This window comes from Scyliorhinus canicula, chromosome 14 (assembly GCF_902713615.1).
Source record: "Scyliorhinus canicula chromosome 14, sScyCan1.1, whole genome shotgun sequence".
Classification (NCBI taxonomy): Eukaryota; Metazoa; Chordata; class Chondrichthyes; order Carcharhiniformes; family Scyliorhinidae; genus Scyliorhinus; species Scyliorhinus canicula.
In genome coordinates this window covers 2562114-2706292 of record NC_052159.1, presented here as the reverse complement: position 1 = coordinate 2706292, position 144179 = coordinate 2562114, and the positions used below count along the sequence as shown (strand labels likewise).

General features: G+C 47.3%; 1 long non-coding RNA gene across 1 annotated transcript; it reads left to right on the top strand.

Moving 5' to 3' along the window:
* Positions 1–25526: 25526 nt before the first annotated feature.
* LOC119977303 lies at positions 25527–98450 on the top strand. Its single transcript, XR_005463162.1, has 3 exons — positions 25527–25757; positions 90941–91236; positions 97915–98450. It is a non-coding gene; the product is annotated as an uncharacterized LOC119977303 (long non-coding RNA).
* The last annotated feature ends 45729 nt before the right edge of the window (positions 98451–144179 follow it).

The following is a 144179-nucleotide window of genomic DNA, read 5'->3' as shown; positions in this document are numbered from 1 at the left end:
TGGTTACTCTCTGTATCAATACCCTGGTTACTCTCTATGTATCTATACCCAGGTTACTCTCTATGTATCTATACCCTGGATACTCTCTGTGTATCTATACCCTGGTTACTCTCTATGTATCTATACCCTGGTTACTCTCTATGTATCTTTACCCTGGTTACTCTCTATATCTATACCCTGGTTACTCTCTATGTATCTATACCCTGGTTAGTCTCTGTATCAATACCCTTGTTACTCTCTATGTATCTATACCCTGGTTACTCTCTGTGTATCTAGACCCTGGTTACTCTCTATGTATCTATACCCTAGTTACACTCTGTATCTATACCCTGGTTACTCTCTATGTATCAATACCCTGGTAACTCTCTATGCATCCAAACCCTGGATACTCTCTATGTATCTATACCCTGGTTACTCTCTATGTATCAATACCCTGGTAACTCTCTATGCATCCAAACCCTGGTTACTCTCTATGTATCTATACCCTGGTTACACTCTATGTATATATACCCAGGTTACTCTCTATGTATCTATACCCTGGTTACTCTCTATGTATCTATACCCTGGTTACTCTCTATGTATCTCTACCCTGGTTACTCTCTATGTATCAATACCCTGGCTACTCTCTATGTATCTGTAACCTGGATACTCTCTATGTATCTATACCCTGGTTACTCTCTATGTATCTATACCCTGGTTACTCTCTATGTATCTATACCCTGGTTACTCTCTATGTATATATACCCTGGTTACTCTATGTATCTATACCATGGTTACTCTCTGTATTTACACCCTGGTTACTCTCTATGTATCTATACCCTGGTTACTCTCTGTATATTTACCCTGGTTACTCTCTATCTATCTATACCCTTGTAACTCTCCATGTATCTATACCCTGGTTACTCTCTGTATCTATACCCTGGTTACTCTCTATGTATCTATACCCTGGTTACTCTCTGTATCTATACCCTGGTTACTCTCTATGGATCTAGACCCTGGTTACTGTCTATGTATCTATACCCTGGTTACTCTCTGTATCTATACCCTGGTTACTCTCTATGCATCTATACCCTGGTTACTCTCTGTATCTATACCCTGATTACTCTCTATGTATCTATACACTGGTTACCCTCTGTATCTATACCCTGGTTACTCTCTATGTATCTATACACTGGTTACTCTCTGTATCTATACCCTGGTTACTCTCTATGTATCTAGACCCTGGTTACTGTCTATGTATCTATACCCAGGTTACTCTCTATGTATCTATACCCTGGATACTCTCTGTGTATCTATACCCTTGTTACTCTCTATGTATCTATACCCTGGTTACTCTCTGTGTATCTATACCCTGGTTACTGTCTATGTATCTATACCCTGGTTACTCTCTGTATCTATACCCTGGTTACTCTCTATGTATCTAGACCCTGGTTACTGTCTATGTATCTATACCCTGGTTACTCTCTGTGTATCTATACCCAGGTTACTCTCTATGTATCTATACCATGGTTACTCTCTGTATCTAAACCCTGGTTACCCTCTGTATCTATACCCTGGTTACTCTCTATGTATCTGTCCCCTGGTTACTCTCTGTATCTATACCCTGGTTACTCTCTATGTATCTATACCCTGGTTACTCTCTTGTATCTATATCCTGGATGCTCTCTATGTATCTTTACCCTGGTTACTCTCTATGTATCTATACACTGGTTACTCTCTGTATCTATACCCTGGTTACTCTCTATGTATCTATACCCTGGTTACTCTCTGTATCAATACCCTGGTTACTCTCTATGTATCTATACCCAGGTTACTCTCTATGTATCTATACCCTGGATACTCTCTGTGTATCTATACCCTGGTTACTCTCTATGTATCTATACCTGGTTACTCTCTGTATCAATACCCTTGTTACTCCATATGTATCTATACCCTGGTTACTCTCTATGTATCTATACCCTGGTTACTCTCTATGTATCTATACACTGGTTATTCTCTGTATCTATACCCTGGTTACTCTCTATGTATCTATACACTGGTTACTCTCTGTATCTATACCCTGGTTACTCTCTATGTATCTAGACCCTGGTTACTGTCTATGTATCGATACCCTGGTTACTCTCTGTATCTATACCCTGGTTACTCTCTATGTATCTATACCCTGGTTACTCTCTGTATCTATACCCTGGTTACTCTCTATGTATCTGTCCCCTGGTTACTCTCTATGTATCTATACCCTGGTTACTCTCTTGTATCTATATCCTGGATGCTCTCTATGTATCTTTCCCTGGTTACTCTCTATGTATCTATACACTGGTTACTCTCTGTATCTATACCCTGGTTACTCTCTATGTATCTATACCCTGGTTACTCTCTGTATCAATACCCTGGTTACTCTCTATGTATCTATACCCAGGTTACTCTCTATGTATCTATACCCTGGATACTCTCTGTGTATCTATACCCTGGTTACTCTCTATGTATCTATACCTGGTTACTCTCTGTATCAATACCATTGTTACTCTCTATGTATCTATACCCTGGTTACTCTCTGTGTATCTATACCCTGGTTACTGTCTATGTATCTATACCCTGGTTACTCTCTGTATCTATACCCTGGTTACACTCTATGTATCTAGACCCTGGTTACTGTCTATGTATCTATACCCTGGTTACTCTCTATGTATCTATACCTGGTTACTCTCTGTATCAATACCCTTGTTACTCACTATGTATCTATACCCTGGTTACTCTCTGTGTATCTATACCCTGGTTACTCTCTATGTATCTATATCCTGGATGCTCTCTATGTATCTTTACCCTGGTTACTCTCTATGTATCTATACCCTGGTTACCCTCTATGTGTCTGTACCCAGGTTACTCTCTATGTATCTAGACCCTGGTTACTGTCTATGTATCTATACCCTGGTTACTCTCTATGTATCTATACCTGGTTACTCTCTGTATCAATACCCTTGTTACTCACTATGTATCTATACCCTGGTTACTCTCTGTGTATCTATACCCTGGTTACTCTCTATGTATCTATATCCTGGATGCTCTCTATGTATCTTTACCCTGGTTACTCTCTATGTATCTATACACTGGTTACTCTCTGTATCTATACCCTGGTTACTCTATATGTATCTATACCCTGGTTACTCTCTGTATCTATACCCTGGTTACTCTATATGTATCTATACCCTGGTTACTCTCTGTATCTATACCCTGGTTACTCTCTGTGTATCTATACCCAGGTTACTCTCTATGTATCTATACCATGGTTACTCTCTGTATCTAAACCCTGGTTACTCTCTGTATCTATACCCTGGTTACTCTCTATGTATCTGTCCCCTGGTTACTCTCTGTATCTATACCCTGGTTACTCTCTATGTATCTATACCCTGGTTACTCTCTTGTATCTATATCCTAGATGCTCTCTATGTATCTTTACCCTGGTTACTCTCTATGTATCTATACACTGGTTACTCTCTGTATCTATACCCTGGTTACTCTCTATGTATCTATACCCTGGTTACTCTCTGTATCAATACCCTGGTTACTCTCTATGTATCTATACGCAGGTTACTCTCTATGTATCTATACCCTGGATACTCTCTGTGTATCTATACCCTGGTTACTCTCTATGTATCTATACCTGGTTACTCTCTGTATCAATACCCTTGTTACTCTCTATGTATCTATACCCTGGTTACTCTCTGTGTATCTATACCCTGGGTACTCTCTATGTATCTATACCCTAGTTACACTCTGTATCTATAACCTGGTTACTCTCTATGTATCAATACCCTGGTAACTCTTTATGCATCCAAACCCTGGATACTCTCTATGTATCTATACCCTGGTTACTCTCTATGTATATATACCCTGGTTACTCTCTATGTATCTATACCCTGGTTACTCTCTATGTATCTATACCCTGGTTACTCTCTATGTATCTATACCCTGGTTACTCTCTATGTATCAATGCCCTGGTTACTCTCTATGTATCTATACCCTGGATACTCTCTATGTATCTATACCCTGATTACTCTCTGTATATATACCCTGGTTACTCTCTATGTATCTCTACCCTGGTTACTCTCTATGTATCAATACCCTGGCTACTCTCTATGTATCTGTAACCTGGATACTCTCTATGTATCTATACCCTGGTTACTCTCTATATCTATACCCTGGTTACTCTCTATGTATCTATACCCTGGTTACTCACTATGTATCTATACCCTGGTTACTCTCTATGTATCTATACCCTGGTTACTCTCTATGTATCTATACCCTGGTTACTCTCTGTATCTACACCCTGGTTACTCTATGTATCTATACCATGGTTACTCTCTGTATCTACACCCTGGTTACTCTCTATGTATCTATACCCTGGTTACTCTCTGTATATTTACCCTGGTTACTCTCTATCTATCTATACCCTGGTTACTCTCTATGTATCTATACCCTTGTAACTCTCTATGTATCTATACCCTGGTTACTCTCTATGTATCTATACCCTTGTAACTCTCTATGTATCTATACCCTGGTTACTCTCTGTGTATCTATACCCTGGTTACTCTCTATGGATCTAGACCCTGGTTACTGTCTATGTATCTATACCCTGGTTACTCTCTATGTATCTATACCCTGGTTACTCTCTGTATCTATACCCTGGTTACTCTCTATGTATCTATACACTGGTTACTCTCTGTATCTATACCCTGGTTACTCTCTATGTATCTATACCCTGGTTACTCTCTGTATCTATACCCTGGTTACTCTCTATGTATCTATACCCTGGTTACTCTCTATGTATCTATACCCTGGTTACTCTCTGTATCTATACCCTGGTTACTCTCTATGTATCTATACACTGGTTACTCTCTGTATCTGTACCCTGGTTACTCTCTATGTATCTATACCCTGGATACTCTCTATGTATCTATATCCTGGTTGCTCTCTATGAATCTATACCCTGGATACTCTCTGTATCTATACCACGGATACTCTCTATGTATCTATACCCTAGTTACACTCTGTATCTATAACCTGGTTACTCTCTATGTATCAATACCCTGGTTACTCTCTATGTATCTATACCATGGATACTCTCTATGTATCTATACCCTGGTTACTCTCTATGCATCCAAACCCTGGATATTCTCTATGTATCTATACCCTGGTTACTCTCTGTGCTATACCCTGGTTACTCTCTATGTATCTATAGCATGGATACTCTCTATGCATCTGCAACCTGGTTACTCTCTGTATCTTTACCCTGGTTACTCTATGTATCTATACCCTGGATACTCTCTATGTATCTATACCCTGGTTACTCTCTGTATCTATACCCTGGTTACTCTCTATGTATCTAGACCCTGGTTACTGTCTATGTATCTATACCCTGGTTACTCACTGTATCTATACCCTGGTTACTCTCTATGTATCTATACACTGGTTACTCTCTGTATCTATACCCTGGTTACTCTCTATGTATCTATACCCTGGATACTCTCTATGTATCTATATCCTGGTTACTCTCTGTATCTATACCCTGGATACTCTCTATGTATCTATATCCTGGTTGCTCTCTATGAATCTATACCCTGGATACTCTCTGTATCTATACCATGGATACTCTCTATGTATCTATACCCTAGTTACACTCTGTATCTATAACCTGGTTACTCTGTATGTATCAATACCCTGATTACTCTCTATGCATCCAAACCTGGATACTCTCTATGTATCTATACCCTGGTTACTCTCTATGCATCCAAACCCTGGATACTCTCTATGTATCTATACCCTGGTTACTCTCTGTGCTATACCCTGGTTACTCTCTATGTATATATACCCTGGTTACTCTCTATGTATCTATACCCTGGTTACTCTCTATGCATCTGCAACCTGGTTACTCTCTGTATATTTACCCTGGTTACTCTATGTATCTATACCCTGGTTACTCTCTATGTATCTATACTCTGGTTACTCTCTTTGTATCTATACCCTGGTTACTCTCAGTATCAATACCCTGGATTCTCTCAATGTATCTATACCCTGGTTACTCTCTATGTATCTATATCCTGGTTGCTCTCTATGAATCTATACCCTGGATACTCTCTGTATCTATACCATGGATACTCTCTATGTATCTATACCCAATTACACTCTCTATCTATAACCTGGTTACTCTCTATGTATCAATACCCTGGTTACTCTCTATGCATCCAAACCCTGGATATTCTCTCTGTATCTATACCCTGGTTACTCTCTATGTATATATACCCTTGTTACTCTCTGTGCTATATCCTGGTTACTCTCTATGTATATATACCCTGGTTAATCTATATGTATCTATAGCCTGGATACTCTCTATGCATCTGCAACCTGGTTACTCTCTGTATATTTTCCCTTGTTACTCGCTATGTATCTATACTCTGGTTACTCTCTATGTATCTATACCCTGGTTACTCGCTATGTATCTATACTCTGGTTACTCTCTATGTATCTATTCCCTGGTTACTCTCTATGTATTTATACCCTGGTTACTCTCTATGTATCTCTACCCTGGTTACTCTCTATGTATCAATACCCTGGCTACTCACTATGTATCTGTAACCTGGATACTCTCTATGTATCTATACCCTGGTTACTCTCTATGTATCTATACCCTGGTTACTCTCTGTATCTATACCCTGGTTACTCTCTGTATCTACACCCTGGTTACTCTCTATGTATCTATACCCTGGTTACTCTCTGTATATTTACCCTGGTTACTCTCTATTTATCTATACCCTGGTTACTCTCTATGTATCTGTACCCTTGTTACTCTATGTATCTATACCCTGGTTACTGTCTATGTATCTATACCCTGGTTACTCTCTGTATCTATACCCTGGTTACTCTCTATGTATCTATACCCTGGTTACTCTCTATGTATCTATACCCTGGTTACTCTATGTATCTATACCCTGGTTACTCTCTGTATCTATACCCTGGTTACTCTCTATGGATCTGGACCCTGGTTACTGTCTATGTATCTATACCCTGGTTACTCTCTGTATCTATACCCTGGTTACTCTCTATGTATCTATACACTGGTTACTCTCGGTATCTATACCCTGCTTACTCTCTATGTATCTATACCCTGGTTACTCTCTGTATCTATACCCTGGTTACTCTCTATGTATCGAGACCCTGGTTACTGTCTATGTATCTATACCCTGGTTACTCTCTGTATCTATACCCTGGTTACTCTCTATGTATCTATAAACTGGTTACTCTCTGTATCTATCATTAGCAGAGGGATTGAATTTAAGAGCCGTGAGGTGATGATGCAGCTGTACAAGACCTTGGTCAGGCCACATTTGGAGTACTGTGTGCAGTTCTGGTCACCTCATTTTAGGAAGGATGTGGAAGCTTTGGAAAAGGTGCAAAGGAGATTTACCAGGATGTTGCCTGGAATGGAGAGTAGGTCATACGAGGAAAGGTTGAGGGTGCTAGGCCTTTTCTCATTAGAACGGAGAAGGATGAGGGGTGACTTGATAGAGGTTTATAAGATGATCAGGGGAATAGATAGAGTAGACAGTCAGAGACTTTTTCCCCGGGTGGAACACACCATTACAAGGGGACATAAATTTAAGATAAATGGTGGAAGATATAGAGGGGATGTCAGAGGTAGGTTCTTTACCCAGAGAGTAGTGGGGGCATGGAATGCACTGCCTGTGGTAGTAGTTGAGTCGGAAAATTTATGGACCTTCAAGCGGCTATTGGATAGGTACTTCGATTAGGGTAGAATAAGGGAGTGTAGGTTAACTTCTTAAGGGCAGCACGGTAGCATTGTGGATAGCACAATTGCTTCACAGCTCCAGAGTCCCAAGTTCGATTTCGACTTGGATCACTGTCTGTGTGGAGTCTGCACATCCTCCCCGTGACTGCGTGGGTTTCCTCCGGGTACTCCGGTTTCCTCCCACAGTCCAAAGATGTGCAGGTTGGGTGGATTGGCCATGAAAAATTGTCCAAAATTCTATGATTAACCTAGGACAAAAGTTTGGCGCAACATCGTGGGCCGAAGGGCCTGTTCTGTGCTGTATTTCTCTAATCTAATCTAATCTATACCCTGGTTACTCTCAATGTATCTATACCCTGGATACTCTCTATGTATCTATATCGTGGTTACTCTCTATGAATCTATACCCTGGATACTCTCTGTATCTATACCATGGATACTCTCTATGTATCTATACTCTAGTTACACTCTGTACCTATAACCTGGTTACTCTCTATGTATCAATACCCTGGTTACTCTCTATGCATCCAAACCCTGGATACTCTCTATGTATCTATACCCTGGTTACTCTCTATGCATCCAAACACTGGATATTCTCTCTGTATCTATACCCTGGTTACTTTCTGTGCTGTACCCTGGTTACTCTCTATGTATATATACCCTGGTTACTCTCTATGTATCTATAGCCTGGATACTCTCTATGCATCTGCAACCTGGTTACTCTCTGTATATTTACCCTGGTTACTCTATGTATCTATACCCTGGTTACTCTATATGTATCTATACCATGGATACTCTCTATGTATCTATACCCTAGTTACACTCTGTATCTATAACCTGGTTACTCTCTATGTATCAATACCCTGGTTACTCTCTATGCATCCAAACCCTGGATACTCTCTATGTATCTATACCCTGGTTACTCTCAGTATCAATACCCTGGATTCTCTCGATGTATCTATATCCTGGTTACTCTCCATGTATCTATATCCTGGTTGCTCTCTATGAATCTATACCCTGGATACTCTCTGTATCTATACCATGGATACTCTCTATGTATCTATACCCTAGTTACACTCTGTATCTATAACCTGGTTACTCTCTATGTATCAATTCCCTGGTTACTCTCTATGCATCCAAACCCTGGATATTATCTATGTATATATACCCTGGTTACTCTCTATGTATCTATAGACTGGATACTCTCTATGCATCTGCAACCTGGTTACTCTCTGTATATTTTCCCTGGTTACTCGCTATGTATCTATACTCTGGTTACTCTCTATGTATCTATACCCTGGTTACTCGCTATGTATCTATACTCTGGTTACTCTCTATGTATCTGTACCCTGGTTACTCTCTATGTATCTATACCCTCGTTACCCTCTGTATCTATTCCCTGGTTACTCTCTATGTATGTACACACTGGTTACCCGCTATGTATCTATATCCTTGTATCTATATCCTGGTTAATCTCTGTATCAATACCTTAGTTACTCTCTGTGTATCTACACCCTGGTTACTCTCTGTATCTATACCCTGTTTGCTCTCTATGTATCTCTATCCTTGTTTCTCTCTATGCATCTATACCCTGGATACTCTCGATGTATCTATACCCTGGTTACTCCCTGTATATTTACCCTGGTTACTCTCTATGTATCTATACCCTGGTTACTCTCTGTAACTATACCCTGGTTACTGTCTATGTATCTACACCCTGGTTACTCTCTGTATCTATACCCTTGTACTCTCTATCTATCTATACCCTGGTTACTCTCTATGTATCTATACCCTGGATACGCTCTATGTATCTATACCCTGGTTACTCTCTAAGTATCTGTATCCTGGTTACTCTCTATGTATCCATACCCTGGTTACTCTCTATGTATCTATACCCTGGTTATTCTCTGTATCTATAAACTGGTTACTCTCTATCTATCTATACACTGGTTACTCTCTCTATCTATACCCTGGTTACTCTCTATCTATCTATACACTGGTTACTCTCTATGTATCAATACCTCGATACTCTCTATGTATCTATACCCTGGTTACTCTCTATGTATCTGTATCCTGGTTTCTCTCTATGTATCTATACACTGGTTACTCTCTGTATCTATACCCTGGTTACTCTCTATGTATCTATACCCTGGTTACTCTCTATGTATCTATACCCTGGATACGCTCTATGTATCTATACCCTGGTTACTCTCTAAGTATCTGTATCCTGGTTACTCTCTATGTATCCATACCCTGGTTACTCTCTATGTATCTATACCCTGGTTATTCTCTGTATCTATAAACTGGTTACTCTCTATCTATCTATACACTGGTTACTCTCTCTATCTATACCCTGGTTACTCTCTATCTATCTATACACTGGTTACTCTCTATGTATCAATACCTCGATACTCTCTATGTATCTATACCCTGGTTACTCTCTATGTATCTGTATCCTGGTTTCTCTCTATGTATCTATACACTGGTTACTCTCTGTATCTATACCCTGGTTACTCTCTATGTATCTATACCCTGGTTACTCTCTATGTATCTACACCCTGGATACTCTCTATTGATCTATACCCTGGATACTCTCTATGTATCTATACCCTGGTTACTCTCTATGTATCTATACCCTGGTTACTCTCTATGTATCTATACCCTGGTTACTCTCTATGTATCAATACCATAGTTACTCTCTGTGTATCTATACCCTGGTTACTCTCTATGTATCTATACCCTGGTTACTCTCTATGTATCAATACCCTTGTTACTCTCTATGTATCTGTAACCTGGATACTCTCTATGTATCTGTAACCTGGATACTCTCGATGTATCTATACCCTGGTTACTCTCTGTATATTTACCCTGGTTCCTCTCTATGTATCTGTACCCTGGTTACTCTGTATGTATCTATATCCTGGTTACTCTCTATGTATATATACCCTGGTTACTCTCCATGTACCTATACCCAGGTTACTCTCCGTGTATCCATACCCTGTTTACTCTCTCTGTATCTATACCATGGTTAATTTCTCTGTATCTATACCTTGGTTACTCTCTGTATCTATACCCTGGTTACTCTCTGTATCTATACCCTGGTTACTCTCTATGTATCTATACACTGGTTACTCTCTGTATCTATATCATGGTTACTCTCTATGTATCTATACCCTGGTTACTCTCTATGTATCTATACCCTGGTTACTCTCTATGTATCTATACCCTGGTTACTCTCTATGTATCTATACCCTGGTTACTCTCTGTGTATCTATACCCTGGTTACTCTCTATGTATCTATACCCTGGTTACTCTCTATGTATCTATATCCTGGTTACTCTCTATGTATCTATATCCTGGTTGCTCTCTATGAATCTATACCCTGGATACTCTCTGTATCTATACCATGGATACTCTCTATGTATCTATACCCTGGTTACTCTCTGTGTATCTATACCCTGGTTACTCTCTATGTATCTATACCATAGTTACTCTCTGTGTATCTATACCCTGGTTACTCTCTATGTATCTATACCATAGTTACTCTCTGTGTATCTATACCCTGGCTACTCTCTATGTATCTATATCCTGGTTGCTCTCTATGAATCTATACCCTGGATACTCTCTGTATCTATACCATGGATACTCTCTATGTATCTATACCCTGGTTACTCTCTGTGTATCTATACCCTGGTTACTCTCTATGTATCTATACCATAGTTACTCTCTGTGTATCTATACCCTGGTTACTCTCTATGTATCTATACCATAGTTACTCTCTGTGTATCTATACCCTGGCTACTCTCTATGTATCTATACCCTGGTTATTCTCTGTATCTATAAACTGGTTACTCTCTATGTATCTATACCCTGGTTACTCTCTCTATCTATACCCTGGTTACTCTCTATGTATCTATACCCTGGTTACTCTCTATGTATCTATACCTCGATACTCTCTATGTATCTACACCCTGGTTACTCTCTATGTATCTATACCCTGGTTACTCTCTGTATCTATACCCTGAATACTCTCTATGTATCTATACACTGGTTATTCTCTGTATCTATACCCTGGTTACTCTCTATGTATCTATACCCTGGTTACTCTCTATGTATCTACACCCTGGATACTCTCTATTTATCTATACCCTGGTTACTCTCTGTATCTATACCCTGGTTACTCCCTATGTATCTATACGCTGGTTACTCTCTGTGTATCTATACCCTGGTTACTCTCTATGTATCTATACCATAGTTACTCTCTGTGTATCTATACCCTGGTTACTCTCTATGTATCTATACCATAGTTACTCTCTGTGTATCTATACCCTGGTTACTCTCTATGTATCTGTACCCTGGTTACTCTCTATGTATCTGTAACCTGGATTCTCTCTATGTATCTATACCCTGGTTACTCTCTGTAAATTTACCCTGGTTCCTCTCTATGTATCTATGCCCTGGATACTCTCCATGTATCTATACACAGGTTACTCTCCATGTATCTATACCCAGGTTGCTCTCCGTGTATCCATACCCTGTTTACTCTCTATGTACCTATACCCTGGTTACTCTCTATGTATCTATACCCTGGTTACTCTCTATGTATCTATACCCTGGTTACTCTCTATGTATCTATACCATGGTTAATTTCTGTGTATCTATACCTTGGTTACTCTCTGTATCAATACCCTGGTTACTCTCTATGTATCTATACCCTGGTTACTCTCTATGTATCTATACCATGGTTAATTTCTGTGTATCTATACCTTGGTTACTCTCTGTATCTATATCCTGGTTACTCTCTGTATCTATACCCTGGTTACTCTCTATGTATCTATACACTGGTTACTCTCTGTATCTACATCCTGGTTACTCGCTATGTATCTATACCCTGGTTACTCTCTATGTATCTATAACCTGGTAACTCTCTATGTATATATATCCTGGTTACTCTCTATGTATCTATACCATAGTTACTCTCTATGTATCAATACCCTGGTTACTCTCTATGTATCTATACCCTGGTTACTCTCTGTATCTATACCCTGGATACTCTCTATGTATCTATACCCTGGTTACTCTCTATGTATCTATACCCTGGTTACTCTCTATGTATCTATACCATTGTTACTCTCTATGTATCAATACCCTGGTTACTCTCTATGTATCTATACTCTGGTTACTCTCTATGTATCTATACCTTGGTTACTCTCTATGTATCAATACCCTGGTTACTCTCTGCGTATCTATACCCTGGTTACTCTCTGTATCTATACCCTGGATACTCTCTATATATCTATAGCCTGCTTACTCTCTGTATCTATACCCTGTTTACTCTCTATGTATCTATACCCTGGTTACTCTCTATGTATCAATACCCTTGTTACTCTCTATGTATCTGTAACCTGGATACTCTCTATGTATCTATACCCTGGTTACTCTCTGTAAATTTACCCTGGTTCCTCTCTATGTATCTATACCCTGGTTACTCTGTATGTATCTATACCCTGGTTACTCTCCATGTATCTATACCCAGGTTACTCTCCGTGTATCCATACCCAGTTTACTCTCTATGTACCTATACCCTGGTTACTCTCTATGTATCTATACACTGGTTACTCTCTCTGTATCTCTACCCTCGTTACTCCCTATGTATCTATATCTTGGTTACTCTCTATGAATCTATACCCTGGTTACTCTCTATGTATCTATACCCTGGTTACTCTCTTTATGTTAACCCTGGTTACTCACTATGTATCTATAACCTGGTTACTCTCTATGTATCTACACCCTGGCTACTCTCTGTATCTATACCCTGGTTACTCTCTATGTATCTATCCCCTGGTTACTCTCTGTATCAATACCCTGGTTACTCTCTATCTATCTATACCCTGGTTACTCTCTGTATCTATACCATGGTTACTCTCTATGTATCTGTACCTGGTTACTCTCTATGTATCTATACCCTGATTACTCTCTATGTATCTATCCCCTTGTTACTCTCTGTGTATCTAAACCCTGGTTACTCTCTATGTATTTAAACCCTGGTTACTCTCTGTATCTATACCCTGGATTCTCTTGATGTATCTATACCCTGGATTCTCTCTCTGTAACTATTCCCTGCTTACACTCTATGTATCTATACCATGATTTCTCTCTACGTATCTACACCCTGGATTCTCTCTATGTATCTATACCCTGATTATTCTCTGTATCTATACCCTGTTACTCTGTGTATCTATTCCCTGGTTACGCTCTGTATCTATACCCTGGTTACTCTATGTATATATACCCTGGTTACTCTCTGTATCTATACCCTGAATACTCTCTATGTATCTATACACTGGTTATTCTCTGTATCTATACCCTGGTTACTCTCTATGTATCTATACCCTGGTTACTCTCTATGTATCTACACCCTGGATACTCTCTATTTATCTATACCCTGGTTACTCTCTGTATCTATACCCTGGTTACTCCCTATGTATCTATACCATAGTTACTCTCTGTGTATCTATACCCTGGCTACTCTCTATGTATCAATGCCATTGTTACTCTCTATGTATCTGTAACCTGGATTCTCTCTATGTATCTATACCCTAGTTACTCTCTGTAAATTTACCCTGGTTCCTCTCTATGTATCTATGCCCTGGTTACTCTCCATGTATCTATACACAGGTTACTCTCCATGTATCTATACCCAGGTTGCTCTCCGTGTATCCATACCCTGTTTACTCTCTATGTACCTATACCCTGGTTACTCTCTATGTATCTATACCCTGGTTACTCTCTATGTATCTATACCATGGTTAATTTCTGTGTATCTATACCCTGGTTACTCTCTATGTATCTATACCCTGGTTACTCTCTATGTATCTATACCATGGTTAATTTCTGTGTATCTATACCCTGGTTACTGTCCCTGTATCTATACCCTTGTTAGTTCTATGTATCTATACCCTTGTTACTCTGCCAGTCCCAACACGCTGGCTGCTCTCTATGTATCTGTACCCTGTTTACTCTCTGTGTATCTATATCTTGGTTGCTCTCCAAGACCCAACACCCTGGCTACTCTCTGAGTATCTATACTCTGGTTACCATTATGTATGTATACCCTGGTTATCTCGATGTATCTATTCCCTGGTTACTCTCTATGTATCTATACCCTGGTTATCTCGATGTATCTATTCCCTGGTTACTCTCTATGTATCTATAACCTGGATTCTCTACATGGATCTACACCCTGGTTACTCTCTATGTATCTACACCCTGGTTACTCTCTATGTATCTACACCCTGGTTACTCTCTATGTATCTACACCCCGGTTACTCTCTATGTATCTATAGCCTGGTTACTCTCTGTATCTATACCCAGGTTACTCTCTATGTATCTACACCCTGGTTACTCTCTATGTATCTATACCCTGGTTACTCTCTGTGTATCTATACCCTGGTTACTCTCTATGTATCTATACCCTGGTTACTCTCTCTATCTGTACCCTGGTTACTCTCTATGTATCTATACCCTGGTTACGCTCTATGTATCTACACCCTGGTTACTCTCTATGTATCTATACCCTCGATACTCTCTATGTATCTACACCCTGGTTACTCTCTATGTATCTATACCCTGGTTACTCTCTATGTATCTATACCCTGGTTACGCTCTATGTATCTACACCCTGGTTACTCTCTATGTATCTATACCCTCGATACTCTCTATGTATCTACACCCTGGTTACTCTCTATGTATCTATACCCTGGTTACTCTCTATGTATCTATACCCTGGTTACTCTCTGTGTATCTATACCCTGGTTACTCTCTATGTATCTATACCCTGGTTACTCTCTGTGTATCTATATCCTGGATACTCTTTATGTATCTATTCCTTGTTTACTCTGCCAGTCCGAGTACTCTGGCTAATCTCTCGGTATTTATACCCTGGTTACTGTCCCTGTATCTATACCCTTGTTAGTTCTATGTATCTATACCCTTGTTACTCTGCCAGTCCCAACACCCTGGCTACTCTCTGAGTATCTATACTCTGGTTATCATTATGTATGTATACCCTGGTTATCTCGATGTATCTATTCCCTGGTTACTCTCTATCTAACTATACCCTGTTGCTCTGTAAGTCCCAATGCACTGACTCTCTCTAATTATCTATACCCTGGTTACTCCCTATGTATCTGTCCCCTGGTTAGTCTCTATGTATCTGTAACCTGGTTACTCTCTATGTATCTGTCCCCTGGTTAGTCTCTATGTATCTGTAACCTGGTTACTCTCTATGTATCTGTCCCCTGGTTAGTCTCTGTGTATCTATACCCTGGTGACTCTCTATGTATCTGTCCCCTGGTTACTCTCTACGTATCTATACCCAGGTTACGCTCTATGTATCTACACCCTGGTTACTCTCTGTCTGTACCCTGGTTACTCTCTATGTATCTATACCCTGGTTACGCTCTATGTATCTACACCCTGGTTACTCTCTATGTATCTATACCCTGGTTACTCTCTGTATCTATACCCTGGTTACGCTCTATGTATCTACACCCTGGTTACTCTCTATGTATCTATACCCTGGTTACGCTCTATGTATCTACACCCTGGTTACTCTCTATGTATCTATACCCTGGTTACTGTCTATGTATCTATATCCTGGTTACTCTCTATGTATCTATACCCTGGTTACTGTCTATGTATCAATACCCTGGTTACTCTCTATGTATCTATACCCTGGTTACTCTCTGTATCTATACCCTGGTTACGCTCTATGTATCTACACCCTGGTTACTCTCTATGTATCTACACCCTGTTTACTCTCTATGTATCTATAGCCTGGTTACTCTCTATGTATCTATATCCTGGATACTCTCTATGTATATATATCCTGGTTACTCTCTATGTATCTATACCATAGTTACTCTCTACGTATCAATACCCTGGTTACTCTCTATGTATATATACCCTGGTTACTCTCTGTATCTATACCCTGGATACTCTCTATGTATCTATACCCTGGTTACTCTCTATGTATCTATACCATGGTTAATTTCTGTGTATCTATACCTTGGTTACTCTCTGTATCTATACCCTGGTTACTCTCTGTATCTAGACCCTGGTTACTCTCTATGTATCTATACACTGGTTACTCTCTGTATCTATATCCTGGTTACTCTCTATGTATCTATATCCTGGTTACTCTCTATGTATCTATATCCTGGTTACTCTCTATGTATCTATACCATAGTTGCTCTCTATGTATCAATACCCTGGTTACTCTCTATGTATCTATACCCTGGTTACTCTCTGTATCTATACCCTGGATACTCTCTATGTATTTATACCCTGGTTACTCTCTATGTATCTATACCCTAGTTACTCTCTATGTATCTATACATAGTTACTCTCTATGTATCAATACCCTGGTTACTCTCTATGTATCTATACCCTGGTTACGCTCTATGTATCTATGCCTTGGTTACTCTCTATGTATCAATACCCTGGTTACTCTCTGTGTATCTATACCCTGGTTACTCTCTGTATCTATACCCTGGATACTCTCTATGTATCTATACCCTGCTTACTCTCTGTATCTATACCGTTTACTCTCTATGTATCTATACCCTGGTTACTCTCTATGTATCAATACCCTTGTTACTCTCTATGTATCTGTAACCTGGATACTCTCTATGTATCTGTAACCTGGATACTCTCTTTGTATCTATACCCTGGTTACTCTCTGTAAATTTACCCTGGTTCCTCTCTATGTATCTATACCCTGGTTACTCTGTATGTATCTATACCCTGGTTACTCTCCATGTGTCTATACCCAGGTTACTCTCCGTGTATCCATACCCAGTTTACTCTCTATGTACCTATACCCTGGTTACTCTCTATGTATCTATACCCTGGTTACTCTCTCTGTATCTCTACCCTCGTTACTCCCTATGTATCTATATCTTGGTTACTCTCTATGAATCTATACCCTGGTTACTCTCTATGTATCTATACCCTGGTTACTCTCTTTATGTTAACCCTGGTTACTCACTATGTATCTATAACCTGGTTACTCTCTATGTATCTACACCCTGGTTACTCTGTGTATCTATACCCTGTTTACTCTCTATGTATCTCTACCCTGGTTTCTCTCTATGCATCTATACCCTGGTTACTCTCTGTATATTTACCCTGGTTACTCTCTATGTATCTATACCCTGGTTACTCTCTGTATCTATACCCTGGTTACTCTCTATGTATCTATACCCTGGTTACTCTCTGTATCTATACCCTGGTTACTCTCTATGTATCTATACCCTGGTTACTCTCTGTGTATCTATATCCTGGATACTCTTTATGTATCTATTCCTTGTTTACTCTACCAGTCCGAATACTCTGGCTAATCTATCGGTATCTATACCCTGGTTACTGTCCCTGTATCTATACCCTTGTTAGTTCTATGTATCTATACCCTTGTTACTCTGCCAATCCCAACACGCTGGCTGCTCTCTATGTATCTGTACCCTGTTTACTCTCTGTGTATCTATATCTTGGTTGCTCTCCAAGACCCAACACCCTGGCTACTCTCTGAGTATCTATACTCTGGTTATCATTATGTATGTATACCCTGGTTATCTCGATGTATCTATTCCCTGGTTACTCTCTATGTATCTATACCCTGATTACTCACTCTGTACCTACACCGTGGTTTCTGTCTATGTATCGCTCCCCTGCTTACTCTCTGTGTATCTGACCTCTGGTCATAGAAGAAAAAGCAAGGTGCTGGAGCTGAAGTCAACCAAGTGGATATATCTCTGCCATCCAACAAAAAATATACATTAATTGTAACCTGGTGTATTACTGTTTTTGTGAAGGTGAAGTATTTTGGATGTGTGAAGGAACAGTTAGCAGGAGTGGTTCGTGTTGTATTATTTTCGGGCTTATCTTTGAATAAGGGGTGTTAAGAGATCCAATGTTAATTTGGAAACTTAATTTGAGTTCATGGAATAAACATCGTTTTGTTTTAAAAACCACATGTCCATAATTAGTGGGCAGCCCGGTAGCATGGTGGTTAGCACAATTGCTTCACAGCTCCAGGGTCCCAGGTTCGATTCCCGGCTTGGTTCACTGTCTGTGCGGAGTCTGCACGTTCTCCCCGTGTGTGCGTGGGTTTCCTCCGGATGCTCCGGTTTCCTCCCACAGTCCAATCCTTAGTGTTCAAAATTGCCCTTAGTGTTGGGTGGGGTTACTGGGATATGGGGATAGGGTGGAGGTGTGCAGTTGGGTAGGGTGCTCTTTCCAAGAGCCGGTGCAGACTCAATGGGCCGAATGGCCTCCTTCTGCACTGTAAATTCTATGAATTGTAATACTACACCTGGGGAACACGCCATGCGCTTCAAAAGCAACAGTCCATTAAAGGTGGGGGTTGGTTGAACACCATGATACATTTTGGGGTTTTGAATACACCTCTCCCATAACACTACTCTCTGTGTATTTATACCCTGGCTACTCTCTGTGTATCTATATCCTGCAGAAGGAGGCCTTCAGGAGACGCGACAACGCAAAATTGCTGAGCAAAAACTTATAGCTAAGTTCCGCACGCATGAATGCGGACTCAACCGGGATCTGGGATTCATGTCGCATTACATTCGGCCCCCACCAACAAGCCTGGACTTGCAGAGGCCTACCGACTGAACTGGCTTGGGACAATTCACACCTCTTTAACCTGGAGTTACCTCTCTCTCTGCATCTTTGATGATTTGATTGCCTGCAGGTGCTCGCATTCCGGGGCATCTCTGACTGTGTCTATATAAACATTTCTGGAACAAGCCTTTCCATTCACCTGAAGAAGGAGCCGTGCTCCGAAAGCTCGTGTTTGAAACAAACCTGTTGGACTTTAACCTGGTGTTGTAAGACTTCTTACTCTATTTATCTATACCTTGGTTACTCTCTAAGTCTCAACACCCTGGTTACTCCCTACGTATCTATATCCTTGTTACTCTCTAACTCCCTACACCCTGTTACTCTCTCTGTGTCTGTCCTAGATTAGTCTTGATATTCCTGTGTCCCAGTCTTTCTCCAAGTGATTATTCTCATTACCCTGTATGTATTGCCTGTTTACTTCTCTTGTGCTGATTTGCTGGTGATGTGCTTATTTCTTGGTTCATTGTTGTTTCTGTTAAGTGTATCCTGCCATCGCAGACATAGAATTCACAAACAATGGGTTTTTTCAGATAGTGAATCCAAAGCTGATATTATAGAGATGAAGAATTTGTAATTCATGTTAGTTGGGCTGCAGACTATATGTTTGACATTGTTGAAAATACAGATTCTGTGGTTGATTGTAATGCAGCTGAAGGGTCCATAGCCGAGTCCTGCGATGTGGGAGATAGTGGCTGTATATAGGTAGAGTTTGTAACTGTTGATGTCTGAGGAGATGCTGTGACTGGTGATTCGCGATTGTCCATAGCAGCCTCTCTTAAAGCTCTAGCCTCTTTGCTTGTCTGTATGAGAATGATAGAAGCTCTTGCTAATTTCGAGAAAAGTATAGGTGGTGCATATCTGGGCAATATAGTCATAGTTTTCTTTGCTTGAAGTGATACAATGGGATCACTGAATTCTTCCAACGACGAATCGGAAGCAGATTCTGATTCAGAAATGTCCAACTGCTGGATATCCACAGATCCTACTACCGTTTTCCAAACACCATCTTCAAATATTTGTAACTTGATCACAGGCAAGATATGTGACCTGAATGTTTCAGGTGGAGGAACAGCATTCTGGTTACGGCAGAAACAGCAATCTGTACAACAGAGAAGAAAAGGCAGTAGAGTTTATATCAATGAGAATTACCACTTGAGACCATAAGACATAGGAGCAGAATTAGGCCACTCGGCCCATCGAGCCTGCTCTGCCATTCAATCATGGCTGATTTTTTTTCATTCCCATTCTCCTGCCTTCTCCCCATAATCCTTGATCCCCTTATTAATCAAGAACCAGAGGGTTCGACAAAATTCGAACCCTGTAGAAAACATACAGGAATGCAGACCAGAAAAATCAGAAGATCAACTAAAGTTTTGTCATGAAGTAACATAAAAAGTCAGGGAAGTGAAAACCAAAATTCATATTGTTAGAAAACAATGATCAAACACATTGATTAAAGTGTCCACAGACCACTTAATGCTGGAAGAGAGTTCCAGAAAGAAACATCCAGAGCAGGGGCAATGTGAAGCAGGTTAGGATCACTGTGGAACTGGACGTACGGTAGCACAGTAGTTAGCACTGTTGCTTCACAGCGCCAGGGCCCTGGGTTTGATTCCCTGCTTGTCCCTGTCTGTGCGGAGTCTGCTCGTTCTCTCTGTGTCTGCGTGGGTTTCCTCCGGGCGCTCCGGTTTCAAAGAACATAGAACAGTACAGCACAGAACAGGCCCTTCGGCCCTCAATGTTGTGGCGAGCCATGATCACCCTACTCAAACCCACGTATCCATCCTATACCCGTAACCCAACAACCCCCCCCTTAACCTTACTTTTATTAGGACACTACGGGCAATTTAGCATGGCCAATCCACCTAACCCGCATATCTTTGGACTGTGGGAGGAAACCGGAGCACCCGGTGGAAACCCACGCACACAGGGGGAGGACGTGCAGACTCCGCACAGACAGTGACCCAGCCGGGAATCGAACCTGGGACCCTGGAGCTGTGAAGCATTTATGCTAACCACCATGCTACCCTGCTTCCTCCCACAAGTCCTGAAAGACGTGCTGTTAGATGAATTGGACATTCTGAATTCTCCCTCTGTGTACCCGAACAGGTGTCGGAATGTGGCGACTAGGGGCTTTTCACAGTAACTTCGTTGCAATGTTAATGGAAGCCTACTTGTGACAATAAAGATTATTATTATAAGAGGCCGGGAGGAGTGTGCAGCAGGTCAGGATCACTGTGAACAGAGCAGGAGAAGAGTGAAGCAGGTCAGAATCACGTTGAAGGGACTGGGGGGGAAGAGTGAAGCAGGTCTATGGAAAAGGCCATGGAGGTGTCCAAGAGTAAGAATAATTATCTGGGAGTAAGCAATGGGACAAAATGGGATCTGGCCCAGATCAATTGGAATCAATGATTAGTTGGTCAATTAATGACTGAACAATGGGGATGCCTTTAAAGAGGAGATATTTCAATTATGGTCAAGGTACATGAGCTCAGCTGGATGACAAAAAGGATTAAAGTGAAGCAGAAAAAGTGTTACAAATGGTGAGATTGCAGACCTGTGTGGTGTAGAAGGGTCCAGGTGTCCAAGTGCATGAATCACAGATGGTTTGTATGTAGGTAGGGCATGTAATTAGGAAATTAATTATTGCGTGGGGAATTGAATACAAAGTAGGCAGGTTATGCTTTAGCTATGCAGGGTGTTGGCAAGATAAGATCTGGAGTATTGTTTTGGTTGGATGGGCAGATGGGTGGCAGATGAAGTTCAGTGCGGAGAAATGGGAAATGATTTATTTTGATGGTAAGGACAAGAGGACTATTGAAATAGAGCACAACTCTGAAGGGAATACAGGAGCATAGGGACGTGGGTGTATATGAATGGTTTCTTTGCTGTCATCATTCTATTGCCATGATGTGGAGATGCCGGCGTTGGACTGGGGTGAGCACAGTAAGAAGTCTTACAACACCAGGTTAAAGTCCAACAGGTTTGATTCAAACACGAGCTTTCGGAGCACTGCTCCTTCCTCAGGTGAATGGCGAGGTATGTTCCAGAAACATTTATATAGACAATTGTACATCATTCTATTGTTACGTGGTGTGGGTGAGGAAAAGTGGAGTTGAAGCGCAAGGTCAGCCCTGGTCAAAGTGAATGGTGGAGCAGACTAAAGTGGAAATATGGGGCGGGATTCTCCGCCGGGGGGATTCTCCGTTTCGCCGGCGCCCGGGGGTTTCCCGACGGCGTGGGGCTGCCCCATAATGGGAAACCCCATTGACCGGCCGGCATAACGGAGGATCCCGCCAGCCGGTCGGGGCGGAAATGTGGCGTGGCGGGGTGGGGCGGAGAATCCTGCCCGTGGTCTCACTCCTGCTGGTATTTCTTATGTACTTGATGGGTGTCTCAGTGCACATTATTGTTGCTGGATTGGGTCTCTGACAATGCTGCAATGAACAAATCAGCCTATCGTCCCATCCACCCATTCCCCCCTCCCCCACCCCGTTCCTGATTACCATCCCTCCCTCCCCACCCACCTTCCCCCTCCCCCATCATTCCCCACTCCTCCCATCTCCCCTCCTTGCCACCCATCCCCCTCTCATTCCAATCCCTCCCCTCATTCCCCCCCACCCTCATTCCCCTCGCCCCCCACCCTCATTCCCCTCGCCCCCCCACCCTCATTCCCCTCGCCCCCCACCCTCATTCCCCTCGCCCCCCACCCTCATTCCCCTCGCCCCCCCACCCTCATTCCCCTCGCCCCCCCACCCTCATTCCCCTCGCCCCCCCACCCTCATTCCCCTCGCCCCCCCACCCTCATTCCCATTCCCCTTCCCCCCCCCACCCTCATTCCCCTTCCCCCCCCCACCCTCATTCCCCTTCCCCCTCACCCCCATTCCCCTTCCCCCTCACCCCCATTCCCTCCCCCCATTCCCCTCACCCCCATTCCCTCCCCCCTCATTCACCTTACCCAATGCCTCCATTCTCCCTCTCTCCTCCTTTTCCCACCCGGTGTCTCTCTTCCACCTGTGATTGGAGGAGGGGAGAGGAGGGCGAGCTGTGATTGGAGGAGGGGAGAGGCGGGCGAGCTGTGATTGGAGGAGGGGAGAGGTGGGCGAGCTGTGATTGGAGGAGGGGGAGGCGGGCGAGCTGTGATTGGAGGAGGGGAGCAGCGGGCGAGCTGTGATTGGAGGAGGGGAGAGGCGGGCGAGCTGTGATTGGAGGAGGGGAGAGGCGGGCGAGCTGTGATTGGAGGAGGGGAGAGGCGGGCGAGCTGTGATTGGAGGAGGGGAGAGGCGGGCGAGCTGTGATTGGAAGAGGGGAGAGGCGGGCGAGCTGTGATTGGAGGAGGGGAGGCGGGCGAGCTGTGATTGGAGGAGGGGAGCAGCGGGCGAGCTCTGATTGGAGGAGGGGAGGCGGGCGAGCTGTGATTGGAGGAGGGGAGAGGCGGGCGAGCTGTGATTGGAGGAGGGGGAGGCGGGCGAGCTGTGATTGGAGGAGTGGAGCAGTGGGCGAGCTCTGATTGGAAGAGGGGAGAGGAGGGCGAGCTGTGATTGGAGGAAGGGAGAGGCGGGCGAGCTGTGATTGGAGGAGGGGAGAGGCGGGCGAGCTGTGATTGGAGGAGGGGAGAGGCGGGCGAGCTGTGATTGGAGGAGGGGGAGGCGGGCGAGCTGTGATTGGAGGAGGGGAGCAGCGGGCGAGCTCTGACTGGAGGAGGGGAGAGGCGGGCGAGCTGTGATTGGAGGAAGGGAGAGGCGGGCGAGCTGTGATTGGAGGAGGGGAGATGCGGGCGAGCTGTGATTGGAGGAGGGGAGCGGCGGGCGAGCTGTGATTGGAGGAGGGGAGAGGCGGGCGAGCTGTGATTGGAGGAAGGGAGAGGCGGGCGAGCTGTGATTGGAGGAGGGGAGAGGCGGGCGAGCTGTGATTGGAGGAGGGGAGAGGCGGGCGAGCTGTGATTGGAGGAGGGGAGGCGGGCGAGCTGTGATTGGAGGAGGGGAGCAGCGGGCGAGCTCTGACTGGAGGAGGGGAGAGGCGGGCGAGCAGTGATTGGAGGAGGGGAGAGGCGGGCGAGCTGTGATTGGAGGAGGGGAGAGGCGGGCGAGCTGTAATTGGAGGAGGGGAGAGGCGGGCGAGCTGTGATTGGAGGAGGGGAGAGGCGGGCGAGCTGTGATTGGAGGAGGGGAGAGGCGGGCGAGCTGTGATTGGAGGAAGGGAGAGGCGGCGGAGCTGTGATTGGAGGAGGGGAGAGGCGGGCGAGCTGTGATTGGAGGAGGGGAGAGGCGGGCGAGCTGTGATTGGAGGAGGGGAGAGGCGGGCAGTTGGCGGCGTTTACTGGGCATCGAGGGAGCGAGTCTGGAACATTCGCGCCGAGTGTCGTCGTCCCCCACCCGCCTCACACACAGCCGGCATTCTCTGTCTGCCCCCAGCATGATTCCCTACTGTTTTCCGGGCCCGCACTTGGTTTGGTGAAAAAGCTGAGGAGATGGCGGCGGGCCGGGGGGGGGGGGGGGGGGGGTGGTGGCTCGGTCACAGGCTGTGGGTGTCCCAGGCAGAGCGAGGGAGTGGGTGTGTGGGGGGTGGGGAAGGGTGTGTGGGGGGTGGGGAAGGGTGTGGGGGGGGGGGGAAGGGTGTGGGGGGGGGGTGGGGAAGGGTGTGGGGGGGGGGTGGGATGGGGAAGGGTGGGTGGGGAAGGGTGTGGGGGGGGGGTGGGGAAGGGTGTGGGGGGGGGTGGGGAAGGGTGTGGGGGGGGGGGTGGGATGGGGAAGGGTGGGTGGGGTGGGGAAGGGTGGTGTGGGAAGGGTGTGGGGGGGGGGTGGGGAAGGGTGTGGGGGGGGGTGGGGAAGGGTGTGGGGGGGGTGGGATGGGGAAGGGTGTGGGTGGGGTGGGGAAGGGTGTGGGTGGGGTGGGGTGGGGAAGGGTGGGGGTGTGTGGTGGTGGTGGGTGGGGGGGGTGTGTGCGGGGTGTGGTGTGGGGGTGCTGGTGGGGTGGGGTGGGGGGGGGGGGTTGTGTGTGCGGGGTGTGGTGTGGGGGTGCTGGGGGATGGGGTGCAGGCTAGATCAGGACAAGAAGCCGCCCAGAGGAATTGGAGGCAGATTGCCTTCACATTGGGTGGTGAGGCTGTGGGATGCGCTTTGGTTGCTAGGGACCCGGCTACACATTTCTGTTCGTCCCAACCACTTTATCCAAGACAGCACTTGGCTGAACCATTTGCTCAAAACACCAATACAATACTTCAAGTTAATTGATTGGGGACGAGCAACCTAAGGTAAGTACCGCAGTAGTTAATTTATGTTTCTGTCTTTTTAACCAGCCAAATAGAACAAAGGAACGTACAGCACAGGAACAGGCCCTTCGGCCCTCCAAGCCTGTGCCGACCATGCTGCCAGACTAAACTACAATCTTCTACACTTCTGGGGTCCGTATCCCTCTATTCCCATCCTATTCTTGTATTTATCAAGATGCCCCTTAAATGTCACTATCGTCCCTGCTTCCACCACCTCCTCCGGCAGCGAGTTCCAGGCACCCACTACCCTCTGTGTAAAAAAAATTTGCTTCGTACATCTCCTCTAAACCTTGCCCCTCGCACCTTAAACCTATGCCCCCTAGTAATTGACCCCTCTACCCTGGGGAAAAGCCTCTGACTATCCACTCTGTCTATGCCCCTCATAATTTTGTAGACCTCTATCAGGTCGCCCCTCAACCTCCGTCGTTCCAGTGAGAACAAACCGAGTTTATTCAAGCGCTCCTCATAGCTAATGCCCTCCATACCAGGCAGCATCCTGGTAAATCTCTTCTGCACCCTCTCTAAAGCCTCCACATCCTTCTGGTAGTGTGGCGACCAGAATGGAACACTATACTCCAAGTGTGGCCTAACTAAGGTTCTATACAGCTGCAACATGACTTGCCAGTTCTTATACTCAATGCCCCGGCCAATGAAGGCAAACATGCCGTATGCCTTCTTGACTACCTTCTCCACCTGTGTTGCCCCTTTCAGTGACAAATGTGCCCATGATGGAAATGATACCAAGACTTGACTCATAATCCAGAGACGTGAGTTCAAATGTTACCACGGCAGCTGATGAAATTCTAATGGAGTTAGTTGAATAAATTTGAATAAAAAACTGTGCTGAATAATGGTGGATGTAAAACTAACAGGTTGCTTTAAACACACATTTTGTTCACTCGTGTCTTTTAGGAAAATAAATTTGCTGTTCTTAAACATTCTGGGCTCCATGTGAATTGCGACCCATCTGAAATGGCCTAGCAAGCTTATCAGCTTGATCAAACCACCATGAATAAGTCAGTGTGAACTAAGTCTGAAAGATCACCTGGCATCAACCAAGGCATCGGAAAAAACAAACTCACACCCATCCCAGTCAGCCCTATAAGGCCTCCTTGCTAACAACTGACAACTTGTGCAAAATTAGAAATGTATCACACAATAGACAAGCAATAATCTGACAGTGATACTTACAGAATCACAGCTTCAGTCCATCACCATCCCTCATTGGTATGGCAGACCCAACAAAAGAGATAGTACAGTGTGGAGTGACCTTCGGAATCCTCAACATTGACTCCGGTACCCATGGAGTATCATGGTATCAAGTCAAAATGGGCAAGGAAATCGCATGTTAAGGGTGGCACGGTGATTAGCATTGCTGCTTCACGGCGCCGAGGTCCCAGGTTCGATCCCGTTTCCGGGTCACTTTGTGGAGTTTGCACATTCTCCCGTGTTTGCGTGGGCTTCGCCCCCACAACTCAAAGATGTGTAGGGTAGGTGGATTGGCCACACTAAATTGCCCCTTAATTAACAAAAATGAATTGGGTACTCTAAAGTTTTAAAAAAGGAAACCTCATATTGATGAACACCGACAACTTTCTCAGCTGATGAATCAATACTCAGTGTAGAAGCACCACCAAAGGTAGCAAGGGAACAGAGTGTACCCTGGTTGGGGAACACCAATGTCCATTGCCAATAGTGGCTCAGTAACACTACCACTGACCGTATTGGCCTAATTGTGAAGGGCATTTCTTCCAGACTGGCCCTGTGGCAGGTGATGAGAGAACCAACATGTGGAAATGTTTACTTGACCTTGTCCTTTCCAATCTATCTGGGAAGATGTGGCTGAATCTGACAATATTGGCAATAGTGAACACAGCATAGTCCCTGTGGAGATGGAGTGCAATTTTCACACTGACCTCCCACAGCCCATTATGTTATTTGGCACTACCACAATGTCCAATGGGATAGATTTAGAACAGATTTAACAGATCAAGAATGGTTATCCATAAGGTGCTATATGTTTTGTGAGTTACCTTTTGGCTGAATCTACACTGGGAACGTTTCCCTCTCATGAGTACATTATCCTGACTCAGGTAGGTTACGAGGTTACTTCAAAACTATTCATTAACATTGTGACATGATTGGCTAGATGTTGAATACAAACTGTTCCATCTGATCTACCAAGTCTCTCGTACATGTCTAATGATATCACTGTTACATCATGATACACTTCACTATCTCATTACCATAACTGTTAACCAGTTATATTACACCTCCCCCAAGTATAATAACTTCTTTAAGAATAATGTTAAACTATTTAAATCATTTAAAAAAAAATTTCTGTAACCTCCTTTACATTACATTACAGATTCAATCCTACTCCCACTCTTCCCCCCCATGCCCTACTCCATGCCAGCCCATGGCTTCTCATTCTCATGCTACCTCTATGCCTCCCATGTATACGCATTACCCCTTCCAATCAGCCATACCACCTCTATATTTTTCATGTATTTTCCATGCCCTTTCAATTCATCCATGCCACTTCCCTGCCCCCATTTCTTCTCCATTTCCCCTCAGATCACTCATGCCCTCTATTAACCACCATAAATCCTGAATAACTGCTCACCCATTATGCACTATCATCAAATTCCATTCAGGGAACAGGCCTTTTTGGACCTGGTATTGTGTAGTAATACAGGATTAAAATCCAGTGGCGGCCATGGAGTAAATGGTCTCACATTCAGCGGCTCTCACCCTTCGTGGTATTTTTAATGGTTTTTAAGCCGGATTTTTCAGGAAATTTCTCAACATAAGTCGATCGAAGGGAGAGGAAAACGAGGTGACCCTCAGTTTATGGAATCGTGTCCAAATAAGAGTGAAAAAAGAAAAAAACGAAAGATGAGTGAAAGCAAGGTGATGCGCGATTGCTAAATCGCTGGCTTTGAAAGCAGACCAAGCAGGCCAGCAGCACGGTTCGATTCCCGTACCAGCCTCCCCGAACAGGCGCCGGAATGTGGCGACTAGGGGCTTTTCACAGTAACTTCATTTGAAGCCTACTCGTGACAATAAGCGATTTTCATTTTCATTTCATTTCATCAATAAGCACTGAAATGAAGTAGTCCGAAACGAAGGCTTTAATCTACAAGAAGTGTGCCCAGCAGCTTGAGTACAGAAAGAACGGGGCTGCTTGGAAACACGGGTTCTTATACTCTGCCTCGTGGGGGAGCTACCTTCATCTCGACCAATGGGAAAGCAACACTTGGGCCAATGGGCAGCGGGCCTTCTCCACCAATAGCAGCTCACACCTCCAGGTACCATAGTACCTACAGTCATACTACCACATTCACTCCTTGTTGAGAAAGGAACCGGGGGGGGGGGGGGGGAGGTGGCGTGTGCATGTTGAGAAGCGGGGGGGGGGGGGGGGGGGCGTCCACTGTGGGTGGGACAAGATACTGGTAGTATGACTAATGATATGGGATTATACCTCTCCAACAGCGGCTGCCCACTGGCCCGTAACTATATACATGGATGTGTTAGAACACCGTAACTAATCGGAAACAAAGGTCCATTAAAAGTTCATATCGACTCGATCAGCCGATCAGGGGCATTGGACGTCCTCTACGACCTGCGGAGCTTCGTCAGAGATGTTGGAGATGCCGGCGCCCATGACTCCAGGAGCGATGATCCGATCCTCGTGGAGGTTTCCACACCCCTAAACGGAGCTGGTTGGGGGGCGGGGGGGGTGGGGGCTAGTCCTCTAGGTGGCGCAGGCGAGGGGTTGGCGGGCCAGGGAGGAGAGCGCCTGCGGGGAGCAGTTGCGGTTGGATGGTGGTGGGTGGGGCTGGTGCTGGGGGCGATGGTGGGGATCCGGTGGGCGCCAGGTCCCGTAGGGAGACCGTGTCCTGTCGGCCGTCGGGGTACTCCACATACGCGTATTGCGGGTTAGCGTGGAGCAGCTGGAGCCTCTCAACCAACGGGTCCGATTTGTGCGCCCGCGCATGTTTCCGGAGCAGGATGGGTCCGAGGGCAGCCAGCCAGATGGGGAGCGGGGTCCCTTAGGAAGACTTCCTGGGGAAGACAAGAAGGCGTTCATGAGGCGTTTGATTGGTAGACGTGCAAAGTAGCGACCGGATGGAGTGGAGGGCGTCTGGGAGGACCTCCTGCCAGCGGGAGACTGGGAGATTTCTGGACCATCGGGCCAGCAGGACGGTCTTCCAGACCGTACCGTTCTCCCTCTCGACCTGTCCGTTACCCCAGGGGTTGTAACTGGTCGTCCTGCTTGAGGCAATGAAATGTAAATCGCTTATTGTCACGAGTAGGCTTCAATGAAGTTACTGTGAAAAGCCCCTAGTCTCCACATTCCGGCGCCTGTCCGGGGAGGCTGGTACGGGAATCAAACCATGCTGCTGGCCTACTTGCTCTGCTTTAAAAGCCAGTGATTTAGCCCAGTGAGCCCTTGCTGAGCAGGAATTGACGCAGTTCGCCGCTCATATCGCTGTGTATGTAAGCGTGGAATCCGAACGGAGAAAATGCTGTGGAGGGCTTTTATGATGGTGGGTGTGGTCATGTCGGGGCAGGGGATGGCGAATGGGAAGCGGGAGCACTCATCAATCACATTGAGGAAGTACGTGTTGCAGTTGGTAGAGGGGAGGGGACCTTTGAAGTCCATGCTGAGGCGTTCAAAAGGGCGGGAAGCCTTTATCAGATGCGCTTTTTCGAGGCGGTAGAAGTGCGGCTTGCACTCCGCGCAGATGTGGCAGTTCCTAGTGACTGTCCTGACCTCCACGATGGAGTAGGGCAGGTTGCGGGTCTTTACAAAATGAAAGAAGCGGGTGGCAGAGGTCCACGTGTAGGGCTCGGAGGCGGTCCACTTGTGCTTTGGCACAGGAGCCACGGGACAGGGCATCGGGAGGCTCGTTCAGTTTCCCAGGACGATACAAGATGTCGTAGTTGTAGGTGGATAACTCGATCTTCCACCGCAAGATCTTGTCGTTTTTTATCTTGCCCTCTGTGCATTGTCAAACATGAAAGCCACCGACCACTGGTCTGTGAGGAGGGTGAACCTCCTGCCGGCCAGATAATGCCTCCAGTATCGCACAGCTTCTACTATGGCCTGTGCTTCCTTCTCGACCGAGGAGTGGCGGATTTTGGAAGCATGGCGGGTACGGGAGATTTTTTGCTTGACCGGGTAGACAGGGAGAGTGCAGCGTCTTACCATGGTAGGGTATACAAAACTCTCCATGCTCCCGGAGTCCAGTAGGCAGGTCGTTTAGTGCCCGTTGAGCAGGACCTTCGTTGCTGCCGTAGAGAGGGTGCGCGGTCGAGACTGGTCCAGAGTGACTGAAGTGAGTCGTGGCAGATAGTTGGAGTCTTCATCGGGCGGTGCGTAGTCACCCGCGGGGGTCCTTGGAGCCAATCCAAGATGGCGGCGCCCATCGGTCGCACATGGTGGGGGTGGAAAAAATGGTGGCGTCCGGAGGTCGCACGTGGCGTTGGGAGCACAAAATGGTGGCACCCGGAGTCGCACGTGGCGTCGGGAGCACAAAATGGCGGCGCCCGGAGGTCGCACGTGGCATTGGGGGATGGGGGCAGCGAGGTTCGTGGGCTGCACAGGTCCCCTGGAGAGAGTGAAGGGGAAGTCCCGCGGTCCCTGCCTGGAACTGCAGCGACCACCTTGGCCTGGCAGATGGACAAATAGCCTTTCTTCCCGCAGCCCTTGCAAGTTGCAGATTGGCCTGGGCAACGTTGTCAAGGGTGTTTCACCTGGCCGCAAAAATAGCAGCGGGGCCCCGCGGGTTTTTCAGGGCATCCTGCGGCGCAGGCCTGGGGGGAGTCCGAGATCGTGGGGGAGAGAGAGGCTGAATTCCACGCTGCCCAGGGGGCCGCCACGTGGTCGGGGGCGTATGAGCGGGCTTGCTGTTTGCGACATCTAGGGAGGTAGTGAGGGACCGTGCCTCCGTGAGGCTCAAGGTTTCCCTTTCTAATACTCTCTGGCGGATCTGTGGGGACTGCATGCCTGCAACAAAGGCGTCTCGGATGAAGAGTTCAGTGTGCTCACTAGCCGACACTTGTGGGCAGCCGCAGTTTCTCCCCAGTACGAGGAGGGCACGGTAAAAATCGTCCAACGACTCACCAGGGATCTACTGCCTTCTGGCCAAGTGCTGAGCGTAAACTTGGTTTACCGGTCGGATGAAGTGTATTTTGAGCAGTTCCATGGCCGCGTCGTAGTCGGCCGTGTCCTCGATGAGCGTGTAGATGGCGGTGCCGACGTACGAGTGGAGAATGTGTAGCTTCTGCTCCGTCGTGGGTACGTTTTCCGCTGTATTAAGGTAGCTGTTGAAACAAGCCAGCCAGTGCTTGAATGCGGCTGTTGCATTCGCTGCATGGGTGCTGAGTCGTAGACACTCCGGCTGGATGCGGAGCTCCATCCTTTAAAATCTTGTAGATTAAATTGATGCGCGATCAATAACCACAGAAACAAAGGCTTTAATCTACAAGAAGTGTGCCCAGCAGCTTGAGTACAGAAAGAACGATGGCTGCTGGGAAACACGGGTTCTTATACTCCGCCTCGTGGGCGGAGCTGCCTTCATCTCGACCAATGAGAAAGCAACACTTGGGCCAATGGGCAGCGAGACTTCTCCACCAATAGCAGCTCACACTCCGAGGTACCGTAGTACCTCTAGTCATACTACCACACAAGGCTCTGAGGTCATCGAGCACAATGGTAACGAGACAAAGCGTGTCCACGCCAGCTCACTGGTCAATGGAGTAATGGGTTGAGTACCTGAATGAGAAGTTCGCCCGGCATCGTAAGAAGTGTGAAGAAGACGTAATCCAGGCGATAGCTTCGATTAAGGAGGTGGTTGACTGGGTGGAGGAGCGAATGACGACCCAGGGACAGGAGATTCAAAAGTTGCAGGAGCAGGTGACTGAACGAGAGGAGGAGTCCACTGCAATGGCTTTGGAAATGAGCAAATTACAGGACTACCAGAAACAACTGCTGGATAAGGTAGAAGACTTGGAGAACCAGTCTTGCAGGCAGAATATCCGAATCGCGGGCTGCCAGGGGGAAAGGGGGGATCAGATGCGGGTACGCATGTGGGGAAGATGTTGCAGGAGATGGTTGGGGCTGATGTGTTTGACAAGCCCCTGGAGATGGACCGGGCACATAGGGTGCTCTTATGTAAGCCCCAGGATCGTGAGCCCCCCGAGGGCCATGGTGGTGAGGCTACATCGATTCTTCGACAAGGAGTGTATCATGAGCTGGGCCAGGCAGACTAAACGGTGCATGTGGGAAGAATCAGAGATTCTGGTGTACCAAGACTGGGGACCAGAACTCGCAAAGAGGAGAGCAAGTTTCAACATAGTTAAGGCGTCCCTGTTTGTGAAAGACATTAAATTTGGACTGCTGTACCCGGCTCGTCTTTGGGTGACCTATGAGAACCGGGAGCTATACTTTAACTCTCCGGAAGAGGCGGCTACTTTTCTGGAGGAATATAATCTGGCTCAAGAACTTTTAAATTCAAACTGTGGTGGCCTGAGCTTGGGGGGTAGGGATAAAGTGGAAGGGGGGGGGGGGGGGGGGGGGGGAGGAGAGAAAAATAGTTCTGTGTTTTGTTATATCTTGTTTAAAATTGCAGTCTTTCTAATTCTGTGAGTTAAGTAACAATGTTTGGGAAGAAAAGTGTTTTTTTTCTCGTGTAATTTGATTTTGATTTATTGCTTTATGCGCTGGATTACAGAGGAAAAACCTTTGAAGTTGCGACAGGGGGTTTTTCTTTTCTGTAACAAAGATGCTTGTGCTATGTTTAGAGGAGATAGAATCTGGCAGATTACAGGTTTTTTGACGCCAGAGGGTGGGAGCTGTGGAGCTAGCTGGACAGCTAATTCACGGGAGCAAAGTGGGGGATGAGCGGAGGAAAGATTAAATGGGGGGACGGGAGGGGGGCACTGCTGACGGGTAAGGGACAGCTAGGAGACTTGAGAGGGAGATCAGATGGCGGTCATCTGATCTCCCTCTCAAGGGGCGGATCATGTGAGGTGCGGAACACAGACTTGGAGCTGGCCTCGAAAAGGTCATGGCTGATCAACAGGAGAGGGGCGCAAGGCCCCCCCCCCCCCCAAACCAGACTGGTTACGTGGAATGTTCGTGGACTGAACAGGCCGGTTAAGCGAGCCCATGTGTTTGCACACCTGAGACAGTTAAAAGCGGACGTGGCTATGTTACAGGAGACACACCTGAAGCTGAGAAACCAAATTAGATTAAAGAGGGATGGGTTGGGCAAGGGTTTCATTCAGGACTGGACTTTAAAACAAGGGGGGTGGCTATCCTGATTAACAAAAGGGTGACATTCGAGGTGGGGAGGATAGAGGTAGACCCGGGAGGCAGATTTATTATGGTTAGCGGGAAGCTAGAGGGAATGGCAGTGGTGCTGGTGAATATATATGCCCCAAACTGGGATGATGTCACGTTTATTAGGAAGGTGCTGGGGAAGATCCCAGACCTTGACTCGCGCCGGCTGATCATGGGGGGTGAACTTAACACGGTCCTGGACCTGAGGTTGGACCAGTCGAGTACTAGGTCGGGTAAGCTATCAGCAATGGCAAAGGAACTGCGGGGGTTCATGGAGCGCATGGAAGGGGTGGACCCGTGGGGATTTGAGAGGCCAAGGAGCAGGGAATATTCATTCTGCTCCCATATACATAAGGCGTACTCCAGGATAGATTTCTTCATGCTAGATAAAACGCTGTTAGCAGGGGTTGAGGACACTGAGTACTCAGTAATTGTGGTTTCAGATCGCGCACCACACTGGATAGACATACGGGCAGATACGGGAATGTCCCAACGCCCACAGTGGAGACTAGATACAGGCTGTTAGCGGATGAGGAGACCTGTGAGAGAGGCTATTCGGGGGTACATAAAGATCAATGACACGGGAGAGACTGCGGCTGGGGTGGTCTGGGAGACACTGAAAGCGGTTATTAGAGGGGACTGTATTTCGATTCGAGCCCACAAGGATAAAACTGAGCAGTTGGTAGGAAAAATCATACAGATGAGACAGGAGATATTCAAAGTCTCCAAATGAGGAGCTCCTGAAGGAGCGTCAGAGACTTCAAATGGAGTTTTGGCTCCTTTCCACAGGAAAGGCGGAGGGTCAGCTGAGGAGGGTAAAAGGGGCAATATATGAACATGGGGAGAAAGCTTGCAGGATGCTGGCGCATCAGCTGAAGAAACAGGAGGTGGCAAGAGAAATGGGGAATATAAAGGATTTGAGTGGGAAGACGGTGACAGACCCGGGGGCAGTGAATGAAGTGTTCCAGGAATTTTATAGCCAGCTAGTCAGAACCCCAGGATGGTGAGGAGGGCATGAATCAATATCTGAGGAGGCTAGAGTTCCCAAAGGCAAATGAGGAGCTGGTGGAGGCCCGATTGGGCTTGGGGAGGTGATAGATGGACTGGGGGAGATGCAATCAGATAAAGCCCCGGGACCTGATGGATTCCAAGTGGAATTTTATAAGCAGTTCTCTGGGTTACTGGGGCTGTTCCTGGTTAAGGCTTTTAACGAGTCCAAGGAGCTGGGAGTACTCCCCCCAACGTTATCACAGGCATCAATTTCTCTCATCCTGAAGCGAGGCAAGGATCCGGAGAGCTGTGGATCGTACAGGCCAATCTCCCCTTTGAATGTAGATGCCAAATTATTGGCAAAGATCCTGGCCACTCGAACAGAGGATTGTGTCCCGAAGATAATTGGGGAGGATCGGACAGAATTTGTAAAGGGCAGGTACCTGACATCCAATATTAGACGGCCTCTTAATGTAATTATGATACCAGCGGAGGGGCGCGAGGCTGAGGTGGTAGTCGCCATGGACGCAGAGAAGGCTTTCGACTGGGTGGAGTGGAAGTATCTATGGGATATTTTAGGTAGGTTTGGGTTTGGGCAGGGATTTGTGGAGTGGGTCAGTTTATTGTTCTAGGCCCCGGTGGCAAATGTAAGAACTAACCAAGTTCGGTCGGAGTGCTTTAGTCTATGTCGGGGAACAAGGCAGGGATGCCTGCTCTCCCCATTACTGTTGGCCATGGCCATGGAATCCTTAGCAATGGCCCTGAGAGCAGCGAATGCCTGGCGGGGTATAGTGTGGAGGGTGGGGGTGGAACATAGAGTCTCTCTCTATGCGGACGATTCGCTGCTTTATATCACGGAGCCGGTGGGGGGGAGGGGAATGACCCAAGTCATGGAGAATTTGGGCGATTTTCAGGCTATAAGTTAAATATGGGAAAGAGCGAGATGCTCGTGCTTCAGGCACGGGGGAAGGAAAGAAGACTGAAGGAGCTACCTTTTAAACTGGTTGGGAAGAGTTTTAGGTATCTGGGGATTCAAGTGGCCAAGGATTGGGGGCAGCTTCACAAAATAAATTTAGGCAAAGCAGTGGATAAAATGAGAAGGGATTTCCGTCGACAGGACATGCTCCCACTGATGCTGGAAGGGAGGGTTCAGACGGTGAAGATGATGGCCGTTCCAAGACTGCTTTTCTTTTTTCAATGTCTCCCGATTTTTGTCCCAAAGGCTTTTTTCAGAAGTATGAATGCGGCGATATGAAGGTTTTAAATGGGCAGTTTGGGAGCGGATGGAGGCAGCATCCTGCAAAAAGGTAACCGTTTGGAGGCTTTACTGATGGTTCCTCTGCTGCTCTCGCCGGCTCAGTACTCTATAAGTCCGGTGGTGGTGGCAGTCCAAAGGGTGTGGCGGCAGTGTATGAGACTGAACGGGGTGTCAGTGTGGTCACCGATCTGTGACAATCACTGGTTTGTCCCAGGGTTGGGGGGGGGGGGGGGGCGGCAGGATGGGGGCTTTAAGGTATGGCAGCGGCTAGGGATTGAGAGGTTTGGGGATCTTTTCATCCAGGAGGGCTTCCCGACTTTGGAGACATTAGTGAAGGAGTTTGATTTGCTGTGTGGGAACGAGTTTCGGTACCTTCAAGTGCGGGACTTTGTACGGAGGCAGGTCCCAAGCTTTCCTCGCCTGCTGAGGGGACTACAGGATAACGCGCTGTCAAAAACAGAGGTTGGAGGTGGGAAAGGTTTGGAGATGAACAGGGAATTGTTAGAGTGGGAAGGGGCCCCTATCAGAGAGGTGAAGAGGAAGTGGGAAGAGGAGCTAGGAGGGAAGCTGGAAACTGAACTAGGGGAAAAAGCCTTGGAAAGGGTAAATGCATCCTCGTCCTGTGCTAGACTCAGCTTGATTCAGTTCAAGGTAGTCCACAGGACCCACATGACGGTAGCCCGGATGAGGAGGTGGAGGACAGATGTGGGCGGTGTGGGGTAACCTGGCTAACTATGTTCACATGTTTTGGGCGTGCCCGAAACTGAGGGAATTCTGGCAGGGATTTGTGGATGTTATCATAGAATTTACAGTGCAGAAGGAGGCCATTCAGCCCATCGAGTCTGCACCGGCTCTTTGAAAGAGCACCCTACCCAAGGTCAACAACTCCACCCTATCCCCATAACCCAGTAACCCCACCCAACACTAAGGGCAATTTTGGACTCTAAGGGCAATTTATCATGGCCAATCCACCTAACCTGCACATCTTTGGACTGTGGGAGGAAACCGGAGCACCCGGAAGAAACCCACGCAGACACGGGGAGGATGTGCAGACTCCGCACAGACAGTGACCCAGCCGGGAATCGAACCTGGGACCCTGGAGTTGTGAAGCGATTGTGCTATCCACAATGCTACCGTGCTGCCCGTGCTACCGTGTTAGAAGTCCTGGAAGGTAGGGTAACTCCGAGTCCAAAATTGGCAATATTTGGGGTGTCGGAGGATCTGGGGGCAAAGGGGGGTTCAGGGAGGCCGATATCCTGGCCTTCTCTTCTCTGGTGGCCTGTAGACGGATCTTGCTGAGATGGAGGGACTCAAAGTCAGGAGTGTGGGTCAGCGATATGGTAGAGTTTCTCAGTCTGGAGAAAATCAATTTCGCTCTGAGGATCAATACAGGGACTCACCCGGAGTTGGCAGCTGTTCATTAATTTCTTTGACAAAAATTGAACGTCAGCAGCAAGAGGGGAAAGGGAAAAGGGTGGGGGAGGAAAACAGGAGGCAGGGTAATATTAAATAAGGACAGAGAACTCAGTATACGGGTAATTGGGGACAGGGCAGGAGAAGTGGAGGACGTGGTTTATTGTCTTTTAGGGGGTATTTGGTGCATCGATCCGCTCGGGTCTTTTAGAAATGTCAACATGTTAAATTGTGAAAATTACAAATGCTTCAATAAAATATTTTCTACAAAAAATCTCACAGTAAAATAGTCTGTTGGCAAGAGTAATCATAACATATTAGAAGTTCACATTTGCTTTGAGATTGGGTCCATTACCAGTGTCTTAAACTTAAATAAAGACAATTACAAGGGTGCAAATACATCATTTTCAGAGGTGATCTGGGTCGAGCGTGGGAACCGTGGTTTACTCAAGCAGTTGAAACACTTGTCAAGAGGAAAAAGGAGGCTTATGTAAAGATGAGACGTGAAGGTTCAGTTAGGGCGCTTGAGAGTTACAAGTTAGCTAGGAAGGATCTAAAGAGAGAGCTAGGAAGAGCCAGGAGGGGACATGAGATGTATTTGGCAGGTAGGATCAAGGATAACCCTAATGCTTTCTATAGATATGTCAGGAATAAAAGAATGACTCGGGTAAGAGTAGGGCCAGTCAAGGACAGTAGTGGGAAGTTGTGCATGGAGTCCGAGGAAATAGGAGAGGTGCTAAATGAATATTTCTTGTCAGAATTAACACAGGAAAAAGACAATGTTGTCGAGGAGAATACTGAGATACAGGCTACTAGACTAGAAGGGCTTGAGGTTCATAAGGAGGAGGTGTTAGCGATTCTGGAAAGTGTTAAAATAGATAAGTCCCCTGGGCCGGATGGGATTTATCCTAGGATTCTCTGGGAAGCTAGGGAGGAGATTGCTGAGCCATTGGCTTTGATCTTTAAGTCATCATTGTCTACAGGAATAGTGCCAGAAGACTGGAGGATTGCAAATGTTGTCCCCTTGTTCAAGAAAGGGAGTAGAGACAACCCCGGTAACTATAGACCAGTATAGTATTGGAAAGGTTTATAAGAGATAGGATGTATAATCATCTGGAAAGGAATACTTTGATTAGAGAAGGGTAGGCCATTCCTCACAAACCTTATTGAGTTCTTTGAGAAGGTGACCAAACAGGTGGATGAGGGTAAAGCAGTTGATGTGGTGTATATGGATTTCAGTAAAGCGTTTGATAAGGTTCCCCACGGTAGGCTATTGCAGAAAATACGGAGTCATGGGATTCAGGGTGATTTAGCAGTTTGGATCAGAAATTGGCTAGCTGGAAGAAGACAAAGGTTGGTGGTTGATGGGAAATGTTCAGACTGGAGTCTAGTTACTAGTGGTGTACCACAAGGATCTGTTTTAGGGCCACTGCTGTTTGTCATTTTTATAAATGACCTGGAGGAGGGCGTAGAAGGATGGGTGAGTACATTTGCAGATGACACGAAAGTCAGTGGAGTTGTGGACAGTGCAGAAGGATGTTACAAGTTACAGAGGGACATAGATAAGCTGCAGCGCTGGGCTGACAGGTGGCAAATGGAGTTTAATGCAGAAAGGTGTGACGTGATTCATTTTGGAAGGAATAATAGGAAGACAGAGTACTGGGCTAATGGTAAGATTCTTGGTAGTGTGGATGAGCAGAGAGATCTCGGTGTCCATGTACATAGATCCCTGAAAGTTGCCACCCAGGTTGAGAGGGTTGTTAAGAAGGCGCACGGTGTGTTAGCTTTTATTGGTAGAGGGATTGAGTTCCGGAGCCATGAGGTCATGTTGCAGTTGTACAAAACTCTGGTGCGGCCGCATTTGGAGTATTGCGTGCAGTTCTGGTCGCCGCATTATAGGAAGGATGTGGAAGCATTGGAAAGGGTACATAGGGGATTTACCAGGATGTTGCCTGGTATGGAGGGAAGATCTTATGAGGAAAGACTGAGGGACTTGAGGCTGTTTTTGTTAGAGAGAAGAAGGTTAAGAGGTGACTTCATTGAGGCATACAAGATGATCAGAGGATTAGATAGGGTGGATAGTGAGAGCCTTTTTCCTCGGATGGTGATGTCTAGCATGAGGGGACATAGCTTTAAATTGAGGGGAGATAGATATAGGACAGATGTCAGAGGTAGGTTCTTTACTCCAGAGAGTAGTAAGGGCGTGGAATGCCCTGCCTGCAACAGTAGTGGACTCGCCAATGCTAAACGCATTCAAATGGTCATTGGATAGGCATATGGACGACAAGGGAATAGTGTAGATGGGCTTTAGAGGGGTTTCACAGGTTGGCGGAACATCGAGGGCTGAAGGGCCTGTACTGCGTTGTAATGTTCTTTGTTCTATGTTCTAAATGAGATAAAAGGGGCAATGGTAGAGAAGCAGTGGCAGTCATTTAAGCAGATATTTCATAACTGATGTAAATACTTCAATCACAGAAAATAGTTCCTCTTCAAGGATTAAGAACATACTGGAAGAATTTATGATTTTTAAAAGACAGTGACCCACAATGAATTAATGCAAGGACTCTGTTGCTGTTCCTGTAAAATACAGCATTTTACAAGAAAAGGTAATTAAGCAGGTTAAAAAAGCTAGAAAGTGTTGACCCTAGTGGGCGGTTTACAAAAGAGGCAACATGGTGGTTTATGACTGAAAAAAAGCATAGCTGGAAAATTGTGGTTAAAGAAGGCAGCTCCCCACTACCTTCTCAAGGGTTTCCTCCGGGTGCTCCGGTTTCCTCCCACAGTCCAAAGATGTGCGGGTTAGGTGGATTGGCCATGCTAATTTGCCCGTAATGTCCTGAAAAGTAAGGTTATGGGGGGGGTTGTTGGGTTACGGGTATAGGGTGGATATGTGGGTTTGAGTAGGGTGATCATGGCTCGGCACAACATCGAGGGCCGAAGGGCCTGTTCTGTGCTGTACTGTTCTATGTTCTATGTGTAACTAGGGATGGGCAATGATTTCTGGCAAAGCCAGTGTCGCCCGTATCCCATTAAAACAAATTGTTGAGGTTAGTGGGGGAGTTCCAGATAGAAGTTAGAATGAGAGCTAAGAAAGCAAAGCTTGAAAAACTAGTGGCTGAATGGAAGCAGAAGAAGCTGGAGAATTGGACAGAGGCAAGTGTCAGTTAGAACAATACAGATTGGAACTAGATTTTCAGTTAAGTGAAAGAAAGCAAGGACAAAGAAAAAGAGAGCAAAGAGATAGGCAGGGGACAGAAAGGGCATGAGATGAAGAAAGAAGATACCAGCTTAGACTACTGGAACTAAAACAAAAGGCTGATCTTCACTCTAGCGGAAATGTTGAAATGGAAGATCCTGACTCAAACCTAAAACACAGTGGGTAATTTTGTGGAAGCTCTCCTAAAATTTGAAGAACGGGAGGTATAGGCACTTTTCATTGCTTTCGAATGGGAAATCATGTTTGATGACGTTGTTCGGAGTTTTTGTGGCTGTCACTAATAAATTTGACATAGGAAAGTCGTTTGACGTATAATATTTGGATAAAAGCACAGGATAAGGGCAGGACAGTGATGCAGTGGTTAGCACTGCTGCCTCACGACACCGAGGTCCCATGTTTGATCCCGGCTCTGGGTCACTGTCCGTGTGGAGGTTGCACATTCTTCCCGTGTTTGCATGGGTTTTGCCCGCATAACCCAAAGATATGCAGGTGGATTGCCCACACTTATTGCCCCTTAATTGGAAAAAATTAATTGGGTGCTCAAATTTATTTGAAAAAAGCACAGGATAGGAGGCAACATGCTGTCATGGATTGAGAATTGGCTAACAGAAAACAGTAAAAACAGACAAGTCATTCTCATGTTGGGAGGCTGCGCCTAGTGGGGTATCCCAGAGATCAGCTGTTTACAATGTATTTCAATGATTTGGATGTGGGGACTAAATGTAATATTTCCAAGTTCACAGATGATATAAAACTAGGCGGGAATGTGTGTTGTGAGGAGGATTTGGACAGATTTAGTGGATGAGCAAGAAAATGGCAGATGGATTATAATGTGGAAAAGTGTGAATTAATCCATTTTGGTAGAAGGAACAGTTGTGCAGAGTCCTAATGGTAAGAAATTGTGAAGTGTAGATCTACAAAGGGACCTGGGTTCTTGTCCACAAATCATTGAATGCAGGTGCAGCAAGCTATTAGGAAGGCTAATTTTTATTGCAAGAGGGTTTGAGTACAAAACTAGCGAGGTCTTGCTAGGGCAGCACGGTAGCACAGTGGTTAGCACGGTTGCTTCACAGCGCCAGGGTCCCAGGTATGATTCCCGGCTTGGGTCACTGTCTGTACGTAGTCTGCACGTTCTCCCGTGTCTGCGTGGATTTCCTCCGGGTGCTCCAGTTTCCTCCCACAGTCCAAAGATGTACTGGTTAGGTGGATTGGCCATGCTAAATTGCACTTAGTGGCCAAGAAGGTTAAGTGGGGTACCTGGGTTACAAGGTTAGGGTGGAGGTGTGGGGCTTAAGTGGGGTGCTCTTTCCAAGAACCGGTGCAGACCCCATGGGCTGAATGGTCTCCTTCTGCACTGTAAATTCTATGTAACTGTATGGGAGCCTGATTAGAACACACCTGGAGTAGTTTTGGAGCAGCTTTGATCCCCTTACCTCAAAAACATATTGTTACCATAGAGACAGTGCAACTAAGGTTCACCAGATTTGTTCTGGGGCTGGCGGGACTGTATTATGAAGAGAGATTGGGCAAATGGGGCCTGTATTCTCTAGAGTTTCGAAAAATGAGAGGTGATCTAATTCAAATTTACAAAATGCTCACAGGAGGAGATGGTTCATTCAGGCAAGATGTTTCCCTTGGTTTCAGAGTCTAGAACCAGGAGCACAATTTCAAAATAAGGGTATTGCCACTTAGGACCAAGATGAGGAGAAATCTCTTTACACAGGGGGTTGTGAATCTGTGGAATTCTCATCTGAGAGGTAATGGAAGCTCAGTCATTGTGTATGTTTAAAGCAGAGAGTGATAGATTTCTTGTTAACAATGACATACAGGGTTAAGAGGATAATGGGTGTAAAAGGCATCAAAGTTTCCTGTCAGTCATGATTGTATTAAATGGCAGAGCAGGGTCGAGGAGCTGAATGGCATACTCCTGTTCCTGTGCTCTTAGATGGCTAAGCAGTTGAAGTGGCAGAAAAAAACTGGGCACTGCTTATGCAAAGTAAGAGCTCATAAAGTTTATGCCTTCCTTTCTGAAGAGGCTTCTACACAATGTGAGGCGGAAACAAAGACTTTTCCCGCTGCTTATGAGTTGCTTACAGGCAGAAATTTCAGAATCTCCAGAAACAGGCTGCGTCGACATGTGGAATTTGAGGGTAAAATGTACGAACTTTTATGGTTGGATATGGACACTAACGGGAGAGGCCAATTATGAGACCAGCTGGAAATAATTCTAATTTAAAAATACACTCCCTTCATTAGTGAGAACTCATATAGAGAACCAGAAAATGTTTCAACAGCTCGACAGGTAACTAAGATGATTGACAGTTGCAAGCTTCACCAAAGCCCAAACCCTTTTGCTGTCATCTTCGCAAATCCATGAATGACAGAAGGTGGGAGAGTGGCAGGATGGCAAGTAACCAGGGACTAAAAGGGACATCTGGGAATTGTGACGAATAATAAATTGGTATATATATATATATATGTATGTATTTCTATATGTGTGCGACACGGTAGCACTGTTGCTTCACAGCTCCAGGATCCCAGTTCAATTCCCGGCTTGGGTCAATGTCTGTGCGGAGTCTTCACATTCTCCCTGTGCCTGCGTAGGTTTGCTCCGGTTTCCTCCCACAAGTCCTGAAAGACGTGCTGTTAGGTCATTTACAATGTATTTCAATGATTTGGATGTGGGGATCAAATGTAATATTTCCAAGTTCACAGATGATATAAAGCTAGGTGGGAATGTGTGTTGTGAGGAAGATGTAAAGCGGTTACAGGAGGATATGGACAGATTTAGTGGGCGGGCACGAAAATGGCAGATGGAATATAATGTGTAAAAATGTGTACCCGAACAGGTGCCGGAATGTGGCGACTAGGGTCTTTTCACAGTAACTAATTGCAGCGTTAATGTAAGCCTACTTGTGACAATAAAGATTATTATATATATGTGTGTATCTGGTGCAGTAATATTTTTTAAAATCCTGCTTTAGAAGAGGGACAGATTTTGTGGCTACAAAAGGTGCAATTAAGATGTCATAAAAGTGAGATAATCATTATTTCAAACCTTGCTTATGATTAAAAGGAGAGGCCTAATGGGTTTTTGTTATGATACGTGGGGAGTGGATTATTAGAGACATTGGGGTGAATTCTCCACTGAGAGAATTCTCCATTCCATTGGCAGTGCAATCCTCCGCCTGTAGGCTTCCTGGCAGCATGGGGTGCCTATAATGGGAAATCACGCTGCCAGCAACGGTGTGCCATTGTGTAACACGCTGCGGGGAGGCGGAGAATTCACCCCATTGTATTTCAACATTGGTAATTAAGTCACAGGATTTGAGTGTGATAAAGATGATATAGAAATGGGAGGGACCAGGTTTGTGGCAGTCAGTTTTTGAGTAAATGTTGCTGGAAGCTGTGAGCTGAACAGCAGTTTCAGCAGAAGGCTGTCAGCTTCCTGACAGGATTCTCTCTCTCTCTCTCTCACATACTCTTTTTCTCTCTAGTTTGTTTTAATATAATCATATCCCTATTTGTGCGTGGAATCACTTCTGCAGTGAAGTATCCTTTCCCTGCACTTTTACAAACTTAAATGTTTGGCTCTGGTCTGGGATCGTTATAGAATGTACCAGAATATCCTCCTCAGACCAGAAAGGTAATTAAGTGATGTGAGTGATGTCCGAAGGCTACGTGTTCCCATTTCCACAAGGTAAGAGTACCTTCTTGCGAATTGCTGGAGTTATGAAGTGAACCTGTGAGATTTATCAGGGTACACAAGATGGATATTGAGACAGCGTACTTCAGACTAAGCTGTAGCTTTGACTGCAGCTGTAAGGCCAAGTACAAACACTACTGTGAGTGTGAAGGAAGTGAACAAGATACCGGAAGGCTGCAGTAAAATCTTGTCAAAAGTTCTTATCCCTCAAGTGAAGCAGGTAAATCTCAATTTATACTTTGGATTACAGGGGCTACCCAGACTCTTCTGCTGGGGAACGGCATGACTTTTCCAGCAGAGAGTTCACGAAATGCAACTGTTTTAGTGAATGACATTGGCAGGTTAGGGCAGCACGGTAGCATGGTGGTTAGCATAAATGCTTCACAGCTCCAGGGTCCCAGGTTCGATTCCCGGCTGGGTCACTGTCTGTGCGGAGTCTGCACGTCCTCCCCGTGTGTGCGTGGGTTTCCTCCGGGTGCTCCGGTTTCCTCCCACAGTCCAAAGATGTGTGGGTTAGGTGGATTGGCCATGCTAAATTGCCCGTAGTGTCCTAAAAAAGTAAGGTTAAGGGGGGGTTCTTGGGTTACGGGTATAGGGTGGATACGTGGATTTGAGTAGGGTGATCATTGCTCGGCACAACATCGAGGGCCGAAGGGCCTGTTCTGTGCTGTACTGTTCTATGTTTGATTCCCGGCTTGGGTCACTATCTGTGTAGAGTCTGAACGTTCTCCTCGTGTCTGTGTGGGCTTCCTCCGGGTGCTTCAGTTTCCTCCCGCAAGTCCCTTAAGACGTGCTTGTTAAGTGAATTGGACATTCTGAATTCTCCCTCTGTGTACCCGAATAGGCGCTGGAATGTGGCGACTAGGGGATTTTCACAGTAACTTCATTGCAGTGTTAATGTAAGCCTACTTGTGACACTAATAAAGATTATTATTATTGTATTAGTTGCACCTGGAGTGTGACCGAGGGCGGGATTCGCTGACCCTCCGCCGGGTCGGAGAATCGCCCGGGGCCGGCATCAATCCCGCCCCTGGCGTGTCCCGAATTCTCCACCACCAGAGATTTGGCGGGGGCGGGAATTGCGCCGCGCTGGTCGGCGGGCGCCCCGCCGCGATTCTCCGGCCCGCGATGGGCCGAAGTCCTGCCGCTGTCAACCCTCTCCCGCCAGCGTGGATTAAACCACCTACCTTACCGGCGGGAGCAGGCGGCGCGGGTGGGCGCTGGGGTCCTGGGGGGGCGCGGGACGATCTGACCCCGGGAGGTGCCCCCACGGTGGCCTGGCCAGCGATCGGAGCCCACCGATCGGCGGGCAGGCCTGTGCCTTGGGGGCACTCTCTTTCTTCCACCTTCACCATGGTCTTCACCATGGCAGAGGCGGAAGAGACCCCCTCCCCTGCGCATGCGCCAGGATGACGTCAGCAGCCTCTGGCGCATGCGCGGACTTACGCCGGCCGGCGAAGTCATTTCGGCCCTGGCTGGCGTGGCGCCAAAGGCCATTCACGGCAGTCGGCGGAGCGGGAACCACTCCGGCGCGAGCCTAGCCCCTCAATGTGAGGGCTTGGCCCCTAAAGGTGCGACCCGACACCGGAGTGGTTCACGCCACTCCAGCACGCCAGGATCCCCACCCCACCGGGTAGGGGAGAATCCCGGCCCTAATGTCTGGAATGGTAACAGGTGGAATTTTTCATAGTTTGCCAGTAGATGGAGTTGTCTTACTCCTTGGGAATGATGTGGCCGGAGTGAAAGTAGTCACTTCTCCAGTAGTTACAGAATGACCCAAAAAATTCAAGGAGACAGAGCATCTGGAAGAAATGTTCAATAGGTCTTCCTTGATTGAGGCTCAGCAAGCCGATCCAGAATTTAAAAAAAGGGTACAATTGGTTTGAACCAAACCTGAAGCAGAAGTTCCAGGATGCTACAACTTAAAGGTGGGACCTTGATGACTTTGTTGCTCTATTAATAATGTTGGTGAACCACAAGCCTTCCCTTATATCGATCAAATGACCACACAACCAGTTAGTTCAAAAGATTGTTTATTTGCATACAGAAGAGTAATCTTACTATGCAAATACAATATCTACTACGAGTTAAACTACACCTATCAGCTACAATAACTTCAGGGTGACCGGCACTGTGCAAATAGATAAGGCCTTTATATGGATTTCACTCGGCTGGTTCGAAGAAAGTGGCCGTGTCTCTGCTGGGCTCATCCGTCAGGTAGCGATTGTTGGCCTTGAACTTGGCTGGCTGTTCCTGCTACGATTGGGTTGGCACAGGCCGGATCCAAAAGAGACAGAACACATGGCTGTGCCCTCTTATCCCTCTGGGATTTCGCGCTCCTTAGACCCAATAGTTCGACAGGGCTCTGATCACTGTCTTCGATTTTGGCCAATAAAGGGGCGATGCCTTGGTGGCTGGGCGGGTCCTTAGCGGTCATTGACCTTGGCAGTTGGGCTCTCTGAGTAAGGGGAATAGCGCCGAATGGAGTTCATAGAATTTGCAGTGCAGAAGGAGGTCATTAAGCCCATAGAGTCTGCACTGGCTCTTTGAAAGAGCACCCTACTCAAGCCCACACCTCCATCCTATCCCAGTAACCCCACCTAACCTTTTTGGACACTAAGGGCAATTTATCACGGCGAATCCACCTAACCTGCACATCTTTGGACTGTGGGACGAAACCGGAGCACCCGGAGGAAACCCACGCACACACGGGGAGAATGTGCAGACTCCGCACAGACAGTGACCCAAGTCAGGAATGGAACCTGGGACCCTGGAGCTGTCAAGCAATTGTGCTAACCACTGTGCTACCGTGCTGCCCCTATTGTCCTGGGAAAATCGGCCATTAAAATGCAAATGAGCGGTGGTTTCGATCAGGTCTGGTTACCTATGTTATAGATACACACAGGCTCTATATCTGTCTGAGTCCTGGGTTGGCCATAATTCCCATGGTCCTTTGCAGGTGCCTTCTTCGATGGCTACATTCCACCCTCTCGATCCTGAACGCGAAGCATGGTGTATCACACTATTGATCCCTATTCATCCTTGGTGGACCGGTCACCCTTGGTCAAGGCAAGGTGCTACTCTACTCTATCTTATGGTTTGGGACATTTACCTAATATTTCATTAATACATTCATAAATTAATTCACCTCCAATGGTCACTATAATCAGATCACTATAAAACACTTAATTTATCCGCACAGTTGATCTCCAGCTAACGCTACCTAAACTACTCGGATGGTGCTGGTGAATATCAAAGAACTTGTATACAGTACAAAATTTAAAACAGGAGCATCACATTGCTACTTAATCCTAATAAAGTTAAAGAGGTGCATGGTTTATTTTCAGCAGCGATTGGGACATGAGTTCAATTTTGTTGAATTCCAAAGAAGGGGGATCGGACTGTATATATCGGGGAGCGGGAGGCTTTTGCTCACCAATTACAGAGTCGGAGTGTCTGATTGATGCTGCAGATTATTGCAATTACTAGAAGGGCCTCTGCTGTGTATGAAAGGGGGTTCCTTTTGGCAATGTTTTCACACCAAGTGGGGGTTTCGATGTCTGTCTTTATGTGTGGTGTAGTGTCCGGGCTGGTAGTGGTCTGTTGTGTGGTGTAGTGTCTGGACTGGTGTGGGGTTTGTTGAAACAGTCCGTTGCGTGTGGAGTTGCAGAAGTCCAGCGATGATCCAAACGCATGCCAGCAGTCCTCGCTTCATCCTGTGTTTTCTGATTTCTGGGTAATCCTGGGGGTGCAGGCATAGTATCTGTTATTATCTTCGGTTAATATCTTGTTTTATTAGTCTTTCTCTCCTTACTCCAATTACCCGTTATGATTGTCACCGTGTGTGATTCCCTCATTTTTTGTTTTGAAATACCATTTTGGAGAGACAAGAAATGCAGATGTTTAAAGTACAGAGACACCAGCCTCCCCGGACAGGCCCCGGAATGTGGCGACTAGGGGTTTTTCACAGTAACTTCATTGAAGCCTACTCATGACAATAAGCGATTTTCATTTTCATTTCTCGCAGCTTGTGGTCGATGCTTGGAGTGGGAGGACAATTTCTCCGACCAGTCTTTTCTTTACTTGCAACCAGTGGTAGTTGAGGCTGATCTTAACCAGCCGAATTTCAGGGCGGCCAGTTTTATAGTTTCATCCCAGGTTCAGAGGTAGTTAGTGTGTAGCAACCAATTGTGTCATATGTGTAAACAGCAGGTGGGCAGCGGTCAGGGGGTCGCGGTAGGTAAAGGAAAGAAAGGGTGAGCGTACAGACCGTGACAAAATGCATTCTTAATACCACAACCAAAGGGAGAGTAGAGAAGATGAAACTAAGGCCTGCCAAAGACAGTGCAGAGTGTCGAGAACCATTCCAGAGCGTATGAAGTGACGGGAACATGAGGTACGTGTGGGCCGCTGCGGGATAAGAATGGGTGGAATCCCTGCATAGGGCGGGGATTAGTGCCGTTACTTCACTACCCAAGCTTAACTGACCGGATGCATTTGGGGTCCTCAGATAGGGTGGGGAATCAGTGCCGTTACTCCCTATCTGGGTGGACGGTAAGAGTTTGTAGTTGTGTGGAAACTTGTCATAACGACTGGGAGAACAGTGACCTGTTTCTCGACAAACGTGCCTTTAACTGTCATTGGGCATCGTATCCTCGAATCAGAAGAGTAATTGTGTGTCGGGCGACATGAATTAAAACCATGTAGTAGAAAAAAGAAGGAAAAAGGCGGGCAGGCGCCATCAGAACTTGGACACCTTAATACTTAGGCGGTGTCTCTTTCTCATCATCTGGTCACCTCAGGGTTCTGTATCAAACAGTGTTGTAAAACGCGAGTCAGTATCTGAATCATCACCATCTCCCGGTTGCCAGACTTGTGTCTGCCGTTTCTGTGCCATGGCCGCGTGGGCCGTTGGATAATCCGAATCGTTGTGCCTTACTAGTCTGCAAGAGTTATCGCGGTGCCAAAGAGGGACTTGTTTGTCGTGCGGCATATGGGCGGTGGGAGTGGAGGGCAAGTTACTGTGTTCGGGCAGTGGCTGGGGAGGGCATATAGGAGGTCAGAGATATGTAAGTCATGGCTCCGGGGGCTGGGGTGACTGGGGGCAGAGACATCGCGCCAGTGTTCAGGGATAGTAATCAAATCCGGGAGGCTCTCGCTGTCGGCGGAGTCAAGTTCAAGGTGAAAGTCCTTACCTGTGGGCGGAGACAAGTTCGGGTCTGTGGGCGTGGACAAGGGATAAATGCCGGCATGGCTGGGGGAGGGTTGGCGTAGGGGTCGGACTAGGTTATCGATGGGCGGGGCGGAATCGTCTCCTGTTGCCAGAGAGATGTGGTGAGAGTGGCTACATTGGGAAGCGTAGACTTTGATGTGGAACCAACCAGTTTTACCGTTGGGGTACATTATCTTGTACACGGAGGGGCTTACTTTGCCTGAAATGGAGTAGGGTCCTGCAAATTTGGGGGAGAGGAAAGAACTAGGATTGCAAAGTGAAACCATTACTTGCTGACCGACTGTATACCCTGCGGGGTGGATGGTTTTGTCAACGTTGCTTCCTTCTAGCGCCTAATCGGACAGCTGCAGTGAGTTGTGCCACTTTAATGTTATCTGTAACCTGTTGGACTGCTTTTTCGTGGGTGAGTGTGGTTACTGTAGGGCTTGCCAGATCGAGGCCTAATGAATATTCAATACCCTTCATGGGCTGTCCGGTCATGAGAGTGTGGGGGGTGAAACCTGTGGAACTGGAAACAGTGTTCCGAATAAACATGAGAGCAAATGGGAGGGCTGTGTCTCATGTGGTATTGTCCTGTTGCACCATCTTCCTCGTGGTCGCTTTTAAAGTTCGATTCATTTGCTCGACAATGCCACTGGATTGGGAGTAATATGCTGTATGGAATTTCTGCCTGATCCCAAAAATTGTTAAAACATTTTGCATGACTCTGCCGGTGAAGTGAAAACCTTGGGTCTGACTCAATGCTGTGGGGGAGACCCCAGCTGTGAATATCTGTTGGATCAAAATCTTAGCGGTGGCCTTTGCTGTGTTTGTCCATGAGGGAAATGCTTCTACCCATTTAGTAAAGGTGCAGATTACAACCAGCACGTACTTGAAACTGTTTCTGCAAGGGGGAAGGGGGCCAATGTAATCGATTTGCAAATTTGTCCAAGGGCCATTCGCAGGTCAGGTGTGACGTAATTGTCCTTTCTTTGAGTAACGTTCAGGATTGTTCTGTGCACAGATAAGGCAATTCTCAACATAATGGGTTACATCGCTTTTTAAATCAGGCCACCAACACAAAGATCTTAAATGGGCAATGGTATTGTCTATCCCCTGATGTCCGTGCCTGTCATGAAATTGGTAAATGAGCTGGTTTCTGTCCTGGGTGGGGACCACATAAATTCCGCTTTTTAAAACTACGCCGTCCTGTACAGTCAGCGCGTCCTTCGATTTATCATAGGGGGCTAGGAAGGTTTGAAGGTGTCGTCTGCTTTTTGGGCTTGAGATAGATCCACAATATTGGTCTAGGAAACCTGGACTGAGTGTATCGGTTCGCTTTTGGTTGGCTGCCAGAAGTGACCATGGCGTGATCCTGCTTTGGCTTGGGCGTCTGCGTTTACATTACCGGGTGGGGAGGAGCAATGACTGCTTCGTACTTTAACGATACCGTATGTGCGGTCTGAGGCTGTCTTGAGAATTTGCTTTAACAACAGGGCAGAGGGTAGGGGTTTTCCATCGGCTGAAACAAAACCTCGAGATTCCCACAGGGGCAGGAATTCTGTTCAGCTGTTGCATAAATCGCTGGCTTTTAAAGCAGACCAAGCAGGCCAGCAGCACGGTTCAATTCCCATACCAGCCTCCCCGGACAGGCGCCGGAATGTGGTGACTAGGGGCTTTTCACAGTAACTTCATTGAAGCCTACTCGTGACAATAAGCGATTTTCATTTCATTTCATTTCACATACAGGCTGTCCGAGTGTATGTCTGTGGGAGTTGGAAAAGAGTCGGGGTGCTGAATTACATAGGCTATGGCTCCGAGTTCTGCTGCTTGTGAAACTAGACAGGCGTTCAATTTTAAAGAGATCTCTTTTAGTGGGCATCCCTGCACGTCTTCCACTTAAATTCCGCAACCAATAATTCTAACTCCATTTTCGATTGTGGAAGAACCGTCTACATATATTTTTTAAGTATTCCCTACAGTTTGGGAATCCTGTGTCTTACTGCCTGCTCGTGGGTGTAGTGACTTTGGGATAAAGGGTCCTGTGTGGTGTTGGGCTGCTATGATCTGGCACCCATCGGCCAGACATATGTGGGTCTTGGTGCGTTTTACCGTAATGTCCCTGCCTTGTAACAGTAGTGTCCAGCGAGCTGCTCTGATTTGGCTGACTGAACCATCCTTTAATCTGCCGTCTAGTAATAGTTGCGTGGGGCTGTGCTCGGTCAAGATCGTGACTGGGTTGAGGCCTCTGATGTACGCAAAATACTGTACTGCCCAAAAGACTGCAAGGAAGTGCCGTTCGCTCTACGGCGTCTAATACTCTTGAGGCATAGGCTACGGGTCCTAAGTGACCGTGTCACTGCTGATAGGGTTCGGTCGGTGGTTGCTACTTCTATGGCATTGGGCAAATCTGGGTCTGGAACTTGTAAAGCGGGGGCTGTGCCTAGGGTGCGTTTTAAATCCTCAATGGCGTCTGTGTGTTGCAGAAGCCATTCCCATGGGCCGTTCTTTTTAAGGAGCTCTGAGAGTGGGGCTGCTTTGTTGGCAAAACCATCTATATGATTTCTGCAATAGCCTACCAAACCTAGGAATGACCAGAGTGCAGTGACATTTTGAGGCAGGGGCAATTTAACGATGGACTTGATCCGTTTTTCCTTTTGGGTCGTGGGGGGCTCGATTTCCCGTGTCCTCTACGTATCTTTGGGCGCTTTCGTTTAACTCTTGCCAATCGGGAGCATCTTCCTCATCTAAATCCTGCCGGAAAGTGTACCTGAAGCCATTCTGTACTGAGAGTAGTGACTGTAACTTTTCTATCTTCTGTCGGCATTTAGCATGGTCAATAGTATTCTGCCTCTGTTCCTTGGTGGAGCTGTGGAGCTCCTGAGCTCTCAAAGCTGCTTTTAAATCTGCGCATTTGCTCGTTAGCTGGGTGACCTGTTCTGTTTCCTCTCTTACCAGGACTGCGCGCTGTGTATCTTGGAAGACTTTATCGTACTGGGTCTGGAAGCTACTGAGGTGAACTAGAGAAGATTGATGTGCACGTTTTACATCGGCCATTTCCTCAGCTGCTATTTAAAGAGCCTTTATCTGGATTTCACTCGGCTGGTTCGAAGAAAGTGGCTCTGTCTCTGCTGGGCTCATCCATCAGGTAGTGATTGTGGTCTTGAACTTGGCTGGCTGTTCCTGCTACAATTAGGTTGGCACAGGCCGGATCCAAAAGAGACAGAACACATGGCTGTGTCCTCTTTTATCCCTCTGGGATTTCACCCTCTTTGGGGTGGACCTTAACCTTGGACCCAGTAGTTTGACGGGGCTCTGATCACTGTCTTCGATTTTGGCCAATAAAGGGACAGGTGCCTTGGAGGCTGGGCGGACCCTTAGCGGTCATTGACCTTGGCAGTTGGGCTCTCTGAGTAAGGGGAGTGGTGCCGATCAGTCTGTGTTCTGTACCGGTTGCTTGATTTGGAGTTCTATTGTCCTGAGAAAATGGGCCATTAAAATGCAAACAAGCAGAGATTTCGATCAGGTCTGGTTACCTGTGTTTCAGATACACATAGGCTGTGTATCTGTCTGAGTCCTGGATTGGCCATAATTCCCATGGTCCTTTGCAAGTGGCCATCTTAGACAGCTACAGGGGCTGGTTTAGCACATGGCTCAACCGCTGGCTTTGAAAGCAGACCAAGGCAGGCCAGCAGCACGATTCAATTCCTGTATCAGCCTCCCCAAACAGGCGCTGGAATGTGGCAACTAGGGGCGTTTCACAATAACTTAATTTGAAGCCTACTTGTGACTAAGCGATTTTAATTTAATTTCAAAGTGAAAATCTCCTCGCTGACCTGTGGATGAAGAGTGGTGTTGATTCATCAGGTAGTTGTACCATCCAAAGATCATCAGGAAATATTAATAATTATAATCAAACCTAGGTCCCTGGCACTGTGAAGCATCAGTGCTAACCACTGTACTACCATGCTGCCCCATGCCCAATGCTGCTTATGAAATTCCCAGGTTTAACGTGAGGAGATCTCAAAGACCCAAGTGCATATGAGTCAGTGCGGGGGACGGGTGAATTTTCCAGCCCTATTTTTGGGAGGTGGGAATGGTGGAGGCAGCAGAGAATCAAGCGGAAGACCCAAAACAGCTTTTATGCCAGTGCGATTTCCCCGCTCGATTCTCCCTACCCACCACACCAATAACAAAGCCAACTTTAAAAGTAGAGATCCATATTTACATCTAATTGATTCTGCATGCAGTTCTGGTCGCCACATTACCAGAAGGATGTGGATGCTTTACAGAGGGTGTAGAGGAGGTTCACCAGGATGTTGCCTGGTATGGAGGGTGCTAGCTATGAAGAAAGGTTGAGTAGATTAGGATTGTTTTTGTTGGAAAGACGGAGGTTGAGGGGTGACCTGATTGAGGTCTACACAATTGAGAGGTACGGACAGGGTGGATAGCAACAAGCTGTTCCCAAGAGTGGGGGTGTCAGTTACAAGGGGTCACGATTTCAAAGTGAGAGGGGAAAAGTTTAAGGGAGATGTGTGTGGAAACACAGAGGGTGGTGGGTGCCTGGAACGCTTTGCCAGCAGAGGTGGTAGAGGCGGGCACGATAGCATCATTTAAGATGCATCTAGAAAGATAGATGAACGAGCGGGGAACAGAGGGAAGTAGATCGTTGGAAAATAGGTGACAGGTTTAGATGAAGGATCTGAATCGGCGCAGGCTAGGAGGGCCGAAGGGCCTGTTCATGTGCTGTAATTTTCTTTCTTCTTTGTATATGCACCACTTCCACTGCCCGACCTTCAATGTGTCTTGTCACATCCTCAAACAATTCAATGAGGCTTGTGAGGCATGACCTGCCCCTCACAAAGCCATGCTGACTATATTTAATCAAACTATGTTTTTCTAAATAATCACAAATCTTGGACGGGATTCTCCGAGCTTGCGTGTGTCGGAGAATCGCTGGAGGCGCGGGAAATTCCCGCCGCTCCGCCGCCGGGACGTGATTTTCCGGTGTCTGGAAAAGCAGCGCTAATCGTGCCCACGCGGTCGTTGCGGCACCGGTCAAGGGCCACGGAAATAGGCCCCCAAGGCGATTTTCCGCGGGCGAAGGGCCAAACTCCCATCGAGTTCCACCGAGGTCCGCCAGCTTGGTTCCAACCTGGTACCGCCCGGCAGGAACTTGGACCCACGGCTGCTGTGGAGGTCCTGGTTTGTGGGGGGGGGGGGGGGGGGGGGGGGTGCAGGGGGATCTGACTCTGCAGGGTGGGCCTCCTCGGGGTCCAGGGCCACGATCGGGGGCTTCCGATCGACGGGTTGCCGCGATCTGCTGTAGCCATCTGGGATGGGCACTTACAACAAGAAACATGGAAGTTCGCAAAGCCTAAAGGGAAATGTGCACAATGTAAGGTTCAGGCAGGTTCAGAGCCTGCATGTATATTTGTGAGCAAAGAATCCAGACAGCATCGAAACCCCCAACTGATTAGCATTTTGATGGCCCATCACCATAAGACAAAGGATTGATACTCAGGTAACCGATAAAAGTCCAGACATTTCGGCGCCACTCCCTTTACTCAGGAAGCATAAACAAGCTGAACTCAATACTCCAGGTGGGACCTCACTAACACCTTATACAATTGCAGCATAACCTCCCTTGTCTTAAACTCCATCCCCATAGTTTAGGACCCGTAGCCTATGCCTCACAAGTTTTAGATCCGGTAGAGCAAGTATGTTCAGCCTGCGAAAGGCACTTGCTCGCAGTTTTTTGGGCTGTTCAATGCTCTCATACATAACAGGACTCAACCCCGTAACCATTTTGACCGAGCACACCCCGACACAGCTACTGTTAGACGCTAAGCTAAAAGGCGGCACCGTAAGCCAAAGTTGAGCAGCGCGCTGGACCCTACTCCTACAAGGACGCAACATTATGGTAAAGAGAACGAAAACACACACGCTTCTGGCCGACAATTTGCAATATGCAGGAACTCCACATGACTGTGAAATCATTGCAGCCAAGCACAAAACAGGACCCTTTGTTCTCAAATCGTTACCGAAAAAGACTGGCATCCGACCACATAAAACCCAGCACACTGATAAAGCTAAAAAAATTCATGTAGTTGGCTCCTCCACCATTCTCAGTGGAAAAAGGATTACAGGATGCGGCATTTATGTAGAGGACGCGCATTAGAGGAAATCTCGTTAAAGTTGCCTGGACATTTAGGTTCGCAGGCAGCCGAGGTAGCAGCCATTGCATACATTGTGCAGCACCCAGATTTGTTCCCGACCCCAGCAGACATATATTCAGACACTTTGTATGTTTGCAACAGCTTGACAGAATTCCTGCCCCTGTGGGAATCTAGAGGATTTATATCCGCCGACGGAAAACTCCTACCCTCAGCGCCATTACTAAAACAGATTCTCAAAGAAGCTAACGGTCGCAAATATGGAATCATAAAAGTTAGAAGCCACCATCATTCCTCCCCACCCGGTATCATGAAAGCAGACACCCTCGCAAAAGCAGACTCACGACATTGCCTCTTTTGGCAACCCCCCGAGAGTGCCCCAGTACACGCGGTCCAGATCTCACAGACCAATATTCAAGATTTGGCACAGGCACAAAAGGAAGACGACACGCTAAAGGAAATTTTAAAAGGAGACTTCCCAGCTCCCTATGATAGGTTCAAAGACACTTTAACGATCCACCAGGGAATCATATTAAAGAATGGTATTTATGTGGCCCCCACTCAGGACAGGAAACAGATTATTTGACAATTCCATGATGGACATGGACACCAAGGGATAGAATCGACCCTTGCCCACCTCCATCTACTGGTGGCCTGATTTTAAAACTGACATAACCCACTACGTTGAGAATTGTTTGATTTGCGCCCAGAACAACCCTAACAGACATGCAAAGAAAGGTCAGCTAAGACACACCCACCCTGTTAACGGCCCATGGACGAACTTGCAGTTAGATTACATTGGTCCCCTCCCTCCTGCAGAAATGGATTTAAATATGTGTTGATCGTGATCGACACCTTCACAAAATGGATGGAAACATTTCCTTCCATGACAAACACGGCTAAAGCAACAGAAAAAATTCTAACCCAGCAGATATTTACTAGATGGGGACTCCCCCATAGTATTGAGTCAGACCAAGGTTCACACTTTACAGGAGAGTAATGAAAACCGTCCTCACAATTTTCAGAATTAAACAGAAGTTTCATATTGCCTATTACCCACAATCCAGCGGCATTGTGGAACGCATGAACCTTCTGGAAATCTAAATAAATCACGTCCACTGGTTCTCCTTTGTCTAACTTCCTTGTTACTTCCTCAAATAACTCTAACAGATTTGCCAGACATGACCTCCCATTGACGAAGCCATGCTGACTCAGTCCTATTTTATCATGCACTTCCAAGTACTCTGCAATATCATCTTTAATAATGGACTCTAAAATCTTACCAATCACCGAAGTCAGGCTAACCGGCCTTTAATTTCCCGTCTTCTGCCTCCCTCCCTCCTTAAACCGTGGTGTTAAATTCGCCACTTTCCAGTCCTCTGGGACCCTTCCTGCCTCCAGTGATTCCTGAAAGATCATCACCAATGCCTCCACAATCTCCTCAGCAATCTCTTTTAGCACCATGGGGTGTAGTCCATCTGGTCCAGGTGATTTATCCACCTTCAGGTACTCGGTAAGCTTGCGCTTTTCAAGGAGACACATCTAGGAGGCACGTCTAGAGTGGGAATTGCAACTTGGTAATTTGGTGCAGTGAGGTAATTCGGTGCAGAGTGAGAGGAAGGTGCTTTTAATCCTGGTAAGTGACTGGTAAGAAGTTTTTCTTTTCATTGTCTAATTTATTTATTTTTATTTTGAAATTGTAGTTGTGTAAGTTTACCTAAGGTTTAAGACATGGCAGGAGATCCCAGACCCGTGTCATGCTCCTCGTGTGCGATGTGGGAGCTCAGGGACACAGCCACCGTCCCTGGCTCCTTCACTGCAAGAAGTGTGTTCAGTTGCAGCTCCTGTTATACCGCTTGACGGCTCTGGAGCTGCGGATGGACTCACTTTGGAGCATCCGCGATGCTGAGGAGGTCGCGGAAAGCACGTTTAGCGAGTTGGTCACACCGCAGGTTAAAGTTCTGAGGGAGATAGCAAATGGGTGACCAAAAGACAGAGCAAGAGTAGGAAGGCAGTGCAGGTGTCCCCTATGGTCATCTCCCTGCAAAACAGATATACCGCTTTGGATACTGTTGGGGGAGATGGCTCACCAGGGGAAGGCAGCAGCTAGGTTCATGGCACCGTGGCTGGCTCTGCTGTGCAGCAGGGCAGGAAGAAAAATGGCAGGGCTATAGTGATAGGGGACTCGATCGTAAGGGGAATAGACAGGCGGTTCTGTGGACGCAATCGAGACTCCAGGATGGTATGTTGCCTCCCTGGTGCAAGGGTCAAGGATGTATCGGAACGGCTGCAGGACATTCTGGGGGGAGGGGGGGGGAGGGGGGGAGGGTGAACAGCCAGCTGTCGTGGTGCACATAGGCACCAACAATATAGGTAAAAAATGGGATGAGGTCCTACAAGCGGAATTCAGGGAGTTAGGAGTTAAACTAAAAAGTAGGACCTCAAAGGTAGTAATCTCAGGATTGCTACCAGTGCCACGAGCTAGTCAGAGTAGGAATGTCAGGATAGATAGGATGAATGCGTGGCTCTAGAGATGGTGCAAGAGGGAGGGATTCAAATTCCTGGGGCATTGGAACCAGTTCTGGGGGAGGTGGGACCAGTGCAAACCGGACGGTCTGCACTTGGGCAGGACTGGAACCGATGTTCTGGGGGGGGGGTGTTTTCTAGAGCTGTTGGGGAGGGTTTAAACTAATGTGGCAGGGGGATGGGAACCGATACAGGAAGTTGGAAGGTAGTAAAACAGGGACAGAGAAGACGTAGTCAAAAATCAAAAAGGGCGACAGTACAAGGTACAGTGACCGAGGGGAGCTCAGTGAATAGGCCCAGTAATACTAAAAGGAATAAAACTGGAGATGTTAAGATTCAAAACAGAGGTAAAAAAACCAACATAGGTGTACTTTACCTGAATGCTCGTAGTATTCGGAATAAAGTAAATGAGTTGATGGCACAAATCATCGATAATGACTATGATTTAGTGGCCATTACTGAAACATGGTTAAAGGATGGTCACGACTGGGAGTTAAATATCAGAGGGTATCAAACTATTCGGAAGGACAGAGTGGATGGTAAGGGAGGTGGTGTTGCTCTGTTATTTAAGGATGACATCCGGACAATAGTAAGGGATGACATCGGTGCTATGGAGGATAAGGTTGAATCCATTTGGGTGGAAATCAGGAATAGTAAGGCGAAAAAGTCACTGATAGGAGTAGTCTATCGGCCACCAAATAGTAACGTTATGGTGGGGCAGGCAATAAACAAAGAAATAACTGATGAATGTAGAAATGGTACAGCAGTTATCATGGGGGATTTTAATCTACATGCCGATTGGTTTAACCAGGTCGGTCAAGGCAACCTTGAGGAGCAGTTTATAGAATGTATCCGCGATAGTTTCCTAGAACAGTATGTAATGGAACCTACGAGGGAACAAGCAGTCCTAGATCTTGTCCTGTGTAACAAGACAGGATTGATTCATGATCTCATAGTTAGGGATCCTCTCGGAAGGAGCGATCACAATATGGTGGAATTTAAAATACAGATGGAGGGTGAGAAAGTAAAATCAAATACTAGTGTTTTGTGTTTAAACAAAGGAGATTACAAGGGGATGAGAGAAGAACTAGCTAAGGTAGACTGGGAGCAAAGACTTTATGGTGAAACAGTTGAGGAACAGTGGAGAACCTTCCAAGCGATTTTTCTCAGTGCTCAGCAAAGGTTTATACCAACAAAAAGGAAGGACGGTAGAAAGAGGGAAAATCGACCGTGGATATCTAAGGAAATAAGGGAGAGTTGAAGGAAAAAGCATATAAAGTGGCAAAGATTGGTGGGAGACTAGAGGACTAGGAAATCTTTAGGGGACAACAGAAAGCTACTAAAAAAGCTATAAAGAAGAGTAAGATAGAGTATGAGAGTAAACTTGCTCAGAATATAAAAACAGACATTAAAAGTTTTTACAAATATATAAAACAAAAAAGATTGGGTAAGGTAAATATTGGTCCTTTAGAGGATGAGAAGGGAGTTTTAATAATGGGAGATGAGGAAATGGCTGAGGAACTAAACAGGTTTTTTGGGTCGGTCTTCACAGTGAAAGACACAAATAAAATGCCAGAGACTGATGGAAATGAGGCTATGGCAGGTGAGGACAATGAGAGGATTGTTATCACTAAGGAGGTAGTGATGGGCAAGCTAATGGGGCTAAAGATAGACAAGTCTCCTGGCCCTGATGGAATGCATCCGAGAGTGCTAAAAGAAATGGCTACGGAAATTACAGATGCACGAATGATGATTTACCAAAATTCTCTAGACTCTGGGGTGGTTCCAGTGGATTGGAAATTAGCAAACGTGACACCACTGTTTAAAAAAGGAGGTAGGCAGAGAGCAGGAAATTATAGGCCATTGAGCTTAACTTAGGTAGTAGGGAAGATGCTGGAATCGATCATCAAGGAGGAAATAGTGAGGCATCTGGATAGAAATTGGGCAGACGCAGCATAGGTTCATGAAGGGCAGGTCATGCCTAACTAAATTTAGTGGAATTTTTTGAGGACATTACCAGTGCAGTAGATAACGGGGAGCCAATGGATGTGGTATGTCTGGATTTCCAGAAAGCCTTTGACAAGGTGCCACACAAAAGGTTGCTGCATAAGATAAAGATGCATGGCATTAAGGGTAAAGTAGTAGCATGGATAGAGGATTGGTTAATTAATAAAAAGCAAAGAGTGGAGATTAATGGGTGTTTCTCTGGTTGGCAATCAGTAGCTAGTGGTGTCCCTCAGGGATCCGTGTTGGGCCCACAATTGTTCACAATTTACATAGATGATTTGGAGTTGGGGACCAAGGGCAATGTGTCCAAGTTTGCAGATGACACTAAGATGAGTGGTAAAGCGAAAAGTGCAGAGGATACTGGAAGTCTGCAGAAGGATTTGGATAGGTTAAGTGAATGGGCTAGGGTCTGGCAGATGGAATACAATGTTGACAAATGTGAGGTTATCCATTTTGGTAGGAATAACAGCAAACGGGATTATTATTTAAACGATAAAATATTAAAGCATGCCGCTGTGCAGAGAGACTTGGGTGTGCTAGTGCATGAGTCACAGAAGGTTGGTTTACAGGTGCAACAGGTGATTAAGAAGGCAAATGGAATTTTGTCCTTCATTGCTAGAGGGATGGAGTTTAAGACAAGGGAGGTTATGTTGCAATTGTTTAAGGTGTTAGTGAGGCCACACCTAGAGTATTGTGTTCAGTTTTGGTCTCCTTACTTGAGAAAGGACATACTGGCACTGGAGGGTGTGCAGAGGAGATTCACTAGGTTAATCCCAGAGCTGAAGGGGTTGGATTATGAGGAGAGGTTGAGTAGACTGGGACTGTACTCGTTGGAATTTAGAAGGATGAGGGGGGATCTTATAGAAACATTTAAAATTATGAAGGGAATAGATAGGATAGATGCAGGCAGGTTGTTTCCACTGGTGGGTGAAAGCAGAACTAGGGGACATAGCCTCAAAATAAGGGGAAGTAGATTTAGGACTGAGTTTAGGAGGAACCTCTTCACCCAAAGGGTTGTGAATCTATGGAATTCCTTGCCCAGTGAAGCAGTTGAGGCTCCTTCATTACATGTTTTTAAGGTAAAGATAGATAGTTTTTTGAAGAATAAAGGGATTAAGGGTTATGGTGTTCGGGCCGGAAAGTGGAGCTGAGTCCACAAAAGATCAGCCATGATCTCATTGAATGGCGGAGCAGGCTCGAGGGGCCAGATGGCCTACTGCTGCTCCTAGTTCTTATGTTCAGAGCTTCAATTTCTCTAACCTTCTGCTTAGTGAAGTTCATTGCACTCACCTCTGCCCCCTGATTCTCCTGGAGCTCCGGCTTCCCACTGGTGTCATCCACCGTGGAGACTGATGCAAAGTAACTATTCAGTTTGCCTATCATTTCTTTGTTTCCTATTATTACACATTGAAATTGGCTGGAACAATGTTGTGGGCATCACAGAGACATGGCTGCAAGGGGATCGGATCTGGGATCTAAATGTCCAAGGATCTGTCACATTTTACAGTGGTCCAATGTCTATTTTTGCCTCTCTCTTACTTCTTATACATTGAAAAAATCTCTTCCTATCTTCCTTTATCTCACCAGCTAACTCGGACTCATACTTCATCTTCTCCCCCCGATTGCTTTTTTAGTTGTCCTCTGCTCACTTTTCAAGGCTTCCCAATCCTCTGGCTTCCCACTAATCCTGGCCACTTTGTATGCTTTTTCTTTAGCTTTTATGATGCCATTGACTTCCCAAAATCAGCCATGGATGCCTTGTCCTCCCCTTGGCATGGTTCCTACTCCTTGGGTTGAATTTCTGTTGTGCTTCTCGAATAACCCCCAAAAACACCTGCCATTACTGTTCCACTGTCTTCCCTGTGAGGAACACAGTGGAATATGTCACAACAGGCATGCAAGGAAATAACCACATAATCGTCTACCAGACCGCCTAATCCCAAGATCCTGTCCCACCCTCCACACGGACACACACGAGACAGATACAAGGTAAGGATTGGTGAGGAATATAAAAACAGGGATTAAAGGATAGCTCTGAGATGAGTCTTCACGAATGTGGTTGCCAACTGTGGGAAATAGATTAACTTGATAGGTTCAGTTTGGCGCAATTCCGTCCTTCGACCACCAGATAGCTGATAAAATATTAAAGCATGCCACTGTGCAGAGAGACCCGGGTGTGCTAGTGCATGAGTGACAAAAAAATTGGCTTAAAGGTTCAACAGGTGATTAAGAAGGCAAATGGAGTTTTGTCCTTCATTGCTAGAGGGATAAGAGTTTAAGACTGGGGAGGTTAAGATGCAACTGTATAAGGTGTTAGTGAGGCCACACCTGGAGTATTGTGTTCAGTTTTGATCCCCTCACCCGAGAAAGGACGTACTAGCGTCGGAGGGTGTGCAGAGGAGATTCACTAGGTTAATCCCAGAGTTGAGGGTAGTTGGATTACGAGGAGAGGTTGAGTAAACTGGGACTGTACTCATTGGAATTTAGAAGGGCAACGGAGCGACAGGGTGGAATTCACGGCCCCCCCGGCGAACCTCCAAACCGGCGGCGAGGGTCGGAGAATCCCACCCTGATTCCTGTACAAGACTCTGGCTGTTTTATCACAAATGCTCCCCTCTTAAACTTCAATACACCAGCTCTTCCTAGCCCCTGGCACACACAGTTTGAAGGTTACAGACCTTTCGGAAAATGACTTATTAGCTTAGAATGTGTAATAACTGAAGAGGAAATAGAGCCAAAATAAGAGAACATCACCCTCAGACGGAGCAAAAAAGATAACAAGTGTGAGAAGGGAGGTGGTCAATGCGGGACTGAGGGTGTTTTATCTAAATGCACAGAATAAATACACGGAGCAAGGTAAATGAGCTTGTTGCACACATTGAAATTGTCCGGAATGAGGTTGTGGGCATCACAGAGACATGGCTGCAACGGGGTAAGGACTGGGATCTAAATGTCCAAGGACATGTGACCTATCGAAAGGACAGGCAGATGGGCAAAGGGGGCGGGGTTGCATTGTTAGTAAGGAGTGGAGTTAAATCAACAGCAAGGAGCGATACAGGATCAGAAGGCATAGAATCTCTGTGGGTAGAGTTGAGGAATTGCAACGGTAAGAAGACCCAGATGGGAATTAAGTACAGGCCCCCAGCAATAGTCAGGATGTGGGGAAGAAAATAAATCAGGAGATAGAAAAGGCATGGAAAAAAGGCAATATTACAATAATCATGGGGACATCAATATGCAGGTGGACTGGGAATATCAGGTTGGTAGTGGATCCCAAGAAAATGAATTTGTGGAATGTCTAAGAGATGGTTTTTTGGAGCAGCTTGTGACAGAGCCTACTGGGGAACAGGCAATTCTGGATTTGATGATGTGTAATGAGGCAGACTTGATTAGGGAACTTAAGGTGAAGGAACCCTGAGGAGCAGTGACCACAATATGATAGAATTTACCCTGCAGTTTGAGAGGGAGAAGCTGCAATCAGATGTAACGGTGTTACAATTTAATAGTTACTTTGCATCAGTCTTCACAGTGGAAGACACCAGTGGGAAGCCAGAGCTCCAGGAGAATCGGGGCAGAGGTGAATGCAGTGAACTTCACTAAGCAGAAGGTTATGGAGAAACTAAGGTCTGAAGGTGGATAAATCACCTGGACCAAATGTATGACATCACAGGTTTCTAAAGGGATAGCTGAGCAGATTGTGGAGGCATTGGTGGTGACTTTTCAGAATCATTGAGGCAGGAAGGGCCTCAGAGGATTGGAAGGTGGTGAATGTAATACTCCTGTTTAAGAAGGCAGGGAGGCAGAAGATGGAAATGATAGGCTAGTTAGCCTGACTTCGGACATTGGTACGATTTGTGAGTCCATTATTAAAGATGAAAGTATTTGGAACTGCATGATAAAGTAGGACTGAGTCAGCACGGCTTTGACAAGGAGAGGTCATGTCTGACAAATCTGTTACAGTTCTTTGATAAAGTAACAAGAAAGTTGGACAAAGGAGAACCAGTGGACATGATTTATTTAGATTTCCAGAAGACCTTTGACAAGGTGCCACATAGGTGACTGTTAAATACGTTAGGAGCCCATGGTGTTAAGGGTAAGATCATGGAATGGACAAAGAACAAAGAAAAGTACAGCACAGGAACAGGCCCTGCTGGCCGACCATGCTGCCCGACTAAACTAAAATCTTCTACACTTCCTGGGTCCGTATCCCTCTATTCCCATCCTATTCATGTATTTGTCAAGAAGCCCCTTAAATGTCACTATCGTCCTTGCTTCCACCACCTCCTCCGGCAGCGAGTTCCAGGTACCCACTACCCTCTGTGTAAAAAAAACTACCTTGTACATCTACTCTAAACCTTGCCCCTCGCATCTTAAACCTATGCCCCCTAGTAATTGACTCCTCTACCCTGGGGAAAAGCCTCTGACGATCCACTCTGTCTATGCCCCTCATAATTTTGTAGACCTCTATCAGGTCGCTCCTCAACCTCCGTCGTTCCAGTGAGAACAAACCGAGTTCATTCAACCGCTCCGCAAAGCTAATGCCCTCCATACCAGGCAACATCCTGGTATATCTCTTCTGCACCCTCTCTAAAGCCTCCACATCCTTCTGGTAGTGTGGCGACCAGAATTGAACACTATACTCCAAGTGTGGCCTAACTAAGGTTCTATACAGCTCCAACATGACTTGCCAATTCTTATACTCAATGCCCCGGCCAATGAAGGCAAGCATGCTGTATACCTTCTTGACTAACTTCTCCACCTGTGTTGCCCGTTTCAGTGACTTGTGGACCTGCACACCTAGATCTCTTTGACTTTCAATACTCTTTAGAGTTCTACCATTCACTGTATATTCCCTACCTGCATTCGACCTTCCAAAATGCATTTCCTCACATTTGTCCGAATTAAACTCCATCTGCCATCTCTCCGCCCAAGTCTCCAAATTATCTCAATCCTGCTGTATCCTCTGACAGTCCTCGTCGTTATCTGCAATTCCACCAACCTTTGTGTCGTCTGCAAACTTACTAATCAGACCAGTTACATTTTCCTCCAAATCATTTATATATACTACGAACAGCAAAGGTCCCAGCATTGATCCCTGTGGAACACCACTAATCACAGCCCTCCAAATAAGAAAAGCACCCTTCCGTTGCTACTCTCTGCCTTCTATAACCTAGCCAGTTCTGTATCCACCTTGCCAGCTCACCCCTGATCCCGTGTGACTTCACCTTTTGTACCAGTCTACCATGAGGGACCTTGTCAAAGGCCTTACTGAAGTCCATATCAACAACATCCACTTCCCTACCTGCGTCAATCCTCTTTGTGACCTCTTCGAAAAACTCTATCAAGGATTGGCTGACTGGCAGAAGGCAGAGAGTGGGCAAAGAAGTGGCAGATGGACTACAATGTGGAAAAGTATGAGGTTATTCACTTTGGAAGGAGAAATGGAGACATGGACTATTTTCTAAATGGGGAAATGCTGAGGAAATCAGAAGCACAAAGGGACTTCGGAGTCCTTGTTCACGAATCTCTTTCAGTTAATGTGCAGGTTCAGTCGGCAGTTAAGAAGGCAAATGCAATGTTAGCATTCATGTCGAGAGGGCTAGAATATAAGACCAGGGATGTACTTCTGAGGCTATATAAGGCTCTGGTCAGACCACATTTGGAGTATTGTGAGCAGTTTTGGGTCGCGTGTCTAAGGAAGGATGTGCTGGCCTTGGAAAGGGTCCAGAGGAGGTTCACAAGAATGATTCCTGGAATGAAGAGCTTGTATGAGGAACGGTTGGGGACTCTGGGTCTGTACTCGTTGGAGTTTAGAAGAATGATGGAGATCTTATTGAAACTTACAGGATACTGCGAGGCCTGGACAGAGTGGACGTGGAGAAGATGTTTCCACTTGTAGAAAAAACTAGAAGCAGGAGACACAACCTCAGACTAAAGGGATGATCCTTTAAAACAGAGATGAGGAGGAATTTCTTCAGCCAGAAGGTGGTGAATCTGTGGAACTCTTTGCCGCTGAAGTCTGTGGAGGCCAAATCACTGAGTGTCTTTAAGACAGAGATAGATAGGTTCTTGATTAATAAGGGGATCAGGGGTTACGGGGAGAAGGCAGGAGAATGGGGATGAGAAAATATCAGCCATGATTGAATGGCAGAGCTGACTCGTTGGGCCCAGTGGCCTAATTCTGCTCCTACGTCTTTCACACCCAAGGGGTGGGATTTTCTGGTCGCCGACGGCAAAATCGCATTTGCTGATCAGCCGGAGAAACAACTTTCGCGCCAAAATCGGGGCGGTGCCGTTTTTGCGATGCTCCGCCACCTCCAATGCAGCGTACTCCAAAGTACACCATATCGACGGCCTCAGGAAGTTGTCTGAGGCCCTCCCCTGATGCTCCGCCCCCGACCGGCCAAGTTCCCAAAGGCGTGGGTCTCTCGGTATTATTTGTCGGGAATTCGGCGTGGTGACTGCAGACTCAGTCGCCACAGTCGGGGGAGAGCCGATCCGCGGACATGGGGGACTTTTGCACGGGCTGGGGGCACTGTTGGGGGGTGGTGTGTGGGTCGTGAGCCGGCCAAAGTGGGGGGCACTATTTGGCAGGCTGGGTCCGAGCGTGGCCAGCACCATGTTGCACGTCACGACCTCTGCAAGCGCCGCAGTGTGCAGGCGCGGCCATGGAGCCGACAATTCTCTGGTTATATCGGCAGCTAGAACTGGGTGCTCTACACTGCCTGCCTGTTAGCCTTCCACCAAACAGAGGATCGGTGGCTGTTTTGCGCCGGATTTTCGGTCGTAAAACGCCTTTCGCAGCCACGCCAGCGTCAGGACACATCCTGAAAATCAGAGAATCCAGCCCAAGATCTCTTTCGCAGTTCTGATTGCTGTCTATCCCCCTTTTAACAGGCAAGTCACAGATACATACATAGATGTGTTGGGTACTCTGGATCTGTGGAGACTGTGTTTACCTTAGCAGTAACATACAGAGACTACCAACACTTGTAATAGTACAACACTATTTTATTAAGCTAGGAACTGTTGAACATACTTGCACTGTGGGTCGACACTATGTTAGATTAAACTGAAGACCTATACCTATCCTGACCAGTCTAGACTGTTAGCACATGGTGAAGGTCTGTGCTGTAAGCTGTGAGCTCTGTCCTTCTCAGAGGCTGCATCCCGAATGAGCAGGAAAACTAGTGCCCTCTGGCTTTATAGTGAGCGTGCTCTAACTGGTGATTGGCTGCTGTGTTGTGTGTGTTGATTGGTCTAGCAGTGTGTCAGTCAGTGTGTGTCTATTCACCATCATATACTGATGTGCATATTATGACATCCCCCTTTTATAAAAAAATGTGTGTTCATGGTAATAAATAATGTGTGGAGTGAATGTTCCTAACTACGTGTGGTATGTGGAAGCATATTTACAAGACTATGTACATAAACACTAAGCTATTTACATTGGAAGGTGTCTAGTGCAGATGGACAGTATGCAACAAAAGAGTAACTAGAGCAACATTATGTACAAACCAGTGAGTTGATTAAACAAAGCAATGAAACAATTCAGAGAGTCCATGAATTCAGAAAATTCATAAATTTAGTCTCTGAGGTGGGCGACGAATTCTGGTTGACCGCCTCAAGGGTGGGTCAAGAGCCGCCGGTTCAGGAACGGGCTGGACTGTGTCAGAGTCAGAGGGTGGCAGAGCGACAGGGAGCTCTGCAAAGTCCATGATGGGGTCGTCATGATGGCGAGACAGGACCTGAAGATCACGTGGCGAGCGCGGAATGAGTCGCAGTGCACACCTATTGCGGCGCAGAAGAGAGCCTTCCAGTAGACAAATCAAGAATGAACGGGGGGCCACTTTTCTGAGCACCACAGCGTTGGCGGACCAGCCACCATCTGGAAGTTGGACACGGACGTTGTCATCGGGAGCCAGAGCAGGGAGATCAGTGGCACGGGAGTCGCAGGCTGATTTCTGCTGGGCCCGAGTCAGCTGCATCCGGCGAAGGACCGGAAATGGTCCAGGTCCGGGACATGGGTGGACGGCACCATCGTCAGCAGCGTGCGATTATGAGTAGTTGAGCCGGTGACAGGCCGGTGGACAAGGGGGAGGAGCGGTAGGCAAGCAAGGCAAGGTAAAAATCAGAACCAGCATCGGCCGCCTGGCACAGGAGCCGTTTTACGATGTGCACTCCCTTCTCTGCTTGACCATTGGATTGGGGGTACAGGAGACTGGACGTGACATGTGTAAAGTTGTACCGTCTGGCAAAGTTGGACCACTCCTGACTGGCGAAACAGGGGCCATAGTCGGACATGACCGTGAGTGGGATGCCGTGTTGAGCGAAGGTTTCCTTACACGCACGAATGACTGCAGCTGAGGTGAGGTCGTGCAACCGTATCACCTCCGGGTAGTTTGAGAAATAGTCCACAATGAGGACATAGCCCCGGCCAAGCGCATGGAACAGGTCGATGCCCACCTTGGTCCAGGACGACGTGACCAACTCATGGGGTTGCAAGGTTTCCCGTGGTTGCGCAGGCTGGAATCGCTGACACGTTGGGCAGTTGAGCACGGCATTAGCTATGTCCTCGTTAATCCCAGGCCAGTACACTGCCTCACGGGCCCGTTGGCAGCACTTCTCCACTCCCAGGTGGCCCTCATGGAGCTGATCAAGGACTTGCGCATGCTATGCGGGATGACAATACAGTCCAGTTTGAGAAGAATCCCGTCTACTACTGCCAGGTCATCTTTAACGTTATAGAATTGAGGACATTGGCCCTTGAGCCACCCGTCCATTAGGTGGCGAATGACACGCTGGAGCAGGGGGTCGCCGGCAGTCTCTCGACGAATTTGGACGAGGCGTTCATCCGTGGCGGGCAGATTGGAAGCAGCGAATGCCACATGGGCATCAACCTGGCAAACAAATCCTGCTGGGTCACATGGTGTGGTGACAGACTGAGAGAGGGCTTCAGCGACGATGAGCTCCTTGCCAAGGGTGTAGACAAGCTGGAAGTCGTAACGCCTGAGCTTGAGAAGGATGCGCTGCAGGCGAGGCATCATGTCGTTAAGGTCTTTTTGAATGATAATGACCAGCAATCTGTGGTCTGTTTCGACTGTTAACTTTAGGAGTCCGTAGACATAGTCATGGAATTTAACGACTCCGGTAAGAAGGCCCAGGCACTCTTTTTCAATTTGTGCATAGCGATGTTCGGTGGGCGTCATCGCACGTGACGCTTATGCAACGGGAGCCCATGATGAGGCCTCATCACGTTGAAGGAGCACTGCTCCAATGCCGGATTGACTGGCATCCGTAGAAATTTTTGTTTCTTTGGCCGGATCAAAAAATGCCAAGACCGGGGCCGTGGTCAGCTTCGCCCTGAGTTCCCGCCATTGGTGTTCGTGGGCAGGGAGCCATTGGAACTCTGTTGTCGTCTTGATCAGGTTCCTGAGAGCCGTGGTGTGAGAGGCAAGGTTAGGGATGAATTTCCCCAGAAATTTGACCATGCCCAGGAAGTGGGCATGCGCACCAAGCAGGGAGGTTTTGGAGGATCCCACTATTTCAAATGGCAGGTTAGCTTTTAGTGACTGGTGCGCCACTTCAAGTTGGCATGAGCCACTGGCAGCAATGGCATGACCATTATAGTCTAACAGCTGGCAGGATGGTCGGCTTGACACGGAGGCTTTCGAGGTCAGACCGCGCAATGAGATTGGCTGAAGCGCCGGTGTCCAGGCGGAATCGGATTCGGGATCGGTTGACCGTGAGGGTGGCACACCACTCGTCGTCTGGATCAATGCTGAATATCGGGAGAGGCTGGACTTTTGGCTTCGGGGGCATCCTGTGTTTGGTAATGATAACGACTCGAAATGGTGCTTTAGAGTCATCGGTGTCAAGGTCAGGCATCAGGTCATAATCGGATTCAGTGATCGTGGGCTGGATGGCACGGACATCCCTGTGAGGCTGGCTAGAGCGACGATAGGTAGTAGGTTGAGCAGACCTGCATAAAGCAGCATAGTAGCCAAGTTTGCCACATTGTAGGCAGCGCAGGATTTTGCAGGACATTGCCGCTTTAAGTGGGCGGAGACACAGTTGCCGCACGTCGTGACGTCAGAACGCTCTGTGCGGTCATTCGTGGTGCGCGTCTGCGCAGTGCGATCTTCGATGTCGCCATCCTCTCGTTCAGTGCGCCCCTGCGCAGAAGGCTGTGACAAGTGCGCGAAATGGCCGCCCTCATACAGGCTGAGGCCCTGGAGTTTCTTGATTGCTTGCACCCGTTCGGCCTCATGGAGACCTTGCCGCGCCATTTCAGCTGCTTGAATGTGCGAGTATCGGTTAGTGGCGTGTTCATGCAGAACACAGGTCTCGATGGCTATCGCAAGGGTGAGCTGTTTAACCTTGAGGAATTGCCGGCGTAGGGGGTCTGACTGAACATCGAAAACAATCTGGTCGCGTATCATGGAGTCGGAGGTGGACCCGTAATTACAGGACTGCGCAAGGATGCGGAGGTGGGTGAGAAAGGATTGAAAAGGTTCATCCTTACCCTGCAAACGCTGTTGGAAGACCTAGCGCTCAAAACTTTCATTTACCTCGATGTCGCAGTGATTGTCAAATTTGAGGAGGACCGTCTTGAATTTTGACTCGTCTTAACCTTCAGCAAAAGTGAGAGAGTTGAAGATGTGGATAGGGTGGTCCCCGGCCGTGGTGAGGAAGAGAGCGATCTTCCTGGCGTCTGAAGCAGCTTCCAGGTCTGTGGCTTCAAGGTAAAGCTGGAATCGTTGTTTAAAGATTTACCAGTTGGCACTGAGGTTGCCAGTGATGCGGAGTGGCGGTGGGGGGCGGACACTGTCCATTTTTCAGGATGGCTGATTGCTGGTCGAAGGCAGATCACTTCAATGTAGGTCTAATAAATTCTAACATCACGTACTGGTACCATGATGTGTTGGGTACTCTGGATCTGTGGAGACTGCGTTTACCTTAGCAGTAACATAGACAGGCTACCAACACTTGTAGTACAACACTATTTTATTAAGCTGGGAACTGTTGAACATACTTGCACTGTGGGTCGACACTATATTAGATTAAACTGAAGACCTATGCCTATCCTGACCAGTCTAGACTATCAGCACATGGTGAGGGTCTGTGCTACAAGCTGCGAGCTCTGTCATTCTCAGAGGCTGCATCCCGAATGAGCGGGAAAACTAGTGCCCTCTGGTTTTATAGTGACCGTACCCAAATTGTCATCCCTTTAAGTAACTCTCCCCAGTCGATCAAGGACAACTCACACCTCAGATCTTCATAGTTCCCTTTATTAAGATTCAGCACCTTAGTCTCCGAATCAACTACTTCACTCTCCTTGATAAAAAATTCTATCATGTTATGGTCACTAATCCCCAAGGGGTCTTGTACAGCCAGATTGGCAATGATTCCCTTCTCATTACACAGTACCCAGTCTAAGATGGCCTGCTCTCTAGTTGGTTCCTCCACATATTGGTCAAGAAAGCCATCCCGTATACACTCCAGGAACTCCTCCTCTACGGCATTGTGGTTAATTTGATTTGCCCAATCTACATGAAGATTAAAATCACCCATGATCACCGATATTCCCTTATTACAGTAAGAAGTCTTACAACACCAGGTTAAAGTCCAACAGGTTTGTTTCAAACACGAGCTTTCGGAGCACGGCTCCTTCTTCAGGTGAATAGCCATTCACCTGAAGAAGGAGCCGTGCTCCGAAAGCTCGTGTTTGAAACAAACCTGTTGGACTTTAACCTGGTGTTGTAAGACTTCTTACTGTGCTCAGCCCAGTCCAACGCCGGCATCTCCACATCATGGCTACCCTTATTACAGGCATCTCTAATTTTGTGTTTAATGCCATTCCCAACCTCACCAGTGCAGTTTGTGCATTTTCTCTATTGCCCTGTATGAATTTTGCCCTTGGTTTCTCCACCTATCGCTTTTCTACCTTTTGTTTTTGGCCTTGCTCCCTCTTTCTCTGACTCCTTGCATAGGTTCCCATCGCCCTGGCATATTAGTTTAAACCCTCCCCAACTGCTCTAGCAAATAGGACATCAATTTCAGTCCTGCTCAGGTGTAACCTGTCCAGTTTGCACAGGCCCCACCTCCCCCGAACCAGTTCCAATGTCCCAGGAATCTGAAACCCTCCCCCTGACACCATCTCTTCAACCACGTTTTCATCCAATATATCCTGTCATTTCTACTCTAACTAGCAAAGTCTTCACAGATTTGGCTAGAATGCTTCTTAAAATGGTCCAGCAGAGAGAGTGAGGAGAGACTTCAGGGTCCTTACTAGCTGGCTTTCCACACAAACAAAGAACAAAGAAACGTACAGCACAGGAACAGGCCCTTCGGCCCTCCAAGCCCGTGCTGACCATGCTGCCCGTCTAAACTAAAATCTTCTACACTTCCTGGGTCTGTATCCCTCTATTCCCATCCTATTCATGTATTTGTCAAGATGCCCCTTAAACGCCACTATCGTCCCTGCTTCCACCACCCCCGAGTTCCAGGCACCCACTACCCTCTGTGTGTAAAAAACTTGCCTCGTACATCTCCAAACCTTGCCCCTCGCACCTTAAACCTATGCCCCCTAGTAATTGATCCCTCTACTCTGGGGAAAAGCCTCTGATTATCCACTCTGTCTATGCCCCTCATAATTTTGTAGACATCTATCAGGTCGCCCCTCAGCCTCCATTGTTCCAGTGAGAACAAACTGAGTTTATTCAACCGCTCCTCATAGCTAATGCCCTCCATACCAGGCAACATCCTGGTAAATCTCTTCTGCACCCTCTCTAAAGCCTCCACATCCTTCTGGTAGTGTGTCAACCAGAATTGAACACTATACTCCAAGTGTGGCCTGACTAAGGTTCTATACAGCTGCAACATGACTTGCCAATTCTTATACTCAATGCCCCGGCCAATGAAGGCAAGCATGCCGTATGCCTTCTTGACCAACTTCTCCTCCTGTGTTTCCCCTTTCATTGACCTGTGGACCTGTACACCTAGATATCTCGGACTTTCAATACTCTTGAGGGTTCTACCATTCACTGTATATTCCCTACCTGCATTAGATCTTCCAAAATCCATTACCTCACATTTGTCCGGATTAAACTCCATCTGCCATCTCTCCGCCCAAGTCTCCAAACAATCTAAATCCTGCTGTATCCTTTGACAGTCCTCATCGCTATCCGCAATTCCACTAACCTTTGTGTCGTCTACAAACTTAGTAATCAGACCAGTTACATTTTCCTCCAAATCATTTATATATACTACGTACAGCAAAGGTCCCAGCACTGACCCCTGCGGAACACCACTAGTCAAAGCCCTCCAATTAGAAAAGCATCCTTCCGTTGCTACTCTCTGCCTTCTATGACCGAGCCAGTTCTGTATCCACCTTGTCAGCTCACCCCTGATCCCGTGTGACTTCACCTTTTGTACCAGTCTAAAAATGAAAACAGTGAAACATGCATCTCCTGTTTTCCAGTATTCCGGCAAAACCTTACCTTGTGAAGAGTGATCTTACAATAATAAACTGTGCTACAAATTGTATTTTGGTTTGCTTACTCTTGTGATTGATCAATCACTCATTACTTTAGGCTGATTCTTACACATTAACTGCAATAACGCAAATGAGATTTGAACCACTGGGAGGCGGACAAGGTTTGGTCTGGTGAAATAAAGCAAGAATGATGGAGATCGAAAAGCAGATATTGATAAACACCAATAATAAACAGTTTAAAAATGTAATTTACAGGGATTAACAAATATGAGCTACAGTCAGGAGGTACATAGAAGCAAACATTGTGATGAATCATATGTTGATAAAAAAGCAAGATGGCTTAAGAGATATATATGAAGCCATTCTTAAAAAATTGAAATGTTTGATTATTTCTTATATTAAAAGAAAAATATCATGACTTATTTTAAAATTATTTATAGCATGGTAAACTGCAGACCATAAAGGCACCAACATTTATTGGATTTTCATTGGATATCTGGGCTGGGTTTCTCACACCCCCTGCCAGGTCGGGGAATCCCCGGGGGGAGGCGGGAATCCTGCCCCGGGGGGCCCCTTTTTTCGGGCAGCGACAGGGTTCCCGCCACGCCGCTCGTGGGCTGTTGTCAGCGGCCCTCCCACCGATTCTCCGGGCCCTGATGGGCTGAGCGGCCGTCCAGTTTTGGCCAGTTCTGCCGGCGTGAATTACTCACCTCACGCACAGCGGGACCTGGCAGGTGAGTGTGCGGGGTGGTCCTTGGGGGGGTGCGGGGGATTCCGACCCGGGGGGGGGGCCCACGGTGGCCTGGCCCACGATCGGGGCCTACTGATCTGTGGGCGGGCCTGTTCGTGGGGGGACTTCTTTCCTCTGCACCGGGCCCCTGGACGGCTCCGCCATATTGCCCGGGAGCCAGCATGGAGAAGAAAACCCCCCGCGCATACATAAGATCATGCCGGCCCTTCGGCACCGGCTGGAGTGGCGCCAACCCCTCCAGCATCCACCTAGCCCCCGAAAGTTCGGAGAATTCCTTACTTTCCCCAGAAGGGAGAATCCCGGCCCTGTTGTAACTGTCAGAATGCACTGGAAAACAGCAACCACGCTGAGGTTTCTGAGACTTTCTGACTGGCCATATGAATACAATTAAATATTTCTCTTTACAACATTAATGAAACATGCATTCTCTACAACAAAAAATCCCAGTTTCTGGCTCAGTTGAGGCTTAGCATTGACTAGAGGCCAGTGGTCTAAAGTAAGATGAGATCTGGCTCAAACAGACCTCCATCTGTGTTGTAACCATTCCAGGATAATGGCCTGGAAATGGGAAATGGGTTTCAGTGGATCCCACTGAGGAAATAGGGGGCGCGATTCTCCAAAATGGAGACTAACATAACTGAACAAAAGATGACACTCTCCAGAAGGCCCACCTTCTTTCCTGAAAGTTTCTGTCTGGCTTCACCAACCACAAGCCCCGATAGCAGAAGGCTGAAAATTTTGCATACACCGATTAACTGCTTGCCAAGTCGATGAAACAACATCACAGGTTCTGTCACAGACCCTAAAGGGGGTGATTTTGAACCATCCCATCAGAACGGGGGCGGAGTGGGGTGGGGGTTCCAGTGTCCAAAGACTACGATTTAAACAGAAACCCCAAAGGCTGCAGCAACTTTGCAGCAGCCAACCTGAAGAATGTAAATCAGAAGAAGCAGCAGGACAGGTATTAAAAGGGGACACAGGACAGACAGACAATATCCGAACATTTCCTATCGTCTATGCATCCCGCTTAGAGTGGATTCAACACTGGTGACGAAGATTCAATGGAGCTGCCATAGACACTAGTTTTTGCGCACCCAGTGCACCTCGTCTAGGCTTCAGGAGACCCCTCTACTGACTGCCAAAATGCCGGATATAGGGAAGCTGGAGCCATTTAACAGAGAACAGTACAGCACAGAATAGGCCCTTCGGCCCTCGATGTTGTGCCGAGCATTGTCCGAAACCAAGATCAAGCTATCCCACTCCCTGTCATTCTGGTGTGCTCCATGTGCCGATCCAATAACCACTTGAAAGTTCCTAAAGTGGCCGACTCCACTATCACAGCAGGCAGTCCATTCTACACCCTAACCACTCTCTGAGTAAAGAAGCTACCTCGGACATCCCTCCTACATCTCCCACCCTGAACCTTATAGTTATGCCCCCCCCCCTTGTAACAGCTACATCCACCCGAGGAAATAGTCTCTGACGTCCACTCTATCTATCCCCTTCATCATCTTATAAACCTCTATTAAGTAACCTCTCATCTTCCTCCACTCCAAAGAGAAAAGCCCTAGCTCGCTCAACCTTTCCTCATAAAATCTACCCTCCAAACCAGGCAGCATCTTGGTAAATCTCCTTTGCACCCTTTCCAATGCTTCCATATCCTTCCTATAGTGAGGTGACCAGAACTGCACACAATACTCCAAATGTGGTCTCACCAGGGTCATGTACAGTTGCAGCATAACCCCGCGGCTCTTAAACTCAAGCCCCCTGTTAATAAACGCTAACACATTATAGGCCTTCTTCACGGCTCTGTCCACTTGAGTGGCAACCCTCAGAGATCTGTGGACATGAACCCCAAGATCTCTCTGTTCCTCCACATTCCTCAGAACCCTGCTGTTGACCCTTCACATTTTTCCGACCAAAATGAATCATCACGCACTTATCAGGGTTAAACTCCATCTGCCATTTTTCGGCCCACCTCTGCATCCTATCAATGTCTCTTTGCAGCCTACAACAGCCCTCCACCTCATCCACTACTCCACCAATCTTGATGTCATCAGCAAATTTACTGACCCACCCTTCAGCCCCCTCCTCCAAGTCATTGATAAAAATCACAAATAGCAGAGGACCCAGCACTGATCCCTGTGGTACACAGCTGGTTACTGGTCTCCAGTCTGAAAATTTTCCATCCACCACCACCCTCTGTCTTCTATGTGATAGCCAGTTACTTATCCAATTAGCCAAATTTCCCTCTATCCCACACCTTACTTTCTTCATAAGCCGACCATGGGGAACCTTATCAAATGCCTTACTAAAATCCACGTATATGACATCAACTGCTCTATCTTCATCTACACACTTAGTTATCTCCTCAAAGAATTCAATCAAATTTGTGAGGCAAGACTTACCCTTCACGAATCCGTGTTGACTATCCCGGATTGAGCTGCATCTTTCCAAATGGTCATAAATCCTATCCTTCAGGACCTTTTCCATTAACTTATCGACCGCCGAAGTAAGACTAACCAGCCTATAATTACCAGGGTCATTCCTATTCCCTTTCTTGAACAGAGGAACAACATTCGCCACTCTCCAGTCCTCTGGCACTATCCCCGTGGACAGTGAGAACCCAAAGATCAAAGCCAAAGGCTCTGCAATCTCATCCCTTGCCTCCCAGAGAATCCTAGGATATATCTGACCCAGGGGGTTTATCGACCCTAAGGTTTTTCAAAATTGCTAATACCTCCTCCCTCAGAACGTCTACCTCCTCCAGCCTATCCGCCTGTATCAAACTCTCATCCTCAAAAACATGGCCCCTCTCCATGGCGAACACTGAAGAAAAGTATTCATTCAACGCCTCACCTATTTCTTCTGACTCCATGCACAAGTTCCCACTACTGTCCTTGACCGGCCCTAACCTCACCCTGGTCATTCTTTTATTTCTCACATAAGAATAAAAAGCCTTGGGGTTTTCCTTGATCCGACCCGCCAAGGACTTCTCATGCCCCCTCCTAGCTCTCCTGAGCCCTTTTTTTTATAGCTCATTCCTTGCTACCTTGTAACCCTCAAGCGACCCAACTGAACCTTGTTTTCTCATCCTTACATACTCTTCCTTTTTCCTCTTGACAAGACATTCAACCTCTTTTGTGAACCATGGTTCCCTCACACGGCCATTTCCTCCCTGCCTGACAGGGGCATACCTTTCAAGGACATGCAGTGTTTGTTCCTTGAACAAGCTCCACTTGCTCATTTCATGCAGATGACACTACGTTAAACGTATGCAATTTTTAAAAAGACAAATGCAATTATCAGCGATGAAAGACACACAGAGATATTGCTAACTGCTTACGAAGGGCGTACCTACAGTGTGATAAAAAACCTGACAGACCTGGACCCCCCGCCCTCAGACACCCGGTTGATCAATTGCTCCCCTTGTGACCTTAGTGGGAGAGCAAAAACTGTCATCGATTGTACGCCGCTTCCAATTTCACAAGGCTACTGAGGCCCAAGTAGAGTCGTTAAGTGACTTACTTGGCCTGCCTCCGGAAACTGACAGAGAAATACGAATTCGGAACAACATTAAATGGATGGGGTACCACAGGGATCGGTGCTGGGGCCCCAGCTATTCACTATATATATTAATGATTTGGCTGAGGGAACAAAATGTAATATGTCAAAGTTTGGAGATGATACCAAATTAGGTGGGAGGGTGAATTGTGACGAGGATGCAGGGATCCTACAGCAAGTTCTGGACAGGTTGGGCGAATGGGCAAACCAATGGCAGATGCAGTATAATTTGGATAAGTGTGAGGTTATTCATTTTGGAAGCAAAAACAGGAAAACAGATTACTACCTGAGTGGTTGTAAATTGGGAGAGGGGAGTGTGCAGCGGGACCTGGGTGTCCTTGTGTACCATTCGCTGAAGGTAAGCATGCAGGTGCAGCAGGCGGTAAAGAGGGCTAATGGTATGTTGGCCTTCATTGGGAGAGGTTTCGAGTATAGAAGCAGGGATGTGTTGCTGCAATTGTACAGGGCCTTGGTGTGGCCACACTTGGAGTATTGTGTGCAGTTTTGGTCTCCTTCTCTGAGGAAGGATGTTCTTGCTCTTGAGGGAGTGCAGCGAAGGTTTACCAGACTGATTCCAGGGATGGTGGGACTGTCACATGAGGAGAGATTGACTAGGTTGGGATTGTTCTCGCTGGAGTTCAGAAGAATGAGGGGAAATTTCATAAAGACTTATAAAATTCTAACAGGACTGGAGAGGGTAGATGCAGGGAAGATGTTGCCAACGATGTGTCCAGAATCAGGGGGTCACAGTCTGAGGATTCAGGGTAAACCATTTCAGACAGAGAAAAGCAGACATTTCTTCACCCAAAGAGTGGTGAGCCTGTGGAATTCATTACCACAGGAAGTAGTTGATGCTAAAACTTTGAATATATTCAAGAGGCAGCTGGATATAGCACTTGGGGAGAATGGGATCAAAGGCTATGGGGAGAAAGCAGGATTAGGCTATTGAGTTAAATGAGCAGCCATGATCGTGATGAATGGCGGAGCAGACTCGAAGGGCCAAAAGGCCTCCTCTTGCCCCTATGAATCTATGTGTCAGAGAAAGCACCGAACAAGGGGTTCAGGAACTCCAGGGAAGGGCCATGCTGTGTCTCAGATGCCAAGACTAGCACCAGTTGCACTCGAGCACCAGAAAAGAGGAAGCGGCCCCTGACAGTGGGGCACCTACAGAAGCAACACGGGCTGATGTAACAGAGGCCGAAAGCACTGCTAGGTGTTCGCTACTGCCCTTGAGGAACAGGAATATGACCGCCATCCAGCGGAGGCTGCAATAGGCCACTGGAACTGGGGTAACAGAAAGCCCACAAGAATCTACCTGTCCGCCAACCTGCTGCCCCCCCGCCCCCCGTGATGGGGCTTATGTGAAGGATGATGACAGCACCTCCCAGCAGTTGCACTGCGTGTTTGCATCAGGAGTGGAGTCCATCTAGGTCTCTCTGCAAATTAATTGACACCTCATCTGCATGGAGCTTGAAACTGGGGCACCTGTGTCTGAAATCAGTCACCGTACGTTTGACCGCATTCTGTCTCGCCTTCAATCACTGGCCCTATCAGACACCAACACGTGATTGGCCACTTAAAGGCGGAACCGCTAGCAATAGCTGGCACTTCAACTTTCCTGGTTGAGTATGTTCAGAAATCTGAAAATCTTCCTTTGGTTGTGATCCACGGGAGCAATCCGAGCTTGCTGGGGCTTGACTGGCTACGTTGCCTGTTGTTGGTTTGGCAGTGGGTGTGCTGCATGCACTCACATGGCCCTGAAGGGGCTCTGACCACATTTCTGTCTGTATTCCAGGCTGGCTTGGGAATCATAAAACGGGCAGTGAATAAGTATGGACCCGAAGGCTCAACCACGCTACTTCCACGCCCTAACCTGTTTCATACGCCCTACGAACCAAGGTAGACGCCTGCACGACCAATGGCCGTGTTGGACACTTTCTCTCCCTCAGCAGCCGCCATGCCGGTTTCAAGATTTTTAAAAGCAGAAGTGAACCATGCCGTCGGGAACTCGGCCATCGGAGGTTGAGAATCGCGGAGGCCCTGGAGAGTAACAGGTAGGACCTACTAATGGTATGCAAATGGTGCTGACTTTACGCGCGCAGTGAAAACGCATTGACGCCGTTTTCGAGGTGACGGATAATCACGGTTTTGTCAGCAAATCGGCATCTGCCGCGATTTCGGCATTGGATTCTCTGCCGGATTGCCTTTCCCGATTTTGCGTCAGCCAACAGAGAATCCCACCCCTGGTTACTGCGAGACCTGTTCTTATTCTGCTGCTGGACGACCCCGCGTGTCACAACAGACATCGCTCCAGCCGAGATGTTGATGGGTCGTCGCCTCGGACAAAGGGGAAAAGTTTTTTCTTGTTTACTCTATGCCCCTAAAAATCTTAATCATGTCCCCCCTCAGTCACCTCTGCTCCAAGGAAAACAACTAGGGACGGCACGGTAGTACAAAGGTTAGCACTGTTGCTTCACAGCCCAGGGACCAGGGTTTGATTCCCGGCTTGGATTACTGTCCGTGCGGAGTCTGCACATCCTCCCCGTGTCTGCGTGGGTTTCCTCCGGGTGTTCCGGTTTCCTCCCACAGTCCAAAGACGTGCAGGTTAGGTGGATTGGCCATGATAAATTCTCCTTAGTGTCCAAAACGGTGAGGTAGACACTAACTTGGGTTCAGAGCAGAGTGTGTGTTTCACTACAGCCAATCTGTGTGTGATGAATGGTTACTGTACCCTTAACACCATGTACGTGATGCCCCTTTAAGACCGGGTTTGGAACCCTGGTGGACTCCGTCTCTGGTTCCGCCCACCTGGGAGCTGTATATAAGGTGACGCCCTGTAGGTGTCACTCAGTAAGCACACGTCTCGGTAACTGGTTAGTTCTCTGCGCCAGAGGCCAAAGACATTTTTAAGTACTGGCTCCGCTGTTTCGAGGCCGACCTGGAATCCTTGGAAACTCCCGTCCTAGGGCCTTGCAAACTGCGCCTATTCCACACCCGGGCGAGCCATAGAATCTCCGCCATGATCGAGAAGACGATCGACGAGGCGATCGAGATCCTGCGAAAGCGTTTCGTCAAACCCATAAATGAGGTACATACACGACACCTGCTCTCTACATGCCGGCAGCGCTCAAGGGAAACGCTAGATGAGTACGTAGAAAAGCTCGCCAGGAACTGCAACCATCAGGATGTGACGGAGCAAGCCCATATGAACCTGCACATCCAAGGTGCCTTCATGTCCGGCATCCATTCCACCAATATCAGCCGGCGACTCCCCGAAAATGGAGCTAAAGACGTCCAGGACACGGTAACGCTCGCCACCTCACGAAGTAGCCCGTCACAACCTCGTCACGTACCCTGCAAACCCCCCTCGGATTTCCCCAGACTCGGCTACGCTATGGGCCTGCGCCACGCGGTGACCCGCCCAGACCGGGGGCACACCGTGCTATTTCTGTGGGCAGGGCCAGCACCCACACCCACGCTGCCCAGCCCGTTCCGCCATCTGCAGCGACTGCGGGAAGAAGGGGCATTTCACGAGGGTCTGCCTGGCCAGGCCCAAGGCCCAGAAACAAAAAGATCATCAGGCCCAAAAATCAAACTCACAGGCCCACAGGCCCCGCAACGTGGCTGCGCACCGGCCGGACACGCCCCTTTCTGATGCGTCATCGGCCTTGTGCGTGTCATGGGGTCAGCCATTTGGCAGCGGCCATCTTCTAAACCCAACACATGTGATCGACAGCGGTGGCCATTTTGTGAATCTGACTCCGCTGAGGACTCGGACTACCCGCAACTGGGAACGATCACCCTTGACCAATCGCGGCCAAAGCACCTGCAGAGTTCCATGATGCAGGTCCAGATCAACGGGCGCGACACTCCCTGCCTCTTCGACTCTGGGAGCACGGAGAGCTTTATCCACCCAGAAACAGTAAGGCGCTACTCCTTGCGCACTACCCCACCTCCCAAACCATAGCCCTCGCCTCCGGGTCCCACTCGGTCCAAATCACGGGGTATTGTATTGCAGATCACGCGATCCAGGGCAGCATTTCAAGCTCTATATCCTCCTTCACCTCTGTGCCCCCCTACTGCTCAGTCTAGATTTCCAATGCAGCCACCGAAGCCTAACCCTGAAGTTCGGCAGACCCTTGCCCCCCTTTATGGTATGCAGCCTTGCAACACCGAAAGTTGCACCCCCCTCACTATTCGCAAACCTCACCCCCGACTGTAAGCCTGTCACCGCCAGGAGCCAGTGGTACAGTGCCCAAGATATGACTTTTATCAAGTCAGAGGTCCAGCGTTTACTGGCAGAGGGGGTCATCGAGGGTAGCGACAGCCCCTGGAGAGCACAAGTGGTGGTAGTACAGGGAAAATAAACGGATGGTCGTGGACTACAGCCAGACCATAAACCGCTTCACGCAGCTCGATGCCTACCCCCTTCCCGCATAGCAGAGATGGTCAATTAGATCACTCAATGTCGTGTATTCTCCACTGTCGACCTCAAATCTGCCTACCACCAGCTCCCTATCTGACTGAAAGACCGCCCCTATACTGCCTTCGAAGCAGCCGGCCGACTCTTCCATTTCCTCAGGGTCCCCTTTGACGTCACAAATGGGGTCTCCGTCTTCCAGAGGGCGATGGACCAAATGGTGGACCAGTACAGCCTGCGGGCTACTTACCCGTATTTGGACAATGTCACCATCTGCGGCCATGATCAGCAGGACCATAACGCCAACCTTGAAAAGTTCCTCCAGACCGCCCGGGCCCTCAACCTGACCTACAACAAGGACAAATGCTTTTTCCGCACAACCCTACTAGCCATCCTCAGCTATGTCCTAGGTCCCGACCCCGACCGCATGCCTCAAGGCCCTCAACGGTGCTTGGGGCCTTTCTTCTATTACGCCCAGTGGGTCCCCAGATATGCAGACAAAGCCCACCCACTCATGAAGACCACAACATTTCCCCTGATGGCTGAGGCCCGTTTGGCCTTCAGTTGCATCAAGGCCGACATCATCAAGGCCACCATGCACACGGTGGACGAAACCATCCCTTTCCAGGTTGAGAGCGATGCGTCGGACATCACCCTGACTGCTACCCTCAACAAGGCAGGCAGGCCAGTAGCATTCTTCTCCCGGACCCTCACCTCCTCCGGGATTCGGCACTCCGCAGTCGAAAAGGAGGCCCAAGCCATTGTGGAGGCCGTGCGGCACTGGAGGTACTACCTCGCTGGTAGGAGGTTGACCCTCGTTACCGACCAATGGCCGGAAGACTTCATAGTTGATAACGCACAACGGGGCAAAATTAAAAATGATAAAATATTGAGGTGGCGGATCGAACTCTCCACCTACACGTAGCAAGTATCGTCCAGGGGAGCTCAACGTGCCCCCAGATGCCCTGTCCCGCGGCACGTGCGTCAACGCACAGGAGGATTGCCTGTGGGCTATCTACAATGACCTCTGTCACCCGGGGGTTACCCGGCTCACCCACTTTATCAAGTCCCGCAACCTACCTTACTCCACCAAGGAGGTCAAGACAATGACCAGGGCTTGCCAGATCTGCGCGGAGTGCAAACCGCACTTCTACCGGCCAGACAAGGCCCGCCTGGTAAAGGCCTCAGGGCCTATTGAGCGACTAAGCGTGGACTTCAAAGGCCCCCCTCCCGTCCACCAACCACAATGTCTACTTTCTAACCATCATCGACGAGTTCTCCCTCTTCATATTTGCCGTTCCTTGCCCTGACATGACCTCGGCCACTATGATAAAGGCACTGCACAGCATCTTCACCGTTTGATTTCCCCGCTTATATCCACAGCGACCGGGGTACATCGTTCATGAGCAATGAACTGCGTCAGTATCTGCTCAGCAAGGGCATTGCCTCAAGCAGAACGAACAGTTATAAACCGCGGGGAAACGGGGAGGTGTAGAGGGGAACGCGACAGTTTGGAAGGCTGTCCTTCTGGCCCTATGGTCAAGAAGTCTCCCAACTACCCGCTGGCAGGAGGTCCTACCCGATGCCCTCCACTCCATTAGGTCACTGCTCTGTACGGCCACGAATGAGACCTCTTACAACCGCTTGTTTGTCTTCCCCAGGAGTTCACCTCCGGGGTCTCGCTTCCACCTTGGCTGACAACTCCGGGACCTGTTCTTCTCTGGAGGAATGCGAGGAACCATAAAACGGACCCCCTGGGGGCTACATGCAAACCCCCGATACGCCTACGTCGAGCACCCCGGCGGCAAGCAAGACACAGTTTCCCTCCGGGATCTGGCACCCGCTGGTTCCCCCACTACTGACGCCCTTCCCCCCTCGTGCGAGACCTGGCACCCGCTGGTTCCCCCACTAATGCCCCCCCCCACCCCCCCCCCCACGGTCCCCCTCTCCGTTGGTGGACACCACACTCCCCGCTGGCGCCGGCACCGCTACCCCCAGCCCCAGCTATTCCCCCTGACCCCCTACCCCCACCCGGACGAGAGCTCCGACCACTGTGCTCCCGGATGTACCCTGACCAAAGACGTCTGTGTCTGCCGCACCACCGCCCGAGCTGAGAAGGTCAACGAGGACGATCCGGCCTCCAAAAAGACTCGACATGTGATTCCACTTCACCCCCGACGGACTTTGCGTTTTTTTTAAACGGGGTGAATGTGATGAATGGTCACTGTACCCTTAACACCATATAGGTGATGCCCCATTAAGACCGGGTTTGGAACCCTGGGGGACTCCGCCTCTGGCTCCGCCCACCAGGCAGCCGTATATAATGTGACACCCTGTAGGTGTCACTCAGTAAGCACACGTCTCGGTAACTCGTTAGTTCTCTGCGTATTAAAGCCTTTATTTACCATTCCACACTCTCGTGTCGTTATTGAGGGTACTACACTATGCGTTTTTTAAAAAGGACTTTGTGCTAATGAGACCATTGTATCTTTATATGTACTTTGTCCACGCACATTAATCTTGAAATCAGAAGAGAACAAAGGGGTACTATTTATAATCCAATTTTTCCATGATTAAGAACTTTTTTTGTTGTTAAAAAAATTACCAGTCCTGTGACTTTCTTCCTCCATGTTTGATTTAAAAAATGTAAAAGTTATGAGCCTGGATTTTCCACTGCCTGCCGCCCGTAACTGGTTTCCCGACAGGAAATCGAAAAATCGGGCACAGCGGCTGCTGATCAGATCGCAATACTTCTGTCCCTTGCTGGCGGTGGGGTCAGGATTTGTGCCCGCGTAGCAGCAGATGTAAATTAATCCATTTAGTAGGCTTAGCACCCTATTCTCTGAACCTTTGTGATTCTCCGTTTGTCTGGTCACATGGGCTGGGATTCAGAGATTACTGCAGGTTTCACCAAACATCAGCTTGACGTGGTGGCCCTCGCGGTCGGCCGGAGAAGCAACCCCTTAAGGGTGTTGCCCCAAAGTCCATCCGAAGGCCACCATCCTCCCAGCAATGGGTGACATGCCCACCCTTCTCTACCAGATCTCCCACGACCCCCACCAGTGATCCCCTTAAATGGAATGCCTCCAAGAGACACCCTAAATACGGGGAGCCCCCGGGATCCCCTTAATAGGGGGACCCCCCCCCCCCCCCACAGGCACCCCTTATCTAAAGAAGCCCTCCACGGGGACCCCCTAACTGAAGGAACCCCCCCACAGAGACCCCCTTACTCAAGGAACCCCCCATCGGGAGCCCCATAAAAAAGGCCCCTGTCTGGAAGCTAGAGAGCAGTCCAGGCAGGACAGTGACAGAAATTACAGTTGTAACACTTACCTGGAGGGACCACGTCTCCATTCAAAACAAAGAACAAACAAAGAACAAAGAAACATACAGCACAGGAAGAGGCCCTTCAGCCCTCCAAGCCTGCGCAGACTATGCTGCCCGCATAACTAAAATCTTCTATACTTCCGTGGTCCGTATCCCTCTATTCCTGGAAAGAGAGCAGCTGTGACCAGTGGTTCAACCCCTCAGATCCTGTAGCTGCAACCCATTCATTCATTTCTGCTAGTGTTCTGTGATTGACAGCTTCCACAAAACTGCTACAGCCTAGATTCAACTATCTCCTTTCATGGGTGAATGATTCGAAGTGCTGAAACCCCAATGTTTACAAACGTCACTCACTCCAACGAGAGGTAAGTGCATTGTAATCACAAGCTTGAGTGATTGCAATGCACTCAGCAATCGGAATACACTTACCTTCAACATGCAGATTGTCCATGATCATGTTGAGCACATATAGTGCTGGCATGGTGGCACAGTGGTGAACACTGCTGCCTCACAGCACCAGGGACCTGGATTCAATTCCAGCCTTGGGTGACTGTCTGTGTGGAGTTTGCACTCTCTTCTCCGTCTGCTCCGGTTCCCTCCCACAGTCCAATGATGTGCATGTCAGGTGGATTGGCCATGCTTAATTGCCCCTTAGTGCCCAGGGATGTGAAGGTTAGATTAAGGAATTATTGGGTGGATTTGGGTGGAGTGCTCTTTCCGATAATCGGTGCAGACTTAATGGGCTGAATGACCTTCTTCTGCACTGTAGGAATTCTATGATGAAGTAGGTGTGTCTCCACTCCTTGGGCGTGACCTTGATAGCTACATCCTTCAATGCTCAAAGATCTGTGCCATTTTGGACGATTTTTGAGGTAGGGCAGAGATGGAAGGGATGACATCTTGGAGACTAAGGGTAGCCATTCAGGAGGTGGCTCATCACGCTGAGATTCAGTATAACGAGATTCATGTGTCAACGCATACCTTGATCGAGCAGGTGATTGTCTTGCTCAAGGTGCGGTCCTGGTGCCTGGACCAGTTAAGAGAAGCCCTCAAATACAGCCCCTAGAGGGTGGCCTGCATCATTGTGGTCTGCACAACCTGGTACTGCAGCGGGGAGAGCAGAAGGAGATGGAGGAGTGCCACATCTCGAATCCACATCAAGGAGAGCGGAGAAGGCAGCAGCTGAGAATTGTCATTCAACCTCTGAGTTCCTAGATCATTTTGGACAAATTAAGTGAGTGGGCAAATGAATGGCAGATGCAGCATAATTTAGATAAATGTGAGGTAAGCCACTTTGGTAACAAAAAGGGAAGACAGACTATTATCTGAATGGAATGATGAGCCCTGCTGATTGCAGCCATTAAGACGTGGCAGGCAGAACGAATGAGAGGCTGGCCCCCAGGGACGCAGTGTGAAATGTGGAAAATTAAAATTGTTAAAGAGGCTGAATATACTGTGACTTTTCCCTCTGACGTGGAATTCTTGCTGGTTCTCTCATCCGGACCGACACTTTGAAGGAATATCTTGCCCGATGTATTTGTTTCCCATCTGTGTGACTATTATCTGTTTGCTGTTCTTGTACTTATTTCCTGTTTATCCATCAACGTGTTAATTTCCAAGTTACCCTCCATGTGTGTATTAAATGATTAAAATCCATTTAACTCTTTCCACGCTGCTCTGACTGACTCTTCCCTTATGCCCTTTAATAGTCTTGTCACTACCCTTATGCTATTTCCAGTTTATCCTACCTAGGTCTATTTTTAGTAAATATATATATGCTTATGTCCAGGTGATTTCATACTCCGCCTCCATATGCCTATTTCCTTTAAGTCGCTGTGTGTTATATTCAAGTTTCTCTCCTTGTAACTATTTATTTGATTATTCTTCATCTGCCTATTTGCTTGTTATATAAAACCCTTGTTACTCGCCATGTAACTCATTCTGAATTATTTGCTCTTTTCTTTCCCATGAATCTGGGTGATGGAACACCATCGTTTATCTCAGCCAAACTGCATGTTATTGTAGAGCTTCACTTTATTGACTTAGATATGAAAACTTTTTCAAATTGGAAATTGTTGCTGTACTACAGTGATCAGCTGTAACTGCAAAAAATACAAATCAAAAATTGCCATTGTTCCTGACAAGTCCTAGTTTATAATTAGGAAGAGAATTTGGTCAAGGTTTCTTCACATTCTGAGTCAGAAGAGGTCATCAGCACCTGAGACAGAGTATTGTAAATTCTAGCAAGTTCTGGATCTGATTTACAGGTAGTGTTTGGGGATGAAGATCTCAGTCGCTGATCCCATTCCACTTCAGGACAGCAGCCTACCGGCAATGGAGGCAGCAAATCAGAAACCGAAGACTGCTCCATGTTCACTTCAGAAAGATGTGAAGTGTGACGAGGCTGATGCAATGGACAGATATTCTCATTGTCCCATGTTACGGTTTGACGGAACTTTCCTGAAGGCATCTTTTGTTGTGTCTCAGTATTTTTTGGCCGTGTAGACAGAGAGTCCATGACTGAATGAAAATTAGATCTACAATCGACGGCTGATAGCAGTTGACATGGAGTTTCCATAACTGATGACCGTGCAGATCGACGATATGTCGCTGAACATGGTATACAAGGAGATTTATTTGCTTTTATTGCAGTTGAAAAGTGCAAGCTTTTTTCCTCCAACAAAGATTTGGATTCCTTATTACTTGTTACCAACAATGGACAATTATGATTCATGATGGATGACACTTGAAGTGGACAACTATTAGCTAAGGTCTCTTCACTTTCTGAGTCAGAGGAGTTCATCAGCATCTCAGACAAAGACTTATGAATTTTGCCTAGGTCCTCTGATGAGGTGCTAGTATCTGGGGACGGAGATCTTGATGGTTGCTCCCACTTCACTTCAGAAGAGCAGGTTGTTGGCAATGAAGGCAGAAATTCAGGAACTGAAGGTTGTGTTGCATCCTCCTTAGAAAAAGCTGAGATGTGGAGGGAGTTGTATTTAAGACACGTATTTTCCTCTGTCTCAGAATAGCATGTTACTGCCTGCGGTAGACTTGTTGAAGGCATCTTTAGGTCTGTCTCAGTGCTCCCTGCCCTTGCAGACTGAGAATTTGTGAGCGATGATATTGGTGTTGGCGACTCCAGGTCTGATGGCAATGAGCAAGGAGAGTGCATGATTGCGTGAAGTTGACGGGGAGAACTCAGTATCATCTGCAGCAAATATACAAAATCTCTGATTGTTGGGATTAGGTCTGAAGGCTCAAGAGAATCTGCAACTGCATCTGTCTGTTGATAGGGAGAGATTGAGCCTGACAGACATGCGTGGGGATACTCACTATCTGATGGCCGTGCATAGGAAGAGTACCTGGCTGACAGCTGTTCATGAGGCGAGAACCTGATTTGCTGCTGTGCCTTGTCAGACTGTCTGACTGACAGCCGTTCATGGGAGGACTCACTGCCTGACAGATGTGAACGGCCAGACTGTCTGCCTGAGAGCCGTTCACGGGAAGTCATAATGTCTGACAGAAGTGCAGGGGAAGATTGTCTGACTGACAGCTTTTTGTGGGGGAACTCACTGCCTGATAGATGTGGACGGGAAGATTGTCTCATTGACAGCAAATCACGGGCAGACATAATGCCTGACAGCCTTGTACAGGAAGATGGTCTGACTGACAGCTGTTCATGGGGAGACTTACTGTTTGTCAGACGTTTATGGGGAGAGCCAGCAGCAGATGCCTGTTCTCGGGGAGAGTCGGAGATCGATGGCTGTTCTCGGGGAGAGTCGGAGATTGATGGCTGTTCTCGGGGAGAGTCGGAGATTGATGGTTGTTCTCGGGGAGAGTCAGAGATTGATGGCTGCTCTTGGGGAGAGTCGGAGATTGATGGATGTTCTCGGGGAGAGTCGGACGAGGTTTGTTCTCGGGAAAAATCATTGACAGACAGTTGTTTATGGGATAAATGCCTGATTGATACCTGTGCATAGGGGGGCTGAGAGACTAATGACCGTTCATGCTTAACCGATAGACCTCCATGGAGATATTTCCTGACTGGCATTCGCGCAGGTTTCATGATTAATAACCGTTCATGGTGATGGTCAGCGACTGGCAGCCGCTTATGGGTGGAGCCAACGGTTGCTGACCGTTCAGGGGGAGAGTTGGTGACTGACAGCTGCTCATGGAGAGAGGTAGCGACTGTTGGTTGCTGACTGGGAGATTCAATGACTAACAGCTGTTCATGGGGAGAGTCAGCAACTGACGGCCATTCATGGGCAGTGCCAGCGACTGGTGATTGTTCTTGGGGAGAATCAATGACTGACGGCCGTTCACGGAAAGAGATATTGTAAAAGCTATCTGGTTGACTGGTAGATGCCATGGCTGATTGAAGAGAGGTAGAGTCCTTGATTGCTGTTGAGAAAGAGAGACCCTCCATGTCTGACTGTAATGAATTGACAGAGACTGCAACTGCAAATGGTGTATCGGGAGAGTGCCTGACTGCTGGCTCTGCAGAATCAGCATCGGGAACATAATTGATCAGTATTGATGATTCGTTCCTACCCATGACTGACAAAGGCAGAGGGGCATCTGCCAACGTTAGTGATGAAATGCTTTTGGTCATTTGTGGCATAGGTGGAGTGAGCATGTTCCGTGACATTTGACACAAAGGTTGCTTTGTTCCTGATGGCTTTTTGGAAGAATAACATGCTGACCCTTCTGTCTGCTGATATCTTATTCTGTCATTCATTTCAAGATTCACATCGGAACTTTCCAGAGGCAGAAGAGCCAAAGATGCTGCCAGTTGTCCCAGACTCCCCCCAAAAGCACTGTGTAACAATACTGAAGGATGGGAGCTTGAGAGTGGTGCCACCCTGCCAGACGAGATATCACCGTTACCAGAAAAACAGCAGTCTGTTGAATAGAAAAGAAAAGCCAGCACAGTTTGTACCAGTGAGGAACAACATTTGAGACCCGACCAGTCTATAAAATGACAACCATATAGAAATACGTACAAGGATATGGATCTGAACGATCCCAGGTTACTACCAGGTGTGTGCTTTGTGAGCAAAAGATCTTCCACATCCATGGAAATGTAAACTTCCCCCAGCCTTACAACCCTCTTTACACCTGACTAATTCTGGTCCCTCCCACATCCCTGATTTTAAACGCTCCTCCAATGATCACCTTGTCTCAACTTAACTATTGATTGTATTGAATGGCTGAGCAAGTTCAAAGGTACTGCTCCTTTTTCTTATGGGCTTGTGACAGATTTCTGGAATACCTCTGTAAACCACTCTGCCTCTCTAACTCTCTCCTGCATTAAGTAAGATGCTGCTTAAGACCATAAGACATAGAAGCAGAATTAGGCCACTCGACCCATCGAGTCTGCTCCGCTATTCAATAATGGCTCAGATTTCTGGAGCGTATTGACGTCGCTGTTGAGGCACCGGAGAATTGCGATTTGGTGTGAAACAGGCACCCACGAGGATTTCGAGATCAAAACCGATTCTCCGCCCAACCGTGTTTCCCGATTCTGGTGTCAGCCAACAGAGAATCCTGACCATGAACTTTGACCCAAAACTGAACCTCCCCAAAATTTCAGATAGAAACATAGGAATTAGGAGGAGAAATGGGCAATTCAGCCCTTTGAGCCTGCTCCGGCATTCAATCAGATCATGGCTGATCTTTTCCTAGTCTCAATCCACCTCCCCAGCTATGAGACCGTAAGACATAGGAGCAGAATTAGGCCACTCGGCCCATTGAGAATGTTCTGCCATTCAATCATGGCTGATATTTTTCTCACCCCATTCTCCTGCCTTCTCCCCATAACCCCTGATTCCCTTATTAATCCAGAACTTATCTATCTCTGTCTTAAAGACACTCTGATTTGGCCTCCACAGCCTTCTGTGGCAAAGAGTTCCACAGATTCATCACCCTCTGGCTGAAGAAATTCCTCTGTTTTCAAGGATCGTCCTTTTTGTCTGAGATGGTGTCCTCTGCTTCTAGTTTTTCAGACTAGTGGAAACATCCTTTCCATGTCCACTCTATCCAGGCCTCGCAGTCTCCTGTATATTTCAATAAGATCCTCCCCCCCTCATCCTTCTAAACTCCAACGAGTACAGACCCAGAGTCCCCAACCGTTCCTCATAGACAAGCTCTTCATTTCAGGGATCATTCTTGTGAACCTCCTCTGGACCCTGTCCAAGGCCAGCACAGCCTTCCTTAGATACAGAGTCCAAAACTGCTCACAATACTCCAAATGGGATCTGATCAGAGCCTTATGTAACCTCAGAAGTACATCCCTGCTCTTGCATTCTAGCCCTCACGACATGAATGCTAACATTTTGTTTGCCTTCCTAACTGCTGACAGAACCTGCACGTTAACCTTAAGAGAATCTTGAACTAGGACCCCCAAGTCCCTTTATGCTTCTGATTTCCTAAGCATTTCTCCACTCAGAAAATAGTCTATGTCTCTATTCCTCCTTGCAAAGTGCATAAACTCACTTTTCCACGTTGTATACCATTTGCCACTTCATTGCCCACTCTCCTCTAGCTTGTCCAAGTCCTTCTGCAGCCCCCCCCCCCCCCCCCTACTTCCTCAATACTACCTGTCCCTCTACAGATCTTTGGGTCATCTGTAAACTTAGCAACAGTGCCTTCAGTTCCTTCTTCCAGATCATTAATGTATATTGTGAAAAGTTGTGGTCCCAGCACAGACCCCAGAGGCACACCACTAGTCACCGGCTGCCATCCTGAAAAAGACCCCTCTCTCTGCCTTCTGCCAGTCAGCCAATCCTCTATCCATGCCAGGATCTTACCCTGAACACCATGGGCTCTTAACTTATTTAAGAGTCTCCTATGCGGCACTTTGTCAAAGGCCTTCTGGAAATCTAAATAAATCATGTCCACTGGTTCTCCTTTGTCTAACTTCCTTGTTACCCCCTCAAGAACTGTAACAGATTTGTCAGACATGACCTTCCCTTGATGAAGCCATGCTAACTCTGTCTTATTTTATCATTCCACTCCCAAGTACTCCACGTTTTCATCTTTGATAATAGACTCTAAAATCTTACCAATGACTGAAGTCAGGCTAACCGGCCTATAATTTCCCGTCTTCTGCTTCCCTCCCTACTTAAACAGGGGTGTTACATTAGCCACTTTCCTGTCCTCTGGGACCCTTCCTGCCTCCAGTGATTCCTGAAAGATCACCACCATTGCCTCCACAATCTCCTCAGCTATCTCTTTTAGAAACCTGGGGTGTCGTCCATCTGGTCCATTTATCCACCTTCAGACCTTTCAGTTTCCCCAGAACCTTCTCCTTACTGATGGTCACTGCACTCACCTCTGCCCCCTGATTCTCCTGGAGCTCTGGCATCCCACTGGTGTCATCCACCGTGAAGACTGATGTAAAGTAACTATTCAGTTCCTCTGCCATTTCTTTGTTTCCTATTATTACTTCTCCAGCATCAATTTCCATGGTCCAATATCTATTTTTGCCTCTCTTACCTTTTATAGATTGAAAAAAAATCTCTTCCTATCTTCCTTTATATTACTAGCTAGCTTGCACTCATATTTCATCTTCTCCCCTTTATTGCTTTATTAGTTGCCCTCTGCTCGCTTTTAAAAGCTTCCCTATCCTCTGGCTTCCCACTAATCCTCGCCACTTTGTATGCTTTTTCTTTTACTTTTATGCTGTCCTTCACCTCCCTCATCAGCCATGGATGCCTTGTCCTCCCCTTAGCATGTTTCCTCCTCCTTGGGATGAAACTCTGGTGCGGCCGTATTTGGAGTATTGCGTGCAGTTCTGGTTGCCACATTATAGGAAGGATGTGGAAGCATTGGAAAGGGTACAGAGGAGATTTACACGGATGTTGCCTGGTATGGAGGGAAGATCTTATGAGGAAAGGCTGAAGGACTGGGCAGCATGGTAGCATTGTGGATAGCACAATCGCTTCACAGCTCCAGGGTCCCAGGTTCGATTCCGGCTTGGGTCACTGTCTGTGTGGAGTCTGCACATCCTCCCCCTGTGTGCGTGGGTTTCCTCCGGGTGCTCCGGTTTCCTCCCACAGTCCAAAGATGTGCAGGGTAGGTGGATTGGCCATGATAAATTGCCCTTAGAGTCCAAAATTGCCCTTACTGTTGGGTGGGGTTACTGGGTTATGGGGATAGGGTGGAGGTGTTGACCTTGGGTAGGGTGCTCTTTCCAAGAGCCGGTGCAGACTCAATGGGCTGAATGGCCTCCTTCTGCACTGTAAATTCTATGATTCTATGACTTGAGGCTGTTTTCGTTAGAGAGAAGAAGGTTAAGAGGTGACTTAATTGAGGCATACAAGATGATCAGAGAACATGGTGATGTCCAGCACGAGGGGACATAGCTTTAAATTGAGGGGACATAGATATAGGACAGATGTCAGAGGTAGGTTCTTTACTCAAAGAGTAGTAAGGGCGTGGAATGCCCTGCCTGCAGCAGTAGTGAACTCGCCAACACTAAACGCATTCAAATGGTCATTGGATAGGCATATGGACGATAAGGGAATAGTGTAGAGGGACTTTAGAGGGGTTTCACAGGACGGCGCAACATCAAGGGCCGAAGGGCCTGTGCTGCGCTGTAATGTTCTATGTTCTAAATTCTGTTGTGCCTCCCGAATAACCCCCAAAAACTCCTGCCATTGCTGTTCCACTGTCTTCCCTGCTAGGCTCCTTTTCCAATCAACTCTGGCCAGCTCCTCCTTTACGTCTTTGTAGTTACCCCTTATTTAATTGCAACACCGTTACATCTGATTGCAGCTTCTCCCTCTCAAACTGCAGGGTAAATTCTATCATATTGTGGTCGCTGCTCCCTAAGGGTTCCTTCACCTTAAGATCCCTAATCAAATCTGCCTCATTGCACATCACCAAATCCAAAATTGCCTGTTCCCCAGTAGGCTCTGTCATAAGCTGCTCCAAAAAAACATCTCTTCGACATTCCACAAATTCTATTTCTTGGGATCCACTACCAATCTGATTTTCCCAGTCCACCTGCATATTGAAGTCCCCCATAATTATTGTAATATTGCCTTTTTCCATGCCTTATCGATGTCCTGATTTATTTTCTGTTCCACATCCTGACTAATTCTGGAGGATCTGTACATAACTTCCATCAGGGTCCTTTTACCTTTGCGATTCCTCAACTCTACCCCAGAAATTCTATGCCTTCTGATCCTATTTCGCTCCTTGCGATCGATTTAACTTCATTCCTTACTAACATTGCAACCTCACCCCTTTTCCCCATCTGCCTGTCCTTTCGATAGGTCACATATCGTTGGATATTTAGATCCCAGCCCTGCTCCCCTTGCAGCGATATGTCTGTGATGCCCCAAACATCATACCGGCCAATTTCAATGTGCGCAACAAACTCACTTGCCTTGTTCCGTATACTGCGTGAATTTAGGTACAACACAATCAGTCCTGCTTCAAACACCTCCCTTCTCACACTTGTCACCTTTTTTTGCTCTGCCTGAGGGTGATGTTCTCTTATTTTTGTTCTCTATTTCCCCTTTAGTTATGACACCTTCTCAGAACCATAACGTTCTGTTTCCCACCCCCTGAGTACTCGTTTAAATCCTCCCGAGTAACTCTAACAAACTTCTCAGCCAGGATATTGGTGACCCTCGAGTTTAGATGTAACCCGTCCTTCTTGTACAGGTCCCACCTGCCCCGGAAGAGATCCCAATGGTCCAGAAATCTGAAACCCTCCCTCCTACACCACCAGTTTAGCCACGTGTTTAGCTGCACTAACCTCCTATTTCTGGCCTGACTGGCACGTGGCACAGGGAGTAATCCTGAGATTACAACCCGAGAGGTCCTGCTTTTAGCTTCCTGCCTAACTCCCTGAACTCCTTCTGCAGGACCTCATCTCTCTTCCTGCCTATGTCTTTAGCTTCTATGTGTACTACAACCTCTGGCTACTAAAACCTATTATTTTGGCTGGCTTTCTATGATACATCTATAAAGAAGCTTATCATGCTTTGCTATGCTCAACATGCTGTTCAATTTAAAGTTGTTATTGAACTAACCGAGTGAGTCACAATCAATGGTGCCAGTGCCCAACCAGCAACTATCCATGGTCATACTTCATTCAACATTTATGGTCTGACTGCACACCCACGTTGCCATCTATTTGTCCGTTATTTCAATGATGTGGAGATGCCGACGTTGGACTGGGGTGGGCACAGTAGTAGATCTTGCAACACCTGCTTTAAGTCCGACAGGTTTATTTTGAATCACTAGCTTTCAGAGCGCAGCTCCTTCATCGGGTGAGTGTTTCAATGGCTGCTAACACGAGTTATAAACCTTGATATTCCACTGGTTGCCATTTGTTTTCATTGTTTTCAAATCGGAAAAGGATTTTCGCAGGCAGCAGAGATGCATACTGGAAGCATTAAATGGTAAAAGTAACTACGTTCTGTATTTCATGTAAATGTATTGCTAGGTCAGGTGGCCTATGGGATTTTTGCTTTTATTAACCGAGGCATTGAATATAAAAACAGGGAGGTTATGCTGGAGCTGTATAAAATACTGGTGAAACCACAGTTGGAGTACTGTGTGTAGGTCTGGTCACCATACTATAGAAAGGAAGTGATTGTACTGGAGAGGGTGCAGGGGAGATTCACCAGGATGTTGCCTGGACTGGAGCGTTTCAGCTCTTAAGGGAGACTGGTTTGGCTGGGGTTGTTTCCCTGGAGCAGAGAAGGCTGAGGACAGACAAAGAACAAAGAAAAGTACAGCACAGGAACAGGCCCTTCGGCCCTCCAAGCCCGTGCCGACTGTGCTGCCCGTCTAAACTAAAATCTACACTTCCTGGGTCTGTATCCCTCTCTTCCCATCCTACACATGTATTTGTCAAGATGTCCCTTAAATGTCACTACCGTAGGCCTGATTGAGGTGTATAAAATTATGAGGGACGTAGATAGGATGGAAAAAAAGGTACTTTTCCCCTTTGTGTGGTGAGGTAAATAACCAGGGGGCATAGATTTAATGGAGGTTGAGAGGAGATGTGAGGAAAAATATTTTCATCCAGTGGGTGGTTGAAATCGGGAACTCACTGCCCGAAAGAGTGGTAGAGGCACAATATTTAAGAAGTATTTAGATCAGCACTTGAAATGCCATAGCATACAAAGCTGTGGACGAAGCCCTGGAAAATGGGATTAGAATGCTTGATAGTTGGCTCGGACATGAATGGGCGGGAGGATTCTCTTTCCATGCTGTAAAACTCTATTGCTCGTTTTCTGGATTTTCCCTTTCCCGAAGCATCACTTGCTCGGTCCTGAACTTGCAAAGCACATAAGAAAACAAAGTAGAGGCCATCCAACCACTTGGACCTATTCTGTCATTGTATTAGATCCTGGCAGATCTTGACCTGAAGACTATTTTCCCACCTTTACTCCATGACCATTGATGTTCTTACATATCAACATCTATCAAAATTAGCCTTTGAAGCTCCAACTGTCCCTCAGCATCCACAGCTTTTTGGGAGAAAGTACAACCATGTGGTACTAACTGGCAGGAAAGCCTCTCCAATTCCTTACCAGAGATATTTAAGGATCTCACACAGCACCTACAGGTTAATTGCCACTTTTTCTTTTCAGGATGAGGAAAGTTTTTTGCTATATTGCAGTACTTAGAAAATTAACTTTGTCTATGCAGCGAGCGATTTTTATGGTTTTACACAGTTGTGCTTTGTCTCAGAAACAATTTGGCGGCAGACATGTGCACTCTCAGAATTGGCTCGTCTTCAAGGCTGGAGAACAGGGGGGTAATAGCAAAACTGGTGCCACACAGAAGGAACAGCTGACTTAAGGAAGAGAGCACTGCACAGGAGGCCATCATCATCATCACTTTTACTTAGGAGCAAGATATGAAGCATTTTGATATATCGAGGAGTCTGTCACCAAGCAATGTCATCTGCTGCAACCACAACTCGCGCTTCAAACCATGACGTTGACAGCATTCCCTGTAGCTATCAAGGTCACTATTATCGTCAGCTTTTATGTCAGTGGCTCCTTTCAGGCTGCAACAGATGATATCAACAATTTCAGTACAAATACCAGCATAAAATTTGGAATAAAAAAAAATATTGAGGAATACTGTCCACATTTTCACTCTGTAATGAGGATAATAGAACAACGTTCTGCTCATCTAATTATTCCCATTTCACCCTCTCACCCTTTACTCACACACACAAGATAGACACACAAGGGGGAAGGGAAATATTGTCGCTGAACTAGTAATCCAGAGCTCCAGGCTCATGCTCTGGGGACCTGGGTTGAAATCCTGCTCGGGCAGATGGTGAAATTTGAATTCAATAAATATCTTGAATTGAAAGTCTAATGATGACCTCAAAACCATTGTCAATTGTCGTAAAAATCCATCTGGTTCACTAATGTCCTTTAGGGAAGGAAAGCTGTCACCCTTACCTACATGTGACTCCAGACCCAGCAATGTGGTTGACTCTTAAATGTCCTCAGGGCTGGGCAATAAATGTTGGCCCAACCAATGACACCCACATCCCATAATGGGATAAAGAAAAATTAATGAGGATTAAAATGAGAATCAGTATCTTCGCTGATCATTACCCAGGATGATCTGCACCGCTGGTAAAAGTAATTTCTCGAGCACTCCTGCCACCACTTCACCATTTTTCACCAGATTCTCTCAACTTCCCTTACACAATGGAATGCTATTCACTTTACTATCTCGCATATTATCACATTTTCTGGAAATACGCCTCTGAACTACATATCTCCTTATCGCTCACCATTAAAGATTGACTTCAAGAACATAAGAACTAGGAGCAGGAGTAGGCCATCTGGCCCCTCGAGCCTGCTCCGCCATTCAATGAGATCATGGCTGATCTTTTGTGGACTCAGCTCCATTTTCCGGCTCGAACACCATAACCCTTAATCCCTTTATTCTTCAAAAACCTATCTATCTTTATCTTAAAAACATTTAACGCAGGAGCCTCAACTGATTCACTGGGCAAGGAATTCCATAGATTCAAAACCCTTTGGGTGAAGAAGTTTCTCCTAAGATCAGTCCTAAATCTGCTTCCCCTTATTTTGAGGCTATGCCCCCTAGTTCTGCTTTCACCCGCCAGTGGAAACAACCTTCTCGCATCTATCCTATCTATTCCCTTCATAATTTTATATATTTCAATAAGATCTCCACCCCCCTCCTCTTCCCCCCCCCCCCCCCCAAATCCGTCTAAATTCCAACGATTACGGTCCCACTCTACTCAACCTCTCCTCGTAATCCAACCCCTTCAGATCTAGGATTAACCTCGTGAATCTCCTGCAGACCTTCCGGTACTAGTAAGTCCTTTCTCAGGTAAGGAGACCAAAACTGAACACAATACTTCAGGTGTGGCCTCACTAACACCTTGTACAATTACAGCATAACCTCCCTAGTCTTAAACTCCATCCCTCTAGCAATGAAGGACAAAACTTCATTTGCCTTCTGTATACTTTCCGATCTTAACCTCCTTACCTACTCTACCGTACCTTTACAATCAAATTAGAACATAGAACATTACAGCGCAGTACAGGCCCTTCGGCCCTCGATGTTGCACCGTCCTGTGAAACCCCTCTAAAGTCCCTCTACACTATTCCCTTATCGTCCATATGCCTATCCAATGACCATTTGAATGCGTTTAGTGTTGGCGAGTCCACTACTGTTGCAGGCAGGGCATTCCACGCCCTTACTACTCTCTGAGTAAAGAACGTACCTCTGACATCTGTCCTATATCTATCTCCCCTCAATTTAAAGCTATGTCCCCTTGGGCTGGACATCACCATCCGAGGAAAAAGGCTCTCAATGTCCACCCTATCTACTCCTCTGATCATCTTGTATGCCTCAATTAAGTCACCTCTTAACCTTCTTCTCTCTAACGAAAACAGCCTCAAGTCATTCAGCCTTTCCTCATAAGATCTTCCCTCCATACCAGGCAACATCCTTGTAAATCTCCTCTGTACCCTTTCCAATGCTTCCACATCCTTTCTGTAATGTGGCGACTAGAACTGCACACAATACTCCAAATGCGGCTGCAACAGAGTTTTGTACAACTGCAACATGACCTCATGGCTCCGAAACGCAATTCCTCTACCAATAAAAGCTTAATCACCGTACGCCTTCTTAACAACCCTCTCAACCTGGGTGGCAACTTTCAGGGATCTATGGACATGGACACCGAGATCTCTCTGCTCGTCCACACTAACAAGAATCTTACCATTAGCCCAGTACTCTGTCTTCCTGTTATTCCTTCCAAAATGAATCACCTCACACTTTTCTGCATTAATCTCCATTTGCCACCTGTCAGCCCAGCTCTGCAGCTTATCTATGTCCCTCTGTAACTTGTAACATCCTTCTGCACTGTCCACAACTCCACCGACTTTAGAGTCATCTGCAACTTTACTCACCCATCCTTCTACGCCCTCCTCCAAGTCATTTATAAAAATGACAAATAGCAGTGGCCCCAAAACAGATCCTTGTGGTACACCACTAGTAACTGGACACCAGTCAGAACATTTCCCATCAACCACCACCCTTTGTCTTCTATCAGCTAGCCAATTTCTGATCCAAACTGCTAAATCACCCTGAATCCCATGGCTCTGTATTTTCTGCAATAGCCTACCGTGGGGAACCTTATCAAACGCTTTACTGAAATCCATATACACCACATCAACTGCTTTACCCTCATCCACCTGTTTTGTCACCTTCTCAAAGAACTCAATGAGGTTTGTGAGGCACAACCTACCCTTCACAAAACCGTGTTGACTATCCCTAATAAAATTATTCCTTTCTAGATGATTATAAATCCTATCTCTTAGAAACCTTTCCAAGACTTTTCCCACAACAGAAGTAAGGCTCACTGGTCTATAGTTACCGGGGTTATCTCTACTCCCCTTCTTGAACAAGGGGACAAAATTTGCTATCCTCCAGTCTTCTGCCACTATTCCTGTAGACAAAGATGACTTAAAGATCAAAGCCAAAGACTCAGCAATCTCCTCCCTAGCTTCCCAGAGAATCCTAGGATAAATCCCATCGGGCCCAGGGGACTTATCTATTTTCACACTTTCCAGAATCGCTAACACCTCCTCTTTATGAACCTCAAGCCCTTCTAGCCTAGTAGCCTGTATCTCAGTATTCTCCTCGACAACTTTTTCTTTTTCCTGTGTGAATACAGACAAAAAATACTCATTTAGCACCTCTCCTATCTCCTCGTACTCCACGCACAACTTCCCACTACTGTCCTACTCTTACCTTAGTCATTCTTTTATTCCTGACATATCTATAGAAAGCTTTAGGGTTATCCTTGATCCTACCTGCCAAAGACTTCTCATGTCCTCGCCTGGCTCTTCTTAGCTCTCTCTTTAGAGCATTCCTAGCTAACTTGTCACTCTCAAGCGCCCTAACTGAACCATCACGTCTCATCTTTACATAAGCCTCCTTCTTCCTCTTGATAAGTGTTTCAATGCTTTAGTAACCCATGGTTCCCTCGCTCGACCACTTCCTCCCTGCCTGACAGGTACATACTTATTAAGGACACGCAGTAGCTGTTCCTTGAACATGCTCCACATTTCCATTGTGCCCATCCCCTGCAGTTTTCCTCTCCAGCCAATGCATCCTAAGTCTTGCCTCATTGCATCATAATTGCCTTTCCCCCAGCTATAACTCTTGCCCTGCGGTACATACCGATCCCTTTCCATCGCTAAAGTAAATGAAATCGAATTGTGGTCACTATCACCAATGTGCTCACTTACCTCCAAATCTGTCAAACACCTGTCCTGGTTCATTACCCAGTACCAAATCCAATACGGCCTCGCCTCTCGTTGGCCTATCTACATACTGCATCAGGAAACCCTCCTGCACACATTGGACAAAAACGGATCATCTAAAGTACTCGAACTATAGTGTTTCCAGTCAATATTTGGAAAGTTAAAGTCCCCCATAACAACTACCCTGTTACTTTCGCTCCTATCCAGAATCATCTTTGCAGTCCTTTCCTCTACATCTCTGGAACTTTTCGGAGGCCTTTGGAAAACCCCTAAAAGGGTGACGTCTCCTTTCCTGTTTCTTAACTCAGCCCATACTACCTCAGTATTCGAGTCCTCATCAAATGTCCTCTCAGCCACCGTAATACTGTCCTTGACTAACAATGCCACCCCTCCCCCTCTTTTACCACCTTCCCTGAGCTTATTGATATATCTAAACCCCGGCACCTGCAACAACCATTCCTCTCCCTGCTCTATCCATGTCTCCGAAATGGCCACAACATCGAAGTCCCAGGTACTAACCCACGCCGCAAGCTCACCCACCTTATTCCGGATGCTCCTGACATTGAAGTAGACACACTTTAAACCACCTTCCTTCCTGCCGGTACACTCCTGCAACTTTGAAACCTTACTCATGACCTCACTACTCTCAGCTTCTTGTGTACTGGAGCTACAATTCAGGTTCCCAATCCCCTGCTGAACTAGTTTAAACCCTCCCGAAGAGCATTAGCAAACCTTCCCCCCAGGATATTAGTACCCCTCTGGTCCAGGTGTAGACCATCCCGTTTGTAGAGGTCCCACCTACCCCAGAATGAGCCCCAATTGTCCAGGAATTTGAAACCCTCCCTCCTGCACCATCCCTGCAGCCACGTGTTCAACTGCTCTCTCTCCCTATTCCTCGACTCGCTAGCACGTGGCAAGGATAACAACCTGGAGATAATAACTCTGTTTGTCCTGGATCTAAGTTTCCACCCTAGCTCCCTGAATTCCTGCCTTACATCCCTATCCCTTTTCCTACCTATGTCGTTGGTACCTATGTGGACCACAACTTGGAGCTGCTCCCCCTCCCCCTTAAGGATCCCGAAAACACGATCCGAGACATCATGGACCCTGGCACTTGGGAGGCAACACAACAACCGCGAGTCTCTCTCGTTCCCACAGAATCTCCTATCTATCCCCCTAACTATGGAGTCTCCAATGACTAATGTTCTTCTCCTCTCCCCCCTTCCCTTCTGAGCAACAGGGACCGACTCTGTGCCAGAGACCTGTACCCCATGGCTGACCCCTGTTAAGTTGTCCCCCCCCAACAGTATCCAAAGCGGTATACCTGTTACTAAGGGGAACGACCACAGGGGATCCCTGTACTGACTGCTTCCTCCCAGCCCCTCTCACCGTCACCCATCTATCTTTATTCTTTGGCGTAACTTCCTCCCTGAAGCTTCTATCTATGACCACCTCTGCCTCCCGAATGATCCGAAGTTCATCCAGCTCCAGTTCCCTAACGCTGTTTCTGAGGAGCTGGAGTTGGGTGCACTTCCCACAGGTGAAATCAGCAGGGACACTGACGACGTCCCTCACCTCAAACATTCTGCACGAGGAGCATTGTACTGCCTTCCCTGCCAACCCCTCTAGATAAAAAAACAAGAAAATGAAAGGAAGAGCTTACCTGATATTCCCTCAACCCCTTAGGTTAGAGGAGGTGGAAGGGTGGGGGACACTACCAGTGTAGTGTCTCAGGTTTAGCAACCGCCCAACTTGTATACAGGAACTCACCTTCCCGACAGGCCCCTGCTCCCGCCGTAAATCCGGAGGCCGCTCCCACTGAAAGGTAAGCAAATTTAAAGGCACACACTCACCTTCCTGACAGGCCCCTGCTCCCGCCGAAAATCCGGAGGCTGCTCCCGCTTCCCAACAACCGCGGTTGTGTTTTTTTGTTTAGAGGAGGGGGTAGGGGGGGGAAACACTGAGGAAGTGTTTTAGGTTTAACTGTCACCTGACAACAGCCCCTCCACAAACCACCTTCAAATTACGCTGACCACACTGCATATATGCAAATTTCCCCGGAACAGCCAATCGGTAGCTCCGCTCTACTGCCTTCTGCTGGATGTAATACTTTAAAAGATCTGACACTCCTTACCAACCAATCTCTGTAAAGGCTGTACGCTCTTTTGCACCACTTCAGCTACAACCATGTTTTTTTTTCCCACTTTAAGAAACCCTACTGTTTTAAAAATCTGTCTTCCCTGTACTTTTCATAAGATACCAACACCGCGACATTGTGTTCAACTTTATTACAATGAAAACATGAAAGTTTTCTTATCTCTCTTCCACCCTCATTACTTTATATTTTAACTTGAGGCAAATTCTCTTTAATGTCTCCAACTAAACCTTCTTTGTGTTCACCGCCTGTGAAGTTTTCATTTCCCCAGTTTCCCTCCTTTGTACACTGAATTTGATGTCAAAAATCAAACCTTGATTTATGAACTAATTGAAAATCTGCCATTTCTGCTGCCTGTCCGCGGTTCAAACACTTTGCTCTGACGTATGAGTTCTCACTACTGTGGGACGTGAATCTTTAAATTGCTCCAAAATTGACATTTCCCTAAGAATGTCACACCATCGAACCATAGAATTCCTACAGTGGAATTGGAGCCAGTCGGTCCATTAAGTCTGCACCGACTCTCTGATTGAGCACCCTACCTAAACCCACTCTCCCTCCCTATCCCCGTAACCTGACCTAACCTACATATCTTTGGACACTAAAGGGCAATTTTAGCATGGCCAATCCACCTAACCAGTGCATCTTTGGACTTGGAAAGGAAACTGGACACTCAAAGGAAACCCACGCATACATGGGGGAGCATGCAAACTCCACACAGACAGTGACCCGAGGCTGAAATTGAACCTTGGTCCCTGGCGCTGTGAGGCAGGGACTAACGACCGTGCCACCCCCATTATGTTAGATACTTTAGGTCTATTTTTAATGTTCTTATCGATCAGAATTATTTATGTCTAATTATTTCAGTTCTTTCAGTGCATAAACGATTTGGAGGAAAATGGTCTGATTAGTAAGTTTGCGGATGACACCAAAGTTGGTGGAGTGGCAGATAGTGTGGAGGATTGTCAGAGGATACAGCAAGACATAGATGGTTGGAGACTTGGGCAGAGAAATGGCAAATAGAGTTTAATCCGGACAAATGTGAGGTAATGCATTTTGGTAGGTCTAACATCGAGGGGAAATATACCGTAAATGGCAAAACTCTTAGGAATATAGAAATTCAGAGTGATCTGGGCGTGCATGCCCACAGATCTTTGAAAATGGCAACACAAGTGGACAAGGTAGTCAAAAAAGCATACGGAATAGAACATAGAACAGTACAGCACAGAAAAGGCCCTTCGGCCCTCGATGTTGTGCCGAGCAATGATAACCCTACTCAAACCCACGTACCCACCCTATACCCGTAACCCAACAACCCCCCCTTAAACTTACTTTTTAGGACACTACGGGCAATTTAGCATGGCCAATCCACCTAACCCGCACATCTTTGGACTGTGGGAGGAAACCGGAGCACCCGGAGGAAACCCACGCACACACGGGGAGGACGTGCAGACTCCGCACAGACAGTGACCCAGCCGGGAATCGAACCTGGGACCCTGGAGCTGTGAAGCATTTATGCTAACCACCATGCTACCGTGCTGCCCTGAGGAATGCTTGCCTTCATTGGACGGGCATCGAATATGAAAACTGGCAAATCATGCTACAGTTGTATAGAATCTTGGTAAGGCTGCACTTGGAATATTGCGCACAATTCTGGTCGCCACACTACCAGAAGGATGTGGAGGCTTTGGAGGGGTGCAGAGGAGGTTTACCAGGATGCTGCCTGGTCTGGAGGGTGTTAGCTATGTGGAGAGGCTGATTAGACTCGGATTGTTTCTTTAGAAAGATGGAGGTTGAGGGGTGACCTGACAAGATTATGAGGGGCATGGATAAAGTGGATGGGCAAGCTCTCTTTCCCAGGGTGGAGGGGTCAGTCACCAGGGGGCATAGGTTTAAGACCCGTGGGGCAAAGTTTAGAGGAGATGTGAAAGGCAGGTCTTTTGCACAGAGGGTGGTGAGTGCCCGGAACGCGTTGCCAGGGGAGGTTGTGGAAGCAGATACATTAACAATTTTCAAAAGGCATCTTGACAAACACATGGATAGGATGGGTATAGAGGGATACGGCATAAGGAAGTGCTGTGGGTCTTGGCAAAGGTTGGTATCAGCCTTGGAGGGCCAAGGTGCCTGTTCCTGTGCTGTTTGTTCTTTGTTCTATATCCCTGTGATGTGGTTCTTTCCTTAAATTCCTAAACTTCTATCTAAAAGCTTTTGGCACATGTTCAAATGCACTTAAAATGGCTTTTCTCACCTCATCATAATCCCTAGATACACAATGACTTCACGAATGCTACCTACTAATTTTGTTTGAACCAACAATACCCACTTGGTATTTGTTCACAGAACATTTTCAGAAGTCCGATGCACTGCTCAATGACAGTACGGTGGCAACGTGGGCTTCATAATAGCACTCCTCTGTATCGGTCTCAAGCTGCCGCACCAGCATCATAAGCCATGACCTCAGAGGGTATCTCCTGTCCCACACAAGCCAACCCGTCCACCTGGGGACCTCGAAGGCGCCAGGGATCTCCGAATGCCCCAGGATGGAGCTGTCATGCACACTCCCTCGGAACCGAGTGCACAGGTGCAAGATATAAAGGCAGTGGCCATACATGATCTGAACATTTACGGAGTGGAATCTCTTCCTGTTAATATAGGGCATTCCCTGATGCCCTGGTGAGGGGAGGGTGACCTGCATGCCATTGATTGCCTCCTGGACTCGGTGCATCCTGGTGATGGCAGCAAATCCTGCATCCTGGGAATCTTGGTGGGCCTGGTCCAGCTTGAAGGTGATGTCGTTGGATGCCTGGGCCACAGAGCATCTGTCATTTCCCGGAAGCACCTATGAGCTGTAGATTGTGAAATGCCACTCAGGTCCCTGCTCGAACCCTGGAATGTCCCTCAGGCATAAAGGTTGAGGGCTGCAGGGAAGGCCTTCACTGCCACCAAGAGTAGCTGTCCTGCTCCACGGGGTGCTGATTCCGCAGGAACAAGGCGCAGGTGCTGCACTGTCTCTCTGCTGAGACACAGGGCGGGATTCTCCATTAGCCGATGCCAAAAATCGGGAAAGGCGATTGGGCGGAGAAATGGTTCCGACATCGAAATCGCGGCAGAATCGCAATGCTCCAGCACCTCGACAGCGGCGTCAATGCGTTCTGGAACCCACATACAGGAGACACCGTTTGAATATCATTAGCGGGCCCAACCCGGTATTCTCCAGGGCCTCCGCGGTTCTCCGCCTCTGATGGGCCGAGTTTCCAACGGTGCAGTTTACTGTGCTGTTAAAAATTGAGAGACTGGCATGGCTGCTGCTGAGGGAGAGAGAGAGAGAGTGTACGGATGGTGTCCAACATTGCCATAGTTTGCTGACAGTTGCGCAGCTGGCCAGGGGATTCGACCAGGGCCGGGGCAAGTAGAGGGGTGTGGCCAGAAGGTGGGCTGTGCAGTCAGGGTGGACGGGCAGAGTACACCATTGCCGCAGCCGGCAAGGCAGCCATGCAACTGCGCCCACCGCTAACAGCCCATTTTTTCCCGACCGTTTTATTCTCTTTCTTCTGGCCTGTAACTGTTAATCTGCAGGGAGAGAACCAGAGAGCATCCTGGGAAGGTAAGTGATTTTTATTACCTTTTCAAATTGTGTGTGGGGGGGGGGGGGGGGGGGGGGAACTAAGTGACATAACAGTAAAGCTGTGACCTGATTGGCTGGTTGGGAATCTGTTAAATTTGAAAAAAATATTATATTGCAAAAAAAAATCGAATTGGTTAACTAGATAGTGGAGTAACTAAACCTAAGGGCAGAGATCGGTATTTAGTATTTAATTTTACAGTAAAAATCACCTAGTGTCAAGGCCATATAGTTAATTGCAACTCAATCTAACAATAATTCAAGTGTTTAGTTTAAATTAATTAATTAGTGCTCAAATGTCACTCAGTGGGATGCAGTGCTCCAACTGTGAGATGTGGCAGATCTGCGACACTTCTAGCATTCCGGTCGACTACATCTGCAGCAGATGTAACCAATGGCAGCTCCTCACAGACAGCGTGGTTTGGTTGGAGCAATAGCTGGATGCACTTAGCAGCATGCAGGTGGCGGAAAGCATCTTAGATAGGAGTTTATAGAGATGTGGTCCCACCAAAGGTGCAGGCAGAGAGATGGGTGACCACCAGAAGGGGCAGGTAGTCAGTGCACGAATCCCAAGTGATTGTCCCCCTCTCAAACAGGTATACCGCTTTGGATACTGTTGGGGGGAGTAGCCTATCAGAGGAAAACAGCAGCAGCCAGGACAGTGGCACCACGGCTGGCTCTGATGTTCAGCAGGGAGGGTCAAAGCGCAGAAGAGCAATACTCAGAAAGGACTCTATAGTCAGGGGCACAGACAGGTGCTTCTGTGAATGTGAAAGAGACTCCAGGATGGTATGTTGCTTCCCTGGTGCCAGGGTACAGGATGTCTCCGAAGAGGTAGCGGGCATCCTGAAGGGGGAGGGCAAACAGGCAGAAGTGGACATGTTGGTAGTAACAACATAGGCAGGAAGGGGCTTGAGGTCCTGCAGCAGGAGTTCAGGGAGTTAGGCAGGAAGCTAAAAAGCAGGACCTCTAGGGTTGTAATCTCAGGATTACTCCCTGTGCCACGTGCCAGTGAGGCTCGAAATAGGAAGATAGAGCAGCTAAACACGTGGTAAACAGTTAGTGTAGGAGGGAGGCTTTGCGTTATCTGGACCACTGGGAGCTCTTCCGGGGCAGGTGTCACCTGTACAGGAAGGACGGGTTGCATCTAAACTGGAGAGGCATAAAAATCCTGGATGCAAAGTTTGCTCATGTTACACGGGAGGGTTTAGACCAGTATGGCAGGGAGGTGGGTACCGGAGCAATAGGTCAGAACGTGAAAATATTGAGGGAGAACTAGGGAATAAGGCCAATATGGCTCTGAGGAAGTGTAGACAGGGCGATGTTGCTGAAAACAGCAGGACTGGTGGCCTGAAGTGCATACGTTTAAATGCAAGAAGTATTACAGGTTAAGGCAGATGAATTTAGAGCTTGGATTAGTACTTGGAACTATGATGTTGTTGCCATTACAGAGACCTGGTTGAGGGAAGGACAGGATTGGCAGCTAAACGTTCCAGGATTTAGATGTTTCAGGCGGGATAGAGGGGGATGTAAAAGGGGTGGAGGAGTTGCGCTACTGGTTAGGGAGAATATGTGCAGTCCAAAGATGTGCAGGTTAGGTGGATTGGCCATGATAAATTTCCCTTAGTGTCCAAAATTGCTCTTAGTGTTGGGTGGGGTTACTGGGTTATGGGGATAGGGTGGAGGTGTTGACCTTGGGTAGGGTGCTCTTTCCAAGAGCCGGTGCAGACTTGATGGGCCGAATGGCCTCCTTCTGCACTGTAAATTCTATGATAATCTATGAAATATCACAGATGTACTGCGGGAGGACACCTCAGAGGGCAGTGAGGCTATATGGGTAGAGATCAGGAATAAGAAGGGTGCAGTCACAATGTTGGGGGTTTACTACAGGCCACCCAACCGCCAGCGGGAGATAGAGGATCAGATAGGTAGACAGATTCTGGAAAGGAGTAAACGCAACAGGGTCGTTGTAACGGGAGACTTTAACTTCACCGATATTGACTGGGACTCACTTAATGCTCGGAGCTTAGACGGGGCAGAGTTTGTAAGGAGCATCCAGGAGGGCTTCTTAAAACAATATGTAGATAGTCCAAGTAGGGAAGGGGCTATACTGGGCCTGGTATTGGGCAATGAGCCCGGCCAGGTGATAGAGGTTTCAGTAGAGCAGCATTTCGGGAACAGTGACCACAATTCAGGAAGTTTTAAAGTACTGGCGGACAAGGATAAGAGTGGTCCAAGGGTGAATGTGCTAAATTGGGGGAAGGCTAATTCTAACAATATTAGGCAGGAACTGAGGTACCTAGATTGGGGGAGGATGTTTGAGGGTAAATCAACATCTGACTTGTGGGAGGCTTTCAAATGTCAGTTGAAAGGAATTCAGGACCGGCATGTTCCTGTGCGGAAGAAGGATAAATACGGCAAATTTTGGGAACCTTGGATAACGAGAGATATTATAGGCCTCTTCAAAAAGAAAAAGGAGGCATTTGTCAGGGCTAGAAGGCTGGGAACAGACAAAGCCTGTGTGGAATATAAGAAAAGTAGGAAGGAACTTCAGCAAGGAGTCAGGAGGGCTAAAAGGGGTAAGAAAAGTCATTGGCAAATAGGGTTAAGGAAAATCCCAAGGCTTTTTACACATCCATAAAAAGCAAGAGGGTAGCCAGGGAAAGCGTTGGCCCACTGAAGGATAGGCAAGGGAATCTATGTGTGGAGCCAGAGGAAATGGGAGAGGTACTAAATTAATACTTTGCATCAGTATTCACCAAAGATGGTTGTTGTGTCTGGAGAAGGGTGTGTAGATAGCCTGGGTCACATTGAGATCCAAAAAGACTAGGTGTTGGGGATCTTGAAAAATATTAAGGAAGATAAGTCCCCAGGGCCTGATGGGATCTACCCCAGAATACTGAAGGAGGCGAGAAAGGAAATTGCTGAGGCCTTGACAAAAATCTTTGGATCCTCACTGTCTTCAGGTGATGTCCCGGAGGACTGGAGAATAGCCAATGTTGTTCCTTTGTTTAAGAAGGGTAGCAAGGATAATCCAGGGAACTACAGGCCGGTGAGCTTTACGTCAGTTGTAGGGAAATTACTGGAGAGAATTCTTCGAGACAGGATCTACTCCCATTTGGAAGCAAGTCGACGTATTAGCGAGAGGCAGCACGGTTTTGTGAAAGGGAGATCATGTCTCACTAACTTGATAGAGTTTTTCGAGGAGGTCACAAAGATGATTGATGCAGGTCGGGCAGTGGATATAATCTGTATGGACTTCAGTAAGACCTTTGACAAGGTCCCTCATGGCAGACTGGTACAAAAGGCGAAGTCACACGGGATCAGGGGTGAGCTGGCAAGATGGATACAGAACTGGCTAGGTCATAGAAGGCAGAGAGTAGCAATGGAAGGGTGCTTTTCTGATTGGAGGGCTGTGACTAGTGGTGTTCTGCAGGGATCAGTGCTGGGACCTTTTCTCTTCATAGTATATATAAATGATTTGGAGGAAAATGTAACTGGTCTGATTAGTAAGTTTGCAGATGACACAAAGGTTAGTGGAATTGCGGATAGCGATGAGGACTGTCAGAGGATACAAAGAACAAAGAAAATTACAGCACAGGAACAGGCCCTTCGGCCCTCCCAGCCTGCGCCGATCCAGATCCTTTATCTAAACCTGTCTCCTATTTTCCAAGGTCTATTTCCCTCTGTTCCCGCCCATTCATATACCTGTCTAGATGCTTCTTAAATGATGCTATCGTGCCCGCCTCTACCACCTCCGCTGGTAAAGCGTTCCAGGCACCCACCACCCTCTGCGTAAAAAACTTTCCACGCACATCTCCCTTAAACTTTCCCCCTCTCACCTTGAAATCATGACCCCTTGTAACTGACACCCCCACTCTTGGGAAAAGCTTGTTGCTATCCGCCCTGTCCATACCTCTCATAATTTTGTAGACCTCAATCAGGTCCCCCCTCAACCTCCGTCTTTCCAATGAAAACAATCCTAATCTATTCAACCTTTCTTCATAGCTAGCACCCTCCATACCAGGCAACATCCTGGTGAACCTCCTCTCCAAGGCATCCACATCCTTCTGGTAATGTGGCGACCAGAACTGCACGCAGTATTCCAAATGTGGCCAAACCAAAGTCCTATACAACTGTAACATGACCTGCCAACTCTTGTACTCAATACCCCGTTCGATGAAGGCAAGCATGCTGTATGCCTTCTTGACCACTCTATCAACCTGCGTTGCCACCTTCAGGGTACAATGGACCTGAACTCCCAGATCTCTCTGCACATCAATTTTCCCCAAGACCCTTCCATTGACCATATAGTCCGCTCTTGAATTTGATCTTCCAAAATGCATCACCTCGCATTTGCCTGTATTGAACTCCATCTGCCATTTCTCTGCCCAACTCTCCAATCTATCTATATTTTGTTGTATTCTCTGACAGTCCTCCTCGCTATCTGCAACTCCACCAATCTTAGTATCATCTGCAAACTTGCTAATCAGACCATCTATACCTTCCTCCAGGTCATTTATGTAGATTACAAACAACAGTGGTCCGAGCACGGATCCCTCTGGAGCACCACTAGTTACCCTTCTCCATTTTGAGACACTCCCTTCCACCACTACTCTCTGTCTCCTGTTGCCCAGCCAGTTCTTTATCCATCTAGCTAGTACACCCTGAACCCCATACGACTTCACTTTTTCCATCAACCTACCATGGGAAACCTGATCAAACGCCTTACTAAAGTCCATGTATACGACATCTACAGCCCTTCCTTCATCAATTAACTTTGTCACTTCCTCAAAGAATTCTATTAGGTTTGTAAGACATGACCTTCCCTGCACAAAACCATGCTGCCTATCACTGATAAGTCTATTTTCTTCCAGATGTGAATAGATCCTATCCCTCAGTATCTTCTCCAACAGTTTGCCTACCACTGACGTCAAGCTAACAGGTCTATAATTCCCTGGATTATCCCTGCTACCCTTCTTAAACAAAGGGACAACATTAGAAATTCTCCAGTACTCCGGGACCTCACCCGTGCTCAAAGTAGCTGCAAAGATATTTGTTAAGGCCCCAGCTATTTCGTCCCTCCCTTCCCTCAGGAACCTGGGATAGATCCCATCCGGACCTGGGGACTTGTCCACCTTAATGCCTTTTAGAATACCCAAAAATTCCCCCTTCCGTATGACAACTTGACCGAGAGTATTTAAACATCCATCCCTAGCCTCAACATCCATCTTGTCCCTCTCCTTTGTGAAGACCGATGCAAAGTACTCATTAAGAATCTCACCCACTTCCTCTGAGTCCACGAATAAATTCCCTCTTTTGTCTTTAAGTGGGCCAATCCTTTCTCTAGTTACCCTCTTGCTCCTTACATACAAATAAAATGCTTTGGGATTTTCCTTAACCCTGTTCGCCAAAGATATTTCATGACCCCTTTTAGCCCTCTTTATTGCACGTTTGAGATTTGTCCTACTTTCCCCGATATTCCTCCAAAGCTTCATCAGTTTTGAGTTGCCTCGATCCTATGTATGCTTCCTTTTTCATCTTAGCTAGTCTCACAATTTCACCCGTCATCCATGGTTCCCTAATCTTGCCATTTCTATCTTTCATTTTCACAGGAACATGTCTGTCCTGCACTCTAATCAACCTTTCCTTAAAAGACTCCCACATTTCAAATGTGGATTTACCCGTAAACAGCTGCTCCCAATCCACATTCCCTAGCTCCTGCCGAATTTTGTTATACTCTGCCTTTCCCCAATTTAGTACTCTTCCTTTCGGACCCCTCTTGTCCTTGTCCATGAGTATTCTAAAACTTACGGAATTGTGATCGCTATTCCCAAAGTAATCACCGACTGAAACATCAACCACCTGGCCGGGATCATTCCCCAATACCAGGTCCAGTATGGCCCCTTCCCGAGTTGGACTATTTACATACTGCTCTAAAAAACTCTCCTGGATGCTCCTTACAAACTCTGCTCCATCTACGCCTCCAACACTACACAAATCCCATTCAATGTTGGGGAAGTTAAAATCTCCCATCACAACCACCCTATTGCTCCTACATTTTTCTATAATCTGTCTGCATATTTGTACCTCTACTTCATTATCGCTTTTGGGAGGCCTGTAGTAAAGTCCCAACAATGTTACTGCACCCTTCCTATTTCTCAGCTCCACCCATATTGCCTCAGTGCTCGAATCCTCCATAGTGCCCTCCTTAATCACAGCTGTGATATCATCTCTGACGAGTAATGCAACTCCTCCACCTCTTCTACCTCCCTCTCTATCCCTCCTGAAGCATCTATACCCTGGGATATTCAGTTGCCAATCCTGCCCTTCCCTCAACCAAGTCTCAGTAATACCAATAGCATCATATTCCCAGGTACTGATCCAAGCCCTAAGTTCATCTGCCTTACCTGCGACACTTCTCGCATTAAAACAAATGCACCTCAGACCACCTTTGCGTTCATTATCTCTTCCCTGTCTACTCTTCCCCTTAGTCACATTGAGTTTATTGTCTCGTACCTTACTGGCTTTAGTTGCTGCTTCTTTACTGACCTCTAACTTCCTAATCTGGTTCCCATCCCCCTGCCACATTAGTTTCAAACCTCCCCAACAGTGTTAGCAAAAGCACCCCCTAAGACATTGGTTCCAGTCCTGCCCAGGTGTAGGCCACCCGGTTTGTAATGGTCCCACCGCCCCCAGAACCGGTTCCAATGTCCCAAAAATCTGAACCCCAACTTCCTGCACCATCTCTCAAGCCACGTATTCATTCTGACTATTCTTGAATTTCTACTCTGACTATTCTTGAATTTCTACTCTGACTGTCCCGTGGCAATCCTCAGATTACTACCTTTGATACAGGAGGATTTAGATTGTTTGGAGACTTGGGTGGAGAGATGGCAGATGGAGTTTAATCCGGAGAAATGTGCGGTAATGCATTTTGGAAGGTCTTATACAGGTAGGGAATATACAGTGAATGGTAGAACCCTCAAGAGTATTGACAGTCAGGGAGATCTTGGTGTACAGGTCCACAGGTCACTGAAAGGGGCAACATAGGTGGAGAAGGTAGTCAAGAAAGCATACGGCATGCTTGCCTTCATTGGCCGGGGCATTGAGTATAAGAATTGGCAAGTCACGTTGCAGCTGTATAGAATCTTAGTTAGGCCACACTTGGGAATATAGTGTTCAATTCTGGTTGCCACACTACCAAAAGGATGTGGAGGCTTTAGAGAGGGTGTAGAAGAGGTTATTTCCTGGCATTAGCTATGTGGAGGGGTTGAAAAAACTTGGTTTGTTCTCTCTGGAATGACGGAGATTGAGGGGCGACCTGATAGAGGTCTACAAAATTATGAGAGGCATAGACAGAGTGGATAGTCAGAGGCTTTTTCCCATGGTAGAGGGGTCAATTACTAGGGGGCATAGGTTTAAGGTGCGAGGAGCAAGGTTTAGGGGAGATGTACGAGGCAAGTTTTTTACACAGAGAGTAGTGGATGCCTGGAACTCGCTGCCGGAGGAGGTGGTGGAAGCAGGGACGATAGTGACGTTTAAGGGGCATCTTAAGCTTTTTCCAAGAGTGGGGGTGTCAATTACAATCACGATTGTCAGAGGGGGAAAGTTTAAGGGAGGTATGCGTGGAAAGTTTTTTACGCAGAGGGTGGTGGGTGCCTGGAATGCTTTGCCAGCGGAGGTGGTAGAGGCGGGCACGATAGCATCATTTAAGATGCATCTGGACAGATATATGAACGGGTGGGGAACAGAGAGAAGTAGACCTTGGTAAATAGACAACAGGTTTAGATAAAGGATCTGGATTGGCGCAGGCTGGGAGGGCCGAAGGGCCTGTTCCTGTGCTGTAATTTTCATTGTTCTTTGTTCTTGACAAATACATTAATAGGATGGGAATAGAGGGATATGGTCCCTCGAAGTGCAGCATGGTCAGCACAGGCTCGGAGGGCCGAAGGGCCTGTTCCCGTGCTGTACTTTTCTTTGTTCTTTAAACTTGGAGCCACAGGTCGTATAGATACCCACCAGGCCACCCTGCTGTGTGCCCTCTTGCCCCAGCCATCCCATCAACTGTATGGGCATGCTCCAGCACAACCAGCGGCATCTTGTTGGCTGGGATGAGTGTGTGTGGGGAGTGTAATGTGTGTGAGTGGCTGGGATGAGTGTGTGTGGGGAGTGTAATGTGTGTGTGCGGCTGGGATGAGTGTGTGTGGGGAGTGTAATGTGTGTGTGCGGCTGGGATAAGTGTGTGTGGGGGGTTTAATGTGTGTGTGTGGCTGGGATGAGTGTGTGTGGGGAGTGTAATGTGTGTGTGCGGCCGGGATGAGTGTGTGTGGGGAGTGTAATGTGTGTGTGCGGCTGGAATGAGTGTGTGTGGGGAGTGTAATGTGTGTGTGCGGCTGGGATGAGTGTGTGTGGGAGTGTAATGTGTGTGCGGCTGGAATGAGTGTGTGTGGGGAGTGTAATGTGTGTGTGGGAGTGTAATGTGTGTGTGCGGCTATGATGAGTGTGTGTGGGGAGTGTAATGTGTTTGTGCGGCTGGGATGAGTGTGTGTGGGGAGTGTAATGTGTGTGTGGGGCTGGGATGAGTGTGTGTGGGGAGTGTAATGTGCGTGTGTGACTGGGATGAGTGTGTGTGGGGAGTGTAATGTGTATGTGCGGCTGGAATGAGTGTGTGTGGGGAGTGTAATGTGTGTGTGCGGCTGGGATGAGTGTGTGTGGGGAGTGTAATGTGTGCGCGGCTGGGATGAGTGTGTGTGGGAAGTGTAATGTGTTGGCGGCTGGGATGAGTGTGTGTGGGGAGTGTAATGTGTTGGCGGCTGGGATGAGTGTGTGTGGGGAGTGTTATGTGTGCGCGGCTAGGATGAGTGTGTGTGGGGAGTGTAATGTGTGTGTGTGGCTGGGATGAGTGTGTGTGGGGAGTGTAATGTGTGTGTGCGCGGCTGGGATGAGTGTGTGTGGGGAGTGTAATGTGTGCGCGGCTGGGATGAGTGTGTGTGGGGAGTGTAATGTGTTGGCGGCTGGGATGAGTGTGTGTGGGGAGTGTTATGTGTGCGCGGCTGGGATGAGTGTGTGTGGGGAGTGTAATGTGTGTGTGCAGCTGGGATGAGTGTGTGTGGGGAGTGTAATGTGTTGGCGGCTGGGATGAGTGTGTGTGGGGAGTGTAATGTGTGTGTGCGGCTGGGATGAGTGTGTGTGGGGAGTGTAATGTGTTGGCGGCTGGGATGAGTGTGTGTGGGGAGTGTTATGTGTGCGCGGCTGGGATGAGTGTGTGTGGGGAGTGTAATGTGTGTGTGGGGCTGGGATGAGTGTGTGTGGGGAGTGTAATGTGTGTGTGCGGCTGGGATGAGTGTGTGTGGGGAGTGTAATGTGTGTGTGCGGCTGGGATGAGTGTGTGTGGGGAGTGTAATGTGTGTGCGGCTGGGATGAGTGTGTGTGGGGAGTGTTATGTGTGCGCGGCTGGGATGAGTGTGTGTGGGGAGTGTAATGTGTGTGTGCGGCTGGGATGAGAGTGTGTGGGGAGTGTAATGTGTGTGTGCGGCTGGGATGAGTGTGTGTGGGGAGTGTAATGTGTTGGCGGCTGGGATGAGTGTGTGTGGGGAGTGTTATGTGTGCGCGGCTGGGATGAGTGTGTGTGGGGAGTGTAATGTGTGTGTGGGGCTGGGATGAGTGTGTGTGGGGAGTGTAATGTGTGTGTGCGGCTGGGATGAGTGTGTGTGGGGAGTGTAATGTGTGTGTGCGGCTGGGATGAGTGTGTGTGGGGAGTGTAATGTGTGTGCGGCTGGGATGAGTGTGTGTGGGGAGTGTTATGTGTGCGCGGCTGGGATGAGTGTGTGTGGGGAGTGTAATGTGTGTGTGCGGCTGGGATGAGAGTGTGTGGGGAGTGTAATGTGTATGTGTGGCTGGGATGAGTGTGTGTGGGGAGTGTAATGTGTGTGTGGCTGGGATGAGTGTGTGTGGGGAGTGTAATGTGTGTGTGTGGCTGGGATGAGTGTGTGTGGGGAGTGTAATGTGTGTGTGAGGCTGGGATGAGTGTGTGTGGGGAGTGTAATGTGTGTGTGCGGCTGGGATGAGTGTGTGTGGGGAGTGTAATGTGTGTGTGCGGCTGGAGTGTGTGTGGGGAGTGTAATGTGTGTGTGCAGCTGGGATGAGTGTGTGTCGGGAGTGTAATGTGTGTGTGCGGCTGGGATGAGTTTGTGTGGGGAGTGTAATGTGTGTGTGTGGGGCTGGGATGAGTGTGTGTGGGGAGTGTAATGTGTGTGTGGGGCTGGGATGAGTGTGTGTGGGGAGTGTAATGTGTGTGTGAGGCTGGGATGAGTGTGTGTGGGGAGTGTAATGTGTGTGTGCGGCTTGGATGGGGAGTGTGTGTGGGGAGTGTAATGTGTGTTGGCGGCTGGGATGAGTGTGTGTGGGGAGTGTAATGTGTGTGTGCGGCTGGGATGAGTGTGTGTGGGGAGTGTAATGTGTGTGTGCGGCTGGGATGAGTGTGTGTGGTGAGTGTAATGTGTGTGTGTGGCTGGGATGAGTGTGTGTGGGGAGTGCAATGTGTGTGTGCGGCTGGGATGAGTGTGTGTGGGGAGTGTAATGTGTGTGTGCGGCTGGGATGAGTGTGTGTGGGGAGTGTAATGTGTGTGTGCGGCTGGGATGAGTGTGTGTGGGGAGTGTAATGTGTGTGTGCGGCTGGGATGAGTGTGTGTGGGGAGTGTAATGTGTGTGTGCGGCTGGGATGAGTGTGTGTGGGGAGTGTAATGTGTGTGTGGCTGGGATGAGTGTGTGTGGGGAGTGTAATGTGTGTGTGCGGCTGCAGCTTGTCAGCCTCCCGATTGTCAATCATGGACCCGTTTTTCATTGGAATTGATTGTGTTCTAAGCTGCACCGGTGCTAGCACCTCAACAGTAGCTAAATCGGTCCAGTTGCGGCACCGGTTTTTCTGTTGTGAAAGTCGACGGATTCTGAGTTGACATCAACACTTAGTCTCAGACACGGAGAATCCCACCGCAGTCTTTTGTGGCACATGGTGTCCATCAGCTCATTGAATGAAACAGTATCTACATCGTGGACCATCACGGGACTCCATTTCTGTGTCCCTCCTCAGCCACATAAGGAACCCCTAGACCCCCGACCCCAGACATCTGCCTGGAACATTCGGGAGGCCATGCTCAGGTTCCCTTCCTTGACCCTCACATTCATCCTTTGGTGACAAGAGGATCTCAGTACTGAAGCCCTGCTCTTTAGTGTTTGATTGCTGGCAGCTGCTTCTATGTTGCTGATGCTCCTGGAGTTCAGGCATCATAGTTTGCTTGACATGCTATGCACGAATCATCCTTTGAGACATGAAGCATGTGCCCTTGAGGAGGCACTTGAGAGTTGAGGAGTGATATCACAACTAACAAGGATAATTCCTCATTTGAAATAGCCTTCAGCCATGAAGCTGGAGGCTGCTCACAGTCAACGAGAGGGAAATTGAATTTCAGCCTCCAAGTCCCAGCAGGGCTCTGACCTGGAAGTGTTTGGTTGGACAGACACTGAAAAATGGAAATGGCGACTCACCTCCTCACTTCTCCTCAGTGGCCATTGCCGTAGCTCCACGTTTAAAAAAATCATACTCACATGTTCTGGCCACACGATTTCTCGCTGGGGAAACAGGTAATTCCTGGGAAGGTACTGCATTCAATCTCGCTGATGAGATTGAAATGAATGAAAATGAGATTTCATGATATTTTCTCTATCTTTGGGTGAGACTTAGAACTCGCCATCGGAAGCGGACCAGGTGAATTGCAAACTGGTTCACGCCCATCGCAAATCTTGATTTTGGCCATCCCTGCTATTCAGTCGGTGTGCTCGATCCATGACTGGGATAATGCGGTCGTTAAATCACACCTCCTAAGTCATGATGCTGATTTAGAGAACAGGTGCAGATACTTTTGAAAAATATTTTTATTACAAAAAAGGGTTTTTCAATATTACAAAAAAAAACAAAAGTCATCAAATATATTCAGATCCAGTGTAGAAATAATACAATTGATCCGTCATCAACCCTACTAACCCCTGTGGGGAGTGTAATGTGTGATCTCAGGAGTTGGAATTTAGCGAACCAGCTCATCAATCCAACAAATCTACCCTCTACAAATATATCCCTAAACCTCTCCAGCCCCTCCCTCCTCCAGGACTCAAACTACGAGTCTAAATCTGCTGGTACAAAGCGGTGATTCCCACAGATCGGGGCTGACACACCATGGAGCTGAGCCTAAAATGCTGCCTGAACCGTCTCCAAACCCTCAGCATTGTCACCACCACCGGGCTTGAGGCAAACATTGCAAGAGAAAACAGACGCGAAGCAGTTACCAAACCCCATAAACTCGAACCATGATAAAAGCACGCCTCCATCTGCCCCCATATGGAATTTCAATCCTTTAAAAAAAATAAATTTAGAGTACACATCTCATTTTTTCCAAATAAGGGGCAATTTAGCATGGTCAATCCACCTCCCCTGCACATCTTTGGGTTGTGGGGGCGAAACCCACGCAGACACGGGGAGAATGTGCAAACTCCACACGGTCAGTGACCCAGAGCCGGAATCGAACCTGGGAGCTCGGTGCCATGAGGCAACAGGGCTAACCCACTGCGCCACCATGCTGTCCCGAATTTGAATCCCCAAACAACTCCAGCACCTTTTCCAATATTGGCTGCCCAATAATTCAATTACAAATAAGGTCTGTCTCTTTCTCTCCCTGAAGAAACGGCCTGCCAATCCTCGGGGACTGACCCGCCCAAATGAAAGAAGCAATCTGGTGATATCTTCTTGGGGCAGAGGGTAGGGTGATTGGGATATTGTGGAATTGGAGGATAAACTCCTTCTCCTCTTGGCTCCACTCTGCAAGATCCATATTCAGTGAGGTGGGGGGGGGGGGGGGGGGGGGGGGGGGGGGGATGTTGCAAAAGCATGCATTACATAAATCATGGGTCTGTGATGAATGGGGCCTATCATCTGTTTTACATGGTCCCTGAGGACATTTGACAAATGGTTTGACTCAAATTCTGGGGTGAATGTTTCTCGAGAGGGACAGGAGATTTCTCCCTGAGATTAGGGGTGGGAATCTACAGTCCCCCAACCCCGTGTTTCTCGGCGGCGCGCTGTTCGCTGTTGCGAGATTCTCCCTGCCGCTTGTCAATGGGATTCTCATTGAATCCACCATACACCATGGGGAAACCTGTGGGTGGCGGCGGTGAATGGGGGGGGGGGGGGGGGGGGCTGGATTCTCTCTTTCCCGACGCTGAAATTGAATTCGGTGACGGGGCGGAGAATCCATCGTGACACCCATATCGGGAGCAGCGCCGGTTTCTGATTTCTCCGCACCCTGAATAGCCGATTATCTACTGAGGCCCGCTCCGCGATGCTCCATCCTCGACTGGCTGAGTTCCCGATGGCATGGGTTACGTGTGCCCATGCGTTCGCGACCTCAGCGTGGCAGCTGCTGACTCAGTCCGGTCCGCCACAGTCGGGGGAGGGCCGATCTGAGGACAGGGTGGGGGGCTTAATTCGGTGCTGGGGGCATTGGGATGACGGTCCGGGGCACGTGAGCGGCTGAAGGGGGGCACTACTTGTGCCATCCGGGTCCACAGGCTGAGTCCGCCATGGAGGACGGCGCAGCCGCTTGCGCGGCATCAAAACCGGAAATGCTGAGGGCTGTATCAGCAGCTAGAGCTGCAAACTCTACACTGCCTCCCTGCTAAGGGCCTCCAGCAAAATGGGGAATTGGTGACCGTTTTACGCCAGTTTTCCTGGTGTAAAAGTCCACTGTTTTCACATCGGTGTGGGGATTTAGTCTCCAAAATGGAGAATCCAGGCCAGAGAATCCCAATAACAGGAGAATTTCAGCCTCGGTCTTGTTGTGCCAGGTTTATGTCTGTAAAACAGACTTAAAATCTAATTTCAACCTGAGAAAATATAATTCAATTCAATTCCACTTTATTGCCCATTCAAAAATTACATGTAAATGAATATTATCAATAAAAAGAAAGAAATCACCCTATCACAGTATAACGTTCCTGACTTACGTCACTGTCTGTGCAGAGTCTGCATGTTCTCCCCGTGTGTGATGGGTTTCCTCCGGGTGCTCCGGTTTCCTCCCACAGTCCAAAGATGTGTGGGTTAGGTGGATTGGTCATGCTAAATTTCCCCTTTGTGTCCAAAAGGTTAGGTGGGGTTACTGGGTTACGGGGATAGGATGGAGGCGTGGGATTAAGTGGAGTGCTCTTTCCAGGGACCGAATTCCAGAGACTTCAGTAAAGAGCATGGAGAGAGAGAGGGTGAGACTTCAATAAAGAGCATGGAGAGAGAGAGGGTGAGACTTCAGTAAAGAGCATGGAGAGAGAGAGAGAGAGAGAGGGTGAGACTTCAGTAAAGAGCGCGGAGAGAGACGGTGAGAATTCAGTAAGGAGCGCAGAGAGAGAGAGGGCAAGACTTCAATAAAGAGCGCAGAGAGAGAGAGGGCGAGACTTCAATAAAGAGCGCGGAGAGAGAGAGGGCGAGACTTCAGTAAAGTGCGTGGAGAGAGAGCGAGACTTCAGTAGAGAGCGTGGAGAGAGAGGGCAAGACTTCAGTAAAGAGCGCGGAGAGAGAGAGGGCGAGACTTCAGTGAAGAGCGCGGAGAGAGAGAGAGGGCGAGGCTTCAGTAAAGACCGCAGAGAGAGACAGTGAGAATTCAGTAAAGAAGACAGTGAGAATTCAGTAAAGAGCGCAGAGAGAGAGAGCGAGACTTCAGTAAAGAGCGCGGAGAGAGAGGCGAGACTTCAGTAAAGAGCGCGAAGAGAGAGGGCGAGACTTCAGTAAAGAACGCAGAGAGAGAGAGGGCGAGACTTCAGTAAAGAGCGCGGCGAGAGAGAGGGCGAGACTTCAGTAAAGAGCGCGGAGAGAGACGGTGAGAATTAAGTAAAGAGCGCAGAGAGAGAGAGCGAGACTTCAATAAAGAGCGTGGAGAGAGAGAGGGCGAGACTTCAATAAAGAGCGCAGAGAGAGAGAGGGCGAGACTTCAGTAAAGAGCGCGGAGAGAGAGAGGGCGAGACTTCAGTAAAGAGCATGGAGAGAGAGAGGGCGAGACTTCAATAAAGAGCGCGGAGAGAGACGGTGAGAATTCAGTAAAGAGCGCAGAGAGTGAGAGGGCGAGACTTCAATAAAGAGCAGAGAGAGAGAGGGCGAGACTTCAGTAAAGAGCATGGAGAGAGAGAGGGCGAGACTTCAATAAAGAGCGCGGAGAGAGACGGTGAGAATTCAGTAAAGAGCGCAGAGAGTGAGAGGGCGAGACTTCAATAAAGAGCGTGGAGAGAGAGCGAGACTTCAGTAAAGAGCGCAGAGAGAGAGAGAGAGCGAGACTTCAGTAAAGTGCGTGGAGAGAGAGGGCGAGACATCAAAAAGAGCGCGGAGAGAGGGCGAGACTTCAGTAAAGAGCGCGGAGAGAGAGGGCGAGACATCAAAAAAGAGCGCGGAGAGAGGGCGAGACTTCAGTAAAGAGCGCGGAGAGAGATGGTGAGAATTCAGTAAAGAGCGCGGAGAGAGAGAGGGCGAGACTTCAATAAAGAGCGCGGAGAGAGAGAGCGAGACTTCAGTAAAGACCGCAGAGAGAGACAGTGAGAATTCAGTAAAGAGCGCAGAGAGAGAGAGGGCGAGGCTTCAGTAAAGAGCGGAGAGAGAGAGGGCGAGACTTCAGTAAAAAGCGGAGAGAGAGAGGGCGAGACTTCAGTAAATAGCGTGGAGAGAGAGAGGGCGAGACTTCAGTAAAGTGCACGGAGAGAGAGGGCTAGGCTTCAGTAAAGAGCGTGGAGAGAGAGAGGGCGAGACTTCAAAAAAGAGCGCGGAGAGAGAGAGAGCGAGACTTCAGTAAAGAGGCAGGGAGAATTCAGTAAAGTGTACGAAGAGAGAGGGCGAGAGTTCAGTAAAGAGCGTGGAGAGAGAGAGGGCGAGACTTCAATAAAGAGCATAGAGAGAGAGCGAGACCTCAGCAAAGAGCACGGAGAGAGGGTGAAACTTCAGTAAAGAGCACAGAGAGAAACGGTGAGACTTCAGTAAAGAGCTCTCTCGGGTAAGACAACTGTTTGTTTGTTTCAAAATTGAAAAAACCGGTAATGTGACGTCACACGAGACTGTGACCTGATTGGCTGAAAGTCAGATTGGACTAAATATGAATATTTGGAGTTACTGATTTAAATGTGAGTGTTAATTTGACTTAGATTACCATTTTTAAGTTGATTTGAATTGCTATTTTTTAAATTTGACTTAAATAACTATTTTGGGTTGATTTAAATTACTATTTTTAATTTGATTTAAATAACTTTTAAAATTCAATAAAATAACTATTTTAAATTTTTTGTCAGATCAAGAGGGATAAATACTCTGTTTTAAAAAAAAAATCTAATTAAACAGTACATGGGGATTGGATTTAGTCTGACACAAAAACATCTTTCGAAAGTTTAATTTAAAGGAATAATTCATGGCAGGACAGCACCGAGGCGTGGTCTGCTCCTCTCGCACCCTGTGCCAGGCTGGGGACAGTTTCAGTCCCCAGGGTCAACATGTGTGCAGGAAGTTTCTCCAGTTGCAGCTCCTGGGAGCTCGTGTTTCAGATCTGGAGCGGCGGCTGGAGACACTGGAGCATCCGCGTGTCGGAGAGCATCGTGGATAGCATGTATACAGAGGTGGTCACACCGCAGGCTCAGACTCCGTAGGCAGGAAGGGAATGAGTGACCACCAGACAGAGCACGAGAGCGAGGCCGATAGTGCAGGAATCTCCTGTGGTCATTCCGCTGCAGAACAGATCCATTTTGGATACTGTTGAGGGGAATGGCCTCTCAGGGGGAAACAGCAACAGCCAAACTCGTGGCACCACGGTTGGATCTGCTGCAGAGGGGAGGGGAGATAAATGTGACAGTGCAATAGTTATAGGGGATTCACTTGTAAGGGGAATAGACAGGCGTTTCTGTGACTGCAAACAAGACGCCACAATGGTATGTTGCCTCCCTGGTGCTAGGGTCAAATATGTCTCGGAGTGGGTACAGGACATTCTGGAGGGGGAGGGTGAACAGCCAGTGGTCGTGGTATACATTGGTACAAACGACATAGGTAAAAAAAAAGAGATGAGGTCCTAAAAGCAGAATACAGGGAGCTAGGAAGGAAGTTAAGAAATCGGACCTCGAAGGTAGTGATTTCAGGAATTCTACCAGTGCCACATACTAGTCAGAGTAGAAATGACAGGATATATTGGATAAATATGTGGCTGAAGGGACGGTGTCTGGGGGAGGATTTCAGATTCCTGGGGCATTGGGACCGGTTCTGGGGGAGGTGGGACCTGTACAAACTGGACGGGTTACACCTGGGCAGGACTGGAACTGCTAGAGCGGTTGGGGAGCGTTTAAAGTACTGTGGCAAGGGGCTGGGAACCGATGCAGGAAGTCGGAAGGTAGTAAAACAAGGACAGAAACAAAAGGCAGTAAGGGGGGAAAGTGTAAGGCAGAAAAGCCATAGTCAAAAATCAAAAAGGGCGACAGTACAAAGTACAGTGACTGAGGGGAGCTCAGTGAATAGGCCCAGTAATACTAAAAGGAATAAAACAAGAAGTAAAAACATTAATGGTAAGCGACGCGGCAGGTTGTTACATGAAGATATGGGTTCAATGACAGGGAAAATTAGGAGAATGGTTCAGAGGAAATATAACTTTGGAGAGGTTACTGATCGAGGTGTTAAGATTCAAAACAGAGGTATAAAAGCCAACATAAGTGTACTTTACCTGAATACTCGTAGTATTCGGAATAAGGTAAATGAGTTGATGGCACAAATCATCGATAATGACTATGATTTAGTGGCCATTACCGAAACATGGTTAAAGGATGGTCACGACTGGGAGTTAAATATCCACGGGTATCAAACTATTCGGAGGGACAGAGTGGATGGTAAGGGAGGTGGTGTTGCTCTGTTATTTAAGGATGACATCCAGGCAATAGTAAGGGATAACATCGGTGCTATGGAGGATAAGGTTGAATCTATTTGGGTGGAAATCAGGAATAGTAAGGCGAAAAAGTCACTGATAGGAGTAGTCTATCGGCCACCAAATAATAACGTTATGGTGGGGCAGGCAATAAACAAAGAAATAACTGATGCATGTAGAAATGGTACAGCAGTTATCATGGGGGATTTTAATCTACATGTCGATTGGTTTAACCAGGCAGCCTTGGGGAGGAGTTTATAGAATGTATCCGCAATAGTTTCCGAGAACAGTACGTAATGGAACCTACGAGGGAACAAGTGACCCTAGATCTGGTCCTGTGTAATGCGACAGGATTGATTAATGATCTCACAGTTAGGGATCCTCTCGGAAGGAGCGATCACAATATGGTGGAATTTAAAAAACAGGTGGAGGGTGAGAAAGTAAAATCAAACACTAGTCTTTTGTGCTTAAACAAAGGGGATTGCAATGGGATGAGAGAAGAGCTAGCTAAGGTAGACTGGGAGCAAAGACTTTATGGTGAAACAGTTGAGGAACAGTGGAGAACCTTCCAAGCAATTTTTCACAGTGCTCAGCAAAGGTTTATACGAACAAAAAGGAAGGACGGTAGAAAGAGGGAAAATCGACTGTTGATATCTAAGGAAATAAGGGAGAGTTTCAAATTGAAGAAAAAAGCATACAAAGTGGCAAAGATTAGTGGGAGACTAGAGGGCTGGGAAATCTTTAGGGGGCAACAGAAAGCTACTAAAAAAGCTAGAAAGAAGAGTAAGATACATTAACATAAGAACTAGGAGCAGGAGTAGGCCATCTGGCCCCTCGAGCCTGTTCCGCCATTCAATTAGATCATGGCTGATCTTTTGTGGACTCAGCTCCACTTTCCGGCCCGAACACCATAACCCTTAATCCCTTTATTCTTCAAAAAACTATCTATCTTTACCTTAAAAACATATAATGAAGGAGCCTCAACTTCTTCACTGGGCAAGGAATTCCATAGATTCACAACCCTTTGGGTGAAGAAGTTCCTCCTAAACTCAGTCCTAAATCTACTTTCCCTTATTTTGAGGCTATGTCCCCTAGTTCTGCTGTCACCCGCCAGTGGAAACAACCTGCCCGCATCTATCCTATCTATTCCCTTCATAATTTTAAATGTTTCTATAAGATCCCTCCTCATCCTTCTAAATTCCAACGAGTACAGTCCCAGTCTACTCAACCTCTCCTCATAATCCAACCCCATCAGCTCTGGGATTAACCTAGTGAATCTCCTCTGCGCACCCTCCAGCGCCAGTACGTCCTTTCTCAAGTAAGGAGACCAAAACTGAACACAATACTCCAGGTGTGGCCGCACTAACACCTTATACAATTGCAACATAACCTCCCTAGTCTTAAACTCCATCCCTCTAGCAATGAAGGACAAAATTCCATTTGCCTTCTTAATCACCTGTTGCACTTGTCAACCAACCTTCTGTGATTCATGCACTAGCACACCCAAGTCTCTCTCAACAGCGGCATGCTTTAATATTTTATTGTTTAAATAATAATCCCGTTTGCTGTTATTCCTACCAAAATGGATAACCTCACATTTGTCAACATTGTATTCCATCTGCCAGACCCGAGCCCATTCACTTAACCTATCCAAATCCCTCTGCAGACTTCCAGTATCCTCTGCACTTTTCGCTTTACCACTCATCTTAGTGTCATCCGCAAACTTGAACACATTGCCCTTGGTCCCCAACTCCAAATCATCTATGTAAATTGTGAACAATTGTGGGCCCAACATGAATCCCTGAGGGACACCACTAGCTACTGATTGCCAACCAGAGAAACACCCATTTATCCCAACTCTTTGCTTTCTATTAATTAACCAACCCTCTATCCATGCTACTACTTTACCCTTAATGCCATGCATCTTTATCTTATGCAGCAACCTTTTGTGTGGCACCTTGTCAAAGGCTTTCTGGAAATCCAGATATACCACATCCATCGGTTCCCCGTTATCTACTGCACTGGTAATGTCCTCAAAAAATTCCACTAAATTAGTTAGGCATGGCCTGCCCTTTACGAACCCATGCTGCGTCTGCCCAATGGGACAATTTCTATCCAGATGCCTCGCAATTTCTTCTTTGATGATAGATTCCAGCATCTTCCCTACTACCGAAGTTAAGCTCACTGGCCTATAATTTCCTGCTTTCTGCCTACCTCCTTTTTTAAACAGTGGCGTCACGTTTGCTAATTTCCAATCCACCGGGACCACCCCAGAGTCTAGTGCATTTCGGTAAATTATCACTAGTGCATTTGCAATTTCCCTAGCCATCTCTTTTAGCACTCTGGGATGCATTCTGGTTGGCAATCAGTAGCTAGTGGTGTCCCTCAGAGATCAGTGTTGGGCCCACAATTGTTCGCAATTTACATAGATGAGTTGGGGTCCAAGGGCAATGTGTCCAAGTTTGCAGACGACACTAAGATGAGTGGCAAAGCGAAAAGTGGAGAGGATACCGGAAGTCTGCAGAGGGATTTGGATAGGTTGTGAACAGGCTATGTTCTGGCAGATGGAATACAATGTTGACAAATGTGAGGTTATCCATTTTGGTAGGAATAACAGCAAAAGGGATTATTATTTAAATGATAAAATATTAAAACATGCTGCTGTGCAGAGAGACCTGGGTGTGCTAGTGCATGAGTTGCAAAAAGTTGGTTTACAGGTGCAACAGGTGATTAAGAAGGCAAATGGAATTTTGTCCTTCATTGCTAGAACAAAGAAAATTACAGCACAGGAACAGGCCCTTCGGCCCCCCCAGCCTTCGCCGATCCAGATCCTTTATCTAAACCTGTTTCCTATTTTCCAAGGTCTACTTCCCTCTGTTCCCCGCCCGTTCATATATCTGTCTAGATGCATCTTAAATTATGCTATCATGCCCGCCTCTACCACCTCCGCTGGCAAAGCATTCCAGGCACCCAACACCCTCTACATAAAAAACTTTCCACGCACATCCCCCTTAAACTTTCCCCCTCTCACCCTGAAATCATGACCCCTTGTAATTGACACCCCCAATATTGGAAAACGCTTGTTGCTGTCCACCCTGTCCATACCTCTCATAATGTTGCAGACCTCAATCAGGTGCCCCCTCAATCTCCGTCTTTCCAACGAAAACAATCCTAATCTACTCAACCTTTCTTCATAGCTAGCACCCTCCATACCAGGCAACATCCTGGTGAACCTCCTCTGCACCCTCTCTAAAGCATCCACAGCCTTCTGGTAATGTGGCGACCAGAACTGCACACAGTATTCCAAATGTGGCCTAACTAAAGTCCTTTACAACTGTAACATGACCTGCCGACTCTTGTACTCAATACCCCGTCCGATGAAGGCAAGCATGCTGTATTCCTTCTTGACCACTCTATCAACCTGCGTTGCCACCTTCAGGGTACAATGAACCTGAACTCCCAGATCTCTCTGTACATCAATTTTCCCAGGACTCTTCCATTGACCATATAGTCCGCTCTTGAATTAGATCTTCCAAAATGCATCACCTCGCATTTGCCTGGATTGAACTCCATCTGCCATTTCTCTGCCCAAGTCTCCAATCTATCTATATTTTGTATTCTCTGACAGTCCTCCTTGCTATCTGCAACTCCACTAATCTTAGTATCATCTGAAAACTTGCTAATCAGACCACTTATACCTAGAGGGATGGAGTTTAAGACATGGAGATTATGCTGCAATTGTATAAGGTGTTAGTGAGGCCACACATGGAGTATTGTGTTCAGTTTTGGTCTCCTTACCTGAGAAAGGACGTACTGGCACCGGAGGGTGTGCAGAGGAGATTCACAAGGTTAATCCCAGAGCTGAAGGGGTTGGATTACGAGGAGAGGTTGAGTAGACTGGGACTGTACTCATTGGAATTTAGAAGGATGAGGGGGGATCTTATCGAAACATATAAAATTATGAAGGGATTAGATAGGATAGATGCGGGCAGGTTGTTTCCACTGGCAGGTGAAAGCAGAACTAGGGGGCATAGCCTCAAAATAAGAGGAAGTAGATTTAGGACTGAGTTTAGGAGAAAACTCTTCACCGAAAGGGTTGTGAATCTATGGAATTCCTTGCCCAGTGAAGCAGTTGAGGCTCCTTCATTAAATGCCTTTAAGATAGAGATAGATAGTCTTTTGAAGAATGAAGGGATTAAGGTTCATGGTGTTCGGGCCGGAAAGTGGAGCTGAGTCCACAAAAGATCAGCCATGATCCCATTGAATGGCGGAGCAGGCTCGAGGGGCCAGATGGCCTACTACTGCTCCTAGTTCTTATGTTCTTATGTTCTTATTTATGTTCTTCCTGGTCTCAATCCACCTCCACACCTATGAGACAATAAGACATAGGAGCGGAATTGGCCCACTTGGGCCATCGGGTCTGCTCAACCATTCCATCATGGCTGATATTTTTCTCATCCCCATTCTCCTGCCTTCTCCCCGTAGCCCCTGACGTCCTTGTTAATCCAGGACCTGTCTACCATCTTAAAGACACTCGGTGATTTGACCGCCACAGCCTTTTGCAGCAGGGAATTCCACAGGTTCACCACCCTCTGGCTGAAGAAAGTCCTCCTCATCTCTGTTGTAAAGGATCGTCCCTTTAGTTTTAAATTGTGTCCTCTGGTTCTGGTTTTTCCTACAAGTGGAAACATCCTCTCCACGTCCACCCTATCCAGGCACCAAGGGATTCTGGAGGTGGGGACATCTGAAGTTACCAACGTTCCCTGATAAGTTTTGTCTGTTGTCAATGGACATGTTGGGCACACAAATGAAAGCATGTGAAGAGTGCACATGCCCGCGAGAGGTCAAGGGTGGGAGGAGGAGTGCCTACTTGCAATTTTCACTGTTTAAAGAAGGGATGTTGGAGTTGGAATCAAACCAATGCAGTGACACCATTCACCGCGGAACGGTCAGAGGATGATTCTGAAATGATGAGATTCCATGAGCACATAGTCTCCTACAAAATAATGCTGAGGGATTCGGGGCCACAGTGGTGAGCACTGGGGAATCTGGCAGGGAAGAGTATTAATGAACAAGACTTGGGAGGCTTCAGAATTTAGAGAGGAATGCGTATCTGAATTTTGAAAGGGTTGCGGTTTCAAACCTGGTAACCAGAGGCTGCTCTGTTTTTAAATATCATGACGTGGAGATGCCGGCGTTGGACTGGGGTGAGGACAGTGAGGGGTCTTGCAGTGCCAGGTTGGGGGTCCAGTGGGTTTGTTTCGGGTCGCTGGCTTTTGGAGCACTGCTCCTTCCTCATTTAAAATCCCACCTGAGGAAGGAGCAGTGCTCCGGAAACTAGTGACTTGAAACAAACCTGTTGGACTTTAACCTGGTGCTGTAAGACTACTTACTTTAAATATCATAGAATGTACAGTGCAGAAGGAGGCCGCTCGGCCAATCGAGTCTGCACCGGTCATTGGAAAGAGAATCCGAATTAAGACCGCGCCTGCACCCAATCCCCGTTTCATTTTTTTCATTTAACCTTTTTTGGACACTAAGGGCATTTTATCACGGCCAATCCACCTAACCTGCACATCCTTGATCTGTGTAAGGAAACCGGAGCACCCGGAGGAAATCCACGCACACATGGGGAGAAGCAGAGTGCAGTGTGGGGGAGGCTGTGACGTGGGTAGCAGAGTGCTATGGGGGGGGGGGGAGAGGGGAGGGTAAGGGCAGTGTCGGGAGATGGTGAGGGCAGTGTGTGGGGGACGGTCAGGGAGATCTGTGTGGGGGAGGCTGTGACGTGGGTAGCGCAGTGCTATGGGGGGGGGGGGGTAAGGGCAGTGTCGGGAGATGGTGAGGGCAGTGTGTGGGGGACGGTCAGGGAGATCTGTGTGGGGGAGGCTGTGACGTGGGTAGCGGAGTGCTATGGGGGGGGGGGGGTAAGGGCAGTGTCGGGAGATGGTGAGGGCAGTGTGTGGGGGACGGTCAGGGAGATCTATGTGGGGGAGGCAATGGCGACTCTTGAATCTCTGAAACTGACAGTGAGTTTGGACTGAAAAACAACTTAAAAGTGACATCACAGGGGGGCTGTGATTTGATTGGCTAATAGGAGGCTGTGCTTAATTTGAAATCCATTTAAATTACTGGTTAGAAATTGCATGGTGTAATGACATAGGCCAGGCCTTTGAGATTGACCAATTAGAATACGAGTTCCCTGATTAGTGGCCCAATCAGGGAGCCCCTTTCTGTGTATCTAACAGGGAGTGTCAGATTCTCTGCACTCCTGGTGCAGACAGCAGACTGAATGGTCATGGTTGTTCAGCTCTTGGGTTTATAAATAAAAGGAATTCTGGTGACAGGACTTCTGCCTCTGTGGACTTATTACAGTTGTGATGAGGAAAAGGGAACGACCGAAGAAACCTGCTCGTCTGTGAGAGGAAACCGGAGCACCCAGAAGAAACCCACACAGACACAAGGAGAACATGCAGACTCCACACAGTGACCCAGCAGGGAATCGAACCTGGGACCCTGGTGCTGTGAAGCCACAGTGCTACCCACTTGTGCTACCGTGCTGCCCAAAGACTGGGCCCAATATGTAAAGCAGATGAAGTACTTCTTTTGAACAAACGATATAATTCCAAATGAAAAGCAAGATGTTATTCTGCTGACCACATGTGGGCCAGCAGCCTTTGCCATTATGCGCAGTCTCACATTTCCGGAGGCACGGACACACAAACTTTCCAGGAATTGACGGACTTAGTAAAAGAGTACTGTGACCCTAAACCACCTCTGATCCTGCAAAGGTACTGATTTTACTCAGCATTCCGAGACACTGAGTCAGTTCCAAACTTTTTAACAAGATTAAGGCGATTAGCAGATGCTTGCGAATTTGGCCTGATGCTAAATGAGATGCTTCGAGACTGTTTGTTTGGTATGTGGAATAAATAATTTAGCAATACAGAAACGTCGGTGTCAGCAGAGGCTGAACTGGATTGTAAACAAGCATTGCAGCTGGCTTTACCCTTAGAAAAAGCAGCAAGCGATGCTCCGATGGAGGTGGATGCCCATACCAGTGAAACTGAGTCAAGGGACTATACCGCTGGGGGATAGGCAACTGCATAGCCACCCTCCAAATACTAAGTTAATCAGGCCCACTCGCAGAAGCTCTCCCAAGCAAGGGAAAATTAGGTCCAGACAGACAGCAGCCCCTGCAGCCTTTCGCCCAGCAAAATGTTGTAATTGTTGCTAGAGAGGAGAAATAGAAGCCCACCCTCGAAGCCCTACCTACCTCCGGCGAACAACTAAATTGTGTCACGATGGTGAAATCAAAAACCATTAAGTTATCCATAAGGTTGAATGGACGTCCCATACTGATGGAAGTCGACACTGGAGCAGCCGTATCCGTGATAAGGGAAACAGTATTCAATAAAATATGCACTGGACTCCAACCCTTATTCCTAACCAGGACTTCGCAAAACTGGGGACAGATACAGGGGAACCACTGAGAGTGTTGGGCACAATGCATGTGTGATGATATGATCTGCATACTCGTCTGCCATTGGGCCAGAACGTCGGCTTACCATTGGCCCTGGTCGGTCATGTGCCTCTCGACCGATTGGCCGAGAGGCTGAGTTAACCACGCCTCTATCGACGAGGTATAAATGCTCAGAAGCCTGACGATCGTCCCTTTCCACTGTAGACGATCGCCAGGCTGTGTTCTAGTTAATTAAAGCCTGACATTGGTAAATCACTCGCCTCGCGTGCAATCGATGGTGCATCAGCATGTAACTGTGGCTTATGGAGAGCAACTGGCTAGGCTGCCTTTAATGGCAGTGAAAGGGGTGGGGCCAACCTTATTGGGACGAAACTGGCTAAAAGAGATCCAGCTGGATTGGGTAAACATTTTCCAGCTGGAAAATGGCCGCCTGAGCGAACTCCTGTGCAAATACCCAGAGGTTTTTCCAAGAAGCGCTCAGAACAATAAAGGGAGCAAAGGCAACATTGCATGTAGATCCAGAGGCAGTCCCAAAATCCGACCAGCACCCTTCACATTAAGGCAGAAAGTCGATATGGAAATAAAATGTTTAGAGCGTGAGGGAATAATAAAACCGGTCCAGTTTGCAGAGTGTGCAGCACCTGTGGTGTCTATCCTTAAGCCAGGTGAGAGATTTCAAACAAACGATTAATCGCTACTCACAACTGGACAAATAGCCAATTCCCCGGATTGAGGATGTGTATGCAAAGCTGGCTGGAGGACTCCTATTCTCAAAGCTGGATATGAGCCACGCATATCTACAGCTGAAGCTGGACAAAGAGCCCCAAACATTCTCACAATAAACACCCTGAAGGGCCTTTTTCAGTGTACAAGATTACCCTTTGGGGTATCGTCAGCTTGTGGAATATTCCAGAGGACAATGGAGAATATATTGCAAGGGCTATCACAAGTCACCATTTACCGGGACAACATCCTCATTACAGGAAAAACAAAGGCAGAAGACCTGCCAAACCTGGCGGAAATCCTTAGGAGGTTTTCAGCAGCAGGCATGCGCCTAAAGAGAGAAATGTTTTCCTAACACCTCAAGTAACCTATCTGGGGTACAACGTTGACAAATCAGGGCTACAACCTTTGGCGGATCAGGTGAGGATGATTAAAGGTGCCCCGGCTCCTATCACAATCCAGGACTTTTTTAAGACCAGTGATATATTGTGGAAAGTTCATTCAGAACAGACCCTCTACACCAATTACTAAAAAAGGGGCAAGCCTGGGAGTGGTCCGCCCGCCAAGACAGGGCTTTCAAGAAGATAAAAGAACAGCTTTGCTCAGAGAACATCTTGGCACACTATGACCCCAGGAAAGAGTTGGTGTCCACGTGCGACGTGTCTCCATATGGAGTTGGTGCAGTTTTGGCAAACAGAGAGCAAAACTGACAGGAACCACCTACAGTGTTTGCTTCCAGGATGCTGGCAGCAGCAGAACGAAAGTACTCCCAAATCGAAAAGGAAGGACTGACTGTGATCTTCGTGGTGAAGAAATTTCACCAGTACTTGTAGGCAGAGATTCACTATAATTACAGACCACAAGCTGTTGCTGGGTTTGTGAAGACGAAGCAATATCACCAATAGCTTCGGCCCGGATCCAACGCTGGGCCCTACTACTGGCGGCGTACCAATATCAACTGGAGCATCGGCCAGGAACACGGGTGACAAACGTCGATGCACTAAGTAGGTTGCCATTAACAGACGTCCCGCCATTTGTACCCAAAATAGAGGTAACAGTAATGACGTTACATTTTCAGTGGCCGCACAAAACAAAGCATTGGAAATGGTGCAAAGGAGATTTACCAGGATGCTGCATGTTAGCGGGAGAGCACTTTGGACATATTGACCACAATTCGGTGTCTTTCACTATTGCAATGGAGAGGGATAGGGCCATACGGCAGAGCAAGGTTTATAATTGGGGGAGGGGTAATTATGATGCTATTAGGCAAGAGTTAGGGAGCATAAGATGGGAACAGAAACTGTCAGGGAAAGGCACAAATGAAAAGTGGAGCTTGTTCAAGGAACAAATACTGCGTTTCCTCGATAGGTACGTCCCTGTCAGGCAGGGAGGAAATGGCCGCGTGAGGGAACCATGGTTCACAAAAGAGGTTGAATGTCTTGTCGAGAGTAAAAAAGAAGTGTATGTAAGGACGAGAAAACAAGGTTCAGTTGGGTCGCTTGAGGGTTACAAGGTAGCAAGGAATGAGTTTAAAGTTCTTGGGAGAGCTAGGAGAGGGTATGAGAAGTCCTTGGCGGGTTGGATCAAGGAAAACCCCAAGGCTTTTTACTCTTATGTGAGAAATAAAAGAATGACCAGGGTAAGGGTAGGGTTGATCAAGGACAGTAGTGGGAACTTGTGCATGGAGTCAGAAGAGATAGGAGAGGTGTTGAATGGATATTTTTCTTCCGTGTTTACCGAGGGAGAGGGGTTATGTTTTTGAGGATGAAAGTGGGATACAGGCGGGTAGGCTGGAGGAGGTAGATGTTCTGAGGCGGGATGTATTAGCAATTTTGAAAAACCTGAGAGTCGCCAAGTGCCCTGGGCCAGATGGGATATATCCAAGGATTCTTTGGGAGGCAAGGGATGAGATTGCAGAGCCTTTGGCTTTAATCTTTGGGTCCTCACTGCCCACAGGGATAGTGCCAGAGGACTGGAGTGTGGTGAATGTTGTTCCTCTGTTCAAGAACGAGAATAGGAATGACCCTAGTAATTATAAGTCGGTTAGTCTTAGTTCAGTGGTCGGTAAGTTACTGGAAAAGGTCCTGAAGGATAGGATTTATGACCATTTGGAAAGATGCAGCTTAATCCGGGACAGTCAACACGGATTTGTGAAGGGTAAGTCTTGCCTCCCAAATTTGATTGAATTATTTGAGGAAGTAACTAAGTGTGTAGATGAAGGTAGAGTAGTTGAAGTCGTATACATGGATTTCAGTAAGGTGTTTGATAAGGTTCCCCATGGTTGGTCCATGAAGAAAGTAAGGAGGTGTGGGATAAAGGGAAATTTGGCAAATTGGATAAGTAACTAACTGGCTATCACATAGAAGACAGAGGATGGTGGTGGATGGAAAATTTTCAGACTGGAGACTAGTTACCAGCGGTGTACCACACGGATCAGTGCTGGGTCCTCTGCTATTTGTAGTTTTTTTATAAATGACTTGGAGGAGGGGGCTGAAGGGTGGGTCAGTAAATTTGCTGATGACATCAAGATTGGTGGAGTAGTGGATGAGGTGGTGGACTGTTGTAGGCTGCAAAGAGACATTGATAGGATGCACAGCTGGGCCGAAAAATGGCAGATGGAGTTTAACCCTGATAAGTGCGTGGTGATTCATTTTGGTGGGACAAATTTGAATGCAGATTACAGGGTCAACGACAGGGTTCTGAGGAATGTGGAGGAACAGAGATCTTGGGGTTCATGTCCACAGATCTCTGAAGGTTACCACACAAGTGGATAGAGCCGTGAAGAATGCCTATAGTGTGTTAGCGTTTATTAACAGGGGGCTTGAGTTTAAGAGCCGTGGGGTTATGCTGGAACTGTACAGGACCCTGGTGAGACCACATTTGGAATGTTGTGTGCAGTTCTGGTCACCTCACTGTAGGAAGGATGTGGAAGCATTGGAAAGGGTGCAAAGGAAATTTACCAGGATGCTGCCTGGATTGGAGGGTAAGACTTATGAGGAAAGGTTTAGGGAGCTACGGCTTTTCTCATTGGAGCGAAGGAGCATGAGAGGCGACTTAATAGAGATTTATAAGATGATAAGGGGGATAGATAGTGTGGACGTTCAGAGACTATGTCGTCAGGTGGATGTAGCTGTTACAAGGGGGCATAACTATAAGGTTTGGGGTGGGAGATATAGGAGGGATGTCCGAGGTAGGTTCTTTACTCAGAGAGTGGTTAGGGTGTGGAATGGACTGCCTGCTGTGATAGTGGAGTCGGACACTTCAGGAACTTTCAAACGATTATTGGATAGGCACAAGGAGCACACCAGAATGACAGGGAATGGGATAGCTTGATCTTGGTTTCGAACAAAGCTCGGCACAACATCGAGGGCTGAAGGGCCTGTTCTATGCTGTACTGTTCTATGTTCTATGTTCTATTCGTTTATAGACCCAAAGGGTCCCGGTTTTATCAAAAATAAAACACATGGTGCGAACTGGGGAGATGGAAAGATCGGTCCAGGCGGAATCTTACTGGAGCAGAAGAAAGCAGATCACTGTGGAAGACGGGATCCTGCTGTGGGGGGGCTCGATTAATAGTTCCAAGTCAAGGCCATCGAGCCATAGTGGCTGAACTACATCATGGGCACCCTGGAGGCTCAAAAATGAAGATGCTATGTCTGGTGGCAAGGCCTGGACACAGACACAGCGGCATTGGTAGGCCGGTGCCAAGAATGCCAACAAGGGAAGAAGGTGCCACCGGCAGCCCTGCTGCACCCATGGGAATGGCCGGGTAGACCATGGTCGCCACTTCATGTTGATTTTGCAGGCCCATTTACGTGTTCAATGTTTTTTATAATAGTAGACACCCATTCCAAATGGCTGGACGTCGACAAAATGAACTCTGCAAATTCAACAACTACCATGGAAAAACTCCGCACATCATTCGCAACTCATGGTATCCCGGAGGTGTCAGTTTTGGATAATGGATCGGTTTTCACCAGCCAGGACTTTACAAAATTTATGAAGTCGAATGGCATTCGGCACAGAAGGACAGCACTATACCATCCGGCATCAAATGGTTTGGCGGAGAGAGCAGTCCAGACCTTAAAGTCGGGTTGAAGAAACAGTCAGCAGCATCATTGGACACCAAACTGTTGTGCTGGCTATTTGACTACAGGACAACCCCACATGCCACAACGGGAAGAGCACCGACAGAGCTACTCATGGGCAGACGACTCTGATCCTGGCTGAGTCTACTATTCCCAAGTTTAGGTGGCAGAATAGAGCGACACCAAGAAGCCCAATACAGGGCCATGCCAACACTCGCCGAGAGTCAATTCAACACGGGTGAAAATGTATGGGTCAGAGATTATGCAAATGGCTCCACATGGGTAGCAGGAACAGTCAAGGCCAAGACATAAGAACATAAAAATTAGGAGCAGGAGTCGGCCATCTGGCCCCTCGAGCCTGCTCCGCCATTCAATGAGATCATGGCTGATCTTTTGTGGACTCAGCTCCACTTTCCATCCCGAACACTATAACCCTTAATCCCTTTATTCTTCAAAAAACTATCTATCTTTACCTTAAAAACATTTAATGAAGGAGCCTTAACTGCTTCACTGGGCAAGGAATTCCATAGATTCACAACCCTTTGGGTGAAGAGGTTCCTCCTAAACTCAGTCCTAAATCTACTTCCCCTTATTTTGAGGCTATGTCCCCTAGTTCTGCTTTCACCCGCCAGTGGAAACAACCTGCCCGCATCTATCCTATATATCCCCTTCATAATTTTATATGTTTCTAGAAGACCCCCCGCATCTTTCTAAATTCCAACGAGTACAATCCCAGTCTACTCAACCTCTCCTCATAATCCAACCCCTTCAGCTCTGGGATTAACCGAGTGAATCTCCTCTGCACACCCTCCAGCGCCAGTACATCCTTTCTCAGGTAAGGAGACCAAAACTGAACACAATACTCCAGGTGTGGCCTCACTAACACCTTATACAATTGCAGCATAACCTCCCTAGTCTTAAACTCCATCCCTCTAGCAATGAAGGACAAAATTCCATTTGCCTTCTTAATCACCTGCTGCACCTGTAAACCAACTTTTTGCGAATACAGGACCTGTATTGTAAAATACATTTGGGAAAACATGTAATAAAGAACCACCTGGACCAGATTCATTTCCTCCTCCGGACCGACTCAGACCAGCATACCATCCCCTTGGTATTCATGCCCCTCCGACACCACTGGTGAGGACATTGGACTCGGATATGGACACCATGGATGATGCCGCAGCTGTATCCCTGCCGCCGGAGGAAAGGGGCGAACCGCCCCTTTGGCGCTCACATCAGAAATGACAGCGCCTGGCCATTATACCCCCCCCCCCCCACCCACCCACCCCCAGACACGTCGGAGACCGAAGTGGAGGAGCCGGACCCGGCGCAAAAATGAAGCACTAGACCCATGAGTCACGAGGACCATGGGAGCGCCTCAGACTTTGGGGGGGAGGGGTGTAATGACTTAGGCCAGGCCTTTGAGATTGGCCAATTAGAGTACAAGTTCCCTGATTAGTGGCCCAATCAGGGAGCCCCTTTGTATGTATATAACAGGGAGTGTCAGATCCTCTGCACTTCCGGTGTAGACAGCAGACTGAATGGTTATGGGTTGTTCAGCCGTTGGGTTTGTAAATAAAAGGAATTCTGGTGACGGACTTCTGCCTCCGCGGATTTATTACACATTGAGACTGAGGTAATAAGGAGATATATATATTTTTTTAATTTACATTTTTTTTTAAACCAAATTAAAAATGAATGAAATAAAATAGACATGGAGGGTCAGATGATGTAGGAACTGGTGGAACCCATTGTGGTTTCCAGTGAGCACATCTGTAGTAAGTGTTGGTTGCTTGAGGAACTCCGGTTCAGAGTTGATGAGCTGGATTCTGAGCTTTGGACGTTGCAACAGGTCATGGAGGGTGAGGGATACCTGGACACTGTTCCAGGAGACAGTCACACTCCTTAGTTTAAATACCTTCAATTTGGCCATTGATCAGGGACAAGGAGATGTGGCTTTGAATGAGGTAGGTGGAGGGATCTAGGAACCTCAGTCCCTGAACTTGTCCAACAGGTTTGAGGTTCTTGCTCCCTGTGTGGACAGGAACGGGGGACTGCAGGGAGGACGAGGACGAGCAAACTGACCACAGCACCATGGTACAGGGAGCTGTTCAAGTGGGGGGGAGAGAAAAGAAATGTAGTTGTAATCGAGGATAGTATAGTTCAAGGCATTGACACTGTCCTCTGTGACCAGGATCGAGAATCCCGAAGGTTGTGTTTCCTGCCTGGTGCTCTGGTTTGGGATATCTCATCTGGGCTGCAGAGGAACTTCGAGTGGGAGGGTAAAGATCCAGTTGTTGTGGTCCATGTAGGTACCAATGACATAGACTGAACAAGGACAAAGGTTCTGCTAAGCGGGTAAGAACAGCTGGGAGCTAAATTACAAAGCAGAAACAAAAAGGTAATCATCTCTGGATTACTACCTGAGCCACGAGCGAATTGGAATAGAATCAATAAGATTAAGGAGGTAATTGCGTGGCTCAAAGATTGGTGTGGGAGAAATGGGTTTGAATTAATGGGACATTGGCACCAGTACTGGGGAAGGGGGACCTGTTCCGAAGGGATGGCCTTCATCTGAATCTTGTTGGGACCAGAGTCCAAGTGCTAGAGCTGCAGATATGGCTTTAGTTAAATTGCGGGGGCGGGGGCTTGTGGAGGGTTCAGTTGTAGGGGAAACTATAAAACCCAATTTAAAGGAGGAGGTAAGAGTGCAATGTGGTGGACGGTTACCAAAAAATTAAAGGTGAGGGACTGAACAGGTGACTGTCCTTATGCATCAAGGAATTATAGAAGAGTAGGGAAATCTAACAGTAAAACAGATTTAAAAACTTTGTATCTAAATGCAAGAAGCATTCGTAACAAATTTTAATGAGCACAGTATGAAGTCTTACAACACCAGGTTAAAGTCCAACAGATTTGTTTTGAATCATTAGCTTTCGGAGCACTGCTCCTTCCTCAGATTCACCTGAGGAAGGAGCTGTGCTCTGAAATCTAGTGATTCAAAACAAACCTGTTGGACTTTAACTGGGCATTGTAAGACTTCATACTGTGCTCACCCCTGTCGATCGCCGGCATCTCCATATCAAACTTAATGAGCTAATGTCGCAAATGGAAACAAAAGGTTCTGATGATTACTGGAGGCCAGGTCTCGGAATTGAATATCCAGGGGTACGCAGTATTTCCGAAAGATAGGGTGAAAGGAAAAGGAGGTGGGTAGGCCTGCTGGTGAGGAAAGGGATCAGTGCTGTACTGAGAAATAACATAAGTGCTGGACATCAAGATGCCGAATCAGTCTGGGTAGAAATGAGGAATAACAAAGGGAAGAAATCTTTGGTTGGAGTAATCTATACGTCCCCAAACAGTAGTTCTACAGTGGGGCACAGTATAAACCAGGAAATACTGGGAGCTAGCAGGAAGGGTATGGCAATAATAATGAGTGATTTTAATATGCACATAGACTGGGGAAATCAAATTGACAAGGATAGACTGGAGGCAGACTTAATTGAATGTATTAGAGATTCTTTCCTGGGGAACCAACCAGGGAGGAGGCTGCTCTCGATTTGTATTTTGTAATGAAGAGGGATTAATTAATGATCCCATAGTTAAGGATCCACTGGGGAGTAGTGACCACAGTATGATAGAATTCTAGATTTTGTTTTGGGGGCGAGAAAGTGGATTCCCACACTAGTGTTCTGGAATTAAACAAAGCAAATTACAAAGACTTGAGGTCAGATTTTGCCCATATAGACTGGGCAGGAAGGCTAAAAGGTAGCACAGCACTGCCAGTTGTTTTAAGGAGATATTCAATTCCTCACAGCTAAAATATATCCCAATGAGGAAAAAAGATGGGAAGAGGGGGAAAAACATCCATGGCTAAACAAGGATGTAAAGGACATTATAAAGTCCAAAACAAAGTTATATCATATTGCAAAGGCCGGTGGCAAACTGGAAGATTGGGAAACTTTCAGAAACAAAGGGATACAAAAAAGTAATAAAAAAGCTAAGGTAAACTACAAAAGAAAAACATAGCACAGAATATCAAACGGATAGCAAAAGTTTCTACAGGCTCATAAAAGGGAAGAGAGTCGTTAAGGTGAATGTTGGCCCCTTGGAAGATGAAACTGGTAAGTTAATAATGGGGAACATGGAAATGGCAGAGATGCTAAATCAATACTTTGCCTCAGTTTTCACGCTGGAGAACATTAGTACCATTCCTATAGAAATGGACAATTCAGAGGGAATAGAAAGAATGGAACTTGGAACAATCCGATTCCTCGGCTGACTCTCCCAGCGCAAGGTTAGTGACCTACATGGAGGAATCTCTTACGATTGCAGGCACCATCACCGTCCCCATTGGAGCTAGTCAGCAAATTTACCACTGGGTTTTGTATATGGGAGTGGCCTGAGCCTGTTGGGGCGCGACTGGCTCCAACACTTTAGCTTAGACTGGTAAATGGTTTGCCAAATCAAGCCACATGGCCCCGAAGGCATGTTGGCCAAATTTCCGACCGTATTCCAGGAAGGTTTGGGGACCATCGGGGTGCTGAAGCCCAAATAAGCATGGACCCCTTAGCCCAGCTGCGCTAATTCTGCGCACGCCCTTTTCTATACGCCTTACATCCAAAGCTCGATGTGGAGTTGGACCGCATGGTCCAACATAGGACAGCATCCTATCGGGCTGCATCGCAGCCTGGTATGGCAACTGCTCGATCCAGGACCGCAAGAAACTTCAGAGAGTCGTGAATACCGCCCAGTCCATCACACGAACCTGCCTCCCATCCATGGACTCCATCTACACCTCTCGCTGCCGGGGGAAAGCAGGCAGCATAATCAAAGACCCCTCCCATCGGCTTATTCACTCTTCCAACTTCTTCCATTGGGCAGGAGATACAGAAGTCTGAGAACACGCATGAACAGACTCAAAAACAGCTTCTTCCCCGCTGTTACCAGACTCCTAAATGACCCTATTATAGAACATACAGTGCAGAAGGAGGCCATTCGACCCATTGAGTCTGCACTGACCCACTTCAGCCCTCCCTTCCACCCTATCCCCGTAACCCAATAACCCCTCCTAACCCTTTTGGACACTAAGGGCAATTTATCATGACCGATCCACCCTAACCTGCACATCTCTGGACTGTGGGAGGAAACCGGAGCACCCGGAGGAAACCCACGCAGACACGAGGAGAACGTGCAGACTCCTCACAGACAGCGACCCAGCGGGGAATCGAACCTGGGACCCTGGCGCTGTGAAACCACAGTGCTATCCACAGACTGACCTCATTAACACTACACCCTGTATGCTTTATCCGATGCCAGTTTTTATGTAGTTGCATTTTATACCTTGTGTTGCCCTATTATGTATTTTCTTTTTCTTTTTTCTTTCCATGTACTTAATGATCTGTTGAGCTGCTCGCAGAAAATACTTTCACTGTACCTCGGTACACGTGACAATAAACAAATCCAATCCAATCCAAGGAAGCGTGACGGGTCTGCACTGAGTGCTGCTTTGGCTGAATGAGAGTGTCTTTTGGAGTTAGGTGGAAATGGGAGAAGGTGAAACTGACAGTTGTGCTACAAGAGAGAGAACTGACTGTTAAATCTCCAGGAAGCAGAGTTGGAGGGAGGAGTTCCCCACACCGCTGGGTAAACCGAATAACTGACCTGAGGTAAAAAAAACCAGAAAAAAAGGATGTCACCGGAAAGCTGTGACTTGATTGGCTGATAGGGAACCTGCACTCAACTTGAAACTAAAACATTGTTCAACTAATTAAACCTAATTAATCTCATCTTTCATTCCCTCAACCCACAGTATAAATATCTCCCACCCCCCCCAGACCCTCCACCAGGGCTGCATGGTGACACAGTGGTTAGCACTGCTGCCTCACGGCGCCGAGATCCCAGGTTCGATTCTGGGTCACTGTCCGTGTGGCGTTTGCACATTCTCCCTGTGATTACATGGGTTTCGCCCCCACAACCGAAAGATGTGAAGATTAGGTGGATTGGTCACGCTAAATTGCACCTAATTGGAAAAAATGAATTGGGTACTCTAAATTTATGGAAAAAAAATCTCTCATTTTCTATGCCTTTTAGCTTTGACAAAGGGTTATAAGCATCTGCATAAGATAAAGATG